The sequence below is a fragment of the Podarcis raffonei genome, chromosome 4 (assembly GCF_027172205.1).
Source record: "Podarcis raffonei isolate rPodRaf1 chromosome 4, rPodRaf1.pri, whole genome shotgun sequence".
NCBI lineage: Eukaryota > Metazoa > Chordata > Lepidosauria > Squamata > Lacertidae > Podarcis > Podarcis raffonei.
In genome coordinates, this window is record NC_070605.1 from 66487729 (window position 1) to 66623275 (window position 135547).

Consider the following 135547-nt stretch of genomic DNA (forward strand, 5'->3'; position numbering starts at 1 on the left):
GACATCAAACATACCTACTTTATGAGATGGAGCAGGCAGCCCACACCAAAGAATCATATGCATATACCTAACGTACATATGCTTTTAACACAGGGAGTGCAAAATATAGACTGGTAATAGATGCCAGTCATTGGGAACAAAATGTACATTGAAACAAGAAAAAGCTAATGCTTATTCAGCTTTAGACATATGTTTTCTACACACTGGCCAAATGAATGCACATTACAGATTCTAAAACATTAACTTTTATTAAATGGAGTACCTCTCCCGCACATCATACAAAGTTCTGCCTTGTGGTCCAAGAGTCAGTTGACCCAATATGGTAACCGGACAAAGCAAGTTACATTGGGCTTAACACACCTGTTAGCAAAAGCTTTGTGCCATTAACATCTGCATGGCAGACAGAGGTCCACAGGTGGGTTTTCCACCAGCTTGGTGATGTAGTGATGAAAGAAGGCATAGTACTGGTGTCTACTCATCCTGCAGCTGTTAAACAGAGAATCCCTGCTTATTAAAAAGATTATCAGTGCTGTTTGGGATGTGAAATATTGCTGCAGATCATGGGCATGTTTCTCCTTGAGTAGAAATGGTTTCTACATCATTTGAACAAATTCAAAACCTTTTATACTATTTGCTAAACCTGAAATTCATAAGCTACATTGCAGCATTCTTCTTTCAGGGTCATCAGTTTAGTAAGTGCAGAAAGTGCTTTTTAAAAGCAATGACAGGATAGGAGACAGTAAACAAAAAAAGAATAATATAATACTGTGTTTGTACAGCTATTCTTTTTATCTCTCCTGAAGAATTTCATGATTCATGATAATGTTTTGTTTTTGTTTTTTTTAAAAAACAATTCACTCCCTGAGGACTGAACCGCAGCAGTCTTCAAGAAAAAATAAAGGAGAGAAAGAAAGAAACGAGATCATTTTGATGGGCAGCAATTTGGAAGCTTCTTGTCATCAAGACAGCATGAAAAATGAACCAGGCAAAGGCAAAAGGGGGACTGGCAAACTGTAGCAGCTGTCAGATACCAACCATAAAGGACAAGGCTTAGAATTAAGCAATCTGTAAGCCGTGGCGCTGTGGGTAAAACCTCAGTGCCTAGGACTTGCCGATCGTATGGTCGGCGGTTCAAATCCCCATGGCGGGGTGAGCTCCCGTCTTTCAGTCCCAGCTCCTTCCCACCTAGCAGTTCGAAATCACCCCTAAGTGCAAGTAGATAAATAGGCACCGCTTTATAGCGGGAAGGTAAACGGTGTTTCTGTGTGCTGCGCTGGTGCTGGCTCGCCAGAGCAGCTTCGTCACGATGGCCACGTGACCCAGAAGTGTCTCCAGGCAGCGCTGGCCCCTGGCCTCTTAAGTGAGATGGGCGCACAACCCTAGAGTCGGACACAACTGGCCCGTACGGGCAGGGGTACCTTTACCTTTAAGCCGTTGAAAGAATATAAGAAGCTTCCTTGTACTGAGTTAGACCGCTGGTCCATCAGGGTTCCCTATGCTGATGGGCAGTAGCTTCCCAATATACCAAGCAGGTATAGTATGTTTCCCAATCCCAGGGATTGAAACTACGATCTTCTGCATGCGAAGCAGATGCTCTACCACTGAGCCATGCCGCTGCCATTACTCCCAATATGGCTGCAATTATGGCAGGCCTCCGTTATTCCTGCTGCCTCTGAGCCCTCAAAAGTCTGTTTGTTTTTCATTCTTCATGCATACACAAACATAACCGGCTCCACTACCCCACAACTTTAGTTGACAAACAGCAGTCATATATATACACCCAAAGGACAGTGCAGGAAGAGTCTCATATACCTCAAAAATCTCCACCTTATTTTGAGAAAGGTGAGCACCAAAGGTAACAAGTGGCTTCTCCACTCTCAATGAGGATTGACAGCCCTCTGCTGACAGAACACCATAATCTGCTTCAAAGGTAAACTGGAGCAAAATAGTATCTCAACAGACCTCATCCTTCGGGGTATTGCGTTTTATGTTGTTGCATTCCAACAGTATCTGCTATTTATTACTCCTGAGGATTTTATAGCGCTTTTATCCACATATGTGGAGAGTGTGGAGATGATTGTTAAATCATTTTAACTAATGCTTCTTATTTCAGTTCCTTATCTTGACTAAAGTAATTGTTATTGGTTAGCAGTAGGAAGAGTTGTTGTTTAGTCGTTTAGTCGTGTCCGAGTCTTCGTGACCCCATGGACCAGAGCACGCCAGACACTCCTGTCTTCCACTGCCTCCTGCAGTTTGCTCAAACTCATGCTTCGAGAACACTGTCCAACCATCTCGTCCTCTGTCGTCCCCTTCTCCTTGTGCCCTCTATCTTTCCCAACATCAGGGTCTTTCCCAGGAGTCTTCTCTTCTCATGAGTTGGCCAAAGTATTGTAGCCTCAGCTTCACAATCTGTTCTTCCAGTGAGCACTCAGGGCTGATTTCCTTAAGAATGAATAGGTTTGATCTTCTTGCAGTCCATGGGAAGTTCATCCCAGTAGGAAGAGTAATTAGACAGAAATCTAGTCTGAATACTGTAGGGTCTGTTGGGGTACATTTCCCACTCTCCTTTATATTTCATTCCAGATCAGAATTATATATTTATTTTATTTTTTGCAAATTTATTATAACATTAGTACGTATACTGTATGCAAGTTATGTGGTAGCACTGGGTTCAATGTTATAAAGTTCTAGGGGGGTTAAGAGTGACAGACCCCCAAGTCATATTATGTTTGTTTCATTCTAGTCAAGTAGTTTTAAACAGATGTGGCAGAGGTATTATAAATATACGTACACCTACATCTCTCTTCTTCCTCACTTAGTCCATATCAGTGGGCCTTTACATGACATAACTGGTAATAAAAGCATGTGGTATTTCAGGAGTGGGCAACCTAAACTGCACCTGCATCCCAGGTTTTTCTATATGGGTCAAACAGAAAGATTATTCCTTCTGTGAAGCAGCTGAGCTGATATTCTCCATTCCACTAGATCAGAGCTTTCCAAACTATGTGTTGTGACATGTTAGTGTGTTGCGTGAACGCTCCCCGCACCCCTCCCAGGGCGGGAAATGTTAAACTTCCGGTTTGCTAGTAAAACCGAATTACTGTGTCGCGAAATGATGCATGTCTAAAAAGTGTGTCACCAGCATGAAAAGTTATGAAAGCTCTGCACTAGATGGCAAAGCCCCTTCAGAGTCAGTAGGGCAGCCCCACTTTCTAATGGTTAGTAGCTTATAAAAGATTCAGGATCCTTTCTTGCTCAAAAGATCCTGCACCTTTAAGAGTTGAAAGCTAGTGCAGAATTCAACAGGTGCCAATACCTCAAGAACCTCTTCTCATATGAATTGACCTGGACCCTGCAATCACCTTCTGAGGCTTCTTCATGTGCCCACTCCACAAGAGGTATGGAGGGTGGCAACACAAGAATGGCCTTTTATGCAGTGGCTCCGTTTGTGGAACGCTTTCCCCAGGGACGCTTGTCTGGTGTCTTCATTACATTTCTTTAGGCGCCAGGTGAAAAACATTCCTTTTCAACCAAGCCTTTGGCTGATTAAACATTCTATGCTATTTTAAAGGTGTTATGGGGGCAGTAAACCCCGGGGTGCAAGTAGATAAATAGGGAGCACTTACTAGCGGGAAGGTAAACGGCGTTTCCGTGTGCGGCTCTGGCTTGCCAGAGCAATGATGTCACGCTGGCCACGTGACCCGGAAGTGTCTCCGGACAGCGCTGGCCCCCGGCCTCTTGAGTGAGATGGGCGCACAACCCTAGAGTCTGTCAAGACTGGCCCGTACGGGCAGGGGTACCTTTACCTTTACCTTAATGGTTTTGTATTGTATTTTGTGTTCTCATTTTGTATTTTTATGTAGAGACCCACCCTCTGATCCTCAAATTAAAGACGGTATATATATATATTTAATTATTTAATAATAATAATAATAGTAATGTATCTTTCTAAAGCTGAAGCGAAGGACTCTCTTTTCTCACCAGTTTTCAAACGAGTTTATGCCACTCCTTTCTACAAAAGTTCCAAAATCAGCACAGTGCAGAAAAAGATAAATAATACAACCTAATAACAATACTGGCTAGCAAATAAGGCCAAAGGCAGTTAAAGAGAGAAGTTTATATAGATTGCATTGCATTGGCTCTTTTCTTCTTTTTCCAAATTTGCTAAATGACTCCAAAACCATACTTGAGTTGAACATGCTGCAATGAGGAAGGAAAGTGCAATTAGTATTGTTTTTGTCTCAAACCAGAACTACCGAAGACATGGTGAAGGCTGCAGCCCATATCGTTTACCTGGGAGTAAGCCCCATTAATTTCCAGGGGACTTACTTCCGAGTAGACCCGGTTAGGCTTATTCTGCTAAATAACATTACTGTGCTATTCGGATACCAATACCGGTCGCCCTGCACGCCCGTCCCTGGCTTTTTTTAATCTATCCCCAATAATCACAGCAATCATCCCTGGGACCGTGAGCAACAATCGTAATTCCTTTCTTGAGTTATTTTGGCAGCGGCGTAAGGAAAGGAAACAAACATTTCATACGTGGAAGCAACTTAAAGCAACCCGTTTATCCCCTGCTCTGCATTGCCGCGGAAACGCAGCCCCGCCTCTTCCTGCTGGCGCGTCTCCGCCTGCACTGGGCGAAGCCAATGACAGAGCAGGAAACGGCCGACACCACGAAGAAGGAGATTGGCGGAAAAGGGAGCCGTCGTGACGGTTCCATAGTGTAGTGGTTATCACGTCTGCTTTACACGCAGAAGGTCCTGGGTTCGAGCCCCAGTGGAACCACTAACTTGTTTTTTCTTTCTCTCTCCCACCCCCCGCGCCTCCTTCTTCGTCCTAACCGCTGCTGCAGAAATCTCACCTCATTCCTCTAATCCCCTGTGGGTAAACTAATGGCAAAGGAAGGGGGGAGGGGAGAGAGAAGGATACCCAATGCACAAAGTCGCCGCTTTATGATGGCTGAGTTCCGGACACTTTTGCTGCCCGTTAATTATTTGCATTCCAAAAAGGTGAATGGGTTGCTCAGCCGAGCGAAGCTCCGGGAGCCTCCGTCCCGCCCTCTCCTTAATCTGAATCTCCCCGGGAGAATGCACCCAAGCGTGGGCTGCGCTTATTAAGAATGGCGCGGGGAAAGCCCTCTGCACGCGCTCAGGGGCACCCTCGACCAACACTACTTCTTCAGCCACGGCCCCTGACGTTCAACAAAGGCTGGTTAGGGGGCCCAAACGCTCAATCGCAGGAAAATTCTTCCTTACGCCGCCAGAAACCAAAAGGAGAGGCCGCGTTTATCATTGCGCCGGCAGCCTCCTACCCGTCCCAGGTGCCGTCGAAAGGGGGAGAACTAAGAGAGTGTGTGGGAGGGAAGAGAAGCAGCTTCTGCACTGGACGGCGACGCCCCTCGATCGCCCTCCCCCGCGGCAGGATTCCGCCCTCGGGTGGACACGCAATTGTAACGTGTGGAAACGCAAGCACGCTTCATGCTGCTACTCTCTTTCCTCCTGGTTTCCTAATCCCACCGGCTGCCATCCATGTAGGCTGCACGAGCACTGCGCCCACATTACACCCATGCAAAGTGGGGTTCGGAAAATAAAGAGAGGCTGATGAGTTGGCTTGCAGGCAAAAGCTGGCGCACGCCGCGATCCCTAGCCTTCCCGGGCCGCGTGTTCCTCTGGGTTGCCAAGGGAATCGCACCCCGAAAAGGAACTAGCGGGAGGCGGCCGAAAGCAATGTAGTTCTGCTCGCGCCTGCCATCATTGCATGGCTGCTGCTGCCGCCTACGCTTCGGCTCTGTGCGGCAGAAATGCAGAGCAGCCCCGACTAGGATGCGGGGGAGGCGAGGAAGCTCGCAGGAGGCGCGTCCCACGCGGATGCGACAGAGAGAGGCTGCTCTGGGTGTTCCCTGTTTCATAAGATCACGTATTCCTGGGAAGAAGAGGGAGGAAGCTGGGGACGGGGGACGGACAGGTTGATTGAAAACTATACTGCTGCACCAGGCTCTGCATTTTAAGATCAGCGAGGCTGCAGCCCTAAACACGGTTTTATAAAGGGAGCAAGGCCTATATGGTACATGATTTTGAGGAAACGCACAACAAGCGTTCGCTCAGCGTCCCTTCACATGACATCACGCCCTTTGCTCTCTGGCTTTTTTTTAGATTTGTATTTTTCTCACTGTATTGGTGGCTTCAAGTGTTCTTCTTGAAAGAATAGCACTACTAGAACTGAAGGTGGCAAGGCTGCGTTTTTTTCTCTGGTTCTTTAGGGATTCTTTGTGAATAGGCCTGAAGGATGAAATTTTCCTAAATCAGGTTAGCTTAGAGTCGTGTGCCTGTTTTTACTTTTACGCAACGCACCAGTGCGCGAAATGCAGACGTTTAAAAATAGATTGGAGAAAGGAGGCTGGATTGCAGGGAGGGTCAAGCTGTGTGCCATGGATGAAGGGATCGTTTTTCATCTGGGACTGTTTTGTGACAAAATGGCACATTGTGGTCATATGTGATCATACTATACTGTATATGCTGAAAAGAATGATGGGCAAGTCTACACAGTTGCTACTGAATTAAGAGCCGTACTGAAGTAAGACAGGTATCTCTGCCTTTGGAATGAAGAACAATTATACAAGGATCACAACCAAAATGCAAAATAATCTTTAATCAAAATTATTATTTTTAAAAAAATAATAATTCAGACAATCCTACCTATGGCTGCTCTGTTTTTGTAGATACGAGTCTTGGCAAACTTAAGCAAAGTGGAAATGTACGTACTTATTACAGTGTATATAAATTGAATAAATGATAATACTTATTTCTGTGTATTACATTTAAAACTTTACTTCTCCAAGTTGCTCTGAGTAGTCTACATGGTGTCTCCTCCTCCAGCAACCTTATTAGGCAGCATAGGGCCGATGACACAACCAATCCAGTGTCTAACTTTAACACTTTGAGGATAAAGTCACTAGGCTCCACAGCAAGGCTGATGCGGCTGTTGTGACAGCTAAGGTGTCCAACTCAACGTTTAATCCAGAGTTACGGGATCGGTTCCTGTTAATGCAGTCTGTCAATGTGGAGACAGGATACTTTGCGGTGCATCTGACCACCTGCTTGTTAGAGCCTTCTCCATCATGGCTTATTAAAGCTAACCTAGAGTACAAGGGAGGTCCATCCTCTTTTGCCTCCTGGGGGGCATTATGTTCTAATCTGTAAAACACATTCTAAACTGCTTCCATTCAAATGGCAAGTTATTTTATGTGGGTCCATTAAATTTCTTAAGCAGATGCATATTTCAGCTGTTGTGTGTATCATCTCCAGAGCAGTGTGTGTTTGTTAAGGGAAAACCTTAAAGAAAGATAAAAATCCTAGACCTTTCACATTATCCATATGTCAAGGACCTGTCAGACCCAGAAGATTTAACCATGTTTTGTGTGTTTGAATCCCTTAATTCCTGTTCCATCAGTATATATCCTTTTATATTTTTTAATGAATTTTTATTTTTTTAAAATTGAATACCACTTTGAAATTTTAAAAATATTAAGTGGTTGGTAACCGTTTCTAAAGAAATAAATGTTTTGTGATGCCTAGAAGAACCATTACCCTTGATATTTCCTTCAAAGCTGATTGTAGCTTACTGTAGTGAATTAGTGTGTCTTGGGTAAACCCCCTAAGAGCTAAAAGAGGAAGATGCTTAACGAGACTATGCTTAACTTAATCTCAGCAGAGAAAGCTGTGCCACACAATAAGCAGCCATAGCTGAAAGGTGAAAGAAAATAAAGATGCATTTCAAGATAAGAAGTGTGGTTCTGTGTCTTCTTTTCTGGTATAAAGGTAAGCACCAATCATGCCTGTCGGGCATTTAAATTGGTATAATTTGTGAAGATTCTTGTTGAAATTCAAAAGGTGAATTTTATTTTCTAGATAAATGGTGGCGTTTGTAGTTACCCTGCACCAGAGGAAGGGGTGCTGGTCTTCTAGTGTGTTTTATCAAATAGCTGTGTGCAAATGCCAAACAGCCATTTTAAAAGTTGTGGAATAAGAGGGAAAGGCCAGACTGTTGCTGGGAGGGGTTATGATCCAAAAGACTTCACAGTGCATTTTTTACAAGTTTATTTTATTGGAATAGCTATATCCTATGCTATCTCACAAACTGACTTATGAAACTCCTTTTGTCATATGCCATGAGGGCTGTTGTTCCAAGAAAGTAAGCATAATGTTCCTTGGGATCACGGAACATGTTACACGGTTCTTTGGATCCTAGCCAAAGCCTAAGAAAAGGATTACTGTTATGATGATCTGCTGAACTGCAAGAATGATTTTTAGCTTATCATTAACCAAAGGTTTGGCTGTGTGCCTCCTGTTAGCAACTGTACTCTTTTCCATGTCATTTTCTAGATGATCCCCCCTACCCCCCAATCTCTCCACAGCCTGTTTGAAAATAATAAAAGGCTTTGGTAAAGCCAATCATATGAACTATGGAGGGTTGAATGAGCTGCAGTGATTAACAGCACAATCCTAAACGTATATATACTTAGAAGTCCAATGGAATTTGTCCCTAGAGAAGTATCAGATTGCATTCTAAAATAGTTAATAATTTAATAAAATAAATGGATTCGGGGTCATTCCTGACCTTAATTCACCCGTTTGTGCTGGATAAAAGCAGTGCTGGCTCTTAGTATAGATGTTTATAGATCTTGGCTGCTGTCCTTAATGTACATAAGTTGGCATAGAATCATCTGCTTCATCTCTCCTGAGCCAGCACAAGTGCACTGGAGATCATAGTCCAGCCTTTGAATAGCTAGATGATAAAATCTCTGATTTTCTTAGTAGGTTTAAACTAACTAAAGTGTTATAATGGTTAGATTAGTATGCACAAACATCTATTGTATCTCTGTGACTCTGAACATTGTATTCCTTCAGTTATTTGATATCTTTATATTCTTTATTTTGTTTCGTTTATTAAGGAAACTGTGAATGTTATAGTCTTGTCAAAGTATTTGGATGTGGAGTTGTTTTTCCTGTGTTTTTACTCTGATACTTTCTCTGTGTTTGGGGCAAGCAGAAGGTAGATCTGACTATGTTGGTAGGGTTTGCAGTAGATCGACAAGTTTCTGACTCTCTGAGGTTTAAATAGTAGTGACAGTTTAGTTGTTTTTTAAAAAATAGGCTGCTTTGACAACAAAACACTCAGGTTTTGAAACTTCTGCATGTGAAAGAACTGAGTTCAGTTCTGGTAATGAGAATGTTACTGGGCTGCGCATATGCTCAGAGGCACCCTGGTCCAAAATTGTACATGAACAGAAGCCTTCCTGCAGTCACAATTTTAAAAATAAAGTAGATCTGCCCAGCTTGAAGTCTGCTCACCTCTGCTCTATACTGCTGTGATTTCAACATTACTGCATTTGGTTATCCACATTTTGACTTGTTTTGATGGATGCATCAATGACTATCACGATTAAGTACCATACATTCATATACCAGACTATCATTTTTGACTAAATTACCTGTGGTATCATATGCTTTTCTTAACATTCAAATCCAAAGATTCAACATTCTTTTAGAATACCCAGCAGTTCCTTTATGTAAAGATAATCACTTTAACTCAGCATCCCAAGAGGTACTGCCAGGTCATTCACATAAGCTGGGAGCAATTATCTTGTTCTTTGTAGTAACCTGCTTATGAGTTCTTTTCCATTTGGCACGCAGCTCAGAGAGGAAACCATCTTCTGCTTTCCTCCTCAGATTAATTCTTTTCTGGTGTGTTACTGTACCATGCACGAAATAGCTTTGTGTGCTACACAGTGGAGGTTTCTGCTACAAGTAGTATCTAAGCAAACTTTAACCTGAACGCTAATTGAGTGCGAGGGCCAAATTATCTTGTTGGTTGAGACTATGGTAGCATAGGACCTAAGGACAGCACATTATATATTGTCTAACAAAATACGCTGTGGTTGGTGGAAGATTTAAGACAGCAATCTTACACACACTTTACTTGATTTGGCCATCCCTAGTAATCCAGATTTTTGGAGTATGTTACCATCAGTATGCTGATGACATGCCCATTGTTCATTCTTTTCCTCTCAAGGAGGTGTAGGGGTGGATGTGCTGAACTGGGGTTTGACAATGGTAATCGACTGGATGAGACCCAGCAAACGGAGGCTTAATTCAAATAAGACAGGGAAACAGGTTAGTAGGTGGTTCTTTGGCTGGGATAGTTTGCTGTGCAACTGGTTCTGCATGGGACTGGATGGGTTATAGCTGTATGAATTTTATACTGTAAAGCATTTTGAGATTCTTTGGTAGAAAGCAATTAACAAAATAAACAAAAACTAGGAACACTAGGTGGTATTCAGCTAAGTTTTACTCAGAGTAAACCCACTGAAATTAATAATGACAAAGTTAGGTAGTTCTATTCTGAGTAGAACGTAACTGAATGCCACCCACTGGCCTGAGTATTGCCTGTTTGTTTAAAAGCCTTCTATATAATATGGGAGTCAATGAAGAGAAGTATTACAAAACCTTTAGGTGCTCTGCCCGCCCCCATCTCAAAAAAATGCTAATAATTGCAACATTCAGGGTGGAGGGAAACACATTTTTAAATAGGAGTGCCTACTTTTTTCTGCAGTACTTGATGATACAAATATGCTTTTAACACACTTCACAGCAATGTAAAGTGCTTAAAAATATATATCTACAGGGTGTTTTAGTAAATTTGTATACCACATCCCAAATATTCCCAAGGTGAGTATGTTGAGAAACGGGGGGGGGGGGGGGGAGGACACACGAAGAGACAGTCCGCTTTGCCTTTTTTTGTGTGCAAAATGGAAAGAGCAAACGAAAGATCAAATTTAAACCTCCTGTCCTAACAAGCTTTGCCAAGGCAATTGGGGCCTAAGTATGGCAAAATTATAATCTGTCAACTCATCTGCCTTTCAACGGGGGTTGGTTGACAGAGTAAAATGTTGCCTAAGTACCGTACATCCCAGCCTGAAGCATTCCACTTTTTCAGCACTGTTTGAGATGGGGAGAGAGAAGTGCTGACACTGCTGAGGAAGCTGGAAGGTGAGTGGGAAGCAAAAGGAAAAGATCGTCACTTCTTTCCTTCATCTCATTATATATGAAAATTGCATTATACACGAGGACCTGGCTAAATGTAATCATATCAGCAGCCCCATTGAGTCAGATGAGACTTTTCATTTGCTTTGTGCAAGCGCTTTATTGAATCAAAGTAATATACTGCAAACATTCTAAAGATTAATTATTGAGGAACATTTATGTAATGAAATTGTTTAAAATAAAAAATAAAAAATGATGACAACCAGATATTTTGTAGAGGCAGTTATTTGGATATTTTTGTTTCTATTTCCAAACATCACCAAGACCATTGTAAAGTGTACAGTTCAGGCCAGAGAAAGAGTTGGAAAGGGTTCCAAAAAGGTCAACCAAAATAATCGAGGGGGTGGAGGAAAGGTTACATTGTGGTGCTATCAAATTATGCATGGGGCGGAGAAAGTGAATAGAGGGGGAGGGAAATTCCCCTCTCATCACAGTGTACATCGATTGAAGCTGAATTTTGGAAGAGTCAGGACAGATAAAAGAAAGAATTTCACACAGTGCATACATACTACAGAATTATCTTCTAAAAGAATGATTGGTGACAACCAACTTTGATTAGACAAATTCATGGAGGATAAAGGCTGTCAATGGCTACTAGCTGAAATGTCTTTGTGCTGTCCTCACCGTTGGAGGCAGTATGCCTCTGAAGGCAAGTTCCTGGGATTCCCAAGTCACGTGACTACGGTTGCCCCTCCTGTCTTGCTTTTAGGCTTCCCACAAACATCTGCATGGCCACTGTGAGAACAGGACATTGGGCTACATGGATCATTGGCCTGATCACACAGGCTCTTCTAATCCAACAGGTTCTTAAAAGCTATTTACAATGTACATCTGATTACATTAGACAGAAATTAGTCACTGTGTTGTTCTATGTGTCAGTTACTGTGGCCACTTTCTATATCGTCTGATTAAGCGCAGGGACTTGGGACGTAAGTAGCACCCAAAAATTGGCACGCTCTGTTTCCTCTTTCTATAGTGTTTCGCTTTTTAAAAAAACCATACTATAAAACCTGCTTCCTGCCTGCAAATCCATCTCCTCTGCGTTTCACTGACTATGGCAAAGGCCCAAATTGCTCATTCATTTAAAGGCGTTGATTTCTATGACATACACTGCGGGTTAGCGGGAGGGATGAAACTCTTCCCCACTGCAGGAGATCAAGCCTGGTTTTGATTCATCAGTTGTGTTTTGGAGGCTGCCTTTAAAAGCCCTGTGTGGCACAAGCACTTAAGGGGCATCATGGTCATATGCTTGGGGGAATTTGACTGTGCCTTCCAAAATCCAGATATACTGAAGAGAGGTAAAATTGGTCTTGTCATGTAGCTGGAAACTATGGATGACTGACTCACCAAGATTACTGAAGCTTCCACAGGGTATATGGTTAGCATGCTGGGTTGTTAAATTCCTAGCTTATCCTTTAACTCATTGGTTGCCTTTAAACATCAACATGCCACACTTGTCCCTATTTACCATGGGCACTCCCTAATTATCAGTCCCCTGTCCGTGCTAAATGTTCCATTCCTATTTTTTTGGTTTTGGGGGATACCATGTGTTCCCTGTCCATGGCGTGTTGCGTGAGCAGGGCTAAAGAATTTAGCATGTACGAAACTTGGACACTAATACTCATTGGGCATGTGAAGCCGTACAGGCAATCTGTAGTCACCACCCCCTGTCCTTGAAGCACTTGCACATAGACAGCAGGGGCGCTGGCCTGGAATGGCCAGAGGTGAATGCTCTGCTGTGTAGCAATGGACTTGACCTTTAAAGCCCTAAACGGCCTCAGCCCAGTACACCTGAAGAAGCGTCTCCACCCCCATCGTTCAGCCTGGACTCTGAGGTCCAGCGTTGAGGGCCTTCTGGTGGTTCCCTCCCTGCGAGATGTGAGGTTACAGGGAACCAGACAGAGAGCCTTCTCAGTAGTGGCGCCTGCCCTGTGGAACGCCCTCCCATCAGACATCAAGGAAATATGACTTTTAGTAGACATCTGAAGGCAACCCTGTTTATGGACGTTTTTAATGTTTGATGTTTTATTCAGTTTTTTGTCCTCTGTTGGGAGCCGCCCAGAGTGGCTGGGGTATAAATAATAAAATTATTTATTATTATTATTATTAGCTCAGGCTGGCATTGTGCTCTTTCATGCCACATGCAACATTTGAAGAGGGGGAAGAAACCAGCATGGACAAACATCAGATGTGCTCCCTGAGAGATCATGCACCCTCTCTGCCTCCACTGCATGGTCTAGGTCACCTGTTTCAGGAAGCTTTTCGTCTGCCTTCTGCTTGATTTTTTTTTGTTGTTGGTGTCCTCCTGTTGGCTGTATTATTTCTTCCAGTTTCTGTTTTTTTTATAATTGTTCTATGGTTTTTACTGCTTACATTAGGAGCCTTGAACACTTCATTTGAATTGGACAGGTGGGATATTGGACATTTCGAAATAGATTAAAGGTTGCTTGTGATTTTGTGAAGTTAAATTTGAACCCTTGCTGGCAAGCAACAGTTATTTCCCTGCTGCTCTTTGTGCTGCAATTTTCCTGGAATCTAAAGTTGGAATCCTATATCCATTCACCCAGGAATAACCCCATTGAACTCAATGGGACTTTCTTCAGAGTAAACTTGCATGAGATTACTCTATAAATCATTGTAGCAGATTGTGCATGGCATTAAAAAAATACACACACATACCACTCTGCAAAAGGTCATTAGCTAAGAAGTGCTGTGTGATATTTTAATAGGTTGTGATTACTTCCAAGCACACACACACACACACACACAGAGAGAGAGAGAGAGAGAGAGAGAGAGAGAGAGAGAGAGAGAGAGAGAGCACGCTTTCTTTCAACTAAAAACTACCAAGTTAGACATAGGAAATTTTGAACTGAATTAAGGAGTCTCCATAAGTCAGGCTACAAACATGACTTTGTCCTTATATCTCTAGATCTGTAAGGAAACATCTGTACCAGCTGTTTTTCTCTGGATATGTTCCAGAAACAGCTGGTACAGTCTGCACCAGACATTCAGGGCCACATTTCACAGTCATTACTGGGAAGAGAATTCTTCGGTGAACATGAACATCTCTGAAATTTTCCTATGAACATTCTTCAGCAAGAGCTTTTGTTGAGAGTTTGAATTTATCTCCATAGCTGCTGAAATGTCCATTGCATGAAATATTATTTTATCATGCAATACTTGTAATTTCTTAAATTTATAATTACGTAAATATTCGAATATACATCAGATTAAGAGAATGAAGACTGAGACAGTATAGGGAGTCATCAAAATGATAGAAAAGTGATTGTTGGTCATGGAATACTGGAGTGATGTTTAATGCAATGTCAAGTGGAGTTTTATTCAATCTAGTTTGCTAGAGTATAACATGCTTTGCAAGTATATTGAACTGTACATCCCCCTTACTTATTTACTAATGGCATAGTTGGTGACCTGTTGATAATCACAGCAGCGGCCGTGACTCTTGCTTGCAACTTAAGTAAGCATCAGATTTCCACAGCATTTGGATTTCAAGGCATGTCTATTTTGTAGGTAATTGATGCCAGGGCAAGCAGTCCAGAGGTCAGAAGACGGAGGGTGTTTAAGACCAACTGCCTGCAGGGCTGTACTGTACTATGGAGGCAATTATAAATTACCCAGGCTCACATCTGACCTATATTTCATAATCTAATTGAGACATGTCCTCTAGATTTTCAACTGACAATGCTGTCGCTGCTAAGCACATGACCTTACATCACCAAATTAGCCACTCTTCAGGTCCTGACCCCCTTTTATCAGACTCTGGTAATTTTAGCATTTATTCTGGCAGGACGTATGTGTGTGTGTGCGCGCTTTTTCCATGAAAAAGCAGCCAGCGAAAGAAAAAGAAAACCTCATCGACTGAGAAAATGTTCATTAGCCTGAGGTCTGCTTCCCTTGGTTAATTAATTGACTTGTGATTGGAACGTGTATTGGGTGCAGCTAATTTATCACTGAGCTACGATTGACTACTTTTGAACAGAGAAAAGGGGGGTACACGGTATAACATTTATTTGCTGAAGCAATTTTTACCACACAAGAATGTTCGTGTGAACATTCCAGGTTGTGCTTTTAAACAAATAAACCATAAAGTAATGATACAACAATAAAATGAATCAAGTCAGCTTAAAAAAAAATGTCTCTGAATACGAGCTGCTGGGAATTACAAGCTGTTGTGTTCAGGGGCTTCTTAGGGGCTTCTCATTTGGCCTAGGGTTGACTACAGTAATAACAGGATGATGGAATCAAAGAGCCTTTGGCTTCCTCCAGCAGAGCTCTTCTGAGGTGCTTCGGTTCCCAACAGAGCAAGTCAAACAATCACCAGACTTAAAAGTGTTTAATAGCTTTAAATATATATTTAGGGGGTGTCAAATTGAGACCCCCTTCTCTCCTGTGTCTCCATCTCCAATAAGACTTTCTGGGATACCAGCTTGAGCCCCACAATGGAAGAAGTGCAAGATATGCATATGCATCGTTTTTAAAAAACTTTTCCTGCTCAACTTCTTTTCCTCTTTCACCCCCAATTCCTTATTTACTTCATTTTCACCTACATAATGTTCCATTCGGAATTGGATAGCCGCTGATGGACTGAATGGTGGTGCCAGGTTTCCTGCCTCTGCAGAACCACAGGGTGGGAATAGAAATGGCAAGCTTTCTTATTTAAGCTGTGAGGAGAACTCCACCTCACAATTTACACTTAACTCTTACTGAGAGTACAAAATTGCCCTTGGGTAACACACACCACTGAGTCAATTCATCCTCCCGCTGTAATCTCTGAAGCTGCAAACGGAGAGGCCCAGACTGTTATCTGAGGTCACATTCGTGAGGATGTGCATTGCCTAAATCCAGCTCTTCCTCACCGGAGGCTCAAGGGAAGTGAGAGCCAGGATTTTATTACACCAGGAGAAAGTGCAGAAGTACAGACCTCGGTCTCCATGGCTTTTGGTGGGCTTAGAAGGCAGAACTAATGGATAAACATCCTAACCCTGTGGGCACTATGATGCTCAGACACCACTCTTATCAACTGTAAGGCTTCCAGCCCCGCCATTAAAAAAATGTATATATATTTAAAGCACAGTCTTTTGAAGAACATTTGTTGTTCTTGCTTGTATCATACTATGTAGAAGAGGTATCCAACCTTTGTAGCCCACAGGAAAACTGGACCGTCTATCATGAGCAACACATGCACAGCAGCTAAGCACACAACACAACTTATTGCAATGGCTACATTGCAATAGGTGGGGGCGGAGGGTAGCAGGAAAGGAGACTCCGTGGGTACCTGGAAGCCCATGTTGATGACCTCTGAACATATTTAGTTTATGACGAGAACCCTTAGGTTATGATGAGAGGCCCTAAAGATAATCCAGCAAAATTGCTATTGTTATCAGCTAGGCAACTGGTTGACGTATCTTAAGTCTGATTTGTATCTTGTAGTCCTTTGCTGCTGCTGAGCACCTTGTGTCACTACAGTTGTAAATGCTGTGCTAGCCGCTGACCTCCACTTCTTGAATATCGTGGAAAAAAATAACTCCACCTGACCAGGTCAGTTGCATTGGAGACACCAGAAACACGATCTCTGGCAGTTCATGTCCTCCCGGCTTTCACATCAATATTCAGCACAATGACACAGGTGTGTGAGAGAGTGTGTAGAAAAAACAACAGTCCAACTTATATTACGTAAATATATTTATAGCTCATGAACAGAAGGGGGGAGTCCATTAAAACTATATTTAATTATATTATTTTTCTCAACAATCCTACAATCTATTCTGATTTGTAAGATACCAGCAAAATTCAGGCCATACGAGGACATTGTTGACAGCTTCCCATTTGATTCCAAAAATATCCCTTGGACTCTCTGGAAACTCCTGGTTTCTGCTTGTGAATGTGTGCCTTCATTGATCTTTCATATGGCCTTCATTGATCTCAGAATAGGAAAAGTACTTCTAGTGCTCATTAAAATTCCATTAACGGAATCTCCTGCACACACAAATCAGGCATTAATAGGATCCTAGCAACAGGGATAAGCACTCTCTTCTCCCCACTCCTCAGCCATTCATAGTGAGGAAAGGTCTGACTGCCGATATGGGAACATGGTATTTGCCATGTGATTCCTGATTGACTGGAGTCACCTGATGAAGAAAAATGCTGTGGGGGTGGGAAAAGACTTGGTGCTGAAGCACTAAGAAATGAAATTGAAGATATGTACTTGTTTAAAGGTGGTTGTTTCCCCTAGAGCACTTAGGGAGCATGAAAGATAACCCACATTATAACTAAAAAGAAATTAGAGGTCACTGTGGAATTGTTGTTTGTCTGAATCCACTTTTTGTTATACTGGGATTTTGTATTATTCAATCTATGTTGGGTTCAGACAGATGTGAACCAATTGTTATGATAAAACCCAGCAGGTTTGATTACGAAGGGAATAAAATGGGTATGAGGATTTGAAGAGAATATGTGGTAGATTTTCTGGGGCTGGGACGAGGGTGAGACTTTGAGCTTAGGGGATCTATTTTGTTTTTATCCTAAAACCCCAAGATTCACCAACCAGGTCCTGGTGCAAAAGGTGGAAGTAAAGAATTCTGAGCCCATAGATGTAGGGTTGGTTCCCAGAACTGAACAGACCTCCGTCCTTCCACAAACACACCCGCCTTCCTGGTTAATTGTTGCTGCTGTTGTTAAGCAGATGAGTCTCAGAAATCTGTGCTGATCTACTGCAAACAACACAGAGATACCTGTGTAGATTCAGATCTACCTTCTGTCCACTCTTAAAAAGGTAAAGGTAAAGGGACCCCTGACAATTAAGTCCAGTTGTGAATGGCTCTGGGGTTGCGGTGCTCATCTCATTTTACAGGCTGAGGGAGCCAGCGTTTGTCTGCTTCCACAGACAGTTTTTCTGGGTCATGTGGCCAGCATGACTAAGCTGCTTCTGGCAAAACCAGAGCAGCGCACAGAAACGCCGTTTACCTTCTCGCTGGAGCGGTACCTATTTATCTACTTGCACTTTTTGGCGTGCTTTTGAACTGCTAGGTGGGCAGGAGCAGGGACCAAGAAACAGGAGCTCACCCCATCACGGGGATTCGAACTGCGACCTTCTGATCGGCAAGCCCAAGTGGCACAGTGGTTTAACCCACAGCACCACCCACATCTCTATCTGTTCACTCTTATGTTAGAGGAAAACATAGTCAAGTTTTGAGTTGGCAGAGAGGGCAGACAGGATAGATCACCCTGCAGGATTCTTGGTCTTTAAAAAATAAAGATCAAAATGCTCTGGACTAGAGTTCCTTATGTACTCTGATGGCACACACCGAGTTTTCCCTACAAGCAGGATCACACCTTTATATGGTCATCTTTGTGTAGATGGAGATACACTATACATTGCTATGAATGGGGAAACCTTTCCCATCAAGGAAACTCTGTGTGCATATCAAATCCCTACAGTCCAGAACAGGTATGGGGAATCTCCAGATGTTGCTGAACTACAACTCCCATCATCCCTGGCTCTTGGCTATGCTTGCTGGAGCTGATGTTCAGTAACATCTGGAGAACCAAATGTGCCTGACACCTGGTTTAGAAGGAATTGTTGATTTGAGGCAGGTGCCACCTCGGGACCTTCCAGCTGAGGCTGAGAGTTGTAGTCCAAAACATCTGGAGGGCCCTGGGTTGGCTAAGGCAGCTCTTCATAGTGAGGAAAGAGAGAGGTAAGAAACTAAGTTAAGAAACTTCAGGAAGGAAAACATATCCAGCCAGATTTGATTAACATAAGGTAGTTTGGAGTGCACTTCTTCCTTGTGCTCTGGCTAATTCATAACAAACAGGTTATACAAAGCACAATTTTCTCCATTTTTGCTTCTGCCCACAGTTTGTCATCCATTGCAATGTGGTACTTCATGATGCATGAGCAACCATGTGATTCATTTCCATACCTTTTCCCATTCATGTCAGTACCTCACGAGTTATCTCTATGCTTTTAACTGTCGTTTTCTTGTCGTTTTCCACCATGCTGCATTATCTCTGCTGTACAGCCATGCTGGCATTGTCACCAGCAGAGGTAGGTCCTTTAAACTTCTTTGTATAATATCCAAATATTTTTGGAGCTTTATCCAGACCTGTGCTGACCATTCCAGCACTCACTGATTAGAGTATAGTATTGGTATTTATGTTTTCAAGTCATTTAGTCCTTGGATGATTTCTGGCAAATATTTAATAGCACACCCTTCCAGTGTTTGCATAGTACCAGAATACATCTTTCCACCGCAGAAGCAATATTGTGAACTTGCTTTAAACAAACTCATATTGATGCCATGTCAATAGATTGTGCAACTGGACAGAGACGCTGTACCAAATGGATCTTTCGTCATTGTTTTTGTTGTTTTTATTAGTCCATTTCTATCCTGTTCCTTCAAGGAGCTCAAGATGACATGCATGGCTCTCTCCCACTCTCCATCTTACTTCCATAAACACCTTGTGAGGTCGGTTAGGCTGAGAGATGGTGACTGTCCCAAGGTCATCTAGTGAATTTTGTAGCAGAATGGAGATTTATTCAACAGTTTGGGCCATGACCTAGAGTGACATACCTTACCTACCTACTCCCATATCCACACATGCATATATATTTTTTATTAGCTTGCCTTACAAAGGCGCTCCTGCAGAACAACCACTTTTAGGACTGAGGGGGTGCACCACTGGATTCATACCTTGGATTGTATCCTACCTAAGGAAATGTCAGCAATGTGCATATTCATATGCTTGCAACAACCAAATCGTTATATCATTCTGATTTTTTTGTTTCCTTCTGACTCGCTCAGCCTCTTGAAAACATCTTTGCTTTTATGATACCATAAAAACTTTAAATGCTTTCCTACGCACGTAGTTTGCAGAGTGCTTGGCCCTTTCCCCACAAGGTACCACAGCTAAGCTGCTGCACGTTGCCGTATACTGCAATGCAACATCACACATCTATCTGCCTGCTTCCCTTTCCTGCCTGCAATGATTAAATGATAATTCCTCGGCCATGAGGGCAAGTTGTATGGCCTGCTGCCCATTCTCTACCACGCTTTGTTATGATGCCATCAGGGTCCACCTGATATCTTAGTAATGCCAATTTCTTTAAATGTACATGATTAATTTCACATCTTGTTCTTCCCCTTGCTTTTAGAAGCTGTTTTTTTTTTATTATTATTTAAACTGAGAGCTGCCCACACCTGCCCACACAAACTGCAGTGTTTCACATTAGCTTTGGTAGTTATTTAAGCAAGAAGAGAGGAGGGATTTTGGGTGGGCAGGAAGGAGAGAAGCAAAGCCTGATAACGACTGCCATGGTGTCTAGCAACACAGGAAGCTGCCTTAAACTCTGAGTCTGACCATTGTCCCACCTACTTCATCTAGCAACTAACTGGCAGTGACTCTCTGGAATTCCATTCTGGTGATGCCAGGCTTGAACCTAGGGACTTCTGCATGCAAAGCAGTTGCTCTATTGTGGAGCTATTGCTACCTCAAGCTGTTATTGCTTAAACAAACATTATAAAAAAATCATCAAAAGTAATACAAAAGAGTCATCTGCAACTTGCAACATGAAATTAAATGTAGGGAACTGGTCAATTTATACAGTCAGTCCGATTAATATGAAAATAGGTCTCTGCTCAGTATTTTGGCTTCTCTAGCAAATAGAGCAAAACAGATTTCTGATGAATTGCATTGTTTCCCAACTTTCTCTTGGCCACTGCAGAGAATCTGCCCGATATTTCTAAAATAAAAGCTTCCTTTGAATTTGTACTCAAATTGAGAAACCTAGTAAGTAACAACGGATATTCTTCACAGAAGATTAGCTCTGAGACTCCTCTACATAAAAGCATAGTGCCCCTTAGGAACTTATATTCAGGTATATAGCAGTCATTGGCATTCATCATCCTACACTTTGAGCTGTCCTTTGTTTCTATGTCAAAATGGCGGCGATTTGGACTTGCTGTGTTGGCCAGTGGAAATGCCAGGGATTAAGAGAACAGGGTTTACACCAGTTTGCTTCTTTCCTTCTTCTTTTCTGCTCTGTTAGGATGACAGACTGGAACACTGGCACAGTAAAGCCTGCAAATGTGATTGTCAGGGAAGTCCAAATTCCGTATGGTCCTCAGGGACAAACAATCTGGAATGCATGCCAGGTAAGAACTTTTGACTGATCATGGCTTCTAGCACAGGCCTATATTTACTTAACCTGTGAGTAAGGCCTCCATCGCAGCCACCCAAAGCCAGTTTTAATTTAAAATAAATAAATCTTTAGCACTTTTTCAGGAGAAGGCTTGGGCTTTGCCACACCCAGGGGAACAGAATCCCAATGTTGAAGGAAAGTCACTGAGGACACCACTACCTATGAGGGAACTGGAGAACTGGTCACCCTCCAGATCCCAACTCTCATCAGCCCCAGGCAGCATGGCCCATGGGAGTTGTAGTGCAGCAACATCTGGAAGGAGGTTTAATCCTTCCCCAGCTGTGAGCACCTTCCCGCCCCACAATATGACAATTACAAAGAAAAGCTCCTAAGTTTAAATTGCTGCTTAGAAGCGGATTTCCATTGGGATGGTAGCTGGGAAATGATCACACCTTATTATCCCGTGCACTGTGGTCCTGGTAAAAGCTGTATCACCTACACTTAGCATTTAAGATGGGGAAGGTGCAGATGAAGCTTTATGTTACGTATTTAATGCAACCCTTAAATGATAATGTGTCATTCCCTCTCTCTCACCCCCCCCAAATCTAATGACAGTAATTTGATTCTTGTCTTTGCAAAATTTACTTGTGTTAAATTTTGCAGGATTCTTTAAAAAATAAATGCAACCCTGTAATTTTCCACCATCTTCATTATAACTAAAACCACATAGTAGTATTAGCTGAGAAAGAGTTTCACCTTCAAATGCCATATTAAGGAGAAAAGATATACGGTGGTAGAAACTAGGCAGGGATGCCATTCTAATGCACAGCACACAAAGAGACTTCTAAGGTCAATGGTAACAGCATTAAATAATTTAACTGACTTGGTCCATCAGTCCCCAGACATCTGTCTGGTAATTTCTTTCTCCACGACGGTTTTCTAGAACAGAAGGTTACCTCCTAAGTATATTATGATTGTGTTAGCTAGAGATTAGTGCTACTAAAAATAAAACTCTCGTTTCTTGTAAACATTGCAGGCAATTCAGCCCAGTTTTACTTAACATAGTTTGCAAGACTTCAACACATACCGTCACTGTGATTTCCATGGTGATGGAGACTACAAAATATGCCCTCATTACAGGGAGTTCATAGGTAGTATCGAAATGAAAGTGGTGATTAAGCAGTGGTAAGAAATTGGATTCAGTTTGTATTTAAAGGCAAGCCTATCTCATTCACACTTCTCAGAATTTTGCAATGCGCTTCTCCAGCCAAGCAATACATACATAAACTCCTATACCAGAGTAAATTGTGCAAAATAAAATATAAAAATGCATCCAGCCATAAACATGCCATTCCAAAATGCATTGCATTAGGGAAAAATGGGTTTGCAAAAGTTATTTGGCAAAAGCACATACAAATATGAAATTTGCACTAATATGCTAATGAGTTTTCATGAGGATTTTTTTTTTAAATCGCCAACTGATGTGGAAATATGGAGAACTGAAAATGAGAAACAGTGTGAAACCAAAATTGACATATTTCTCCATCCCTAGAGGAAATTCATACAAAAGGGCAACTCCATGCAGGTCCAACACAGCCACAATTCTGACAGTGGCCTCCCACATTCCCAAGGCAATTTCGTGTACCTCGTTTGGCTGGTGAAAGTATGCAGGAATCATACTTTCCGTGGGCTAGGAAAGCAACGTTACGGACTCAGAAATCAACAAAAGGAATAGAGGAAACAAAGCAGCCCAACTTCTACTCTTCCTAAATGCTTCAGTCTACTAGTAAAACAAAGTCTGCATCTCCCCCTCTGTAAGAGAGCCTTGGGGCCAGGGAATCCATGGCCTCTCTGATGCTATTGAACTCCAACTCCTATCAGCCCCAGCCTGTATGGCCAGTGATCAGGGATGATCGGAGTTGATATCCATCAACATCTGGAGGGCCAGACTTTTCCTAGCCCTGAGATAGAGAAGGAGCTTTTTGTACCTGTGCACACTCTCTTTTGAAAATATTTGTTGTTTGATTACAGAATGTCCCTATCACAAGCCACTTGGTTTTGAGTCAGGAGCTGTTACTCCAGACCAGATAAGCTGCTCCAGTCCAGAGCAGTACACTGGATGGTACACTTCATGGATTGCAAACAAGGCCCGGCTTAATGGGCAAGGTTTTGGGTAAGCAGCACATCTTCCTCCTAACGTTTTGACCAGTAAAGAGTCAGCCAGACACTATGTAAAACTCTTCCTTCCTTCCTTCCTTTCTCTCTCTTTCTAGAAGTCTGCTCAACTACCTCTGCCCTTTGTCTCACCTGCTTTTTGATGTTGTGCTGATCCACTTCCTCCTGGTTTTTGTTCCCCCAGCTGTCTCTTCCTGCCAACCACTGTGTCAACAAGTTATTCTTCCTGCTGGCTGTATTAATACATTTTGATACTCCTCTAAATTACCGATTTCTTGAGCATGTGCTCTAATTTGCTTGTGCAAAATTTATGCAGAGGTTAGATTATAGCTAGTTTTTATGAAGCATTCCTTCTCACTTGTTTGCAGAGAGATTATATGACAATGAGCATGCACCCTGCATTCCTCTTGGTTTGCTTGCAGGTTGTGTATATAATGTGCCAGAAAGGCATATAGTGTACATTTCCTTGGCATTTTCCCATGTGCAAAATGTCTGAATGATATGCAACCAAATAGTTGTGCTAGTGCAAGGATTAGTGCTAGTGCAATAGGATTTCCTTTCCTTTCCTTCCTCCCATATGCCCTGTGCCATCCCGAAATATGCTCCAGAGAATTAAGGGAACCCCCAGAACAGATTTAGGGGGTAGACAGGGCAGAGGAGAGAGGGAGAACACTCCATTGTGCAAGGAAAAATCCTTTTGCTAATTGAACATACTCTGGTATAGCCGGTATAGCTCAGCTGGCAGAGCATGAGACTCTTAATCTCAGCGTCATGGGTTCAAGCCCCATGTTTGGCAAAAGGTGCCTGCATTGCAGGGGGTTGGACTAGATGACCCTCATGGCTCCTTCTGATTCTAAGATTCCATGATTTTCATCAGTCCACCAAATAATTATATGATTCCTTAATGCTACTTTGAATACAACAGGCTGTTTCTAGAGTTTTTGCAACACTGGGGTGATGGAGCATCTTAACCCACTTTAATTGTACAATTAACCCACTTTAATTGTACAATTCTAAATTCCATAGTATGTTCCTGAACTCCTCCCTCAAACCAGGCCCTATGCAGAGGGAGGTGTGGAAGGGGCGCAGCCAGGTCCACTCGCCCTGGGCCTCAAAGGGCTAAGCTGGCCAGCTGGCTCCACCAGGGACCGGTTGCTTTTTTTGTTTGGGTTTCTAACTTTATTCTAAGAATACTCCTTCCTGAGGCCTCAGGGCACTGTACAGGCCTGCTTCAAACTCCTGGCAGTCTGGAGGTGCCGTTCATTCCACCTACATTGACTCACCGAGGGTATTACACATAAATCAAAATGGCAAAATGTGGAGTTAAGAGGCACAGGCGCAACTGCAGCAAACGAGTCTGAGCGCTGCTGCCAAATTGTCCCAGAGAAGTTACTTCTAGCATGCCGGTGTCAGCTGTAATTGCATACCCCTCCAACCTCAGAGAACACATCTCATTCACTGGCAAGTGTTTCTTTTAGTATAGGACATAACCTTCTATATCTTTCTCCTGCAACTCTTAACAGGTGTGCCTGGCTCTCCAAATACCAAGACACAAACCAGTGGCTGCAGATTGACCTGAAGGAAATCAAAGTGATTTCAGGAATAATCACACAAGGACGGTGTGATGCAGACGAATGGATGACGAAATACAGCGTGCAGTACAGGACTGACGAGAACCTGAACTGGGTCTATTACAAGGATCAGACAGGAAACAACAGGGTCAGTATGAGATGCATTTTCTGAAAGATGCTTTTTCTGAAGATGTCCCCACATTGGCATTTGTTCAGAACAGAGTGTGTTGAGATAAATAATCCCATTCAAATAAAAATGAATCCTAGTATTCATTGACTTTCAGTACTTGACAATCAAATTTGAGTCCAAGGCTGAGATTCTAAACCCACTTATCTGGGGTTACTTCTTAGTGGTTAAAATCATTTTGTTAAACTCATGTGCCCTGATAAAGTGAGGGACAAGGAATATTCCCTCTTAAAAAAATTATTCACCATACTTCAGTTGATCACCCAGTAAATAAATAGATAAGGAAATAAATCAGAAGGCTAAATGTGTGTGGCCAGCCATCACAACACTCATCTAGGAAGGTTGCCATTGAACTGGCTGCATGTGTTTTGACAGATATGGAAATGTCCAGAGGAACCAGTTGCTACATGCAACAACTTACCTACCTCTAGAACTGATCAGAGGGTTGAGTTTCCCTGATACTGTTGGTAGGGAATCTAGTGGGAGGTAAGCAGTGCCACATTTATTTAGAAAAACGGTGTTTCTGTAATGTGAAATATACTGTAGAAAGAAGCAGAACTTTTAAAGTGTTACGGCACTGGAAATATATTATTTTCTCCTGAGTAAATCGCGGGGGGGGGGGGAAGGCTGTAAAGAGCACTGCTATGTATAATGAGTGTGATATTTTTAAGCAGATAGATTCTCATACAATCTGCTACTTGTTATAGCTGCTTTCCAAGGTGGCAAAGTCCACACTGAATACCATATTCTACCACCTCTTTAGCATCTCATCCATTGTCAGTTTGCTGCACTCTAGTTCAGAATTGGGGAATTCAGAGTACAAGCTTTCACAACCTGGAGCTTCTGAGCTAATTGCCAGTCGACCCCAAATCTCCCTGAAGTTTGGACTTGCCATGCCTATAGCCGATAGCCAAAAGAAAAACGAAAAAAGAATCTGAATAAAATTCTGTATTAATAGACAACATTTGAATAAAGAATTTGAACAGGAAAGGATGAGAAAAAGAATCTGCATTAGCCTTGATTTCATTATATTGGAGCAAAATCTGCATTTGTTCTAAATTGAGAAAACTGACAAGAATTACAAGCGGAAACATTTCAGTCATAAACATTTTTACGCTATGTAGAGCCAATACATTTATGACACTTACTCCTCATTTATACTAGTGGGTTCTTCATGGATTTGACTAGCCATGCTACATGCCAGGATGAAACTACACGCCCTGGAAAGCCTACTATTGTATAAACATAATTTAGCTGTGGAGAGGTTGGTTTATCTCCCCAAGCAGAATTTGGCAACATGCACCATGTAATTGCAAGTAATTTGCTTCTAGTGACAGAAACCAGCAGCAGTATTGCTTGGTAAATTAGTGACACGAAATAATTTAAGTTGCTAAATATGTTTCCAACTTACTGAACGCAGAATTAAAGGAAGTTAAGGCCGCAATCCTGTCTTCTGTGAAATGAACTCTGTCCTCCCCCCAGCTTTCTTTTTTCTTTTTGTCTTATGTAGGTTTTCTATGGAAATTCAGACAGATCATCTTCTGTGCAGAACCTTCTGCGCCCACCCATTGTCTCGCGCTACATTCGCTTGATACCACTTGGCTGGCATGTGCGCATTGCCATCAGGATGGAGCTGCTTGTATGCATGAATAAGTGTGCTTGATGCTAAACTTCAGCACCACATGACATTGCAAGGGAAAGAGATGGGAGGCATTAGCAAGATATAGAAGTACAATGAATAGAATGAGTAGGTTCCTTGTGTATCTCAGTGTACTATAAATAAAGGCATTATCCCTTTTGCTGTGACTTGCACCTTCCACAACTATGGAAGCTTTAACTGAAGTCTAAATCAGGCGTCCTCAACTTTGGCCCTCCAGATGGTTTGAGGCTACAATTCCCATCATCCCTGACCACTGGTCCTGCTAGCTAGGGATCATGGGAGTTGTGGGCCAAAAACATCTGGAGGGCCGAGCTTGAGGAAGCCTGGTCTAAACCAATAGAACCCAAGAGCCCAATTTTGAGATGAAATTAATATCCACATATCCATGATCCCATGTTGCATTATATTTCCTGTTTCAGCTCCAGGGGTGGGAGGAGTTGGTGGTGAGAGGGAAAGGCTTTGACTTGATTTTTGTGAAGCTCTCATGAAAGTACAGACTGGCCTATGCAAAAAAAGGAGGAATTTATACACACACACACACACACACACACACACGTTTCTTATTGCACCCAGTGTCAAGCTTTGCTGATGCTAGCATACTTAATTAGACTTAAGGCAGGTCTTAATGGATGAGCCAATCACAAGTCCTTAGAGTAAGGTTAAACTACATGTTCCCAAGAGTTTTGGTTTGTTGCTGTTGTTGTTCAAAGGAAACTGCTGAGCCGTCTCTCTCCCTGTCCCTGCTGAGCATTATTTATTTATTTGTTGTTTGTGAATGGTTTGAGGGCAGGTAGCAAAAATTTCATTATTAACACAATTACAATATACATTAAAATAGTAAAATAAAACTAGAAGGCAAGTAGCGACAAAGCAACAAAACAGCTGCGTTGAACAGCAAAGCCAGGAGGAGAGAAGGCGTCTACACAACAAAAGATCTGGATAAAAAAGGGGCGTCCGTTGTTGACAAAACATACAGTGATGGCACAAGACATACCTCGGAGGGGAGGTCCTAGCATTTGCAATACCAAATCTTTGTTGCTTCCCCTAAATTATGATGATTTTTAAGCATTAATAGCAGCAGCAAACAAACCATGTATTTCACCATATATACAAAATGACACAAATCAGTGCATGTGGATGAATTGTGTCCTGGAAGGCTGAAAATGTTAACCAGATTTAATCTGCATCATCCTATCCTCTCAGGTTTGAATCTAGCTTATTCATTTCAACATGATAGTATCCCAGATGCTATGCAACCTGTCCAGCTCAGATGGGGCCATGGGTTTCTTCCAGCTGCAGGCAATAAACACCTTGACTGCAACTGATAATTTGACTCTGCTTGTCATTCAGCTCAGTCACCCCCATAGGTAAAGGTAAAGCGACCCCTGACCGTTAAGTCCAGTCACGGACGACTCTGGGGTTGCGACACTCATCTCGCTTTACTGGCCGAGGGAGTAGACAGCTGTCCGCAGACAGCTGCCTTGTCATGTGGCCAGCATGACTAAGCCGCTTCTGGGGAACCAGAGCAGCGCACAGAAATGCCGTTTACCTTCCCACCAGAGCAGTACCTATTTATCTACTTGCACTTTGATGTGCTTTCAAACTGCTAGGTTGGCAGGAGCAGGGAACGAGCAACAGGAGCTCACCCTGGGAATTCAAACCGCCAACCTTCTGATCGGCAAGCCCTGGGCTCTGTGGTTTAGACCACAGTGGCACCCGCGTCACCCCCATATAGATACTTAATTTAAGAGGTGCTAGGATGTTCTGATCTTTTTTATAGGTTTAAAGTCACTCCCATTTTATAAATTAAAAAATAGAAATCTTAATTTGTGTTTATTTATCTGTTTATATACCGTTTGATTGTAATAAAACCTCTCCGTGGTTTACAAAACCAGTTACACAACAGTTCAATGTGTGTCACTGTCAGCATATAGAAAATTTCCATTGTATCTTGACTTAAATTTGTTTGTGATGTAAACATGTAGAATTGTGTGTACATAATTATATTCCTTCCTTATGTGCATGTGTTAAATGTAAGGGCTTTCAAAATAAATTTAAATCTACACTCAAAAATAAAGCCAAAACTATTTTGATGATTCACTCGGTTCTCCTTCTTCGAGCTGATTCGCCACTGTGAACCTGTGCTTTTCTCAGAACTCTCCAGGGGCCACAATTCAACAGAGTTAAATGCACGTTATACCAATTACTTCTGTGTTGGGTTGGGGCCTATAGCCTTGATTAACTTACAAAATAAGCTTTCATGTGATTAGTAAATAACTATGTGCTTTGACTTTAGTAACAACCCTATTAGCTGTGATCTTCGTTTTGGACTTTGATATAGGCCAGCTGGGTACAGATGTAATCCTGGCTCTGCATTTGCACTGGTGGCTGGGTTTGTTGCCTGTCGAACCTTGATTGCTCAGTGCAGGTGCTGGTATTAAACAGGGATGTATGCAGCTCCCTGGCCAGGCTTTTAACTAGGGAAGGAGTATAAATTCTGTTCAGCTCAGATTTAAATGTGAATCTTCCTGGTTCACACCTTCCAAAACAATACATTAAACCTGCAACTTACACAGGGGTTGCGTTTTGTAGGGTGGCATAGCTTTTACTCACCCACTCTACCCATAGGTGACAGGACAAACTGTAGTGTGTATTTTCAGGACTTTTCCTTTTCTTTTTTCCCCAAGCTGGAAAATAAGAGAGCAGCTTTTCTTTTGGAACTTGGAATTTGAAAAATACTTCACAATGCAAAGAGCTAAAGTTCAGATTTGGGGTGGAAAGCCAGATTATTATGTTAGTACAGTTTAGATTTCCCAGATAGCATTCCCCACAGTGCTGACATTTCTATATTCGGGGTTGTATCTTGCTCATATTATGCAATACGGGGATTCAAACAGTGAAAAATATGCATGCATTTCAGTTTTAATGGAGGTGGCTGAAGCAAAATATTTGAAGGCTAGGCTCTTGGGCATCAACGGTAATGAATAATGAATTTGATTCATGGATTGGAAAAGCACTAATTCTTTAAGCTCCAGTTATCGCAGCTTCCCTTAATAGGCTGCTTGAATCCATTGAACATTGTACTCATAGTTATCCCTTCTCACTATGCAGTTGCTGCTTTAATGTGTTCATATTCGGCATCCCATGGAAGTTTTTTTTTTACTGAAATAATTACTACTTACTTTTACAGCTAAGATTTGATATTGGGAATTGGAGCCATCCTGAATTTATCCATCTCATTGGTTTGAAGTGACAGCTTGCTTTTTTCTTTTGCCAAGACTGTGCCCTCCCATTGCTGGACCAGAACTCCCATCATCCATGAACGTTGGCCGTGCTGTCTGGGGCTGATGGGAGTTGGAGTCCACAACGTCTGGAAGACACCATCTTAGCAACCCCTGGGCTAGCACATTGCAACCATGGGTATGTTGTGGTGGCAGTTCTTGGGCTATTTTAAATAGCCCAGTTAAAACGTACCCACACAGTAGAATGGCTTCAAATGTAAAACCAAGCCATTCCCCACTATTCATGTAAATAACAGCAGGACAACAGCAGTGCACTTTCCTGGGCTATGAGTCATTGAATCCTAGAATTGTACAACTGGAAGGGACCCCAAGGGTCAACTTGTCCAACTCCCTGCAATGCAGAATCCTTTGAATGCTAATACTCTGAACCTGAGCAATGTGTCTTGGTTTAAATGGAATGACGACACTGGCAACCTTCTTTTACCTGACTCACACCATGTTCAAATTAGGCCTAAATGTCAATTAATCATTGTTTAACGTTGCTTTATATACAATATACAAACTACTTTTGTATAACAGAATGTGTTCTTTGAACAGCTCATAAGATAAAAGACAATACTGAAAAAGATAAAGGACTATAATTACTGGACAGCCATTGTGGTATAATGATGGTACTTTGGATGAGGACCTGGGAGACCAGGGTTCAGTGTCCTGCCTCCTTTGGTCATGAAGCTCACTAGGTGATCTTAGACTAAAAAGGCACTCATCTCACTCTATAGGCTGAGGGAGCTGGCGTTTGTCCTCAGACAGCTTCCAGGCCATGTGGCCAGCATGACTTAAGCCGCTTCTGGTGAAACCAGAGCAGCACACAGAAACGCTGTTTATCTTCCCGCCACAGCGGTACTTATTTATCTACTTGCACTTTGACATGCTTTCGAACTGCTAGGTGGGCAGGAGCTGGGACCAAACAACGGGAGCTCACCCCGTCACAGGGATTCGAACCGCCGACCTTCTGATCGGCAAGCCCTGCCTAACCTACCTCCAAGGTTGTTGGGGGGATTAATTGAGCGGGAAAAGAAGCACATCTGCTACCTCGAGCTCCTTGGAGAAAAAGGTGGGATATGAATGAAATAAAGAAGAAAAATACCATAACAGAAACAAGGAAATACAGTACATGTCCATTTGCCTGCCCCTGCTAGCAGCTCCCAGGTGGCTGGGAAGTTGGCCACCTAGTGACACAGTTTTCATAAAATCCAATTGTACACATACAGGGAGCTTTCCCCCCTCAGAATAAAATCCTAAAAAGGCTACTGAGAAGTTGCTCCCATGTAAGGGCTATAGAATTGCAGGTTAAATCATCTATGGCTGATGTAGAGAGGGAGGAAGAGAGAGGTAACATAGAGCAATAAAAGCAGCAGCTGTGGGTTTCTAAAGATAGGTATCTGAGGGGGAAAATATATACACTTATACGACACAGACCTTTCCCCCCAATAGCATTGGGATTATGGCACCCAAATATAGAAAGTAAGTTGCTGTAGGTAACCAATCATGTTTTATTCATCTGAGCCAGCACTAGATATTAGACAGAAATTCATTTCGGTTCACATTTAAAGGTAAACTTACCATATTTGCACATTCCAAAACAATGTGTGAACTGGAAAAGAGCCAACCTTTCTGAAGTTTGCAATTCAGTTCTCCATTCATGCAGTGCAAAAAAAAAAAAAAAAGCATATACTGTGCATAATTTGTCATTGGTTTTCTCCCACTGTATCCAGGTGTCTACAGGAACAGCTGGTGGTATACATGATACTGTGCACTACAGATAATGGCAGTCTACCTCATATATGCCTATTGGCTCAAAATGGGCACTCATTTCAAAGTAGCAACTACCTTACCACAGACTTGTGCTTGCCAAGACCACATAACATTCTCATCTTCTAAGCACCTAGAAGCCTCAGTTCTTTTCTTGATACAAGAGCAAATACATTATGGAGAAAGAGATTAAAATAGCCTATAAAGCACCAAAACAGCATATGTGTGAGGAAATCTAGGAAAGGAACACAGCTTGCAGAAAATGTCAAAAAGTGGGGCTGGAAAGTTGAAGCTGAACTGCATTTTCATGTTGGTGTCAAGAAGTATTAGCTCCAGTGAAATGCCATACAGAACATATTTATCATCTACCATTGAGACTGATTAAAAAGTGCTGTGACAGTCATCTCAGGAAAAGTGTAGGAAGAAGCTTGAAATAAGCACATAGCCATACCTGCAGAAGATTTTGCATATAAAGCTTCCAGAAAAGATGGAAGCTTATTTGCTATGATTAAAGGGGTCATCTTAATATGCTTTCCCATAAAGCATAAGCAATGTGGAGATAAAAATACAACCAGTTATTCAACCTGAATATATAGGCAATGCTAGCTGTTGTTTTAAAATGAAGAAACATATAACCAGTGCTTTTTTTCCGGGGGGGCGGGTACACAGGGGTATGCATACCCCTAAATATTTTTTGAATCTAAGTTTGGCCTTATTGAGGGGTGGTATTTCAATATGAGTAAGAAAATGAGAGTACCCCTAAACATTTTTTTTTAGAAAAAAGGCACTGCATATAACTAGAAAGTTTCATAATAGTGGAGAAATTAGCTCAAAACATGCCAGACAGGCAATACTTTTATTAGGACTAACCAAAATGTCCGAAAAGAGTGATCAAGCTTTCTCCAGAACTCATCAGGATGGACGTTAAGTGAAGTGGTCTCAGGGGCAGGGAGAAGGGGAAGGAGGAGGAGGAGGAGGAGGAGAGTTTGGATTTGATATCCCGCTTTATCACTACCCGAAGGAGTCTCAAAGCGGCTCACATTCTCCTTTCCCTTCCTCCCCCACAACAAACACTCTGTGAGGTGAGTGGGGCTGAGAGACTTCAGAGAAGTGTGACTAGCCCAAGGTCACCCAGCAGCTGCATGTGGAGGAGCGGAGACGCAAACCCAGTCCACCAGATTACGAGTCTACTGCTCTTAATCACTACAGCATACAGGCTCTCACAGGCAGGCAGGCAGGCAGAAAGAGGGAGGGTGTGAAGCCAGTATGCAGCTCAACTGACTAGCAGTTGAATATTACTTCAACACTGGCAATGGAATAGCATCCTCTTCAGCATTGAAAGGCAGCAGGCAAGTTTAGGGAGAGACTGACAGGTTGTGTAGGACACACAGCTCTGATCTCCTACAGAAAGGAATGGCCAAGAGGCTCAGGAGTGCTGCCAGTGCTACCTACCCCCTCAGTACTCTGTCTAATGAATATCCATGAGACCAGTGCATTTCTATGGGTATCAATAGAATCCTAGTTCCTATCACAATTCACATTCTGATAGGGTGACCTAAGTGCAGTGGTGGAACTCATGCTTTACATGCAGAAGGTCTTAGGTTCAGTTCCCAACATCTCCAGTGAAAAGGGAACTCTGGTTGCAGACTTGGGGAAGCCCAATGTTCCTAGAGAGCAGATTATCAGGCACCAACTCATATTTGCCTCCTTCCAGTTTTCACAGATACACTGAGATCTCACTCTTCTTATTACTGAAAAGGTCAACACAGAAGCTCCAAATTCTATCTCTCACACACAGCTGCTCCTAGGATAGACTTGGCTTTTCGGTGTGTGCTCATATCATCCATTTATTTTATTGTCTTCAGTAACTGGCAGCCAAGGAGATGTATGGAGTCAAATTAGAAAGCAAGAAATCTTTATGGAACAGAAGCATCTGCATCCAACGCCATTTATAGAGAACAAAAGGTGGGTATTTCTTTCCGTAAGAAAGGAGGAATTATCAAAATGCTGTACTGGAAATCTGTCACTCCAGGCTAATGCATTTTATTAAACTCACCAAAATCCCAAAAAAGTGATGGCAACAAGCAAGAGAGATACCTAAAGGAAATGGAAAACTTCAAACATACTGTATATCCAAATGACTGAAATGATGTGGAACACAAACTGCTGACCAAGATTATACCATTTGGAATGGCAGTTATCAAGATTTTGACGAACTAGATGGTTTAATATGCAACACTGCATTGCTGCCACAAGCAATTGGCTCATCCGTTAGAAACACAGAATCAGTGAGCATACATCAGCTGACAAACATTTCCAAACCAATGTTGAGAGCAATAGTTGTTTCTCAATGAAGCAGATGATGACAAAGAGATGAAGAAAATATTGAGAACAAAAGGCTCTCCCAGATACAGAAAAGGAATTGTGAACATTATTGCTCAAGTCTGGACTAGTGTTTGACAGTCCTGATTTTTCCTACACAACCATCTTTGAAGCTGGGCAGTAAGTTAAGCTGTGTCTACATATGCTTCACACTAATGTGTGGAGGGAAACAGGAACATACCCCGCTCCTGATGTTGTCCTGGTGATGGTCCCATCTTGGATGGCTATAAGAGTAAATGAATTCCTGGAAGAGGAGGCTATCAGTGGCTATGTCCTATCTCCACTATGGGAGGTAGTAGGTCTTTGAATATCCACTGCTGGGAACTGCCAGTAGTGAGCGCTATTGTGCTCAGGTTCCGATTGTAGCCTTCCTCTGGGAAACTAGTTCACCACCGTAAGAACAGGATACTGGAGTAGACGGGCCACTGGCCAGCTCCAGCAGGCTCTTAGGTTCTTATCCACATGTGGAATGAAAAAATGTACCCATGGAAATACAACTGTACACATATAGGTGCTCCTTTTTGAACACCTTGCTCAACGTATGGACACTGGCTATGGCTGGGCTAATGGGACACACACAGACCCCCTGTACCTGTGTGAATAGGCCTACTGTGACATGCTCATCTGAGATTCATGGTCAACTCTAGCCTTGCCATACGTAAACCAAAGAAGTCAGTTTAATTAAGAACACTAGTATTCTGATGCTGACATGTATCTGTATACTTCTTGCTGTTCTCTTGGCAATTTTTCTGCTTGGGGAAATTATAAGATCATAGTAATAAAGTAGATGAAACACTTGTGGGCTGTTCTGGAATGAAGCAGAGAGAGAAATGATATTCTTGTCCAGGACAGATTCTTCTAGTGACCTCTGTAGCTCAGTGACCCCATGGGACGAAGATGTAAAGGGAACACTGGCATATTATGTCAGCTATATGGCTATGTCCAAAAGCAGGTCACTGTCTATTTGAGATAAAACAGGTACTATTTGAACTCAAAAGTAATGTACATAAACTGGTATCATTTAAATGTTTCAGACAAGTCAAAAATATTTCTTGGCAAATACATTCAAGGAGCTAGAGGTTCAAAAAAAGCTAAGCACAGAAGGGTAAATAAAAGATCAGCAAGGCTGAAGGAAACTTACTACAGATGCACGAAATGTTTTGGAGGACAGGAGGGATGACAACCTCAGTTTTCTAGTGCAAAACCTGCATTTTTATTAAAGACATGTTTTGGAAGGCCCATTCAAAAATACATTGTGCTCAGTAAAAATGAATAATTCCCATGCTGATAATTAAAGATTAAACATAGGATCATTTCTGTCTCTCTTTCTCATACTATTTACATAAACAATAAAAATTATACAGCAGTTAAAAATGGAATACATGCCTGAAAACAATCTGATACGGTGTAAGCACAACATGATACAAAGAGTTCTATAAACACTTTACAGATGGTTTATTAACTTGGAATGAAATCTTCAAATACCCAACATATTTTCAAAATCAGTTTTAATTCAAAGATTTACATAACGTCTTTTTCATAACAGAAAGCAAGGTTGATTTTAAGTTTGCGCATCTGAGATTTTCTAAAAAAGGGATAGTGAAAGTGGGTAATCTTTACCTATAATGCTTCAAAAGCCAAGAAATCTGCCTTTTTAATTAGATCTTTTGGGTTTACCTTGACTTTCCTAAAGCTATTAACTTCTCCAAGAGGCATCCTCTCCCCTATTTTTTCATCTACAATTCTTATTCAATATTTTGACAATGGAGATCTCAGCAGTCCTGGATTTCTAAATATATTAAATAGTCAAAGCTATTCCCCCCTGAAGATCTCTATTTGGCATTTTTCCCCCTTCTCCAGAGAACCTGAATTTATAGGTCAAAATGTACTACTATGGAATTAGTATGTCCTTCACTTTAATTCTTCTAACACTGAGGTTGGAGAAAAAGAATCTAAAGAGGATAGATTTCCCGCCACTTATGAACTCTAAGTCCTCCCACTAGAATTAATTACAGCAATGTATATTTTGCAATCTTAGAATTAGCACACATCTCAGGTGATTCTATTAGCAAATATTAAATTGTGATGCTCCATACATTTCTTAAGCCACCATGCATTTTACCGACTCTTCAAAAATAATAACCCCCACATGATGTATTTTCCATATTATGTCCAGTGGACTAAATTTTTGTGGTTTGTTTGTTTTTTAAAGCACATTTTAAGATAATGGTTATGCTGGAATATGATGAGAGTTAAAAATGCATGTCTCAGATAATCTAGCAAATAAATGAGCAAATGAACATCCTGGACAAAAATCTAACAATGGTCTAACAATGTTTCAGAATGGGAAATTAAATATTTTCATGTCCATCCCCCCGGAGCGAAAAACAAAACAAAAAGGGCAATCCAGCATAAAGAAATAAAGGAAGACCCCTTAAAGCAATTTAACAATGGGCATGCACTGAGCAGCTTAAAATTAATATAAGCACTGTCTAAAAACAGGTATGGGGAACCTGCAGCTCTCCAGATGGGTGCTGGACTACAGCTGTCATAATTCCTGATCACTGGTCATGCTGGAATTTGGCTAGGGTTGATGGGAGTTGTAGTTCAACAACATCTGGAGGGCCACAGGTTCCCCATTCCTGACCAAAACCCCGAAAGACCGGACTCTTCAAAAAGAAAGTAAAGCAAACTCCGTATTATAATTTGTAATTAACTGACCAAGAGAGGTAACTGAAAAGTCCTGTGTTGAGCAATGTCCTAGCAAACAACAACTGTGTACAACTATTTAGCTATACATTCAGTAAACATGCTCTACGAACAGCTACAAGAAGCAATGGTACTGTATTGCAGCAGCTTGTTTAAGAGAGCTTGGTCACCTTTATTTGGCTGAATGAACTTAATCGACATTTTCCAGAAGCGCTGCTCATTTAATGGTAAACTTCATAGGAGTGGGCAAATCTTCTACACCGCTACGTTGAAGCGAGTGACGTCAACTTTTATTCATTACTCTTAAAAGTAAATGGAACTGTGTTCAGCTAACATATAAAATTCCTTTAAGTATTTTGTTAATAAACTGGTCAGTTATGTTTCCATGGTATTTTTATTCTATAATGCAGAATATTAATAAGTGAGTTTGTGTGAGCAGACACACGCGGACATGTGAGGAAAGGCTCTCACACTGTTGTTACGGTAGCTGAATGAAGAGAATTCACTGGGAAATAAAGATACATTAATTTATTTTGATAATTTGTCTGTATGCAACTGTGTTGTATTAAAAGTTCTTAAACAGCAGCTGGATTATACTAGACACTAGGAAAAATGGCTTTTGTCCTTATCTGCTACTAATTCTCATGTGTAAGCCAGCTGGCATAATAAAAAATAACAGGAGAATGGATTTGGATACGGAAAGGCACCTTTTCTTCTAGAACATTTTCTCAACCTGGTGTCTTCTAGATGTTGAGGCCTACAATTCTCGTCAGCTCCAGAAAAGCAAGGCCAATCATCAGGAATTATGGGACGTGTACTCTAAAACATCTGAAGGGAACCAGGTTGAGGAAGGCTGTTCTAAAATAATCTTAATTTTACATATACTTTAATATTGTTTGAATGTTTATTGAAGACTACTGTAATATGCTTTCCTTGCAACATATACCAAGCCTAGCTCAAATAACTGCACTATAAGACAGAACCATTGTACACTCCTTGTGCATGTTCATCTAATGCCTGAATAGTTGCACCACCACACAAAACAAATACACAAAAACTTATCATAGCATTACTGTTATGCAAGAGTCAGGCTACACATTCACATTCTCAGTTGAGAGTGTTTTAGGCAAATGTCTGACTAAGTTTTATTATTCTACCTCAGAGCAAAACTAACAAACACTAGTCCAATACTCAAATAGAACCGTGACACAGATATACCTGTTCTCTGCCAATTTCACATTTGCTCTCGGTCATAATTCAATTTGGTATTTTAAGGAGCCTTAAAATATTTGGATTCCTGGTTCTTCTCTGTTGGTTATTTTACAAATGCCTTCAGTTTTAGCTGAACTACCATACAGTGTAAAAAATAAAAAGTTGGATATATTTAAGGCAGCTGGAAACTGTGGATTACTCATACTTTTGTGGTGTGGGGGGATGGCAGAATGGAAGAGAACATTTTAATAACTGTGTTTTCTATACAAAAGCCAAATGAAATACTAAAGACTATCAATACTTCTCTTCTAGGACATAAATGATTTTTTTATATATATTTTAAAAAATAGTTACGAATCAGGAGCGGGAGGCTGATCACAATACTATTTGGGGATTTATATGGGAAGCTTTCTTATATAGGAGTTTAAAAACAGAACATGGTTTTTTAAAACACACATCTGAAAACCATACCTCCTGATCTTGGGTTGAAGTTATAAAGTACTGGGTTGGAATGCTTGTAATAAATGTATGCCAAATCCAAGAAACAAGGAGTGACTGCCATTGCCCTTCCCTAGTGATCTTGTCTGTTGCTCAAAGTAGTGTGTTGTTGTTTTTTTAAAGGGAGATAACCAATTGTGGCAACCTGCTCACGTGACAAGCCAGTCTGCTTGTAGGAGTCTCATTCGCAGTGTAGTGCAACAGCCAAATCCAGTGGGTGCCTGATGCTTGAGGATAACTAGCCAACTGCCATTATTATTATAGTTGGTCACAGTTAAGCTTGTCCAATGTCAGCTCTCAAACCTCTTGCACTAAACATGCTAGATCTCAGTCATAAATTTCAGTAATCTTTCAAATTTTAAATACAACTTACAATTTTTTAAAAAACTTAAAAATATGCTCATTCCCCACACTCAGAATCAAGCAAAATTTAACTTGCTTCTCTTTTTACTATCATCAACGTTTACCAAAATAAAAATCTCAGCAGCATGTTTACCAAATTCTACTTTCAATAAACTGTTTAGGCCAGTTTTTGATGCATTTTATTGGAATATGGGCACTTTCAAACGAAATGCTATTGAATGGACAATTTTGCAAAAGTATCAAAGATTTGTTCCACAGATATTGTTAAATATATCAAAGTTTTATTTTCCCTATTTAAAATATCCCTACAATCCCACAGGAAAATGTATGCTGCCTTCCAGTAGTATACATGACACTGATTATTTTATACTAGGAATACCATCAGAGAGCAAAACACATACCTAAGTTTAGCTGCTCTATCCTTGGTAAAGCTACAGAGAGTACAGCAAATTACTTTTCTAATCTCAGCGAAGAGAAAAGCTCACACTTGAATAATAGTTTAATGTGTAATAGGCTTTGCTCTTCTTCTGATGCTAGCAAATCTCCATTAGCCTAATAAGATTTTTGGATGTCTTAGCATATTTACAAGTCTAACATATTACAAGTTGGCTACATAAACCAAATTAAGTGCAAGGCTTTTGAAATAAGACTTACTCTTTATATTAACAGATTGGAAACTGTGTGTGTTCAAGCATGATGTACAGTTTTCATTTTAACAAAAAGAGAAAATTATATTATTTCTTCACTTTCTCCTGAAAGTCAGACAGATACTTTCAGGTTTATCCTTGAAAATGGCAATACTAATTTTAAAAGCAACAATACAATTAATGATTTTCTGATATACTTAACTTTGATGCTAAATCTTTTCAAGGCAGAGGGCTTCCACACACAAGCTAGAAATAGCATTACAAAAAATTGTGTGTGCAAATTGCCTGCAGTGTAATAAGTATTAGTAATCAAAATGGGATTTAGCAATAATTAAACAGCTACAACTAGTGTAACGCAGACAGTACTGCTCAGAGCTGCAGTCTCAAAACAAATAGTAAGGCCAATTTGGCAGTTGGTGGGTGAAGGACACTGTTAGAAGATAGATACTCTATTAATCAAATTGACACCCAGTTACTAAACAAACTCCATCATACGGTCTCATATTCCCCACAACACACTCATTATTTCATGTATTGTTCTAATACCTGTTTTCTAAATAGGAAACAGACACATATACTATCCTTCCAACTCAAGTTTTTGGTTTTTACAATGAAAAATATTTTGTTCCTACTATGAAGTCTGCAGATGCTGTTTAAAAATTCACATATATCTTTAATGTACTGCAAAGATAAGAGTACATCTCTTCCATTCGTCTGTACTTCTAAATATCCACGTAAACCAGCAAGTTTCTGCTTTTCAGGTAATCTTTTGGAGGACAAAGCAGTAAACTGCTAGAAAAACCACAACTAGTTGGCTAAGCTATGCTTTCAAGAGTTGTGTAAGTCTGAGGAGTTAAGACTTAAAACATGTATTGTTCTGACACTATTGTCTCATTCTTTTTTCATTTATACCAGCTCCATAATGGGCCAACATTTTTCCAATTATCTTTTTTTCCTGAGTTATAGTAATTGTGAGCAAACGGAATATTAGACTCTACATACACTCTGCTATAAGTCCACTTGATTTTTTAAAAATAATATTCTATAGGAAATTAGAAAACATCCAGCACTCTGAAGAGAGTGAAGCTTTAATGTCCACATAGATATTCTTATAAGTGATATAGGGGGAAATCAAACTTAGCAGAAAAAGTGTTGCTTTCCATATTCAAATATTATGTCACAGTTTTTATTAAATCTTAGAAACAAAATAGAAGTGCCACATCCTCTCTTACATTTAAATACAATATTTTACTTTCTGGTCGGTACAATTTCAAGCAAAGTGCAAAGAATACATAGAGGCCTAAAACCTTTCACCATGATTTACAGTGCTAAGTCATGCCAACTTTGGCTTGCCACTTGCAACTCCTGCTGTGGCTCTTTGGTCTTCACCTCACATATTGAACAGAAGAGGATCTGCGTTAACTTGTTACAGGTTAGTTTTTCTGCATGGACAACTGTAACAAGGTGGGATTCTACCACGATAATGCAGATGCCCATCTTCCATTAAGAGTAATGGGAAAAGCTAAGCACACATTTTGGGGGGAATATATCACTTTTCAATTGACTTTAAGGGTTTCCATTTTTGATAAGCCATTGCCTGCAGAAACAAGCTAAGAGCAAAGTCTGAGAATTACTATTGTATTTTGTTTTGTCAGCAATGACACTGCATCTAGTACTAGCTGGGCAAAACTTCTTACAGTTCACACTTCAATCCACATTCAGTTCCCTTTTATTAGAAGTATAATACTGCACTTTATATCACAAATGTATAAAAATATGGCAGATAGTGTCATAACAATACTTTTCTTTTAAATGAGTATATTTTTAAAAAGACAGTTATTTACCATTTATATATATCTGTATATATATATATATATATTCATATATATAATTTATGTATATAATAAAATACTCCTGATGCAATCTATGTATGTTAGTTTTTATAGAAACTACTGTAGCTGTTGCACTGCATCACAATGTTTCAAACAGCTCAAAATAACTATACATTGTAACATAAGATATGATTATAACAATACAATAGTAGATCATAAATAAATATTACAAACCCTATCAAATATGGAAGTTTAAAAAACAAATAAAAACATACAACTTAACTTTAAACCCTTATTAGGGATACAAGTGTTTCACATAAACCCCACAGTTTCTTTAAAAAAAATTAAATCTAGGCAGCAATATTTTTTTTTCATAAGGGCACAGGTCTAAAGACATTTCTTTCAACTCTCCGAAGTGCCTATACAGACGGAGGTGTGCACTAAGCTGGAATGTAAAATGAGAGAAAAGGGCAAAAAAGTTCATTCTCCCTGAAGTGCACATTCTTTTGTCATGAGATTAGATGAATGGCAATTAATAATTTCACTGTAAGATCCCTACTGGTGTGGTAACAAACAGTAGCTCCACGTATTCAATATTGCACACCTTTTATAAAGCTGAGAATTCAGTTACCACCACGATCACCAGCACTGCCATGCCCCCTGATAAAATCCCTGCAATAGCATTTCCTGGAGTATTATTACAAAGCTGTCTCTTTCAAATCATTCAAGTTTGGCATTCGGGATCTATTTGTTCGGTTGTAAGTATGACCATTTTGCCCACTCTTAGAAGGCATCTGATCAGAGTATGAAGTCCCATCATTGGCACTCCTGTTCACTGGGGAAACATGCCAACTGGGTTCCATCTGGCCCGGGATCTGGAGTGTGGTTCTGCCTTTTGACTGGGACTCCTGCCGTAGGTTGCTGCTGCTACTGGAGGAAACTTGACTTATGGGATGAATTCGAACTTCAGAAAAAGATGTTTTAGTTGGCTGACTTGGTAAGGGCTGGAATCGAGGCTCAGAAGGAATTGAATGGTTTGAGGATGAAGAAAGGTGCAACAACTTGCGGAGGGATTTTAAAGGCTGGCTCTAAAGAAAAAGAAGAAAACTTCATGGGCCTTGTTATTTTTATTTATTTGTACTCCCTTTTCTGCTTATAAACACCGAAAACAGTCTTTGTTCAATAATGCTGTATTATTTACAATATGTTTCTTTTTCCATCCACTTTCCGCTTTTCACTCAAGAAAGTATAGTCTAGAAATACGGTGCCCAAGTATGTTTTTATAATATTCTATAGCTTTAAATACTATTGCATTTTCAGCATTTGCATGCAGAATGAACATTTCTCTACTTGAAGATTCTGTGCTCAAATTTTGACATAAATGATAAACATTATTCTTCACTCTTCCACCAGGTTTGATAATTTCTTATACAGTGGTACCTCTCGGAAGCCAAACATTTTGCTTTTGAATGCTGGAAACCCAGAAGTAAATGCTTCCGTTTTCGAATGCGTCTTGGAAGTCGAACGGCTTTCATTGCATTTTTTTCAATTTTCTCCATTGCAGACCACCCTTTGAGCCTCGGTTTTTGAATGTTTCGGAAGCCGAACAGTCTTCCAGAACGGATTACGTTTGAGAACCAAAGTACCACTTTATTATTGTTAGTTTTAGCTGCCTTCTAATAGATGCAACAGCTTCATAGAGATTTTATTCAATTAATTAAAAAATACCCAAATAACAGTTGAAATAAGTTTATAAATAATTTAAATGAAGCTTTTAAAAACAACTGCTAAGACTCAAGATATTTCCAATATAAGATCCCTGAACATCCATCTGTCTTGAATGACTAATTTCCACAAGACACTTCTAAATTATGTACTTCAATCTAGTACAACATATGGGATAATACCATAACAGCCATGCTCTGCACTTCTCAGAAGCTATGGCTTCCCAGTACCTCCAGTTCTCTATATGTGTTAAGGGGGTGTGCTTTTAGCCTCCTCTCCTGAGGTCATTTTAGCATTGCTGGACAGGATGGAATGCAGATGGCAAATCAATTTACATCTAGCTGAAGGGAGTTCATGTGTGTTTTGAGAGTTCATCACCTCACATTTGAAACTGAAACCTCTCCTGTACTCTTTCTTATCTATCCTTATGAGATTTCTGACTCCTCCTGGCCATGAGTTTGAGATAGGAAGTTCAGAAACTTTTGTTGCTGGTGTAACACAATGTGGCAAACAGGAAATACGGTTCATTTCAAACAAGGCAATTTTAAACCACGGTTTCTGAAGCTGGCTTGTTGAAACTAGCCACAGCTAGTGTTAACCACAATTCCAGGCTTGGATCACACGACAAACTGGCTAACTAAAGCAGAAGTGAAAGGATCTGATTGAATCTTCCTGGCCATGTAGGAGGAAGAAAGGGAGAGCACTCAGTGTGGATTGTGCACATTGCACACCATGGTTTAGAGTGACATGTGAATGTGGCCAGTAGCTCACTAGCAGTTATAGGATCTGGCAAATAATTCACCTATGCTTCAGGAGTGAAGTGAAGCAGAAGTTTAGGGCTATTCTTATATTTTACCATGGAATGCAAAGGACATCAAATCATCCAAAAAAGTATGCCACTAATTGGCAGACGGAGTAGTTATTAAGGAAGCCAGGTCAGAACCTTGGGGAACTATTTCTCCTTTGAAGCTGCCAATGTCATCAGTAAAGAACAGGGGTGGAGACAGTACCTGTTCACTACTGCTGAGTAGCAGCAAAAGGGGTAGAGGTAACCATGATATGGCAGTCCAGGCAGGCTTTCCATGAAGCCTGCTAATGTCAGCACCCTGCACAAGGAACTGCTGATCATTCATGTGATCATGTGTCCTGTCTCCATCTCAGCTACTACCTTAAACCTTTTTCTAGTATGAATATGTGGCCAGCAACTCGCTTAGCTGCTGTTGAGCAGCTATGGCCAAGTACTGGTTGCCTCTACCATAGGCCAAATCAACCTTTACTGATCATCCTAAGAGGAGACCCTGCTGGCCATACTGTGGCCAGCATATTGCCATCTGGAAACCTCTCAGAAAAGGCCTTTTCACCTGCAGCACCAACCCTCTGGGATACTCTCCCAAAAATGATTTGGGAAGCACCATCAGTTGCATGTTTCAAATGTCTCCTAAAAATTCAGTTCTTTAACCAGGCCTGTTTCAAGGTTTGAAAGTGTTATCTTTCTTACATTGCTGACTTGCTTTAAACTATGGATTTCCCCCCAATATATTTAATTCTGATCACAGAATGTATTCTATTGTGCTTTGGGGTATTTGCCAATAATGTAAAGTAACATACGGTAGTACCTCAGAAGTCGAATGGAATCCATTCCGGAAGTCCGTTTGACTTCCAAAACATTTGGAAACCAAGGCGCAGCTTCCGATTAGCTGCAGCAAGCTCCTGAGGCCAATCAGAAGCCACGTCAGACGTTCGGGTTCCAAAGAATGTTTGCAAACTGGAACACTCACTTCTGGGTTTGCAGTGTTTGGGAGCAAAAACGTTCAGCTCCCAAGGTGTTCGGGATCCAAGGTACAACTGTATACAGTTTCTAATTACAACAACAATGAAATACTGCCCCCTGTCCAACACATGGATGGTCACGGTGGAATTAAAGCAAAAATGGTCCTCTGGGTTGTAAGACTGGCAATCGTAACTATTCTAGGTTGATTCTGGAGGGAAGGAGGAAAGACAGTGACATCAAAACACAAGGCAGCTTTATCTTCTCCCTTCAGCATTTCTCTGGTTCTTTCATACGCTCCATCCTGCTGTTTAGCATACCTAGATACTTGCTTGAAAGAGAGAGTAGGGCTGGACTAAAAACTCAGAGAAAAGTGGGTTAGAGAAGCAATGGATTCAGTCAGCATGTACTGTACTCAGTGGATGGACCAATGACCTGAATGCAGTATAAACTTCATATGTTCCTATGATATAAAGGTATATACTGGTACTTTGGGTTGCTACTTAGCAGACCTACCTACTATTCCCCTGACCTTAAACTGGAATGAAGCAATAATTTCACTTACATGACTTTGGATTTCTGTCATCTTATCAGAATGCCAATCCTTCTGCCTGCTGCCAGGGTGATTAGATGAGTGCATCGCTTTCTGTAATGCCAAAAGATCCTGACTATCACTCCCAGGCATCTGCAACACAGAAAGATTTTGGGGGCTGATCAATTCCTAAGGAGTAGATGTTCCAAACTGCTTCCCTTCTCCCAGCTTCCCAGATCAAAGCAATGCAGGTGAAGCCTGTTATTGCAATGCCCCTTTAATATGTCCATATTAATAATCACATTTGTAGATGCCATGCAGATTTGTTACAACCTCCACCTTTAAGGCATTCACATGCTGTTAGTGAAATCACTGTAAGAGAGAAAGAGCAGTTAAATAAGTGCATTGTTGTGTTTCATCCTCATTTCCATAGCATTCCATACTGCTCTTAAGATCATGAGCCACCTCCACAAAAAACAAAAACAAAACATGTTTTCTTTCTTCTCAAGAAAAAAGATCAATATATAAATTGAAAGTTATCAGGCTGTTAGTTGTGCATTATTTGTGCAAGGAAACAATTTATTCCCCACCAAAGTAAAATGAATTTTATAATCACACAGGTTTCTAAGTAATGCTACACTAGTTGCAAGGGGAAATGATGGCTGAACCCATCACCGGGATGGTTTGAGTATTCATAGAATTATTGGGAAGGGACAAGAAATTATTGGCTAGAGAGTGTTTTCTCGGCAACTGAATCTTAGGATTAAAAATTTGTTAAGACATTAAATGTAGGGAGCTTAGCCTTTATTCTGCCAATCAAAACAACAAGGCGGCTAATTACCACAAAACCTAAGGAAATTAAAGCTATTAAAAACAGACCAATATAGAGTTCTGTGGCAAATCAAGTTAATAAGAGGTTGTTTCATTTTTCAAAGGAAGCTTCTTTTTACTTAAGCCGAAGGAAAGAAATGGCAAACCATGTAAACATGACTCAACTAAATAATATAAAGAAAGGATAATTTGAACATTAGTACCATGTGACTGATTTCAGATGATGTTGCATTTAATGGTTTGCTACAAACATCTATTCCTAATTTTTCAAAATATAACCATGTCACACTTCTTGGAAGTTTTGAAAACTTAAAAAAATCTTTGAATTTGTGGAACTGGCTCAAGATGCTTAGCTTGCATGAAGAGGCTTGTGATCCCATGGGAAAAATACATGCTGCTGTGGTCAGTAAAATAAATTTACTGAAGTATTTGTTTGTTTGTTTTAATTCAGTGCTACCATTTTTAAAAGTCAATACCATAGGTAGAGTGACTACAGGAATCTTTTTCAAAGAAGAGCTATGCTTTAAGTGATTCTTTGTACTAAAAAGTGGAAAGAGTGATTTCTTGATGCTTGGATTCTCCGTCTTGGTGGATTCTGTCTGCAATATAAGATAAAAGACTAATTGCATAAATAACAGTATAATTCAGGAGAGCTACCCATGTCTCTTATCTGCACATATATGAACACTTTAATAAGTTAGCCATTTCTTATGCCAAATCTGCTGTTATTTAATTGTGGCAAGATAAGATTAATTGCTCTGCTGAATAAAAAAATGTCTATGGAAGAAACACACCTGCCCACTTAACACATTTCAAGAATGTGTCTGTCAAGAATGTATGTATTTAATAAGTTCAGAATGAATTGATTTAACCAGGCTTTTGAATTTAGCATATGAACTCTTAATAGAATCATGATAGCTGATTTTGCATGTAGTAAGGTGCATAAAATGTTTATCAGTTTACTTACACAATGTAGGGTTTTATATCATTATTGTTTAAGATCATTATATCCAGATGCAGCAAGTGGTAAGAGAAATTAGAAAAGGGTTTACCTGCATGCAAAGTAGCAACTGACTCCTATAATAACTCCTAAAGTTATAGCTAGTTTCATTTTACTAACTAAATTAATTATCAAACAATAAGAGAAAAACATCCTTCAATGAAAATGCATGTCCAAGGCTGCAATCCTAATTCCTAGGCTATAAACCTCACTGAACACAGTGAATTTAATCTGAAGTACATATGTATAGGAGTTGTGCTCTGCATATGCCTTGTAGCTGACATATGTATTTTAGAAGGAATTGTATGGGAGAAATAAATTATCTGCAGGCTATGAAAAACTTAGGTGCACTACACTGTTATGTGCCAATTCTTAAACACAGGCCAGCAGTTTCAAATAAAACTGCTCAGAAAAAATAGCTCTGCTACTTAGCATCCTGAAATCTTCTTTTCATAGCAGTAGGGAGGATCCAAAGTGACTGCAATAGAGGTGATTGTTGTTGTTTTGTTATTCTTTTATTTTTTCTGCAAATATATATTCCATACTATAATTCCCCCTTCTCACAGTGTCCAACATGCTCTCTCCCTAATTTTGCACTCACAATTATCCTGTGAAGTACGTAAGACTGGATATTTAACCTGAGTTCTCCCTAGTGCTATTCCAACATATTTTAACAACTAAGCCACTCTCTTTGCCTCCGTTTCAGAAAGAAACCCAGTGAGAAATGTTCTTATGGCAAAGCATTGTGCTAGCTTGAAATAGGCAAATAAAGCTAGCACAAAATATTTTCACCGCTGAATATGAAGCAGTTGCGGCAATTATGCTGACGTCCTATAGCTGTTGATTTACACCAGTTTCTACGTACAGCTATGTGGTCTTTATTACTGTACAATAATTCATTACAATAACCAGGCACACTGATTTGTAGCTGGCTCCATAATGGCCAAAATTTTACAGACTGGCACACAAAAAGCCCCAGATCCTATGCACAGCATATTGCTTATTTTCTCATTTCTGTGCCATATGACAGCTTTGCACACTGATCTAGCAATGGTGAACAGAAGCTTTGATCTAAACTGTCTCACAGACCAGTATCTTGGGTTGAGTCACAGTGTCTTAGCAAATTATGATCCTTTACTGAAACAATAGGTAAAGTTTTGCCAATATCTAACTATAGATATTTCCATTATGTTAGATACATGCAACAGAAGCTAAATTCTCCTTTCAACTCATTTTTAGCCCAGATCAGCAATTTCCAAGGAAACATTTCCCAGCTTTAATTTTGTCTAACTGCACTACATTATGGGTTTGTATCCATGCAATAATACTTGCTCACAAGAACAAAGGTGGGTTGGCAGAAAATGGGGGAAATGGGCATGAGACTGCAGAGTTTAACGAAAGTGGTTTAAATGTGAGAATGCAGATATCACAAGACCAGATAATGCTCATTCACATGAGTGTGACTTGTAGCATGCTCACCCAAAACATGGCAATTATGAAGCCATATTAAACATGTTATCCATTTTATCCAGACTTAAATTGGTATACAGTAACAGTTAGAAAAAGAAATCCAATGGAATTTCAACCAAACCATGTTCAAAGTTGTGTTTCCAAATGAGAATTCAGCATGCTAAATACAATAATCATTTAAGATATCAGCTATATTGCTGCAGGTATTACAATACTATAAACACTAATGCCACTTATTTCTATGTAAATTAAATACCATTTACCAGAGAATATGAATTCTAACCACATGCTTTCACTGCACTCATTATTTGATATTAAAACAGCATATGCATGCATGCAGATGCATCACCCATTCTCATACAAAAATATGCTTTTTAATTAGTTAATTCCTAATACATTACCCTGTAAAATTTATGCAATAAATTATTTTCTGTGTCTAGCCTGCCTCATTCCAATTCTAGTTTAGCTATTTTATTGCTCAACTGTTTGCATAAATGCCTTTCTTTGTAAATTAATTGGAGATCTCTAAAAATCAGACGCATACAATGCTAAATACAACATTTTAAAAAATGCAGAAATCCCCCTTTTAAGCTACCTTCATTATATCTGCTGAAAGAATTTATTGTTCGAACAATACTGCACTAACTGGTATTTACTGTTTTTATCAAATGCATTTTAATCTGTTCAGCATATCATCATGATCTGGGATACTATTATGGTGTATTGATAATGAATAAGATTGAAGGTTATGCATGTGGGTATGATAAGACCAATCATTCCCCTCCTCTCCACACCAACCAGCCAGAACAGAGAGCATATTTAGAAGCATCTCCCAAGCTATGAAACTGGTTATTCAGAGCGAGCGCAAGCCCATCCAGAACACTTTGTACTTCTACTCATGGATCAGTTTGTCTATTGACCAGCAGTACTTCTGCCTCGTCTGGATGAAGACTCAGCTTGTTAGCATTCTTTGTTTAGTCTTGCCATACTATAGACTTCAAAAGAAAATATTTCCACGGAAGTAATCCTTCAGATACTTTTGTTTTCAGATATGAATAATTATATAGCTGACAACTGTGAAACTAGTTTCCTGAGCCCAAGCGGGGGTGGCTTTAGGTGTTTTTCTTGAATTACAGCACTCTACTTCCCTTGCCCACATAGTAAATTGCTTTTGATATTATGAGCTTCAAAAGCAACTTGTGATCATCTTGGAGTCAACTCTCTAAAGTGAGAAATTCTGCTGGTCAGCATAAACCAATTATGTAAGTCTAAGTAGCTCTACAGATTTCAGCCTAAAATGTTTATATGCAGATAAGCGTAAACATCTGAAAAGGAAAACTGATGCTTGATAAAACTATGACATAAAAACAAACTTTTTAAAAATAGGAAACTGAAATTACTTACAGATTGAGATTTCTTTTTCTTCTTCTTTATCGCCCTGAAAAACCCTTGCTTTTCTTTTTCCTTTAGTTGCTCAGAATGAGCATTTTCAGGACTTTTCCTTAACACAGAGGGGGAAAACAAACAAACAAAAAGCCAACTTTAGCAAAAAAAAATTTTTTTTACATTGGATTATCTTATGGAGTCATCATTTTCACAGGAATGGGTATGAAGAATCTCCTCAGGCCTCAAAAGTCCTAAAACATATAGGGCTGCACCTGAATTCTGATCTAGATTTTCATGATAGAAAATAAGCAGTGCAAAAAGGAAAGCAAATTTTGGGGGCCAGAGGTGAGGAGTAAGACTTACCCAAACCCACAATGAGTTCTGGCAGGTGTTCCCAGTGCATTTGCTAAGGAACTCTAGGCACATGTACGAGCTGATGACATTAGCTCAGACCACTGTTCAGGGGTTTTGTGTAACCTACATGTGCTACCAATAATTTTTTTGTGTTGACTGATTATATTAACATTACTTTGCCTAGAGGCCTAATTCAGAAAAACACTTGAACGTTTCACTTAAAAGATTTCGTTTTGGAAACTAAATAATTCACCATGAGTCTGACTTAAACATGTTAATAATATAGGAATACCAATGAAATGCGCAGCAATAAAAGGTTCAAGAAAATAGAAATTGTTAAGTGAACACCCTTTCCTATCACCTGTTCTTTTTTAAAACATCCCTTAAACACACCAACTTACCAGGGATCAAAAGCAGTTTGTCTCTTTGAGTGGCTTGTTATACTACTACTTTCTGCTGGTAGCGAAGGTATTCTGTTTGAGGCACTATTATCTAGGAATGTTCCCTCTGGGCGTGGAGATGGGACTGTAATTGAAAATAAAATAAAATACAAAGCTGCCATATATCCATCGTCAACTGAATCTCACTAGCTTTTGTCTCTATTTACCATGCTGATTGTTTATGAAACATGACATCCTATCAGCACTGAGAAATGAATGAAAAGACACTAGGTTTTAGCATGTGGAAAACATAACTAGCTTATCCAATTTGCTCCTGTAAGTCGGATGGCAAATTGGGGGATAGCAGCCGAAACCTCTTTAGGAAATACAGCTGAAAACTTTCAAGAGAAGTTTACTTCTGAAAGAAGCATTTCAGCTATGAAATAAAACTAGTAACAAACACGAAGGGCTTAATAAGAAGAAATGTATAAGCATGCATAAGCAACATAGATTGCATTTAAATGAGTATGAACAAAACTAATATGCTAATATAGCAGCACGTAAATGCCATTTATGGATTTGTGTATTTTTACAACCCTGAAGCTACATTTTTAAAAGTTGGTGATATTTATTCCTTTAACTTTAACAAATGAATACAATTCAAGCAAAACAACAATGCAAGAGACAATGAGAAGCTTACAAAGAGGACAGGGAGGACACATCAGTAGAGAGAAGAGAAAGAAGAAAAGAGGGTAGGAAACAAAAGACAAAAAGAGTTGAAAGGTAGGTAATTCAAAAACTAATGGAAGTACTTGAGCTTTAGTACTGAAACAAATCCATACTTCTGCCAAATAAAATTTTTATGTGACTTTTCTTCCAAAAAGTAAGTTTGTCCTTACACATTGACCTCCCTCTGCCCACTGCTCAACAAAAAGAACGGAGGGATTTCAAGTTTGTTAAGTATCAACCTCTTTGCCACCAAAGAATCTCACTGAACCAATAAAATGTGACTTTGTAGAAAGTGCACATAAAAATGGAGCAAAACTGAAAGAAAAAGGATAAAGAAAAATTACTACAACATTTCACTTCATGTAGGGATGCTCCAACACATATGCACAAAGCTCGCATTTGAGCAGACAGGTTAGGAGGCCAGTGTGAACAGGCAGAATTTTCTGTTGACTCAACAAGATCTGAGGCCTCTGACTGAATTCAGAATCACCTTCTACTGTAGAGCATAGGTTCTTACATGGGCAACTGACAGCAATTTATCTGTAATAATGTTAAGCACCAACAGTTGGACAAAGTATTCTATTCAAATACTCAGCATAATACAAGAGAGAATGTGGTTCCAAAGGACTACAGGCTTCTAGACTAAATTTGAAGGCACTGTAAATCTTTTTGGGTCACTTTTGTGAGAAACGTAACTAATAAATTATGATGTTGATGACATTGCTATATTGCCACAAAAAGCAAACTAAACTTTTCAAGTTGAAGAAATTAAAACCATTTTCTCCAATATCCCAACAGTAGTAGATTCGTTTGTCTAACCAGTCCCTTAATTACACTATTTTAACTCTAATAAGAATCTTCAGGTTCTTGCACAGTGTCAATTCCTGGATGATTATTAATGTGTGTCCGTGCTGTGTGTGATTGTTGGCAATTTAGAAAAGTTAAGATGGACATGCCTGTAATTTCCAGGCCTATATTACTTAGGCACTTCAGTCTTGATATTCAACATTTAATATCACACTCTTAGAAAGTATTACAATACTGACACAGGATAGGGAGAACAAAGCCCCTCAGTATCAAAGGGTAGCAACAGTTTTTGAAAAAAGTCATTGTGTTCCTCCAAGCTAGCCTGCTTCTATAAACCATAACTAAGATTAACTGCATAATGGGTAAACTGTGGTTAACTTAAAATGGAAGTGAAACCTTCCAGTCTCCTCCTTGCAGCCACACTGGAGAAGAAACAGCATGCATGTGTTAGGCTTACATAGGCTCCTTTCTGTAATTATAAACCAAAATTTATGGTTTTGGACAAATACTACCTATGAGTTTGAATGATCACATTATTTATATCCAAACATAACCTGTCAGAGCTGCTCATATGTCTATATTTAGAGTAATTTTAAAAAATCTGGATAAGCTGAAGTCGTACAATATCTTGACCTACCAATGATGCATATATAAGAGAGAGAGAAAAAGGAGAGATAGGGTGCAACCCTTGTATCCAATAACAAATGAACAGGACCCAAATATATTCAATAGGTTACCAGCAGGCGTAAACTAAATACTGAGATGGAAAACCAAAGAGAATTCAGAGGACTACTTTAAATTTAAGCTTAAAGCCATTTCATTTCATAAATACTGCACACATATACATATATCCCATTAGTAAAATATTTCAAATTTAAGTATATATTTGGAAGGAATAGAAAGTTTGGTATTTTAAAATACCACTAATTTCAATGGGACAGGCTGACCTTTCCCTCTAAAGACAATGGGATTTCAGCATTCAAAAATGTGGATGAATCACACCAGTTATTTCTTGTAGCTGCAGTCATGTCTGAAAAGAAGTTCATCTGTCCAGAGCCTAGACTAAGGCCCAATTATAGGAGCTGTTGTAATCATACATACTCTTCCCTCCTTCACACATGAAAGTAGAAGTTAGCAGTTTCCTTTTCTAATTTGCTGCAAGCCACAGTTTTCAATTTTATCTAAATGTGAAAAACTGCGCATAACGGCAAACCAAGATACGTTGGTATTTCTGAATGTCGCCAGTAAGTTAATACAAAAAACATCTGCTGTATTATTTCTAAGCTACACTCTCAAAAAGGTGCAACACAAAAAGCTATAACCAAGGCTGCAGTCCTATGCACATGTTATGAGTATGCATGCTGAACACAATAGTACTTACTTCTGAGTAAACACGCTTAGGTTCGGTCTGTAAGACTACTTAACTGAACACAAGTCTAAAGGTGCAGCCAAACCCTGCATATCTACCCACAAGTAGAAGCAAAAGTTGTAGAAGAAGGGAAGGAACCTCTACTAAAACAAAAGGATTTTCATCTTTAAGTCTTGCCTAGCTTTCCAAGGACAGAAGGCTCCTCCCACCTGTCCCGGGGAAAGAGTGAAATCAGTTCTCAAGTTAAATAGGTAGTATCTTTTATCTGAACAATGGAAGAAATATTGATCAAATTCCATGAGATAAAAATACCTCTGTAAAAGCTACCAACTCTCCTAGGTACAGGATCATTATACAGAAGTCTATTTTCTTTTGTGGATGCTCCATCATCTGTGTGCTGATCATGATATGCTCCACCCTAAATAAAAGAACAATCAATTTGTTAAGCCAAAGAGCTCTGTTCTCCATTGGTGTGTAACAGGACAAGAAGGAATCTGCCCATAACCTCACTCTACATTTATGAGTATTTGTTAAAATGAAACTTGCCTCCACATAATGAAAGGATTATGTTAAATGATATTTGTTCCAAAGCCGTATGTTAAGAACTGTAAAGTGACTAGATTTTATTTTTTCATGAATTAAAAAGGGCACAGCACCCACCCTAGAGCTCTTGCAAATGAAATCAAATCTGGACAGTCTGGTGACAATAATCAAAGAAAAACACAATTACTTATTACTAAATCCACCCCATCCTGAAGGCTCAGTAACAGAGGAATACCGTATCTAAAATATGCCCCCATATTGTCTTAAAAACAGCCTGAACTAGAACAAATATTAACACCTCCACAAATTCCACTAATAAGTGGGAGAAAAGGCTGGTTAAAAGTTGAAAAATAGATGATGAGAATGAAAACAACTGCCATACAGTTTGCTACAGTGACCATCATATATTCTCTACAGGCAACAACCGTTCTGTACAGGGGTTTTGTTCCTGGTCCCTGTGCACATCAGCGGAGCATGTGTAAGCCCGCTCCGCCCTCTTTTCCAGCCATTTTGGGGGTCAATGTGATGCCCGCGTGCACAGTCAATTAGATGTGCCTAAAACAGTCATTGCCTGTATTCACAACAATGCCTGTTTATAGTTATAGTATTATTTTATGGGAACACCTGAATACTGAAGCCAATTCACATTTACTGGCGGTGTTTACCAGTTAAAAGTATAATTGCATAGAACTGTACATATTTTGAAAAACTACTTAAAATTCCAGGAGTCTGATACTGTTTGTACTCCTAACCCACAGTTTCTACCCACTGAAGTAGATGTGTTTCTTAAACATACAAAGACTGGTCTAATTAACCAAGCTGAAGGATCTTAAGTCAATACAGCACCCCTCTGAATGGTTTGTAGTTGCAACCTGTGCTGTTTTGCCTAGAAATATGTCCTGAAAACCGCAGCACATAAAAACTGACACAATTAGTGTGATTATGTAAATCAGACACCTTCAAAGTCCCCCCCCGCCCCACTCAAAAACTATCACAAGGTACATGGCTAAAGCAAATGCTATTACCCAGGCATAGGCAAACTTGCCCCTCCAGATGTTTTGGGACAACAACTCCCATCATCCCTGACCACTGGTCCTGTTAGCTAGGGATGATGGGAGTTGTAGTCCCAAAACATCCGGAGGGCCGAGTTTGCCTATGCCTGCTTACCGCATAAAATAACAGATTTAAGATTTTATTTTAGGAGTGCTTCCTCTAGCTAGACCAATTTTTCCAAAACATTAGAAAACTCCCCACTGCTCCCATCATCTAGACTCCATCGCTTCACCTTCCTTCCTGTTTTCTCTTCTTCCTGCTACCTCTCCAGCATATTGCAACTCCCAGACCAATGACTATGTAAGAGCATCCCTGCTAGATAATACCAAGGTATCAGCTAGTGAACCTGTTTCCAAGTGCTCTTCCCTGCTGTTTGTCTCTCATTTCTAAAAACCTGCGGAAGTTCTATCCTTTCTTTAAGTACCAATGGCAGAAGTGAGAAACAGAACCTGGTCAGTAAGTAGAATCCTCAGCTCCCCTACCCCATTGGCCACTTTGACCTGTCAGTCGCCTGATGTCACCATGACATCAAGTGACTAAACTTCAATGGAAAGTATCAAAAGCACACCCAATTATTTCATTTCTTCCTTTGCTAGCACAGCTTGGAAGATCTTTTGCATCCCAGGCTTGAATTCAAGTGGAGCTCTTCCCAGTCAGTTTGTATACGGCAAAAAAAAATTAAAGGATGCTGAAATGCAAGCCTTGCTTGCAGATGTACAATGAGTGTACTAACTTTCCCGACTGTTCCTTTGGAGTTGTGGCCACACCTGAAAAACAGCCTTGTAGGCCAAATTAGGACCCTTGTTGGGCCATAGGTTCCCCATGCCTGACATATGGCAAAGTTTTCATGGGCTGTTTTAACCTATGCTAGGCGTAGCCTAGTTGTTTGCTCTTCGAAGGAAAGGTGAAGAAATACCCATAATTTCTTTGAATTTCTCATATCTAAAATCTGCCTGTACTTATCCCAAGATCTACTACTGTTCAAAACTATTCTTAAAAAAATGGATTCAAAAATCTGGGTAAAACTATTATCAACACAAAGTAATAGCCTTATAACACATGCAACATTCAGGATTGTGAAGGCTACGGAGAACAATGCACATCACCTTGAGCTCCGTGGAAGAAGGCCGGGGTATAAATGTAATAAATAATTTCAAGCATTTATGTTCACACAACAGGTTTCACCTATTTTTATAATAAAGTAAAAGTTCTAAATGGATATCAAAGTGGGGGCTCCCAGGGTGGGGTAAAAGTAATTCCTACATTTAACAATTTAGTTATATGCTCACTCATGACAGACATACAAAATGGGGAAGAGGAGTCTCTCCAACAGTCAAAATTCAAACTAACCCTACTGGTATCTTCTGTACAGTCTTCACGGGAGGAGCCAACAGATCTTGTGAGTGACTTATGCTGCACCTGTGGAGATAATAGTTGCAGGCTGTTTGCTCTGGCTGCCATCCCTTGCCCTACGCTTAAGCCACCCTCTGAGCCCTTGGTCCTCACTCTGTCCCGGCTCACATACATAGAATGTCTATGAGGGCGCTGCTGTGAAGAAAAGGGACTTGTATAACCTAAACCGTAAGAAAAAGATTCATGGGGAGCAGATAAAGAGTGTGAATGGCTTCCATCCATGTGATCTGGCAATTTCAGCTCCTCCATAGTTTTGGAATGTCTTGTAGATGGTCTTCGCGATTCAAGCGTACCGTCACTTCTGTTATTTCTTGCAGAAGGACTCAGCAAAGTCCTGTTGTCAGCATGGCGAGGAGGTGTTGGTGTGGTAGGAGAGTTCAAGTCCAAGCAGCTGGATGGAAAATACCGACTGTTGTTTGGTTCTGCAACTTGAACCCTGGCCTCAGAAAGATTACCCACAGATTTGGAATCTGTCAGAGCCCCATGACTTTTTGACTTTGTTCGATATGAGGGACTCTTTGAAGACTGAGGAATAGTATCAATGTAACTGTGACGGCTATGCCTTTCGCCTGGTTGCAGCGTGCCAGTTTTGCTCTGAGAACTCTCCATAAATGAGTGACGGTTGTGCTGAGATCTGGAATTTGACTTCAAGTATTTTGTACCTGGACCATCAGATGCTTTGGGATCCGAATTAAAATCAAACTCAGTTTTTGTTTTTGCTTCTTTTGGACTGAGGAGGTGTGGGATGTTGTTATTAGCTAGATCCTTGCTTCCAGATCCAGGAGCGTTAGTTGGCTTTTTTGAAAGCATTGGGCTATGTGAAGCAACAGGCATATTTCCATTTAGAAAGCTTTCATTTGATGGAAGAACTTCTTCTCTCTGCAATCCAACTCCTATATTCTGTATATCTTTGCTGTTTGATCTGTGATGAGACTGTACAGCAGTACTTTTGCTAGCTTGAGTTCTATATTATAAAACACAGAGAAAACACATGTTAATTTCTACCTTTAAACACCAGTTGCTTCAGTAAACTTGGTGTTTAAGATTTGCTTACATACAGGATGGACTGGAGACTGTTGGCACTGAGATGGCTAACTTGTTTGTTCCAAGTGCCTAGTAAGTTAGAACAATTAAAGGAGAACCCACAAGATCAAGTTTTTAAAAGTAAAAGATGCACAGAATCAAAATGAACAAAGAAGCAATGAAGAGTACTTTGTTCACTCCTGATATGACTCAGGTGTAGGAGGCTCAAAAACACAAATGGCACAGCAACTGTCATCAACACAGAAGGTACTCTTCACATGAGTCACTGTGCCCAGTTAATAGGCAACAGTTTCCATTAAGTCCAGTGGACATGTGAATTGCTAGGGCATCAATATCCCAGTATCCCGGTGGCAAGAGATGGTTTGCACTTACCTGTTGGATAAGGTGTTACTATCTCCATGGTAAGGTTTTCTTTTAGTTGACCGTGAAGGTGAACGATCCAAGAGCCTCTGAGTTTGAAATGCTGGGTGGTTCAGACACTGCTCTGTTAAGTATCTGTCAGCTGGATCCAGTTTCAGTAAGTTCTTTTGAACAGAAATTCGGGTTTAAGTAATAAAGCTGAATTGTATACCATTTGGGAGCAAAAAGTATTTGGCCAATTAATATTTAAACACTGCAATTTCTAAGAAATATTTTGTGCAACTGAAAACTATTTTAAACTATTTGCCTATTTTTCCTCTGTCTTAAAACACTGACTCTAAGTACTATACGTATTGTGAAAAACTCACGCTACAAACTCACACTACAAACTGATGTAGATGTATTCAGCATGAATAACCCTGGGGCCCAGTAGCCACTGGAACCTATAACATTTGGGCCTGATAACAAGCAGTTGGGTTGCTGCAGAAGGTAGGAAATAGATTTTATTTTCTATTTGGCTCCTAAAAAACTTAAGTTTCACAAAACCATTTTGTTCCTCTGGTTATTCATTTATTTTAATAAGCTGGAGAAGGCACTTACTGAAATAAACACCATTATCTCTATTGCTAACGTGTTAACACATTATTTCTATGAATGTGGACTAAATTCAGTTTTTTGTATCACCTGAAAAGAGGTCTACATTGTGGTAAATAGTAGAATTACACGGCTTTCACAGACAAAAATAATGAATGAAAAATACAATTTTCTATTTTTAAAAAATAGAGTAATACTCAGAAAAAAGCATAATTCCCCTGAAGTATCCCTGGTACCATTTCAAATATTTGAAGCTGATTTGAAAAAGAAATCAGCATCACACAGATTTACTACTAACATCAGAACAGCAGTGGAACATAGAAACAATAATACATAGAATAACAATATTCTTACCTTCATAAGGTCAAGTAAAACACCACTTAAGATTCCTAAATATCTCCTTTCCAAAGACTGTGGATGGTTAACTGCAGGAAACTGTATAAAAATAATTTCCATACATTAGGAAGGCACATTTACAAAAGTCATCAAAACACTGTTTGTGGTATATGCTGCCTAAAATACCCGGGCCAACATACAATAGCATAGATAGCTTAAATACAGGTTGGCCTCTTGAAATAATCACGCACATTAGAAAAACACAAAGATAATCACCTTATTAAGGTCATACTAAATGCACTCTATGATTTGAAAAAGATTAATAGCACTTGTGCAGACAGGGAGGAATAGAAAAGGGAGGAAGTCAGACCAGGACTATTGTGCTAGAGGGGAAGGAAAAGATGGGTTAATGCCCCTATTTTTTCCAATTAAAATTCCCCCAAAACTGCAAAAGTGTGAAAAGATATACAGGTACCATAAGACTGCCTCCACGCTCCCCCCCCCCCGAAGCAACTGCTACAGGTTCCATCCAAGCTGCAATCAACATAAGCAATATTGAGAAATGCAGGCCATGAACTCCCATGCCATGCCTTGGTGCCCTCCTAAAATACAGATTTCCAAAGACTTAATTATGAAAGGTCTAAACTAATGAAATTAGAATTAGTTTCAAAGTATCCTTTATCTACAGATGTGTTTAATTAAATGTGAATAACTGAAATACAGATGTGAAAAGGAAACTTCTACATGTTTGATGTATTACAGTATTTTAATATTTTTTTGGAAGCCGCCCAGAGTGGCTGGGGAAGCCCAGACAGATGGGCGGGGTATAAATAATAAATTATTATTATATTATTATTACATATATGTCAAGGGCCGGATGATGTTTTTCAGTTCAAGCATAGCATAGTTGAATAGTCATGTCCACTTGCTGTTAGAACTAAGCGCGAAAGAGCTTGCTATACTTCCTTGCCAGCATTAGGTTGCAGCAATTTGACAGCACTTCAGATGGTGCAGGAAGGCTAATGGCATCATCACGTCACACAGTGAACTGAAAAGGGGTTCTGTGTAACACTCTTGTGCTGCAGAGGCACTGCGGCAGTTCTAGGGCAGTGGAATTTAGCACCAGATCATCTGGCCACACCAGTGTAGTGTAGTGTAGTGTAGCTCTTTAAAAATCACACAGTAGCTACGTAGTCAACCACAAAATGCTATAAAATGCAGTTTGGACATAGGTAAAATATTCCACTAAAGGTTGTAAAGTTTCAGGGCGCTATTTACAGTTTTATTTTTTGTCAAGAACTGAACAAAGACAATATGTCAATGGTAAGCTTCCACATGTACATTGCTTTCTATATAATATTTTTGTAAGAAAAAAGTCATCATGCTGCAAGTTTGTGTGGCCACCACTAGGCGGCCAAGCGAATTGCAGCATGACAACAGTGGGAAGTGCAAGTGAGCAAGCCAGCAGAGTAGGCAAATAAGTGGGCCAACTGGAAGTTCAGGCAGGCGTTGTTATTGCTGTCATTGCCACCTGTGTGCCCGCTCACTAAAAGGCATGCACAAGAGGGCAAAGGAAGTCCGGGGTCTGAGTGAACAGGTGGTCCAGCTGAGCAAGTGATTCAGAGTAGGTGGTCCAGAAGAGCGAGTGAGCAGGTAGCCCAAGAAGGCCTTCATTTGCTTCTTGTTGTTGTCATGGCTGCCGCTGCCAAGGAGAGTCTTTCTCCCCTTCGACCATCGCTACCAGAAGGAAGTGTGCAATATTAAATATATGCTTCCTTCTGTTGGTGGTGGCATGAGGTGAAACACCTTCTCCTGTTTGTTTGTTTGCCTCTCTTCTCTAAGAAGTGGCAGAAGTGGGATCTTGGGACTGGAGTGAGCTGTGAGGGGATTCAGAGGGGGGAGCTCTTAGGGGATGGACACTGGCAGCAAGATGGCGGTGTAGAAGGTAAGCAGGGTGAGGGAGTAGGTGGGGCAGCGGGTAGGTGGGAGTAGAAATTTAAAGGGGATGTGGGGCGTTGGTTGGGGGTGCTGAAGGAGCAGTGAGGGGATGGGGGTTTAGGTGAGGGGTGGGGAGGAGGGCAGGGGTAGGGAGCAATGAAAGCGGGGGGGGGGGGCAGCTCCTAGCAGATATTATATTTGGTTCTGTCTAGAATTTAATCCACCAGAGTTTACAAACTGCTAATTTTCTTGCTCTGGAAGATGTCTTGCATATACAATATCCTTTGGCAAACTGCTGGATCCAAAAGTAGGTCATATAAATGGTTTGAGAGCTTAATAGTGAGAGTCCTTCCCAAGTATAGCTTTAATTACATAACTTTTCAGCACTAGCATACAACATTCCAGACTGCTTGTCTCCCTTGATTAATAATGTTAAAAACTGAAGGAGAGCTGTTGTAAGAAGACATACTGGAAAGGGAGTCATCATATATCTCAAATAGCAGGGTTTCACAAAACTTCAAAGGGTGAAGAGCTTGATCTCTTACTGTACTCTTCATTTAAATTACAGGAACTACTGCAACTTAGTATCTACTTAATTGGAATTAATTTTACAAGTTGCCTAACTAAGAGGGTGATGTTCAACATTAGTCATACTCAGAGCAGACCCAAGTTGCTATGCTACTGCAGATTATTTTAACGTTTTAAATATGCAGTGAAGTCTTAGAATATCTTAAAAGATTTCCCCAACAGATGGGCTCTTCTGGTTGTCCAGATAAAATCTTTCTGAGGATGGAACATTTTATTATATGGAAGATGGTAAAACAAGCTGCATCAAATATAAATTAATAATAATAACAATTTATTTTTTATACTCCGCACATCTGGCTGGGTTTCTACTCTGGGCGGCTCCCAACAGAGCGCAATAAAATGTCAAACATTAAAAACTTCCCTAAACATCATAAATATAATGGGCTTTTTGTAAAGGAGTGATTGCCCCCAGCCAAAGATAAAACACTGCTTATGCTGCTATCTCTTGTTATTAATCTCCAGAAAGAACCCTTGGTAAGTTACTTTTGCCAATGGCACCTGTCCTGTCCTGCTCAAAAGTTATGTTCTTTCTAATCTGGTAACAGAGGCTAAGAGGTTAAAATTTGTTTTGACTTGCTGTGTTGACACTTATGGAAACTCTTACACAGTGTAGAACAAGCAATATTTATCCATTTTTAAAAAATATATTGAAATAAATATCATTTATTTATGTTAAATTAATTATTTTAAACGTGAAACATACATATTTTGTCTGTGAAATATACATATTTAATTCACTATATAGTATGGACTATCTATCCTTCCAATCTGTAAATTTCAAATTTGCTGTGAACAGAATACTAGGAAATCTCTTTTCCCCCACCACCGACTAGACCTTGTGCATAGGGACCTATGTTAATGAATCATAATTACACACTTGTGTTAGTAGTGAAAAACAGAAGTGGAAAAACATTTATAAATATCTACCTCATTACAAAAATATTTATTGAACAGGACAATTATTTTGGTACACACTATTGTCCAAACAATTCACCAGCTGGAAACATGGATGAAAAACTTAATTTAAGCATTACCCGCAGCCCATGGAAACGGGGATTGCTGTAGAAAAGCTTCATTTGCTCTGCAGGGAGTGGTCCTAGCACCTTCTGAATTGTAAAAAGTTGGTCAATTTCACTTTCGCCAGGAAACAAGGGCTGTCCGTCACTAAGTTCCCCAAGAATACAGCCTACTGACCACATATCTACAGACTTGCCATATGGGGCTCTGAAAAGAAAACACACGGATGTTATTGCTACTTTGCACACTAATACAAATATTAAATTTAACAAATCAATGTTTTAGGGTTTCCCCCTGTATTGTATCTAGGAAGAAATTCAGTATCAGGGGTCTCTCATCCTTTAGAGAAAAAAGCTCTCTGCTCACTCCCCCACCTTTCATTGGCTTTTCCTTAGAGCACCAATAGTTAAGGTAATATACAGAGGAAGTACATACTTCCATCGAAAAACTGGTTTTGAATTTGGCAAAACCTGCCAGCCTTTTTATAGGAATTCACTCAAAAAAATATCCCCCCCCAAATCAGAATTACTAATGCTCTTGTTGATCTTACAGCTGAACTGAACAAAATGTCTTTGGTACACTGAACATGTAGGTCAGGATGTTAGTCACATCTATTCCATTAATTAAGCTAAAAGAACCCAAAATGATATTTTAAACAGCAATAAACTCTTCAAAAATGTATTAAAAATTAAAATTTGTTTTTTAAAAAAAATCTAACATTTTGTTTTAAGAATCCTAGTTGATTAGACCAAAGACCCATCTCGCCCAGCATTCTGTTTCCACAGTGGCCAATCAGATCTCTTTAAGCCTGCTAGCAGGACCAGAGTGCAACAGCACTCTCCCAACTTATGATTCCCAGCCATGAGTACAGTGGTACCTCTGGATGCGAACACCGCTTCCGCGCATGACGTCATTTTGAGCATCTGCGCATGCACGAGTGGCGAAACCTGAAGTAACGCGTTCCATTACTTCCGGGTCGCCGCGGAGCGCAACCCAAAAACGCTCAACCTGAAGCGTATTCATCCCGAGGTATGACTGTATTCAGAGGCATCAGGGCCAGGCAGGCAAAGGCATTTTGGCACCTGAGGCTAACCACAAAATAGCCCACACACAACCGCCGCCAAAGAAGAAGGGGTGAGTGAAGATTTGCATCAGGAACACATCAGTAACAAGGGGAAAATAAATATCTTCATTGGGAACAAGGCTGGGAGGAGACCAGCAGCGCCGCCTATTCACCAAAAGGCCTCTGTAGATGTGGCTTGGGGTGCTGCTGCTAAGGAGGCAGCAGATCTGGCCTCCAAGAAGGGTGCCACAGCTGTTGTTACTACCGCAGAAGTGGTATCTTCATTGACAATGACTCTATGGTCCATTTTTCGAGCCAGTCTCTGTCAATTCAGACTTCATTAGCATATATGTGAGATCTGGTGTTTTTTGTTTCAATCCACAAACTCACACCAGATTGCATTTTTCATCTTATCTCCCATTCATTTATTTCCAATCTCCCAGTTTGGAGATATTCTTTTGGCGCTTCTCACACTCTTTTCGTTTTAACTACCTCGAGCAATTTGGTATCATCACCAAACTTCACAACCTCACAACGCACTCCTAACTCCTAATGAACAAGTTAAAAAGCACAGGTCCCAGAACTGATCCTTGCGGGACTCTACTTTCTACATTCATATACTGGGAGAACTGTCCATTTATTCCTACTCTATACTTCCAGTTTCTTAACCATAAGCAGCAACCTTAGCAGAAAGGTACTGCATCAAGCCTTACATATCCGGAAAGTAAGATAATGTTTTTAGGATAAAGTAAGATGGTGTTTTTAGGAGAATCAAGGTGGCTGAGGAAAGCCTTTCTGGTCTCTCCTTCCATTTTCTGTCGGTAATAACTGTGCTTTTTTCTTAAAAAAAATAAAATGTTTAGGGGTACTCTCATTTTGACTCAAGAAAATCACCATTTTATAGTTCAAATCAGGAAAAATAAATACAGTAAATGAACAAAAGTACAAAGATTCCCAAAATGTTTAGGGGTATGCATACCCCTGTGTACCCCCAGAAAAAAAGCATTGGGCAATAAGAACATAATAACAGCCTTGCTGAATCAGGCCACTCGTCATCTTGTTCAGCATTCTGTTCTCACAGTGGCCAACTAGATGCACGTGGGAAGTTTGCGAGCAAGACCAAAGCATAATGTACTCTCATGGGTACATTCCACAAAATAAAAACCTGAATGCCCAGAATGTCTTCCTAGCAAATATTGTTTAAATGATACAAAAGAGACTCATGTTTAAACTGAATATGCATGTGCATATGTTCAATTTGCTGCTGCCAGAATTGCAAACAGTATGTAGATCTCATAAATGAGAAACAGCCAAGAGACAAAATACTTGAGTTTTATCTGAGCAAACTATGTGATTACCTGGCAGGAGCTTACATTAATAGGGTTGCTATATTTCAAAAGGTGAAAATCCGGTATACTGTATAACAATCCATGGCCAGTGTTTCCTCTGTGCTTGGAATGATCCTGTTTTAAGGCACGGCTGTCTGTAACTACTATTGCTACCTGTAACTGTTTTACTTTCACATTATGTGTTTGAAAAGTCAACAGTGTTCTTCCACTGCCCATGTTTATCTGACCTTGGTTGTCCCTCTGTCCTTCTAACCAACTACAAGTAACTGCTGCTTTCTACTTCAATGGGAAAAAACATTTAAAAATAACCACTCTCTTTCCCCTTGCAAAAAATAAATCCCAAATTTACATCAACAGCAACAGTTGATGGGTATACCTCTTTCCCCTTATACTGCAGTACACTAGTCCCCTGCTGCTGAAAGCTTATTTTCAGTTGCTTTCTTCACATTTACCACACATAAATATTGGCGTATAAAGGCCAAATCAGGACTAGTCTTTGTTTGCTTTGCTCTCCCCACTAGAGTCTGCAAAGTGCATCAGAACATGCACCGAAGCCAAGAAGTTACTCCTGCTGATAGAAATGTTAAAATTGAAGCTGCAGCAAGCAACTCCCGAGAACACCCCTCTAAGGATAATATCTGAACAGACGTTCTGTTCAAACAGCAGTGGAATAAGCTATCTCTTATTATTAAGTTTGTATTACTACCCAGTAACAAAGGTTTTCAATAATACTGTGAACTCACAAAACAAATACAACAACTAAAATGCAACCATGAAAGCTATTTGAAAATAATTAAAATACAAATTATCTTAAGAATGAACAGGAATGTAAGAGAGAGGAAGCTCTTCATAGTAATGCTAATAAAAGCTTTACAATTCTTGTAAGTCAAGGGAAATTATAGGTTATTACCATGGGAAAAAGTCATAAAATATTTGGTAGTATAATAAGCTATTTGTCAGGTTTCCCTGCTCTCTTTCAGGCTTATTAAAATGGCACTGTAGCATATAAGGAATTCAAAACTCTAATGTTTTCAATACTCAGAAAAAAATATATAAAACAGCTAAAGTGCAAAAAATGACCCATATTAATTATAATCATAACTACAAAGAGAGAAAGATGTGTGGGCTATACCTGGAGCATCTAAAATTATTTCTTTATCCATATTAAAGTAAAGCCACACTTTGGAAGCACATAACTCAAGAAATAGTGAAATTTGAAGTATCTTAATATACACTGCAGCATATGTATATATGTGTCATTTAAATTGTATTCAAATGAATTTAAAATTTATTCAAGAGCTGCATTACCCTACCCAGAAATTTTAATTTTAGGGGGGAGAGAATGGGATTTTCTGGGCCCCACTCATCCACTTCACAATAATTATTGCCCAGACCATTTTTTCTTGAGTTGAACAGCCCTTAAGCAGAAACACAGGCTGATGTTAAATGCACCTTTCCATTTAACAGGTCTTTTTATGTGCAAATAAAAATGGGAACACTGGGATTGCAGGTATCAAAGGACAATTTCCTCCTCTGCTGTGGCCCTGAGGAAAATCCCCATTTGAAAGCTTAGAGGGGGAAACCCACATTGGCACCAATGCGGAATTTCTTCCCTGATGGAAATGGCAACTTCAGAGAAGAGATTTTCTCTTCTCTGTGCAGCAAGGCAGAAAGGGGTTAAATTTACTTTCCACAGCAGCAGCTAGCTGAATTGAGTTGAGGTCATTTTAATTTCTTTTAATATTTTAATTTTTGTATGTTTTAAAGTATGGCTGTGATTTTTTTCTTGATTTTAGTGTTTTATCTTTTTGTAAACCATTTTGAGGTTTGTTTGTTTTTTACAATTAAAGCAGTGTATAAATTTTATGAAATAAAGAAAATGCAGAGAAACATTTAAAGTCAGATCTAGGATGGACCAAGACTTAAAGAAATGACAAGAGGTAAGAGACAATAGAATATGGGGAGGGGCAGAACAATCCCCAGGGTTGAGCTACAATACTGCATATGGTGAATGACAGTCTCATAGTGACTCTCACAGCACTGACCAGAATGGAAGAGGATAAGGCATGCAGGAAGTTCAGATGCTGGTAATTGGTACATAATGTGGTAACATGTAAGGAAATAAGACACACAAACTGACCAGATGCTTGGAGAATGTGTATATAAAAGAAAAACCAAGAAAGTGAGAGAAAAACTGACCCAGTTTTCGAATCTATAAATCAGAGGTATCAGAAGCTCGACTACCAGGAGGCCACATGAATATCTGCTGGGCAGGGCTCTTCACACACACATTCCTGGGCTCTATGGAATGCTCAAATGAATGGGCTCCAAACGGATGCCAAAATATACAGTCTAGTTGCTGCAGAAGTTGACCATCTGTGGCCCAAAACACGTAAGGCTAACAGATTTCATTAGAATCCAATCCTATAAAAACATTTTTGCTTTTTTTTTCTGAACGATGAAATTACAGTACTAAATTAGGCTTCAATTTAGTGCTGATTATGAAACTAGCCAATGGAAATAAGCAACAAAAATAATAATTAAATATGCTCCTTATTGAAGGTTAAAACTTTAGCAACCAAATGCTACTTAGTGGATAAGATTTGAAAAACGGTACACTACCTACAGATAGATTACTTACCCAAGCAAGAGTTCAGGAGAACGATACCACCTGGTGGCCACATATTCTGTGTAGTTAGCATTGCTCCCTTCTGATAAATTCCGTGCAAAGCCTGTATCAAGGTAATTTGAAAATGACTTGAATGTGAATATACATTTATTTTAGCATTTAATTTTAGCATTTTAAGTTAAATGCTCTTTTTTAAAAAAAATTATGAGCTATTTGCATGTCAGTTTTACTGCATTCCACACAAAAGCCACCTTGCCACTAGTTATTCAACATTAGCAGTCTTCAAATTTTTGTGCAAAAGGATCTTCTTTTTTCAGTTAAGTCAAGTCCTGTAGGTTATTCCACGAAGAGTAATGTAACATTAAGTGGCAGAAAAACAGATCCACAGAGAAGGCATTTGTATGCTAACCCAGAAGCAGCATAAACAGGCCTCCTTTCCAGGCCTTCTGTGGAAGGGGAAAGGCAGCAAACTGGGATTCAAGTATGCATCTCTTGCTTTCGTCACAGACCTGGAAGTGTGGGGAAAGGAAGCTAAAGTCATTTGGCTCTATTTCTTGTTGCTTCTATGGAATGTATGAAGTGGGTCATCCAGTTAAGTAGGAACACGAATGTTCGTTCTATCAGGATTCTACTGCTGGTAACAAGAATATCACTATTGCCTAGGAAGGGAGCTGCTTCTCTTAAAAGCCAAACCTACAGAATAGTGAGTTTTAGCCCTCATATGCTTCTGGGCATTCTTACCATGAATTCTTGTTTATGGATGGGGCTAGAGGCCACTTCTCTGATATGGATTTCCAACTGAACTATTTGATACTTATCCATTTGCAAACACATTTCATATTTCAGTAGTCTAAGTAAAACCCTGCATACTTCTACATAACTGCCCAAATGAATAAGCCTAATCTTGTGGGAGGGAAACAGTCTCAAAACAGAGCAGATGTACTAGAGCATGAAACACCATAGTATAATAGCCAAGTGCATCTGTCACAATTAGTCTATGCTTAGTACTCTTGTCTCAACATTTTTACTAGCAAGAAATCGCACCTGCACAATACATGTCTAAGCAGCTACTGCACATTGTATAAGTACAAAGCACAGCATATTTAAGGCATAGCAGACAAACACTTCTAAAAAGCACTTATGTGTTAGCTTTGGACTCTTTCTTAAATAATAGTAAGAAACTAAGTGGAAAAAGAAAATCTTTCCTACAGGCAAAAAATAATAATCTGTAAGGAATCTTTCAGAAAAGCCTATCTGTCATTTTTACTGTGAAACTGGTAAATTTCCAAAGAATTTAGGGGGGGGGGTTCCTGAATCATAGAATGAAAACCGCTTCTACAAAAGAAGCTAAGAAACACAGACTTACAACAGTCCTATACAAGTCTACTCTGAAGTAAGTCTCACTGTTATCAACCGAGCTTATTCTCAGGTACAGGATTACAGCCATAATGTTCTAAAAGCTCAAAAACACTGATGTATTTTGCTTTCAAATTCAATTATACTGAGTCTGATGATTAATAGAATACTGACGAGTATTTGGCTAAGAATACCACAATTATTGGCTATTGTAGCTGTCCAGGATTACTTATATGACAGAGCTCTCAAAATAGCAACCAAAATGTTTAGTGTCTGAGGCAACTCCCCTGTGAGGAAGTTACAACATTTGGGGTTTTTTACTTTAGGAAAAGGCAATTAAGGAGAGCATGGTAGAGGTATATAAGATCATGCGTGGTGGGTAAAGAACAGTTTCTCTTTCTCTCTCTCATAATACAGTGGTACCTCTGGTTACAAACTTAATTCGTTCTGGAGGTCCGTTCTTAACCTGAAACCATTCTTAACCTGAGATACCACTTTAGCTAATGGGGCCTCCCGCTGCAGCTGCACTGTTGGCGTGCGATTTCTGTTCTCATCCTGGGGCAAAGTTCTTAACCCGAGGTACTACTTCCAGGTTAGCGGAGTCTGTAATCCGAAGTGTTTGTAACCCGAGGTACCATTGTACTAAAAACACAGGAACATCTAATGGATGGTGGGATTTTCAGGACAGAGAAGGGGAAGTAATTCTCTATACAGTGGGTAGTTTAACTATGGAACTCACTTCCACAGGAGGTGGAGATGGCTCTAAAAGATAATTAGACCAATTCATGGAGACTAAAACTGCCAATGCTATTAGTCACAAAAGGTACCTACTACCTTCAAGATCATATACACTATGTCTCTGAATACTAGATAGAATGCCATAGCTGTATCTTCACACACTTAGGCATTTCAGGGCAGCTCAAGTAATTCTTCTGTATCAGCACAAAAAAATTAGGCCACAATCCTATATCTATTCAGAATTCCTTTAATTCAATGGTGTCGAGTCCCAGTCAGGTGGAGCTACAATTTCTGCCATTCATGTCCCAACTTTTACTGTGGGGTGAATGCATGTGTGCGTATGAGTGTATATGCATCTGTTTTTGCACTGAAATGCTAACTGGCAAACCATTCAAAGAACTGGACTATTACTAGCAAAAGAGAAAACATTTTTGTTTTTATTGTAGAAACTAATTATCCTACAAAACATGTTAAAAAGAAAAGTTTTTCAGATGAAGCAAAACAAAGAAAAACATAGTTCAAATTACAAATTAAAAGTCATAATATACAGAGCATAAAAACAAGACACCCTTTTAAAATAAGAATGTGCTTCAAAAAATGAAAATCCTTACCAAAGTCACACAACTTCAAAATATCATTGTGGCTTATTAAGAGATTCTCTGGCTTGATATCTGAAATAATAAATGCATAGGAAAAAATTAGCATCATAGCATTTCACTTGTTCTGCATTATTAACTGATTTATTAGTTATTTTTCACACTATTTATTTGAAATACAAAAAAAAAATGTTAACAAATTCTACTTTTGGGGTTGTATCAAATACTGCTGGCCGGCTCATGCAACAGACTTTGCAACAGACCTTCCTCCCCCGCCCTTCCCTGCAGTCCTTTATGCACTGGCAAAATCTGCTCTAGAGGGTTGGGAGACTCACTGTTACATATTTTGGGGCATACGGGGGGGGGGGAATACAGTCCCAGAAAATAAGATGGCTCCTAAAAAAATACACCTCAGTGCCCAAGGACAGGGTAATGAAGTTCACAAGGCAAAGAGAGGCAAAAATATGCATTAGAGGAAAGCTAAGTTTGTTGACAAGTGTTCTTATTTCTCATATACTCACCTCTATGAACAATATCATTTTTATGACACCAATGAATTGCTTTTATTAGTTGATAAATATAGCTTTTTACTTTTTCAGGTGTAACTCCATTTGGCATTTCTTCTAGCAATTCAAGCATATTCTATGAGTTAAAGCATAATTATATTAGAGGCTAAAAAAAGTTAATCTAGATTACTACCATAATTGCAAAGTTTTAAAAAACTAATTATGCAACAACATCATGACTTATTAATATTACAGATATATTAATCTAACCTCATTTCAGAGAAAAGTCTACACACATTCAATTTTTACAATAATCCAGAATATGGCAGTTAGTTAAGACTTCTGGTTCTGATACAAGACAACAGAAATCGGTTCTGCTTTCACAAAACTTAACAAGAATACTTGCAATAGTATTTAAGTGACTTGTAACTTAAAACAAAGACAAATAGTATAAAAGGACGAATTTACAGTATGGCAGAACAAAGCAAAAACTTCTCTAAAGCTGGGTCTGAAAAGACTGGTACTCTGTACCAGCTACAATTTTCAGAGACGGCCTTACATAAAGTGTATCACAATGCAACAGTCAGAATGTAATCAAGACACATACAGTGACCAGATCTACTTTTTCCATTGAAGTGTACTGCTGGCACACCAGCCCAAGCTGTGCAAAAGTAATTCTGATCACTAGCTGACCATCCAAGAACAAAATCAATGGTGAGGTTGAAGCAACAGCTGGAAGTCAGGCATAGGCAAACTCGGCCCTCCAGATGTTTTAGGACTACAACTCCCATCATCCCTGACCACTGGTCCTGTTAGCTAGGGATGATGTGAGTTGTAGTTCCAAAGCATCTAGAGGGCCGAGTTTGCCTATGCCTGGCTGTAAGTGCTTTTGCACAGCTTTCTATAGCGAGTACAGAGTTTTATTTTGTTCTATTGTTATGTCTGCTTAAACAGGTTTTTGAAAGCAATTGTGTAGATAATGGGTTTTTAGTTCCTCCTCTTGTTTATACTTGCTTCAAATTGCTGTGCATGGTTTTACCCTTGTTTTTAATTAGTAAACTGCTTGGGGTAACTTTATAAATCATATCCCACATCACAATTTGTTACCAGCTCTGGGATGTTGGTTAACGGTGAAAACCATACACATGTTAAAGTTGTGATCCCATGCATGCTTACTTTGAAGTAAGTACTATTACATTAATCATCCCTGGACTATTATTTGGTCCCCAGGATTAGACCCATGGTGTGATCAGGAGCGAGCCTTGGACTACATGCTCCTTCTGAAAGGAATGAGCACAGGATAAAGTCAAACAGAAAGTGGTCCCTCTCTCTCTAGATGATTAATAATTAGTTAGGATTTTGATGAAGGATTTAGGATATGGATTTATTAGGTATTCACCATATAGTCAAATTATATTTTATATTACAAACTTGTGTTCTCCAGACTTTACTCAGAGGTTTCTAGTTTTCCTTACTAAAAGGCTTACAAGATGCTGGAAGTGTCTGTCAATTAATATCTGTTGTCTGTCATTGGTTACGTCAAATAGGTAAGATCAGTCTCCAACAGACAGTAGAAATACAGGGTGAGTCCTTTAAAAGAGGCCCCGTGGATACAGAGTACACATGGAGACTGTATATTAGCTGTTCTTGCAAAACACATCTTATGTATAGGTGGTGAAACTACAGGTTAAGAAACAAACATTTCCTAGAAAAATAACTGAATGTAGAAGTAGCTACTAGTTAGGATTGGAAAAAGAAGTTTTGCCACTTTTGAATAGTGGCTTAATTTAAGAACTACTTGGTCAGAAAGGAATATCTTCATTTATTGTTCAAGAATGCACTAATAATTTGGTTATTTCCTGCAAGCCCACATGTCCAACTTTAAATCCTCCTAGTCCCAACTGATTTTGCTATCTTCTGGCTAGAGAGGCATCTACTTTTGTGGAATAATGTAATCAAGCAAGTAGGAGCTGTTCATAATATTATTTCTGCAAGAATAAAAACTATAACAATTTTTGATGGATAAAAATAACTTCTTTTTTTAGTTTCAGGTTTAGGAACACCCGAACTAAATTTAAATTCTTTTTTTTAAAAAAACTTACTTTTTCTACATATTCAAACACCAAATACAGTTTTCCTCTTCTTCTGAAAGCTTCTTTCAGCTCGACTATGTTTTCCTGTTTCAAAGTACGGAGCATTTTAAGTTCTCGTAAAGTAGTTTCTTTGACCTCTTCATTTTCTAAAAGTTAAAAAGGAAAGTTGGTAAAACAAAACAAAAACAAAACAAAAACCCTCCTTGTATGGAAAGAAATACATTAAAATTCTGACACCAAGGAAAGTCTACCACTATCAATCCACTATTCATATAACATTACAAATACTCCATAAATGTTAGTACGAAAGCATATTCTTAAAAACTATTATTATACTAGGGCTAAGGAAATGTATTATGATTTTTACATAGACAATGTTTGCATCTCGGAGGATAAACTAAAGAAAAACTAGAAAGATACAAGTGCCAAGTCTACTGTGGAGGTAGAGCTCTCCTTTTTCCATTCAAAAGGTATTAGAGACGTGGCAATACATAAACTTTCAGAGTCTGAAAGTTTTGTGAAGCACTAAGATACTAAGAGTTTAATTTCAATACTGTACCGTGGTTTATTGAAATCAGAAGTGAATGGTACAAAAGGTCTTAAAATAACGTGGGAGCAAGAACTGGGTTTGAAACTAGACGAACAGGAATGGCAGGCAAGATGGAACAAACCCCCATGTAGGTCCATCTCAGCTAGTTCCATCATACACTTTTAGACACCAGAAGACAACATTCCTCTTTATCCAGGCCTTTGGCTAATTAAAACTCTATATCCTTCCAAATGTGTTGGGGGGAGGGTTATTGCTTTGTTTTATTTTATTATGTAGTTTGTGTTCCCATTTTGTATTTTTATGTTGCCACCCACCCTGAGATCTTCATGAAGGGCAGTATACAAATTTAACAAAATAATTAGTTTATTTAAACTAATAATTAATAATTAAATAAATAAATAAATAAAATAAAAATTAGTTGCGAGAAGAAATTTTTTTGGATGGGAAAGCAGACAGCATGAAGGGCTAAATAACCATTCTCTGCTAGAACACTCCCTCCCAAGTATGCTCTGTGATTGAGAAGTCTATCATTATATGTAACTGCTGGATTTTGCCCTAAGCTACACTGTTAAACATGCTTGCAATAGGTGAAACTCAACTTAGAGGAAACTACTTCCAAGGAAACATGCTCTGAAATAGGTTGAAGTTTTTCGGTCATCCAAACCTTTCCCAATGGCTTACCTGTGGTTTGTTTACTGCCAACAAACCACAATCATACAATTAACATCACATTTTGTTTTGCCCTAAACACTCACTGTGAAGAACCCATGCCTTTCTGACTCTGAAGAATCAGTCTGAGTGAAAAGGAAAAGCTAGGATAGCTTTCAAGTGGAGAGTAAGAACAAGTAATACTGCCTACTGTTCTACTTTCAACAACTGCCTGACAGGTGGAATGTCAGCAGGCGAGTTTATGTGTTAAGGAAATGCTGTACCGGGAAGGAGGGGTGTTTCCTGATGAATATCCATCAAATATGTACCCTGCCTCTCACCCACTGCAGCAGGAGAGAACAGCAACACACCAGCAACCTGAGTAACAGAGCCATTTCAGCTTCAGTAAGCTGGCAAAACTTACCCTAGGTTAATTTACCCCCATTCCAAACTTCATTTGGGAAGAATTTGACGTACACGGCCCTTTTTTGCAGGTTAAGTTCCACTGGGGTACTAGTTCAGGGAACCCAGCTAAAAGGCAACCCATCCACAGCCTCAGAACACCCCTTTGTGGGGCTTACACCACCTTAACTTCCACCCGCTGAGCCAGGGTGAAAGACTTATGCCAACATAGCTCTAGCTGAAACTCCAAGGTGTCAGGTTTAGATTGCTTAGGATGTGTTTAGGATGGCAGCCCAAGTTTCAATTTCCATTTATTAAAAATAGTATGGTGTCTTAAAGCTGCCTAATTGAAGAAAGTAGGCTATTTAATAGTAAAATTATGGAACAGGATCATTTTGATTGGAAATCAATTGGGTAGTTTGTAAAGGTCTGATTTGAAAGGGAAATATGGGTGGGATGCAAATTGAAATTTTTATTTCAGGTGATCTGGATAGGAATTAAATGATTTATCTAAATGAAATCTGAATTCTAGTGATTATTTCTAAATTTGCACATGCAAATTCTATCCCTGTTTAAGTCCTTTTCTTTGTTGTGCATATCCTCTTTTTTGGTGATGTATAAGTGCCTACACTAAGTACAGGCCTTTATCCACTTCTTATAAGCAAATTGATGTGTTTTCCTAACCTTAAAAGCAATTCTTTCTCATACACGTGTGGGTCTCAGGTGGTACATCTCCATAGTTTTGGGCATTGCACTTGGATGAGGTAAAAAAGTACCTTACTTCACCAGTCTTAAAGGGAACCAGGCAGAGGGCATTTTCAGTAGTGGCACCTGCCCTGTGGAATGCCCTCCCACCAGGTGTCAAAGAGAAAAACAACTACAAGACTTTTAGAAGACATCTGAAGGCAGACCTGTCTAGGGAAGCTTTTAATGTTTAATAGATTATTGTATTTTAATATTCTGTTGGAAGCTGCCCAGAGTGGCTGGGGAAACCTAGCCAGATGAGTCGGGTATAAATAATAAATTATTATTATTAATTATTATTACTATTATTACTATTACTATTATTATTATTATTATTATATCTCACATAGGATAAAAGAGAATTTCACTCCCGAATATTTACACAAAGAAATCGGGAACATAGTAAGCTAGTTACAACTTTAATTCACGATTCTGTGAATCTGGGACGATCAATTATATGCCTGCTGCTTTCCCCTGAATTATGTTTGTGATGGAGTGTGTGTGACATCGACAGTAGACTATGTCAGCATCTATGACAAACTGATAATGAAAAAGGCCTTTTGAGATGAGAGAGCAAGTTTAAATAATTTATACAGAGCAGTTAAAAACCGTGAATCTGTATGAAATAAACTAGTATCATATCAACGGCCCTATTGAAATCAAGAGTCCCATGTTCTCTAGTTAAAAATTCAAGAACTGAAGATTAGTAAGATAAGAGTTTATTTCTATATTGGATATGAAAGCAAGTTTCTCAAAATTATAAGATCTAATTGCATCAGTTAAATTATTCTTAGCAAGTTTGAAGATCTACATGACATACAGACAGATGGGTGGGGTATAAATTATTATTATTATTATTATTATTATTATTATTATTATTATTGACTGCAACATAAAAAGTTTAACCGTCCTCCCTGAAAATAAAATTAAAGGGAGCCGTAAGTACCAAAAATAAAAGTTAAAATCTGTTCATAATGTGGAACGCATACAGGTTTAACACTAAACATCTAACATTGTCTCAGCAGAAGCTTTGGAACAAATCTCCTTAGGTCCCCTTTGCTACACAAAAGAGTTAGCTTTTAAGTAGCTATTGTGAGTCTCGGAAATAGTCAATGCTTAACACAAACGACACTAAAATAAGCATTATATAATGGGACAGATTTTTATCTTAAGACACAAAGCCTGCTGAATTTCATCACCAATGCATTGATATATGCAAGTGGAAAAAAATACCTTCACTGTCTTTGAACTTCTTAATGGCCACAATTTCATGTGTTTCCTATAAATAAAAAGGCAGCAAAATCAGCTCTTTGTCAAACCACACAAATATCCCACCATCCAATAAACATCAAGGTTCTGCAATAAACGCTTACTTTCAGTTAGTATCTAGTTTTGTGTTCCAAATCTGTGAAGGCCTAGAAATGTTGTAGTTAAAAGCAGGGCTTTTATAGCCGTCCCCAAGGTTACAAGAAAAATTATCGCTCAGAGGTTTGCAGTTCTTCCAATGTATTGGATTTTTAGTGGAGAATGTAAAGATCAGCTTTTTCACTTGGCATTTGAGCTGGCTGGCTAGTCTTTCTGGATCAACTAAATAGACATTATGTTATTTTTTATGAGGTTTTATATTTGCTCGAATCCAAAGGGCCTGTTGCATACAGGAACACCTTTCAGCTAGTGAAAGGGGAGGAACTCCTTCCAGACTTTTTACAAAGTCCTCCTCTCATTGCAGCCAACACACCATATCATGTTATGACATGAGGGCTCTCCAGCTCTCAGAAGTGCGATTTTCAGGGCTGCAGGAGGAGAGGAGGAGGAAGGTGTGAAAGCCTTTTCATGTGACCAAAACTCTACTTACACCCATGCCATGGGTGGTTGCTGTTGTTATGGGAGGGTGTTTGGGTTTTTGTTTTTGTTTTCTTTGGTAAGCCACCATGAGCCTTGGAGATGTGGCACAGAAATTAAAACAACAGTAAACATACTGGTACTTTCAAAGAAACAAAGTAAATTAAAAATGAAATTAGAAGGAAAAATACTTTTAATTACCAGGTGCAATGCAATATACGGATACACTTAATATATTGCTATTCTTATATTGAAACCTGGCGTTAAATAAATCTTTTGAGAATTAAATAAAGTTTCATAATATGAGATAAGCATCACAAGCATTTGAAGCTTGTTCAATTGGGATTACTTGTCTAAAACAAAATACCATCCTAGATCCTTTGGATAAAACAGGATGCCACTTTGGGAGGTTATTTTATGTATGTATGGTTCTTTTAGAATACAAGTAAGAAAACCTCTGGTGCTTGGGCCAAATTAAAGTCACCAGGCCTATTGTGGCTCACTAGGCTGTCTCCCCCAGCCACGATCAGGGACAGGCAAAGCTATGGCTATAAAAAAAAATCCAGAACCCTAGAGTATGCTCCTGTTTGTTCCTTTGCAAGCAAAAGGCTTCCACTGTTTCAAGTGGGTGCCAAATACAAGACTCAAATCAGATCCACCATTGTATAATGTCAGGTGATTTGATGTCAGTTTTGGCTTGTAGAAGGCTGACCACAACAGGATCCAGCTCTCTGGCCAAAAGTGGATCCACGTCCCTTTCTACCAGAACATTCGAAAGAGATGATCCAACGAATATTAACACTGAACAGAATCACTTTGCCACTTTCTACCATATTAATTACCTAGTTCTGCATAGTGAGTCTTCTCTTCAAATTGCACAGACTATGGTATAAAAGCTGTGAGCTTCTATTCATGCTAAACAGGTTGCACAGTACCAACACTGAGAATTCAGGTGATTTCTTACTAAATAATCAAGAGCATATAGAGTAAAAACCAAACAATTAACAATATATATTCTTGATGCTATTCCAATAACTAACTACTCCCTGCAAAAGCTGAAATACAAGAACTGCACAGTAAGTTACTTTATCAGAAGCTAGCCAGAAAGTCATAACAATCTACAGATGGCACTGCTTGTGAATTACTCTTTACATAATCATGGCAGTATTCCATATTTGCCATAAATGTTAATTAGTTTCAGGAAGACAACTTCTACACTTGGTGAAGATGTAAGCTATGGAAGATTGTAAATTAGTAAGCAAGCTCTTGACTTTTCAATAATCCTGTTTTGACTAGGGAGGGTCCCCCCCCCCAGACACCAGAATTCATACACTCTGGCCTTTTGGATCTTGTGATCCTTCAAGTGTAAGAAAGGCCCATCCCACACATAACTTCCCTGTGTTTATCCAGGTTGAAGATGGTGGCATATAAGAATCATTTAACAAAAAAGTTTTTTGTTTAACAAGCTGTGTTTTAAAAGGCTTCCCTATTCACCCAGCTTCCAAAAAGCCAAGAAATTGCAGCTCTTAAGGGCCACACCCTGAACAGACATATCATTTAAGCAATAGTGCCGTAAGAGACACTGCACCTGCTACTCTACTGTCTATAGAGCCCTTGTCCAAGGAACAGGAGATGACCACTGCTGAGATGACCAGTTGGCAATCCTCCAGATAATGTTATTTCCTATTCATAATATACTGATTCTAACCCAATAAAGGCTTTGAACATTCCATGTATTGTTTCTCTGTCAGCAGGCACTGGTACACATGGGTTCTTCCCTCACACCCTCTCTAGTATGATTTAGCTTCAGCTGGCCTCGGGATAGGATTCTGAGTGGGTGGAGTGAACATGAACCATGATGAGCTCAGAAGTAGTAGTCCCTCTTCTCTATGCTCAATCAAGCACCCTGTACTGTGAGGAGAGGGGGCAGTCCTCTAGATAATTTACTACGGTCAAAGACCAGCTCACATAACATAACACAATAAAAAACAACGTTCATAAAGATAAAATATACAATCGGAACAGATTGCAGCAATAGCTCATGAGTTAAAACTGAGATATATACATACACCTGTACAACTGAGATTTGGGCTACCATAAAAAATTGACCCTGAGGCGCCCCAAAGGGCAACTTCAGCATTTCCCTAGTAAGCTATTTTATTCTAGAGGATGATCTGTGCCTACAAATCTGGGCACAGAATCTGGCTACCAGTCAGGTCATCTTATGATCTTTGCCTAAGAGGAGAGAATTAAGTTTAGACTTGTCTGAAAGATCGGTGAGCCTCTTCAGCAAAGGGTCAATGGTGTCTCTAAGAATCTCAACATAAAAAGTAGGGGGCAGTCCTCTCAGAGTGCACAAATAGGTGGGTACTGCTGCCAGGGTATATGAGCCAGCCTGGTGGAGAAGGGCTGGGCTGGTTATGTGGGTTGCCAAGTGAGGGGGTGGGCCAAAAGGGCTGGTTCTCCCATGGGGGAGGCAGACTATTATTTTATGCAACAGTACTAATTGACCTAGGTGTGCCTGGGTGTCTAGGTCTGTAGGAATGCCACCTAGCAGGGACACCTCCTTCATTTTGACTGATAGGCCAGCCCTGCCAGGTAGCATTCCAGCAATTGTTAATTATGCCTCTTGTTGCCACTATTTGCCTTGGGTTCCTTAGACTCCCTTCCTGAAAGAGTTCTATATATTCTGGCCCCCTCCCAATGGATGCTTGATGAAAATCTTTTTTCCCTTCAGTAGGTCTTGACCCTGTTCCACAGAGGGCTGTGAAAGCACCTCTCCAGGGCTCTTGCCTAGAGAGCTATGTAAGCTCTCTGTATTCTACTCAAAAACAGTGGCTGTGAGTAACATAAAGGGTATTCGAGGTAGAGGCTAGCAATACAGTCATACCTCGGGTTAAAGTAGCATTGGGATGAATATTTTCGGATTGCGCTCCGCGGCTACCCAGAAGTAACAGAGCGCTTTACTTCCAGGTTTTGCCGCTCGCGCAGACGCTCAAAATGACGTCACGCGCATGCGCGGAAGCGCCAAATTGCAACCCACACGCGTGCATGCATGCGGACGCAAGATGTGTTCACTTCTGGATGCGAACGGGACTCTGGAACAGATCCCGTTCGCATCCAGAGGTACCACTGTACAGGGGTAACTGCTAACTGTGGCATTGGGCCTTATAAAGTGTAATCTTGCATTCTGTCTGTATTGTGTGGCAGGGGGCTGTGATCAGTGGGCAGCTGCATTCTTTTCCATAGATCCCACGGGTATATAGGCCATTTTCTGGTTGTGAGTTTCCCCACTACCAGACACAGGGGACACTGGCCATTCTGCCAGTGTATCTTTGGTCTGAAATAACATGAACACAGATTGCGAAAAGACTGCAACTAAGATTGATTATATGAGTTTAAATTGATTATTTTATTAATTGTTGACTAAATTTGCACACACATATGGAAAGAATATTTCTGAAGCAAGAAGGTATCAGTTATTTATTATACATGTCTCATGGCACAGTGCTCTGTGAGAGTCCAAATCTACCTCAGCACCTGTATTGCAGGACAAAAGATTTCTGCCTAGCCTACTTTCAGTTTACACCAATAATGTACAGTAGAATGGCTGCATACCTGCACTGCAGGGAGTTGGACTTGGTGTCCCTTCCAACTCTACAATTCTATGCTTCTGTGACCATGGTTCAAACTCTTACAACTAAAACAAGCCCACTGCAAACGATGGATTGTGAACCTGTTTTAAGCCACAAATATTCACTTCATATGAAAGCTGTCAAGATTTATGGAATATGAAATTAAACGTGGCATAAATTCTTCTTCTGGAGGAGAAGGGAGCTCATGAATTCAAGCCTTCACTACAGCTCATTCTAGCTTGCACACTTAGCACTATATACAAGCCAGCTGCAAATGTCCTTGAGCATCTCAAGAAGCACTTCAATGCAAAGTCTTTCCCAGAGTCAAAAATCCCAAGCGGCTTGGGAGAAAAGGATTATGTCTTCTATAAAACAGAAGGCCAAGAACACAACAACCCCTGACTAGCAAAGTGACCAGATAACATCCTTAAGATATTTTTCAGTTTCTTCATCATATTAAATAAAACATTCTCAATTGGACTCAATAAAAAGTAAAATTGTCACAAACACACTTCTCTTCCCCTACTAAAAAAAACCAACCCACACCAAACACACCCAGTGAATATTCTTATCTTCTTCCAACCACCTTACAATTTATTCACTATCAATCACACAAAATCTCACAGGGATAAAATTTAAAAGGGCAGTGCCAACACCCAGTTCCCTCACATTCAAACGAGGCAATGGAAGTGCTGAATTGGTGCCTGGAATCAGAAGGAGGCTGGATGAAGGCCTATAAACTGCAGCTCATTCATGATAAAATGGGCTGGTGGTTTCTTTATTCTGACAGATGGTGTTCAACCTGTTCTGAATGGGGTTGCACTCTCTGTAAAGGATTGCATTTGTAGTTTGGGAGTCCAATGCTGGACTCAACACTGCCAAGAGAGGCCACTTGTCTCTGTGGCAAGGAGCACCTTCAATCATTTTAGAAACTGAACAAGTTATGGTCTCACATTAGGCAGAGAGCCTGGTCTCAGTTACCCAAGCTTTGGCAATACCGAGGATTGACTACTATAATGTATTGAACATAGGGCTGCCTCTGAAGATTACGTGTAAACTTCCATTAGCTCAAAATCCAGGCATCCTGCTGTTGACTGAGGCTAGTCAGTCAAAACATCACTCCAGGATTTTAAGCCCAACATACTCATATTTGACTTCAAAGAGTAATGATTTGACTTCAAGATATTGTAGAGCTCAAATAGGTGCAGAACAGGGCACCCAAAAGGTTCATTGGGTCAAAAAAGTCCCCTGTAATGAAAGATTCTAAACTTTCTAGTTTAGAAAAAAGGGGAGCACAATTGAGGTGAGGGAATAACACAACAAAGGTGTAAAAAGATTATGCACAGTGTGCAGAAATAATTTTTCTTCGTGTCTACTGTTCTGTTTTACATTTAATTACAACACTTGGTTGAGTGGCTTTCTATTTAGTTTTAAATTATTTCTAAATCTTCATCTTTTGCCATTTCTATTACACAATAATTTCAATATCAACACCTCAAAAAGTTTTGATGGGCTGTCTCAGCACAGTGAAGTCAGCAAAATAATTTAAGTTTAAAATAAATAATTAAAGTTACAAATGAATGCACTACATTTCTGAACAATTATCCTATTTTCTACGACAGATTAATTTATATATTTGTCTTCTTACAGTCTTTAGTGGCTATCTGGTCATATTTTCATCTGTCATGTACTTCAATACTGTTTTATCCCTAGCTTTCATATTATAAGTGATTTGCTTTTCAAATCTTTCTTGGCCTATTTTACTGGAAACTTAACATTTTATCTTTCCAGTATTTGCACTCTTTTACATTACCTTCATTCAGAAGCAGAAAATGGATAAGGTTCTTTCATATGAAAGAACAAAGTGCTAGAGTAAACACTAATGCTGATTAGATGCAGATATGTGCTAATCACAGTATTTCATATTGTTCTCAGAGCTTCAGATTAAAGCTTCATTCACGTATACTGAACTACATTTACTGAAAGCAGCACCTCCGGTATTACATGCAACACCAGTTGTGTTTGTGGAAACATTTTCACACACCTGTATGCTGCAATCCTAGGCACACTTGCTTAGAAAATATTACATTGGGATTTAAAACCAGTGATATTTCTTTCCAAAATAAATAAGCTGAGGATCTGGATATAAATGTTGAGAATCAGTGCTCTTCAATACATTCACTGCATGTGATTATTTTATGTTCTCAGTAACTTCACAGAAGCTAGCTTTTGGACTAGGTATTTTCATCTTGTTTAACATAAGATATGTAGTGGCTTTTGAGCCTGACTGGTTTGAGCAGTTTTTTAAATCAGAGAAGTCATTTTTCATGGAACTGCAGGCAACTCCGGAGTCTTCTGCTGAGTAACTTAAATGCTAAGCAGGTGGAAGACATGAAAAATTTGTCTGTGCAATTCAGACTACAGACAGTGAGATTGTGATTGAACATCAAAAGGCTTATGTTTATATTCCCCCCCCATATTATGAGGTTAGATATACATGGCTATTTCACCCATACTTTTGAAAGAAGGCAAGCAAAAAAATGAACACAAGGTTCAGAATTGTACACATAGCTTGTGCACAATTAAAAGAAAATGCTCCTTTAAGTACTAGTGATGACTTGCATAACAAAGTGGAACTTCTTACTTTTTAAAAAAACAATGGTTCCTTATCATGAATCAGAAACTTTATAAAACACAGCTTTCTTTTTTAAAAACATGGTTCCACCTTTTCCGTAATGTTCCCTCTGAAACTTAGCTACCACAAGGAGCTTACTGTAAAATCCTCTGGAGGACATAGGATTTGGTCCAACACAAATCAAAACAACAGGTGGGATTCAATCAATGAGTCCCCTTAGCAATGAGTCCTCTGTGAAAGGGCTTGGACTGCATGTGGGGAAAGAGTGGAAGAGTGTTCTGCCCAGCAAGTCCCTGAAGGAAGGGATACCTTCACACAAATATAAACAAATCTTAAAGGAACTCCCTTCTGCCTTTACCTCACAGCAAAACCCTTCCCTCTACTGAGACAAGCCCTAGTTTATGATTTGTGCTTGCTCTGCAAACCAGAATCAAATATTAGTTTGTTTCAGACAAAACAGTAGACAATGGGTTGCCTCAAACTAGGAAGAGAGGGAAGAAGGGATGCCAAATCAGCTCTGCATATGGTAGCAATTTACTCTAAATTTTATCTATACAATTTCATCATGGAAACTTGAATTACACAGCTTAAAAGTATTTTTCTTACCTTGTGCCTGCACTTAAGAACAACTCCATAGGCTCCTAGACCACCATTTTAAAAAAGAGGGGGGAAAGAGGTTAGCTAACAGAAGGCAGGAATTGTTATATATACAAGCATAGACAATTAAAATATACCCACACACCCCTCCTCATTATTTAGACCAAATGCTGTAACATTTAGTAATATGAGGCAACTCTGAATACACTGAAAATTGGCTAGTAAGTTTTCAAATTCTTTGATTCTTTTACATAGTTTGAAACCATGGATGCTTGTATCTTTCAATAGAAAGCAGAACTCTATAAAGGAATAAACACATGCACACAAATGTACTTTTGAATGTCTGCAGCATAAAAATACAGAGGTGATAGAAATGCTGTTATATCATCAGCTTTATTTTTAAGGAGTAATGAGCAAACGTTGGACCAGCAAAGCTTACGCAGGGAAGCTTAGGCTGTCCAACAATAATATATACTTTCCTTTACATTAAAAGTGTCTAAAAGCATTTCAGAAATTAGTACCAAGATGCTACGTTATTAAGTAGATGAGTCTGCATCCAGAAATCAATCTGCCAGACACAGTAGAACATATCCTTTTCTGCTGTCCATTGTACAACCAGCAACTCAAACGTGTGCTGTCCCCTTTCTTGGGTAGTCTAACATCACAGCACAATGAAAATATCAGATTCTATCTGTCTGACATTAACCCGGAAGTAACTGCAAGGGTGGCTGAGTTTTTATTAATGGTATCTCTCAGAGTGGTGAATGGCACTAGTTAGCAGGAAGAAACTCCAATGAAAATCCTCGTTATTACATATTTTTACATGGCTGTTTATTGGTATATATTTTAAAATTTTACATATGGATGTTTTATGATGGCTTATATTTGTAATGCCTAAAAAAGGTTTGGTGAAGCAAGCATCTAGAAATTTGTATCAGTTTATTCACTACTGATATGTGCTTTACACACACTGATACACAAGAAAGAAATGCATGTTAATGCTAGGGATCAAAACTGGAGCCAGGAAAATAATGCACTTGGCAACAACATTTTCTTTGCAAAAGGAAAAGGAACAGCCTTGTCTCTTGAGGGTTTCTGGACATTAGGCAAGCACTGCATACTTTGCAAGCTCGATAGAGCAGACGGGTTCTTACTGAGCTCGCATGAAAGTGTATAAAACAGTGAGACAGCTTGTTTTGAGTGATTATGATTAAGGAGAGGCCCCATCCTTTTCTAGGTTTCAGAGAAGCAGGGGAATTCCCTCCCTGCTTCATACACCAAGATTTAAAGCAGGGAAATAAAGAAACACTATTAGCTATTAGAATATCTGTATTATGGTATGTTGGTATGTAGGGTGTGTGTGTGTGTGTGTGTGTGTGTGTGTGTGTGTGTACACCACTTTTTATTTCTAAAATATATACCAAAGCTCTTTATACAGCCATAAAAATCACAATAAAGATACAACACACACAATCAATTTTTCTATTTAAAAAAAAAATCAATCGCAGTAAATGAGGGACATCCAGAAATAGCAGTAGTGGTCAGGACTAAATAGAAATAGTTTTAATTGTAGGCCAGCATCAGTGCCTGTCTAATCTCAGTGGGGAGATCATTCCACATGATAGTTACCACCTCCATGAAAACCCCTCCATATCATTCCTGTATGTATGGTATGGTGATATGGACAAAAGGAACTCCCTGCAGAGATCCCAAGGACCAAGATGAGACTACCTAAGGCTACCTGGTCCCAAGCTGTTTAGGGCCTTATCACACTAATGTTGTAACAGAACTTTGTCTGTCAGAAGAGAATATGCTAGCAATAGATACCGTTAGAGAGAGAGAGAGAGAGAGAGAGAGAGAGAGAGAGAGAGAGGGAGAAAATTGAAGGCTGTATGATAGTTAATGCTTCCCATAGTGGACAGTTATTCTCCTTCTCTCCAGAAAAAAGATTTTGTAGGTTGCTTGTAGAGTTTTTAAAAATTTATTTTGGCATAGCCTGTGCACCAGTAGCTTCCTCATACCATCATTAGCTCTCTCTAAAAAAAAGCATTATCTTGTCCCTAACTATTATATACTGCATCCAAGAGTATTAAAAGAACTGGCAGATGTGATCTCAGAACCACTGGCAGTCATCTTTGAGAATTCCTGGAGAACAGGCGAAGTCCCGGTAGACTGGAGGAGGGCAAATGTTGTCCCTATTTTCAAAAAGGGGAAAAGAGAGGACCCAAATAATTACTGCCCAGTCAGTCTGACATCAATACCAGGGAAGATTCTGGAGCAGATCATTAAGCAAACAGTCTGTGAGCACCTTGAAAGGAATGCTGTGATAACCAATAGTCAGCATGGATTTCTGAAAAATAAGTCATGTCAGACTAACCCGATCTCGTTTTTTGACAGAATTACAAGCCTGGTAGATGAAGGGAACGCAGTGGATGTAGCCTACCTTGATTTCAGCAAGGCATTTGACAAGGTGCCCCATGATATTCTTGTAAAGAAGCTGGTAAAATGCGGTCTTGACTATGCTACCACTCAGTGGATTTGTAACTGGCTGACTGACCGAACCCAAAGGGTGCTCATCAATGGTTCCTCTTCATCCTGGAGAAGAGTGACTAGTGAGGTGCCACAGGGATCTGTCTTGGGCCCAGTCTTATTCAACATCTTTATCAACGACTTGGATGATGGACTCAAGGGCATCCTGATCAAATTTGCAGATGACACCAAACTGGGAGGGGTGGCTAACACCCCAGAGGACAGGATCACACTTCAAAACGACCTTGACAGATTGGAGAACTCGGCCAAAACAAACAAGATGAATTTTAACAGGGAGAAATGTAAAGTATTGCACTTGGGCAAAAAAAATGAGAGGCACAAATACAAGATGGGTGACACCTGGCCTGAGAGCAGTACATGTGAAAAGGATCTAGGAGGCTTGGTTGACCACAAACTTGACATGAGCCAACAGTGTGACGCGGCAGCTAAAAAAGCCAATGCAATTCTGGGCTGCATCAATAGGAGTATAGCATCGAGATCAAGGGAAGTAATAGTGCCACTGTATTCTGCTCTGGTCAGACCTCACCTGGAGTACTGTGTCCAGTTCTGGGCACCACAGTTCAAGGAGGACACTGAGAAACTGGAACGTGTCCAGAGGAGGGCAACCAAAATGGTCAAAGGTCTGGAAATGATGCCTTATGAGGAACGGCTAAGGGAGCTGGGCATGTTTAGCCTGGAGAAGAGGAGGTTAAGGGGTGATATGATAGCCATGTTCAAATATATAAAAGGATGTCACATAGAGGAGGGAGAAAGGTTGTTTTCTGCTGCTCCAGAGAAGCGGACACGGAGCAATGGATCCAAACTGCAGGAAAGAAGATTCCACCTAAACATTAGGAAGAACTTCCTGACAGTAAGAGCTGTTCGACAGTGGAATTTGCTGCCAAGGAGTGTGGTGGAGTCTCCTTCTTTGGAGGTCTTTAAGCAGAGGCTTGACAACCATATGTCAGGAGTGCTCTGATGGTGTTTCCTGCTTGGCAGGGGGTTGGACTTGATGGCCCTTGTGGTCTCTTCCAACTCTATGATTCTATTAAGAATACGTTGAAAGCACAAAGAGGTGATTCAGAAGTCAAAAGAGTGCATGATGTTAGATGTTGTGTTATTAGTTAAAGTTTAGTGGTGTTATTGGGGTATTTTTTTGTTTGTATGTCCTAATTGTTTCTTTTTCTTTAATGTTTTGTGTAAAGTGATTTGCAATAAAAAAATTTTTTTTTGAAAAAACTTGTCCCTAACTATAACCATATTTGGAGGTCCAAAAGAGATTCCTGTAGACACCATCTTATTTTTATTCTCCCTCTTGTTATGTCTGTGCACCTTCATGAACATAGTCCCAAAATGAACTAAAAAAGGACACAACAACAACAACAACAACAACAACAATTTTATTATTTATATGCCGCCCATCTGACTGGGTTGCCCCAAGCACTCTAGGTGGCTCGCAACAAAATATTAAAAACACAATAAAACATGTGCTTACCTTCACCAACAACCCCAAGGATCTCAAATTTATTCATCACATTACCAATATTAGGAATCTTCATGAAGACAAATTCCTCATGGGACAACAGTCACACAACATGGCATAGAGAAAAGCTGAAGGCTTTGCAGACTGAAGAGAAGGTTTTTGATAGTAGAGTCTATCAATATAGATTTCTTCTTTCTTACAGTCATGTATTTAACTTTGTGGGAGATTCCTGTGCAGAAATAAAATAAGTGGCATCAGCTAACACTGTTTCACAAAACAATCAATGGCAGATTCACTATATCGGCAATTATTTGCACTCCAGAAGTTATGACTCAAACCCCATCAAAAGAGACACACACTTTTTACAGAAAAATAATTCAAGAAGCTTCAGCCCAGTTTTACATTGTGGTTAAAACAGAAGCACAGCATGCTGTCCTTTGATCGTTCAAGTTGTTAAGAGCTAGAGAAGTGCACAAAGGCCTGGGTGTACAGATGTTGTCATGATGCTTATGCCTCAAGTGCATCATTAGCCATCCTGTACAAGCAGTAACTATTTCACGTGGGGGTTCCATTCCTGGCTACCCATACCACCCACACCCCATTCTGCCCTCTTCTGGGTCCAAAAGGACCCACACGTTGGAAATTATGCATCAGTTGGATGCGCCTAAAATTCCACCTGTATTTGAAGGCAGACTGTATTGTTGCTTTGGAAAAGAGGACACTTAAAGTTGCATGGTATATGCAAGGCATGCTACCCCTAGGTGGTGGCTAGGAGTATCCCAAAATGTTTTAATATTAATTCATAGTTTTAAAGAAACCATGAAAAAGTTTGATACTGTATTTTTAAAGTTTGAGAATACGTAAAGATATGTGTCATTATTAAGTTAAATGAAGTTAAAAAACTAAGATGTAGCATCATTCCAATAAAACATTTTACGCAACTGGACCAATACCATGGTTTTAATTAGAAAAGTAAAACAATAAAATCATACAATATGAGCTCTTTAAGTGCAGAATGGGGAGGGGGGCACTTTGTAACAGAATCAAGGCTAAAGCTTTACACAAAGGAAGAAATCAACCAAATTGACTGAGGAACAAATTATCTTTACATATCTGCCCTGGAAACAGAGAAGCTCATGTGAAACAAGACTTGAGGGTAGGAATGAATCTAATTAATTAAATAAGCATATGCGTATAGATCAATGAACCAATCTGTTGGGCTTTGCAACCCTAAAAACAAAGCTGCATTGCTATTTTTAGTGCACCCAAATACAGGTAATGTGTAACTTATGCACATTTATTTACAATTTATTTACAAGCCTATCAGATACAACCAAAATCAGCGGTTACCAACATAATGCAGTAGGTGGTTTATAATTTTTTTGGATCTCATTCAGAAGGACCTTGTAACTTACCTTACGATGGAAGAAGACCTCACAACTGTTTGATACTGGAGAACTCTAAATGCTGATTTGTTTAAAATGTATAGGACTTGATATTCATGGAAAAACTGACTTACAAAGTTGAAGGCCAAAGGAACGACACACGATCAGACAAATTCTATAAACATGGTTCAGCTTTATTTACTAAGCAACTACAAAAGAACATAGCTCTGGACTACCAGCAACTTACGGGGACATATGGAAATATACTTTTATTTGAAGGAGAATTATCTGTGTGTATTTGAATGGGACTGGGGTTTGGGAGGTGGGTAGGAAGGAGTTTTTCTTTTTGATTATGTTTATGTATTATGAAAACGACAAAGCAGCTTTTAAAAAGAAGGCGACGAACAAGCATTAAAAAGATCCCAGAACAGCTGCGTTTTTAACATGTTCTTCTTAAGGTCTAAGATTATTCCCACTTTTCAGGAAAGGGGTGGGGCTATTTGTTTGTTTGTTTTTGGAAGGTGAAAACTATAACCTGCAAAGTTGTGCTTATCCTAATACAGCAAAGCTAGAAATCTGGTTATATTTGGTAGTCAGTATATATGCAACAATGTTGCTGACTATCGCTTCTTCCCCTGAGAGTTGTCCTGTAGGGTGTTCAGGGATTAGTTCTGTCTCCAAACCTTTTATTCTAATCAATAGCAAGTTCAATTAACAAAGGTAGATAAAAACGTACTAACAGAGCAATCCTAGCTGGGGCAGGGGAAGATCAGAGCAGCAGACAACTGTTGCATATGAAGCCTTGCTGGTTCCTACTATCAGAGTGGAATGGCCGTGGAGCAGCTACCAATTCTAAAACAATTTCCTATTTAACTGTACTTCTTTCTTTTTCTTTTTTTTAAATGTCTACATGAAATTGCTGTAGGTTGTTGAGTTTATAGAATGCAGTTTCTTCAATATGCTGATGAAACTGAACTAGAGATTGTGAAAAAGACTGATCATCCCAGGCTAATCAAGATAAAAGACTTTAAAATTGCACTGAATTTTATGGCAGATGGGGATCTGTTTGACAAAATTCTGTATCCAAAAAGATGAAGCAAATCTTGTACAGACATTGGTGTTCCCTTGATCTGGACTGGGAATGGGCCCCAGTGTTACTTACTCCCTCCTGTCAAGCCAACTCTCTTCATGCCTCCTGCTCCTAGTCATAGTTCACAATTACAGCTCTATCCATGTTAGTCATGGTTATTTCTAACCTGCATAGGCCCCTACCCAAGCACTTGATCAACTCTAGCTCTAGCTTGTTTCATGTAATTTCTACTAAGCCATCTTATGGTTCAAATCAGAAGGGAATACACATTATTCATTTACTTAAAATGCAAATGTTTTGTACATTAACAAGACAGATAATTCATTTTCTTTATCCCTCCTCCAGAATGCTCAATCCAGAGAGGGTACATTTATTTTTAGTAATGCAACACAGCTGAACACAAACTGGCATGCATTAGAGAATGTGAATCTATTCAGCATTGTTGAATGTATACTCTCCAACTCTGCATCCAGAATATTTCTTTTACAAGCAAATTATAAACTGGTTTTACGGGACTGTCAACACAAATTATCAAACTCCTTATATGAATGAATATTAACCAATTGAGATGAGAGTGTCTTACAGCCCTGCACCAACCAAAATTATAACATTCTACGTACCCCACAAATGAGGCAGAAAAACAGAAGGCTCTTACAGGCTAACAAAACATCAAGAAACTGGAGAACAGGTTTTAGTTTGGCACAGCCCTAGTCTAATCATAAACTTTACTAGACCTCATTTGCAATTTGCTACTGGCATCAAGCTGTATCTGCAAGCAAAGGCCTGGAATCACATGGCAGCAACATTTTAACATCTGCACCATCTCACAAGGTGTCCCTGGCAGTGTTAGAAATTCAGATATATAAGCTAAGTGCCAAATGGCTCCTTAAACCAAGGTTACAGTTGCCAAAATGGAATGTTTAGTTGCCATTTTTGGGCAAGACAGTTCTAAAGTCTTATTTTTCAAATGATGGATTGAGTGTGGTTGATTCTCAGTTAAACATCTGGCTAGTTCAGATGACAACTTTGAGCTTTGAGAACTTAAGAAGAAAAGTTGCTTGATCCAGGGGCAGTCCACATATATACTGGCCTATTCCAACCTCTATTTCTTACTGGTGACTGCTCCTGCTCAGGATGCACTAGAGAAGCATTTTGGTACTGGAAATTCATTCTGATTGGGCAGATAAAATATAACTGATAGAATTCTACAGAATGGGATATTAGTGTGTGAAAACAGTCCAGATCCAATGATCGCCAGGCATGCACCTCCAGATGGTGAATATATCAAACACCATCCTGGCGCCCAGGCATAGTCACTTGGTTGCAAGTGATCGAAAGCCAGGTGCAAAATGTGCCTGGCACCTGGCTAATTTCAAACACTGGTCCCTGGCAAAACATACACTTCATATATGTCTTCATCTCAGTCCCTAGTATCTCTGGTCAAGCTACCTCAGGTGGGTTCACTAGAAAAGTCATCTGTTTAGGTTCTGAGGCAATCAAGTCAAGGGACACAATATTCAATTAGATAACCCATCAGCCTGACACTATACAAAGCTGGTTTGTAAGAAACGTTCTTAGGAGCCACTGATTGTATTGTACGCTCATGCAAGAACAATAAATACAATTCAACGAGTTTAACAAAAGTTCTTTGTACACCAACTCTTGGTGGTTACAGTATACAACAGCAAACAAAGGCATTCTTTTTAAAGACAAAAATGCATGAATTAACAAGAAATCAAAATTGCTATTATCTATATTATTGGGAAAGATTGAGGGCACAAGGAGAAAGGGATGACAGAGGACGAGGTGGTTGGACAATATTCTCCAAGCTACTAACATAAGTTTGACCAAACTGCGGGAGGCAGTGGAAGACAGAAGTGCCTGGCATGCTCTGGTCCATGGGGTCACGAAGAGTCGGACACGACTAAACAACAACAACAATATTATTATTACAGTGGTACCTCGGGTTAAGAACTTAATTCATTCTGGAGGTCTGTTCTTAACCTGAAACTGTTCTTAACCTGAAGCACCACTTTAGCTAATGGGGCCTCCTGCTGCTGCCACGCCGCCGGAGCACAATTTCTGTTCTCATCCTGAAGCAAAGTTCTTAACCCGAGGTAATATTTCTGGGTTAGCGGAGTCTGTAACCTGAAGCATATGTAACCCGAGGTACCAGTGTATAATGCAGCAAACAAAAAGCACACAAACCAGTCAAAGCAACCTGCACAAGATGAAAAAAATTGCTTGCAGGCTCTTGGTCTTATCGATTTATGTGAAACCGTTTTAGCAAATAGCCCAAATAAAGCTTAAAACTAAGGGTAATATCAGATATAAAGATTTTCTCTAAGCAGGTAGCATCCACTACTATAGGAGTTCAGTCTATGAAGGTGTTTAGTGCACAGTCTAGTCCTGAGCTATAAATTAAATTTCAGGTATTGAAAACAAGTTATGGCCTACAACATATTCGCTCAACCATTCACCTTCTTAGTCTAACATCTAGCAGAAGAGTTGACCATAAGGATTCAGGAGGCAACAAGGGGGAAAGTGCCATCTATCTTGAATAAGACAATGGTAATGCCACACTGGAAGACATTATCGTTTGCTAATTGCAAATATTTACTTCTTGAGGAAGCTTATCAAGGGAGTGGTTGCCATGCAACTCCAGGCACTCTTGGATGGACCTGATCACCTGTATTTCAACTTTGCCTGGCTTTGGCAGAGAAACTGCCTCAGTTGTCACAATGGTTGACCTGTAATAAGAGACGGGACAAGGGGAGAGTGACCTGGATCTCTTAAAGCAGCAGTAGAGAACTGAATCTGACCAGCAAGCCACAAAGTTATCTTATCCCACCCCTTACATCCCAGATTTGATTAGTCATGACCATCCACCTTTCCACCGTCTGGCGTCACAATAGCATCAGGTGATTTTTTTGCCTACTCAGGTCTTGCAGAACATTTTTGCCTACACAGGTCTTACGAACAGTTTACAAAGCATTATCTTATGAAGTCCCTTGGAAAGGACTTTTTAAGCATCACAGATCAGCATCTCTCTCTTTGGCGAAACCAGGTATTTTACCTGCCCAGCAGCTGACATAGAGTAGGTGGGAACAGGCAAAATGGCCTAGCAGGCCAAATAAGGAGGTTTGGCAGGCCTAGTTAGACCTGCAGATCATAGGTTCCCTATCTCTCTCTTAGAGGTTTTCTAAGGATGCTCACCTTCTAGATAGGCTCTATTAGGAATGGGGGAACCACAGTTTTTGCTGCCCCATGCCTTAATAGCATCAATTCCAAAAGGTGTTGCTTGGGAACTTCTGCCAAGCTCCATGGCACTGATGCCACAGGATTCCATTTTATTCCCTATGCTTTTCAAAGTTTACCTGAAACCTTTGAGAACAAGGTTATCCTGAATTTTGGGCTTGGGTATCACCATGCAGATGACATTTCACACTCTCTGGTTTAGATTGGTTCTGCTGAGGTAGCAGAGGTTCTGGGAGGGTCTTTTTTGGGGAAGGGGAGATCTGGCCTATGGGTTAGCTACCACTACCTTAGTTCCTTTATGCCTACGTTTCTCTGGGTTCCACCCACTGAGTTTTGCAACTTATTGTAAAACTTCTTGGACATTTTTGATTACAGAGCGGTACACATTGTTTTTGTCTGGTCTTGATTGTCAGTGCTGCTTGAAGGTGATACAAGCACCATCAGTGACACCCCCCTGCCCCCACTTCTTGAGAACTGGACTTCCAACCTCAAGGCTAAGGAGAAGATGGCAGAAAGGCTGGAGTGTGTTTAGCCTCTACTAGTAGCCAAACCAGAAAATGGTCAGCGCCTTCACCATTTCTGAATGGACAAATGCCCACGGTGGGAATGAGATTGCAGAGTATCCAAACCATTTAGCCCCCACTTTCCTGTTTTAAACTTGCAGCTATGAAGGCAGGGTATGTGAGGCTTGGTTACCAAGGCAAACCAAAGCTATGGAACCATGTTCCCATCCTCTAGCTGTATTTTAAACTTATTCATTTATTTACTTAAATAAATGCATATCCCACCTTTTAGAAAAATCCTTAAGGCGGCAAGTAATATAAAGACAAACATTAAAATATATAAAGTATTCTAATAAGGCACAGTAAGTCAGTGCAATAATCATAAGTAAAATACTAGATATATAGAGGAAATAAAAAACCCACCATGACCAAGATAACAGCAAGCCCAACACTATACCCATCTAAAGCCTACTTTGTTGTGTTTGGTGGAGCCTGCTTGGGGTGAGAAAAAAGGAGGGAAAGGTGGTGCGTCTGCTCCCCCCTCCATCCATCTGAGAGACAAAGAGCATTTGGCAGCTTGACTTGACTGAGCTTAAATGCTTTTATTAGATGGTTGTTATAAACCACTGGCAACCTCAACCTTCTTGTAAAATGCCAAGATTATAATATATAATCTATATTATATGGGGGTTATAATCTATTACCATGGAGATATTAATAGCAGAGTATGCATAGGGTTGCTGTACAACAATCCCTTGCAGCCTAAACCAGACCTGCAACATGGGGATTGTTAGCAATTAACAGCATTACAGCATTGATATGTTTCTTATTAGAAACTAGTATTTATTCTTATTTTTGTGAAATCAACAGATAAAAAATTGTAATAGTGAAAACCCATCTGTAACTTTAGTTCACATAAAAAACATTTTTGCATCCTTTCATCCCATGAGAAGCCACCTGCAACCTCTAAAACCCTCTCTAAATGGTAAGAGGTCTATGCTGAACAGATGTGGGAAGGGGAGGGCTACTGGATCCAAGCCCAATTATTCCCACCTTTGCAGCTCACCATTTCCCTTCCCAATTGCTCAGGAGTCCCTTGATCCTCTATTAAGACTTTTAGGGGACACACATAGCTGCAGTGGGAAAGAGGAGATGCAAAACTTTCATTCCATTGACTTCCTTAAGTTATTTTAGGAACCAAGGAAGTATAGAGGTGCCAATAAGAACATAAAAATGAGAACAGTAGATAAAGTAGCCAAGAAACATATCTTAAATAAAAACAAAAACATAGCAGAATAGGTCAGAGGTCACATGGTGTTTAAAAATAGCAGTGATAGCATCATCCACACATGTGCCTAGGGAAATAGTGCCTTAATTTGATCACTACCACAAAGACAGCCCTCTATCTAACTACCAACATCCTACATCTCTGCCCTTCCCCCCTTGCTTGTGTGGAGGGGACAACAACAGTGAAAGCCCTGCCAAGATTGCTACAACTGTGACAGGGTATCAAGGATAAATTGTCTATAAATTGGCCTTCAAACGTTATAGAACAGGGAGGTCCAACACACAGTCCAAGGGCCACATGCAATCCTCAAGGCCTTTCTGGGCAGCCCTCAGCAACAATTGACACCCTTCTCACAGCCCTCCTTCTCAAAGCTGAGTCAGTGAGGCACTGGGCTTTGGGAATGCATGGGGGCTCTGACAGGGTCCTAGAGTCCTCCGGCCTCCTTCCCAAAGCCTAGTTAGCGCTTTCTCAGATTTGGAAAGGAGATGGGAAGGCTCTAGGACCCTGCCAGAGCCTCGCACCTCCTTCCCAAATCCCAGCACCTCACTTATCCAGCTTTGGGAAGGCTGCATGAGGGCTGGGGGGGGTGTCAAATTTTGGGCTCGCTCCACCCCCCCAAGTGCAACAAGGGAGTGTGCAGTCTGTGGGTTCCATGTCAGAGTATTCTTGCGGCCCACTTGGTATGAAAAGTTCGGCTGCCCTGTATATTCATCCATGCATACTTTGGCTATGGATTACTATCAAGTAGCATCTTGTATAGGTTTTGAAGGTCAGTTTATAGACATTTTATTCCCATCTTTGAATAAGTGTTTCCCTCCTAACTTGACTGTTAAAAAAAACAAACCCAAAATGAAGAAGGGGGAGAATTTAGGTTGGTTGCCTTCTCATTCCGCCTACCTACCCAGCTGGCTGGTCTTTGTCTATGCATTAACAGAAAAAACTAATAGTCACACTGTGTTACTGATAGATTTCAACACCATTTGTCAACTCAGATATGCTAACACAAAGCCATAAGCTCTGCCCTAGGAGTGACAATTTACAGAAGTCAAAGTATCATTCTAGGATGAAATACTTTACTAAACAGCATTTCTTACTACAAACTTCTATCCTAAAAACACTTATTTGGAAGCAAGTCGCATTGAATACAATGGATAAATATTCACACATCAGGCTGTGCATAAACTTAGCAATGATGTATGTACACTACATATTTGTTTACTAATTTGTGTATTACATCAATCAAGTAACATTATTCTTTGAATCAGTAGTCACATGAGACAACAAGCACAGCTCCCTATAAAATATTTTTTTTAAGAAACTGTTTACTGAAAGACCGAGCAAGAGATTCTGATAAATCATTGTTCTTAACCTGAATAAATCTCAATAAATATGATTTCAAAGATACGAATGTTATCAACAAGAAATCTTGTTTATCTTGAACAAGGCATTGTAAAAAATAGTAATGCTGCAATCCCATGCATACTAATTTTGAAGTAACTCATTGAAATGGACTTATCTGAGTGAGCATGCATAGGATCAAGCTACACTTCTACACAATGCATAAAAATAAAGTCTTAAATGAGGAATTGAATACAAGCCATGGAAAAGTGCAAAGTCATACTTAAGTGCATCAGTAATACAATAGCTTCCACACATGACATACAGTGGTACCTCGGGTTACCAACACTTTGGGTTACAAACTCCACTAACCCGGAAGTAGTTGCTCCAGGTTGAGAACTTTGCCCCAGGATGAGAATGGAAATCGCATGGTGGCGGCGCAGTGGCACTGGGAGGCCTCATTAGCAAAAGTGCACTTCAGGTTAAGAACGGTTTCGGGTTAAGAACGGACCCCCGGGATGAATTACGTTCATAACCCGAAGTACCATTGTACTATAGGTAAAAGGTAAAGGACCCCTGGACGGTTAAGTCCAGTCAAAGGTGACTATGGAGTGTGGTGCTCATCTCACTTCAGACTGAAGGAGCCAGCGTTTGTCCACAGACAGCTTTCAGGGTCATGTGGCCAGCATGACTAAACTGCTTCTGGTGCAACAGAACACCGCGACAGAAGCCAGAGCGCACAGAAATGCTGTTTACCTTTCTGCCACAGCAGTACCTATTTATCTACTTGCACTGGTATGCTTTAGAACTGCAACAGAAGCTCACCCCATCGTGCGGATTCGAACTGCTGACCTTCTGATCAGCAAGCCCAAGAGGCTAGGTGATTTAGACCACAGTGCCACCCGCGTCCCACCATGACATACTAAACATTAGAAAGATTTGATGTTCAGACCATAATACTGTTAGAAGAGAATGATACAGAAAAGTTAAGTCATTATAAAAACTTACAATATTGATGTGGCACATAAAAATAAGAAAGGAAGAGCAATTCAACCCCTGATCATGCCAGGTCTGTGGTTGTATTTTTTTAAAAAAATAGTTTTTATTCAGGTTTTTTGTGAGTCAGCCTCTCATCCTCACCAGTTTTCCCTTCCATCTGTTGAATGAGTGGGTGGGTGGCCTACTGGCAGAGCCCAGCGGACCCCGCCCCCTCAAAAGGCTCTTTCTGAGAGCAAGGGAAAACCAACATGTAATCTGCTCGATCTCAAACCAATCTCACTGCCACCACACAATGGCATCTGATCTGATCTGGACACAACTGTCCTGCCCCCCTTTCCAGCATGGGCCACTGCATCAGCAATAGGAGCATAGATTGCACCCCAATACACTACAATGTGGTCAGTATTAACAAACATAATTAAAAATAAAGGAAACAAAAGAAAATGAAACTGAATAAATAAAAAGCTTGAAGTAAATAGCTACTACATGACTTTATACATTTTTAAAAAGCACTGACTCAATTTTTACTTAATTCCAAAATATAAAATTTAATCAGTGGCCTAGGGTATCTCTGCAACAGGAATCCAATCTAAAATTGACTTACTAAGGTTCTGTTTGAGGAGGAGCACACGTCAAATCCCAAAGGTTGCATAATTCAAGCCTACTACAAACACTTTCCTAATTAAGACACCTAATCTTAATTACCCCTCTTCACTGAGAGTAAGCAACATACAATGCAGTAGGACTTACTTCCGAGTAGACATAGGATTGGTGAGTGGGACCTAAGCCATGGGCCAGAGTCCTTGTTTCAAATCCAGCTACTTGACTTAAAGATACTATTTGTCAGCAGTGATATGGAGACAACAATTCTACCTACCTTAAAAGATTGTTGTAAAGATCAATAATGTACTTTGAACATTAAAGCACTATGTATATATTCAAAAATATATACATATCAGATATAATTAATGTTATAAGCAACTACAGATATTTAGCATTTAAATTTGCTTTTTTCAAGTACTAATTTTGAGACTTTATTGAAAGTCTAATAATTATACACTTTGCCACTGAAATTCTGTTCGTTTTTATTCAGAAGTAAGTGTCATTAAGTTCAAAGGTTTAGTCCCTACCCCAGGTAGGTATGCAACCTATGCAACCTATGGATGTTTTGAGCTAACTCAGGAGCTTTGCCTCCACCATTCATCCAAAACAGCATTCTGTGGGAGGGGGCAGCGGGGAGAGGCAGGGAAGACACAGAAACTCACATAACCTTTTCTTCACAAAAGAATGCAATTATTATATGACGAATTGTATTATTTTTAAAAGTCATTTCATCACATAAGCTAAGGCAAGGAAAAGAGCTCCTAAACGAAGCCCTCACCAAAAAAGAGAAAGCAGAAGAGAGATATGTGTGTGTGTGTGTGCATTTGTGTAAATGTTGCCCAAATTTCATCTTAAACCAATGAGTTTATATAACAATTGTTGATTTCATTCTAAGTGCCTCATATAGGAGCAATCCTTAAAAACTGCCAGCAGCTACAATATATATGTAAAAGTAGAAAAAGCAGGCCAGGGGTTTTTAACCTTCCCAACAGAAGGTAGAAGACATGAGCAACTGAAAATTAAACATTTCATTCAATCCTGTTCTTTCAAAACTTCAAATTTAATTTGCAATAGGGCTGTTGAGTAATTAAAGGGCTGGTTTGTTGCTGTTGTTTTTTTAGTATGTTGTCTGCTTTTAATGATTAAAACTATAATTACAGTATTTCAGTCATGGATGTATACATTGAGTATGTTTAACAAATACAATGCTTTACCTTGACGAAATAAATAGAATTACGTTTTTGAAAATTTTAAACACATTGCCCTATATAAGCAATGAACACACATATCCTGCATTATTATAAAGCCCAACCCTTTCACAAGAAATAGCTTCAGACAAATTATTTTTAAAAAATTCTAACAAAGAACACAGATTACTCAATTATACTTTCAATTCTACTGGGTCTGTTAGTTGACCACATTGTGATGGACACAGAAGCTGCACTACAGAGCAAAGACAAGCAATGGTACCATAAGGGGAATCCCAGAGCCTATCTTACACAGGGAAATTTTTAACGGAGCTTCATCAGGATTTTGCCATTACATTCAGCTTCCACCTAAGGCTGCATGTACCATTCTCCTCACAGCAATCATTGACACCTTTACTTTTAAAAAATCTATCACAAAAGATGTGCGGGGGGGGGGCAGAACTGAAGCCAACCTGTGATGTGTAAGAATTAACATTCCCCCACATCTGTGCCTATTCAAATACACATCCCCCCACAGGGAGCCAAGGGAAAGGTGCACAAAACCTTTTTATGTCAAGCACCCGGAGGTAAAGCATGGCATAGAATGGGGCTTTCAGCCCAAATTGCAATTTTTACTAACAGGACAGGGAAGGAAAAGCCACAGCACAGAACATGAGTCTGCAGTGCAATTGCATACATAATATTGCTCACACCTAACTCATTGGGGGAGAAGAGATGGGGTGGGGAGAGGGAAGAAAGCCACATGTATGACATACCAGAAGAATAAAAATAGGCAAGGAGAAGCAGCGAAGAAGGAAAAGCTGCCTCGTGCCTTCATCTCAAAGCACCACGAGAATATCAAGGACATAAAAGCAGCCCGGCGAGATGGATCATACCGAGGTCTCCAACGCTACCATCACTCCCAGTACAACATATTAATGGATGCGGGGGTCTGGCAAGCTCTTGGTCTTGCTGACAGAGGCGGTGGCGGCTGTACTTGTGGTGGCGATGGTGGCAGGGAAAATACCCCTAACAGCAACCACCAGAATACCCCCCCTTAAAAAGAAGCTGCAGCTCTGTGGGGAAATGGATGGTGAGTGGAGGGGAAATGCCCAATGGGACTTGCGCTTCGGTTGGGGAAAGGGAACAGCAGGAAGGAAATTTGGAGGTGGTGGGGTTGGGGGGGAGGGAGAGAGAGAGAGAGAGAGAAGAGAGAGGCAAGGAAGTAGGCGGCATCTGTGGCAACTACGGCGTGTGTGCTGGGGGGCTGAGGGTGGGATTTGAAAAAAAGGGGGGCGGTTATGGGAAGGGGGAGGCGAGGGAGGCTGAGGGGAAACTGCAATGTGGGCGACAGGTGGGGCAGGTAAACGCCTCCACTCCCGAGTACCCGCGGCTTACCGGGCCTCGCATCCCCCGCCGCTCCGTCCCTCAGCGCTGCTGCTGCTGCCGCCGCCGCCACTGCCTCCCTGGCGCCGCCTTCGTTATTGCCCGCCCGCGTGAAAAGAAAAATTCCTCCCCGCACTTGCCTCACGCCTTCCTCTCTCTGCCTCGCAGCTCGCTCGCTTCGTTCTCAGCCAAACCCGCTACCCGCTTGCAAGGCTTGGAGGGAGGTGTTTACCGACACGGGCCTTGCCTCCTCCCCTTGCCTACCGCCCGCGCTCTCGTTTGGTCCACTGACACTCACCCCCGCCAATGGGAAAGGAGCACGGGGAGGAGGAGGCCACGCCCTTATCCCCACGGGAACCAATGGGGCCAAGCGCCCGCCCCCTTCCCCCCTCCCCCCCCACACCGTGCTCGCTTTGCGCCACGGTGGGCTGGAGATGGGCGGGGGTCTCCGCGGCCTTGGCCGCCGTGACTCCACCCCCACGCCCGCCTTTTCCTCGCGGCTTGGCCCCGCCCACCGCCCGCCCAGGCTCGGTTGGCTTTGCAGTTCCCGAGCAACCACAGGGGCCGTGATGGAGACGGAGGCGGCGGCTAATGCTGCTGCTTTTACCTCTCCTGCCGCCGCCGCTGCTTGGCAGCTGGAGCCGGGAGAGGGAGAAATGAGGGGGGGAGGGGGGCTGGTAGCAGCAGGGGAGTCGTGACTGGGAAGTAGCAGCTGCTGCTGCCAAGGAGAGAGGAAAGGGTGGGGAGAGGGGCAGGGAGGGGGGCTGGGTGCTCGTGAGGGAGGCATAAGCAGCACCAGCAGCTGGTGCTGTCATGACTAAGCAGCGTATGTGACACAGGCAGAAACAGGTGGGGGCTCAAAACAGGCAGGGGAGAAGATATATATATATATATTCATCTTGTTCGTCGCTCCCTAGCACGGATTTCCCTCAGGGTGGATGCTTTTTCGTCCCCCTCCCCACTCCATTTTATGACTACTGTTGCATGTACCAGGGAGGTGCACGGGCGGAGGGGGAGGCGCCAAGGATGCAACGTGCAGGAAACTGCTAAGCATGTTTGCAGTGTAGGTCAGTAGTATGCACAGGCTTTCCTCCTTAATGCGTCCTTTCTTGGTGGATTCCCCCCCCCCCCGCCCAGTAGCTCGCAAACAGGGTTGTGTATGCATTACTGACTTAAAATGCAGATAGATCATTCTTGCGCGCGCGCCCCTCCCCATTTGGATCGAAGCTGGTCGTGGGTGTGCAGTATTACTTCGTAAGAAACGACAGGATAGTTACACTGTCAGTATGGATTGTGGCAAACCGTGGTGTGTGCATCACTTCCCAAACCGGTGGTGGGAGGAGGAGCATGCTGGATGGGAATGTGTACAAAGCCCTAGTACCAGATATCAGTACACTTAATTGTAAACCCATTAACTAGGAAGTTAAGTCACGTTGAATTCATAAACAGTGGAAATTAATTTTGGGTCAGGATACTTAGGTTTCCAATCATTAACTCCCCTATTTATTGTAATAGGTGTTTTGTTACTTACTTCAACTGAAGCAAGATTGACCTTCAAGGATGTAATCCTAAAAACATTTCTTTGGAAGCAACTCCTGTTCAACACAGTACTCTGAAAAAAGTCCTCAATCTCCTTACCTGAAAGCAACTGTGAGTGAATATCCTCCTTTATTCAAGTAGTTTGTGGGTTCGACATCCAAAATGTTCACATAATTGGAATATTAGATTGTGAGAATTATAAGGGCACATGCTGGATTTGTGTATTCTGGATACAATGCATGAGCTATAGTGTCTCCCCCAAGTTAGATAACTAGAACGTTTACCTCACCATCACCAATAAAATAAATTATGCAATTCATATATATCCAGAGGACTCGCATGATACATGATCATATCAATTTAAGTCTGCATGTGTCTGAATGCTTCAGTATGGGACAGTTCCACACAAGTTGCTGAAAGGCAGCCTTTGCCAAGCTTGCATTCTCCAGATGTTTGGGGCTACAACTTCCACCAGCCTGGTCGAAGTTGCAGTTAAAACATCTGGAGAGCACCAGCTTGTCAAAGACAATTTTAAGAGCATAAAGAGAGCAGGGCCTGGGTCAAAGAGCCAGTTTGGTATTTGTGTACACAACACACACACAGGCTGGGAGCCTCAATGGTGCCCCTCTGGAGGCTTCACCTGAGGCAAAAAAAAACCCAACCCTAGCTTGCCCCCTCCCCGGCACTGCAGAGAGTCCTGCTGAGTCCTGCTTCCTCTTGTGACTAGCCAAATGCCTCTGGGGAACCCACAAAAGAAAATGAGGGCAATACCACCCACCCGTATTTTTCCAGCAACTGGTTGTGCGAGCTCTCATGGAAATAATGGAAACAGCAGGCCATCTAGTCTAGCTAATTGCAGCAAGATAGTATCTGCCTTCTAGCAAGCCAAAACCAAGGCAACTGCAAACCCAACCATACTTACTAGGAAGACCTACTGAACTCAGTAGGTATTCTGAATGTGTATACTTAGGTTTGAGCAGTAAGGTGCTTACAGAGAACAGTAATTAACGATTGCCTGTGTAAGCTTTGTAAGGTGCCATGTACATGGTGGGCGCTGTATAAATAATGATGATGATAACAATGGCAGGTAGCCAAGCCACACACTAAGGCAACCCAAGAAAAACAAAACACAGGTGCTTTCTCATGTGACCTAGGGCAACATTCCTTCTTCGTTTGATGGTTATAGATCTGGATCACAGCCATGGATATCAAATGTGTTTCTAAGACTTCAATCCTAGGCACACTTATCTAGGAATATGCCCCTATGAACACTTACCTGCTGGGAACAACTCAATGTGGCTTCCTACTAAGTAGATGTGTATTGTATTGCACTCTCACATGAGTATAAGAATGCTGCCAAAAAACCTTTAAACATAATCCACTTTGGGTATACCACCTGCCAGGATACCTATAACATAGTCTTCGTAATTTTAGTGTAGATTCTATGTGTGTAGGAAGGCTTTCAAGCACAGGTGTCCACAGGGGGAGGGGGATTGGTCTCCTTGGATGAACCATAATCCCCAGGTTCCCAGCTTTCATTTATTTTAGAAAAGAACAAGTTTCTATCATTTGTAAAACCTGAGATATAAGGCAAAAGGTGCAGATACTACTCTCATGTGTTTCTGTGAAATTGGCATGATCCTCCCTTTTAGCATTTACCTACCTGCCCCCGCCCAAAGAACTACCTTCAGATGCTCATCCTTGCAAAATATCTAAAACTAATAATAAGAGGAATGTAGAGGTACATTCTCATATGCTTTAACATGCAATACATTTATTTTAATCATACCTTTGGGCTCTTTCATAGACTACATTAATAATGCATTTTTTTTTGTCTCTTGTGTGCATTAATTTTGAATTTATCTATGTGTGTGACATGGTACATATTGGGAACTGCCATTTTTGGATTAGATTAAATAACAGACCCTGGAAAATTAGGTCTTAAATTCAAAATGTCTGTATGCGTGTTCTGTGATCAGTCTGAAAGATGTGTATTATTGTGGGCCAGATGCAAAACAGCTATAAACCTCTGTGTCTATATTCTCTCCTACACCAGAAAACTGTGTTGATGGTACAATTAGGAATGCAAATACACTAACTTTTAGCATGTACTACAGTGACACACTTATGAAAAGCTACAGGAAATGCAAATAGCAATTTGAACATCATTATCAAACCACCCCTGGCTGTATTCAAGGATTCTATAATCTAAAACAAGCATAGGCAAACTCAGCCCTCCATTTGTTTTGGGACTACAACTCCCATCATCCCTAGCTAACAGGACCGGTAGTCAGGGATGATGGGAATTGTAGTTTCAAAACATCTGGACATCCGAGTTTGCCTATGCCTGATCTAAAAGGAACTACAGCCTAACAGGAGAAATGGAACAAGCTCCCTCTGCAAGCCAAGTCACTCTTACCTTTGGTTCCTACCTTTGTCTCTTAAGGCATCAAACAAAAATATGAAACCTCTTAGTGGCTGCAGTGGCTTCTGGTTGCCAAAACGAAAGGTACCTGTGCTGTCAGGTCCCAGCTGCTTTTCCAGCACAAAGAAGTACCATCTCTGCTCATCACTCTAATGATACAGCACCTTTTTTTCTTTTCTTTTACTAAAGAGAACCACAAAATCTCTGTCCTTGTTTCCACCAGCCAAAACTGAAAGGCAGTACGTACACTGTCATGATGATGTGTGAGTGGCAGTTCTCCTCTCGCCTGATGCACAGGGACAGGAGATCATTAGAGGGGTACCTTGGGCCATAGCTACTTACAGGTGCTTTGAGGATGAAGAGCTACTCTGGCTACCAGTGTCTTCTTCCAATGGGATGACCTACTGAAAGGCACATACTGGGACATAGACTAATCCATCTTGGCCGGAACTCTGCTACAGTTCTAGAGCACACTGTATGTGGCTTAATGGTTAATCCAGACTCAACCAATATGTCTGAACTTATTTTTGCAGTTTTCACATTGTGTGTGTGTGTGTGTGTGTGTAAGGATGTACTCACGCTGCAGTTTGCATGGCCACCAAACTGCAATATGCCACTGGAACAGCAGGTGGGCAGGAAAGTGAGCAAGCAGCTCAGAGAGGCTTTTCTCTCCCATCTCCCACAGCAGCTGCGAGGTGTAATGGGAGAGGGAGGGTGGTGACTTGGAGAAGCTCCAAGGAAAGGTGAGGTGGTTTGGCTGAGCTTTACGATCAGGGGAATAGTTTTGGAGAGGGGGTAGGGTGGGCAGTGTGGGCAAGTCAAGCGAGCAGAAGAAGCAGCCCTGTGTGTGTGTGTAAATAAAGGCCTGCTGAGAACAGCGCAGTATTATGAAAGTAGTTTAATCAAAGAACTCCAATTAGATGTCTATTTTGCACGGGTGTAAAAATAATTACATAAGAAGCATTTTTAAGGATCACAGCCATTGCTGCATGTGAAATCATTCTTAAATGCATGAGATCAATGGAGTTTTGTATGAACAAAACAGCAGGACTTGGCACAAAGACAACACCAAACTAGTCATTATTCGTTCTCACTGTTTCTTTTTCTTCTCGGTACCTCACAATAAAACAAAAAGCAACTCCACAGCTTTCATTTCTCTGGACTAGCATACCTCAGTTCGAAGGGTTACAGTTTTGGGAATTACTGTTTTCTTTGTTGTTGTTTGTTTTTAAAAGATAGCTTTCACAGAAAAACTAAGAAAAGCTGCACTAATTTTATATTTGTACTTCATACATGCTGTACTCTGAAGTTTAAGTTCTTTACTAAACCACTGGAACAAACTGGCAATGTTTTATTGAAAGTCGGTTAAGATATATAATATGCATACATTAAATATTCAGACGTCAAACTGCTTTTATGCACTGTTCATAAACGAGTTCAGTTCACTTTGACTCTATAGAACAAATGTATTGCATCTGCTGGAAATTTACATTCAAAACAAAACATTCTGATTTTATCATACTGTTAGGACCAAAACTGCCTATTTTATTTCCATGTGTAGCATCACATAACCTAAGCTACGTGAATCAGTCCATGCCTGCCTACTGCTCTCTTGGTGGTATTGGCTAGGAAGCACAGCCAAACCAGCACACAATCTACAGCTGAATAGGGACAAAAATGGGACATAACCTTACAGTCCCTGGGGCCATAGGACAGAGCAGAAAGCTAAATCTGTGAGCAGGAGAAATGGGTCTGTACTTGCATCCCTGTGCTCACACTTCAGTTTACTGCTCATTCACTGCATTTCTAGTGCTGGGTTTTCAATGTTCATATGATGTTCTGCAAAATGCGGATGTATCTTGCATTGTTTATAAAATACTACAGTTTGTTGTGTTTCTCAAACCAGCTTCAGATTGTTTGGAGTCCTTAAGCCATTGCTAATTCGTCTCAAACTGAGTTGTGAACACCTTTGCATAGGGGATGGACATTCCCAACCACCAATGCCCCCTTTAGTGTACGCAATCAGAAACAAATCTGACACTAATGAAATGGTGCTGATGTGAACAGCTGGGGAGAACAAGCTGAGAAACACACTGGGTGAAGCTGACCACTTCCATATGCTCTAAAGCAGTGGTTCCCAATTAGCTAAGTACTATGAACACCCTAAGGGACGTGGGTGGCACTGTGGGTTAACACAGAGCCTAGGACTTGCCGATCAGAAGGTCGGCAGATCGAATCCCCACGACGGGGTGAGCTCCCGTTGCTCGGTCCCTGCTCCTGCCAACCTAGCAATTTGAAAGCACATCAAAGTACAAGTAGATAAATAGGTACCACTCCGGCGGGAAGGTAAACGGTGTTTCCGTGCGCTGGTTCGCCAGAAGCGGCTTAGTCATGCTGGCCACATGACCCGGAAGCTGTCTGTGGACAAACGCTGGCTCCCTCAGCCAATAAAGCGAGATGAGCGCTGCAACCCCGGAGTCGGCCACGACTGGACCTAATGGTCAGAGGTCCCTTTACCTTTTTATGAACCCCCTGTTTTTCAAAAGCCAAGCCATGTAACCCCCTACTTTTGAAAATTTTGAAATCTCTGTGGTAGTTTTTGTTATATGAGTGGTGCTACGGACCTCTTGGGTGGGTTATGTGGACACCCTGGGGTCCGCGGACCATCAATTGGGAACCACTACTTTAAAGTGTTAATGTGAAATAAAATTACAGTGATACCTCTGGTTATGTACTTAATTCGTTCCGGAGGTCCATTCTTAACCTGAAACTGTTTTTAACCTGAAGCACCACTTTAGCTAATGGGGCCTCCTGCTGCTGCCGCACGATTTCTGTTCTCATCCTGAGGCAAAGTTCTTAGCCCAAGGTACTATTTCTGGGTTAGCGGAGTCTGTAACCTGAAGCATATGTAACCCGAGGTACCACTGTATTATAAAAAATAGTGTTAACGTAAACACACCCTTAGTCTGGAAACTGCTGTCAGTGCCCCAATGCATTGCCCTCCCCCAATGCTGCATTTACCCAACAAATAATTTCTAGTGTTCCATCATCAAAACATGACGGGGAGTCTTAGGAAGAATGGCTGGGGAGAGTGGGGTGAGTGGGGTAGGAAATTGCCAGCCCTCAACACCTGCAGCTCCCTTATTTTGCCTGATAACATGCCAGTCCTGTTTGCACAAGCCAGTTTCCCATATTCAGGTTAAACGAGAAACTTCAGTTTGTTTAAAACTATTGTGAAAACTTTCAGTTTTTCAGCATGCAATGGAGGAAGACAACGAATCTCATTGCAGCTGGTGCATATAACGTTAAACCATCATTTAGATGGCATGTGGATTGGGCCTCAAGAGTACAGACATCCCAGTTCCTACACCTTAATAACTATTCATACTGTATATACTATTGTTGTACTGTGTATTTTGGGTCTATGGACAGCAATAAAGCTGTGTGTGTGGCTTCCCAGAGGATGGTGAAAGCTAATTGTGATTAAGTCCTATTGAAACAAAATATATTCATATTCATATTCTAAGTGAAGGAGAGAAAGTTGAAGTAAAAAAGTTTGTCTAGATCCATGAATGAAATAAAATTGACCTACACTTTGGTTTATAAGCCAAGTTTGCTCCATGAATAAATTTTAATTGTTTTTCTTAATTTTACTTCCAAAACATCAAATCAGAATCCCTTCTCAGTGCTTCAACTTGGAAATTCCAAATGTTGACCTTACATAAGGAATTAATTTCCCTACCCTGCAAGTAATCTACTATTGTAAGATGTTGGGGAACATTTATAAATAAATATAGAAATTCAACCTGGTACACTGAAAATGCTCTTTAAATATGCATAACAGCTAGGCACTTAAATCTTCCCACTCCTTGCCAAACAGTATTCTGCGCCTGGCCTGTGTTACAGTGACATCTGTTGAATGAAAATGGAAGGTGCATTAAAAGTGACTTGAGGAAAGTGCTCCACACTTACTTTTTGAAAACCATAAATGCACCATAGTGACCTAAATGTCCCATTTCCACATTGCCTAAGGAAAATATTACATAATAAAAACCTAAATAGAAATTTTGGCAATCATTTTGCGCTATTGTATCAGATTCTCTTTGGAGGAAACTCTAGCATAATTTCTCAGAAAACAATCCCTGAATATCCCTGAATTCAGTGGATCTTATTGCTCATAAGTAAGTGTGCACAGGACTGCAATCTGAGGATGAGGACATAAGAGCAATCTTGCTGGAACAAGCCAAATGTCTATTTGGTTTAGTATACTACAGTGGACAAACAAATGATTCTGGAAAGTCTTTAGGCAGGGTTTGCAGTTAATAGTTCTTTCCCGATGCAGCTCCCCAGCAGCTGGTGCACAGAAAGAAATACTGCTGCATAGGTGTGTGTAGTAGCACATTTCATCAGGGTGTGAACCCAGGGTTGTTGTTGTTTTTAAGACGAATGTTTATTGAATGCATATTCATACACATTCACAAAGGACATTGTTTTTTATTAATCAAACTACAGGAACTAAAACTTCACTAAACTTATTTTTTAATTAACAATTAACTTTACTTTAAAAATACAAACTTGAAATACTTTAAATGAATTTTTAATTTTTTAATTACGGTATCATCATTATCATTATTATTATTCTGCTGTAACTAGGCATTGTTGTTTAGTTGTTTAGTCGTGTCCGACTCTTCGTGACCCCATGGACCAGAGCATGCCAGGCACTCCTGTCTTCCACTGCCTCCCACAGTTTGGTCAAACTCATGTTGGTAGCTTCGAGAACACTGTCCAACCATCTCGTCCTCTGTCGTCCCCTTCTCCTTGTGCCCTCTATCTTTCCCAACATCAGGGTCTTTCCCAGGGAGTCTTCTCTTCTCATGAGGTGGCCAAAGTATTGGAGCCTCAGCTTCAGGATCTGTCCTTCCAGTGAGCACTCAGGGCTGATTTCCTTAAGAATTGAAACGTTTGATCATCTTGCAGTCCATGGGACTCTCAAGAGTCTCCTCCAGCACCATAATTCAAAAGCATCAATTCTTCGGCGATCAGCCTTCTTTATGGTCCAGCTCTCACTTCCATATATCACTACTGGGAAAGCCATAGCTTTAACTATATACAAAGATAATTTTCATGATCTTTAACCAGATAATGAGCTAACCCATATTGACCAAAACTGATTAAGGTTTATGTTACGATACGATGCGATAATCTTTATTGTCAATGTCCCACAGAGAACAACGAAATTGAAAAAATCTACATCAGACATTCAAAAACCAACGAGCCTGCTATCCCAGCTATCCCAGCCTGGTTAACCCCCTAAAAACTCTGATACCCCATAATTAACTACAATATACTCCCACAGAGACTACCTTACACTGCGTTTAAAACTAAAATGGCATTTGGATAAAAACTGTCTCTCAGGCGGCTAGTCCTAGTCTTTATAACCCTGTACCTTCTTCCAGATGGTTTCTTCATCTTCCTGCCTAAGAGAATGAGATGCCATTTAGCAGGTGTGAGCGAATGATGGAAAGTGGATCACAAATAGAGACAGAGCCATGGGACAGAGACAGGTGCAGGTAGAAGAAAAAGGCTGGAATGGAAATGCAACATCTGTGCTGGTTCTGGAGACAGATGCAGGAAGGAGCTGCAGATCCATTCCAGCCATTTTATTCTGCTTGCTTCTTTTTCTCTGTTTGCTTCCCTGCTCCTTTCCATCTTCATTGCTCCCCCACACCTGCTTCCCTACAGGTTGTGGCAGCTGAGGGAGTCAGGTTGATGCTCTGTACTGTCTCCTCCTTGCCATTAGGGCATGCCTCCATGGATCAGTTTCATCCTGTTTCAGATGTGGATTATATAACTGCTAATCAATTACTCTGGTAACTTCAAGGTTAGATTACTGCAATGCGTTATATGTGGGTCTGTTTCTGAAGACTGTTCAGAAACTTCAGCTAGTGCAGAATTTGGGAGCAAGGTTGTTCACTGAGGCAGAATGGCTTGAACATATTACACTGATCCTGGTCTGTCTGCACTGGCTGACAATTAGTTTCTGGGCCAAATTCAAAGTGCTCGTCTTGACCTATAAAGCTTCAAATGGCTCAGGACTGTTGGCCACATGACCCAGAAAGCTGTCTGTGGACAAACACCGGCTACCTCAGCCTGAAAGCGAGATGAGCACCGCAACCCCATAGTCGCCTTTGACTGGACTTAACCATCCAGGTGTCCTTTACCTTTACCTCTCTTTTGCATAGAAGGTAGTAAACTACTGCTAAAATGGATACATGAATTATTTGGTACAAATTTATTAGGGTATGTGTGCGTGCGCGAACACACACACACACAGAGTCTTATAATAGCTCCTGAATATGTTGCACTCACAAACATAGAATCACAACAGTCGTAGCATTTTGCATTTCTCATAAAACAAATGTACCCAATGAGGAACTGCAAGGACATGGGAAATGTTATCATTTGAAAACAATGTTCAGTGTTAAAGGCCAAAAAATACCGGTAATTTATTTTTATGAAGTCTTACTTATAAGTCTCCCAGAATATTTTACATACAGCCTGTGATTAAAAGAGACAGGTGCATTTTAACTACTCACTGTGCCAGTCTATCAAGCCTATTATTCTTTGCTAGTACAGGGCGAACTTTTAAGCATTACTTGGAATAATATTAGCCCACAGTTGATTGCCCACCCAAAATTACATTCTGAAACAAAATGAGAACTTTAATGCCTTTTATCAATTGCAAATTCATTTCCTTAACTGTAGCATCAGTGCTAAGAAGTATGAGACAAATTCCCATTATGCTTTGGGATTGTTGTCGTTTTTTTAAAAAAAACAAAATAAAACACCACATATATCTTAAAATACACATTTTAAAAAATAATATTTTCCATTCCTTAGGCAAGGCAGTCTGAAGAACCGAGAAGGTTTTCTGGGCTACAATCTAGGGTACAGTTACATGTGCTTAAGTTCTACTGAATGCACCAGGGTTTACACATATAGAACACTGGATTGATACCAGGGGGGTTTGAGGATTGAAAAGTGAATAAATCTTGTTAAATATAATAAATGAATGGAACAAAGAATTCTAAGATGCACTGCATTCTTCAACACGTGCTTTAGAAGGCAATCTCACTAAGTTTTTAGTTTTAGTTTTTTGTTTTGGCACAATAATATAGAGTGCACTGAGTACCTTCAATTGTGTACCTAGGACTGCCGAAGCACCAGCTGATATTAGCTTAAGGCTGCTCCTTGTAGATGTTTCAACATGGGTAGACACTTACACTACAGCAGCAAACCAAGGAAGAATGGTTTCCAATAGAAACCATGGGTGGTCTTGTTAGGAGCTACAGCTTGGAAGATCTCCAAAATTATTCTGGACACTTGTAAGATGGTGCCCTTTAATATTTATCCTGAGAACTGCTGCTGTTTGGGGGACAGAGGAAGGATCAGCTGCAACACCAGCATTAGGAGATGATTTGATAGATTGATTCCCTTTATTTATATGCTGTTGCTTTTCTACGGTGAGGTGTGCCCATAGTGGCTTGCAACAGACATTCACTTATCCAAAGTACTGGGGTGGGGGAGAGAAGTCAGTTTATAAAAAAACAAAACAACACAAAACAGGACAAAGCCAACCATTAGCAGCCATAGAATATATTCAATATTATAAAAGAAATAAGCTATACTTAAATTCAGAAGTACAAACAAAAATGAAACTTTTAAGAAAACTCAGTAAAGTTCCAACTGCTAGTGCAGGTCACATTTCACTCCAAGGAGCTTCAGCAGCCTGGCTTCAATACCGTTCAGATAAATGCCCCCCTCCCAATTCTAATTAATGCTCTAAGCACAATAGCACACGGTCAGAGCCATAGGGGGGTTCAGCTTACTATCTCTTTGGAAAGCAGTGGTTAAATTTCTTCAGGCCAAAATTTGCATTGATTTATGGCTAGTCCTCCAGATGATGCACGTCAAAGGTGGAACATGGCCAACTTTAATTATTTTTCAGGACAAATTGGAGGTGGGATCACCCAAAAAAAATTGGGGCATCACCAAATCACAGAGGAGATCCAGAAGAGTAGGAGAGAGAGAGATAGAATATTAGACAAAAGCTTGGAAGGCCACAACAAAACTTTTGGTATTACAGTATTGCAGCAGGGGACCTACCATAGCAGCAGTCAATGGGTGGGATTCACCTAACATGCCCCATCAGCAGAAGCCCTGTGCAAGGACTTCCACCTGTGCAATGAGACTTCCCCACCTCTCTCCTGTCCCTGCACCACCCACACCCATTGGGAGAATTCCCAGAACACCACATGGGAATGTTGGAGAGATGGAACCATTCCAACTGGCAAGCTGCAATTCTTCTGCATGTAGAATGTTCAGAAACATGTGGTGCTGAATTCCACTGAATGTTTTTATATATTTTAAAAATGCAAAATCGGGGTGGAGACCATATAAAGGCACTTGGGAGGCTGGATGCAGCCTGTGGGCTGCAGACTAGCCACCTCAGCTTTAGGAGAGAGGTAAAGCAGATCCCTGGCACATATGTGCTGACTTAAACATGAAAGTGGCCATTTAGAGCCCATTGAGTAGTACTTCCGAAGCAGGCCACCTGTCAATGTTGCACCAAGCACACAAGGCTTTTAGTCCATTCATCACCCCATATGCCAGCAGTATCTGCACACCAATGATGGATGGTCCCAGCATCAGTTGTGCTTCATCCAAGTGTTGGCAAGGGATGTAGGGAAAGAGCCCATAATTGATGCAGCAACTACATTGAGCAACTTCAGGGACAAAATAAAATAAAATGATCAGCTACATTTTTAAATCAGATCTCTTGAATTGACTTTTCCCCCCTGAATTCTGGTAATTCTCACAATTATCCAGCAATATGTTTCTGTGTGTGGAAAGCAATATTCCTTTTCTTCATTCTACTTCCTTCTTCACGGAGAAAAACTGACAGAGTTTAAATTTTCTCACAGTTACTTTGAGCTGAGAATAACAGCTCTTAATTTGGTTCCAAGAAGGTGGCATGATGCAAGGAGTTTGCAGCAGTCTAGCACTGAAATGCAGAAATATCTGAATATGCAAATGAACTGGAATACTGTATAAAGATCATTATTTGATAGAGGATTTTGTGCATTTGGCTGATCAATCAAGGAAAGTTGCTCCTTGTATGACTTCCCTCCATCACATATGTAACCTTCAAATATACACAGAAATTGCCTTACAAGATAAAGCCAGAGTTTATCCAGTCCAGTTTTTTAGTCACTAGTGAGATGCCCCTTGAAAATTTACAAGGAAGGCAAGATGCACATAGCCAAAGCTTGTTCTTTGTACCTTGTATCCCCTAATTCTCTAATGATATGTTGCTTCTGAGCACCAAGATTCTATTTATGTCTCTGGACCTATGATACTGCTGTTTTCTTCTATTGCCTTTCATCACTTCATTGGTTTCCCCTCTGCTCTGTGTCTTTCCCCTGTGGCTTCCACGCATCTTTCATCCTTCTTAGGAAATAACAGCACAACTTGGGGATTGATTTTTCCCCTCTCATACTTCCCTCTCTTTTACAAGAACACAAAGCAAAACTGAAACCAACGAAAAAAAGGGGGAGAGGGAAAACATTGGCTTGTAACATTGATTGGTTGTCCTCTTTTATGATGGCACTGTCCTTTATAAATTACAAATTACTTCTGTATATTATCTTTCCTCCTGCCTTCCCTCCCCTTCCCTCTTGTGATTTCTAGCTACTTAAGATTGTGAGCCTTTGTAAGAGCTTGTCATTATTTGAGAAGTGCTTCAAGAACAACAACAATGAATGCTTTCTTTGGAGTATTAATAATCTGAAGAAGTATTAATACTTATGAATGAAAAACCAATATGTGCTATGCCACTTTATTCAACCTCTATTAAAGAGGTTAATTGAGGCCAGGCATGTCCAGAGAATCACAGGGATGAAAAGGTCATATTGTGCAAGATGAGCAACGAAGCAGGATCATCCATACCAAAATATGGTTATCCCAAATCATATTAATTTTCACTCTATTAAATGTGCAGAGATGACCCATGTCCATGTAATGTTCCACTAGGGCTCTAATGCTCACCAGTAATTACCACAGATCCAATCACTTTGTCAAAAGGCACTGGGGGTGCAACCAGGAACTTTCAATTCTGAGTGCCCTGCATGGTGATCTACCCAGAACTGGTCTGCAGCTTGGATAATTCCCAGGCTCTGAACTGGCCCCACCGACTCATGTTAGCTATTGTGTTTTCCTGGACAGGAAGGGCTATAAACAGATTCCTGATTGATCTGGGATCTTGCCCGAGCACTAAGATCTCCCTGTATGTGTTTTGTGCTCCCCTCTGGTCTGACCTGAACATGAGCAAGAGCCCTCATAGCATGTCTGACCACCTGAGGGCAATATAGTCTAACCGGTAAGTTCAGGGTTACAGGACCTTGGAGAGTACCAAGTGAACAACTTGCTTGGACAAGGTCAAAAACTGAGTGAGGTCTCTCATCAGCCCAGACTACCTCTTTCAGGTTCTACCTCTTTCCTGGAGAAAAGTGAGCTCAAAGGGCTAGTCTGATGACCTGGAACCTAGAACTTCAGCTCCTCTCCCATTCTAGCATGTTGCTAGAACTGGTGATCCAGCAATAGAGAATGTGGATGCCTCCATGAAGAGGCATCTGGCTGTTCTCAGGACCCTTGTTTAGGGGTCTATTGGATTATATGCTTTGGATCAAGGCCACTGTTGGTGCCCATGTCTGGTCTGAAACCTTCTGTGGCATTCGCTGATGAACCTTCTGATCTGGCTGACCCTTCCGCATCTAGGATGGAATTTGAGCATGGGGTAGGGGTCATGACACCAACTTCTGAATCAATATTCGCATGTGATTCAACCTTGACACACTTGTTGCAAAATAATGTAAATACAGTGGTACCTCGGGTTACATACGCTTCAGGTTACAGACTCCGCTAACCCAGAAATAGTACCTCGAGTTAAGAAGTTTGCTTCAGGATGAGAACAGAAATCATGCTACAGCAGCGCGGCAGCAGCAGGAGGCCCCATTAGCTAAAGTGGTGCTTCAGGTTAAGAACAGTTTCAGGTTAAGAACGGACCTCCGGAACAAATTAAGTACTTAACCCGAGGTACCACTGTAAAACTGAACACTTCTGCATACATGCATGAATTTTGTCAACTTGATCAGAACCATAACAAGAAGGGGACATAGTGGTATGGATTTGGCGATGCATATACAAAGCCAGCAACCATATATTAATTATCTGGACATTTTCTAATCATGACGAATATGGAAACTGAAGATGCAATTTGTGTGCTGCCTGCTCACATAGTTCCTGCATGCTGCCTAGTTCACACTACTTCCCCCCTATCATTATGCATTCCAGTTAATTCTGCCATTCCAAACAAGGATAGTGATCACCTGAAGTGTAGGGCCTTTGGATATTCTAAATCCAAACCAATCTGAATTCCTTAATATGGATTCTAATTTTGACTTGGCTGATCTGCCCCTTCCTACAATGCTGGGGTAATATGAGAAGCCTCCAGGCATGTAGGAGAAACCCATGCAGCCTCACAAATGCTAACCTCAGAAAACTTGGTGAGTGCTGGAAGGGGGAGCATCTGCACTGGAGGTGCTTAATAGTCACCCCCCCCCAAGTTTCTCCTGTTACCCAGTTCTGCCGACAGATGCCAACAGAATTTCCTGGGCCTGTTACAATGTATGTGGATCGGGCCACTTGCATCCCATTCCCCCAGGAATCTATTTACAAGAACTGTTACTTATGTACATATATTAACTCAACTTAGTCTACCTCACAGGTTATTGCAAATATAAAAGTGGGAGGGGAGGGAAGTGTACAGAACCTTGAGCTCCTGGGTAGACAAGCAAGATAAAATATGTTCCAAACAGTGCAGTTAAATTATGGAATACACTCCCACCGGAGGCAGAAATGGCCGCCCATTTGGATGGGAGATGAGGAATTTCTGGCCTTCCAGATATGTTTCACTCCATCTCCCATCAGCCCCAGCCAGCATTGTCAATGGCCAAGGATACTGGGAGTTGTAGTCCAACAAATATTCGGCAGGCCAGACGTTTAGAATATATGCACGCAGGATTGCCTTTCAGAATATCACTATCCTTGTTTTGATTACTTCTTTAATTATTGCTTTCTGTAATAAATTTGCTGAGTTAGTGCTAGTGGCATTGACATGACAGCAGCACTTCTCTCTTCATTGCACTGTAACATGGGATGAGGAGCCCACGCCAAAGCTCTTCCCTTCGCAATGTCCCTGTGTCATCCCCATAGGACTGTTTCTGCATGATCTTCAGCCTTCTCCTATTACCCTAGAAATGTGGAGTGGGCTGGGGCTGCAGAAATTCCCATACCATTGAGGTAACATAAGAACCCTGTTGTAGCAATTTACTACACACCTAAAAGCAAGTCTGGATGAGTTTCCTGAAAACACTTCATACTTATGCTTATATATGCAAATATTCAGCACTACTGCCTTCGAGCTGGCAGTGCAACAGCACTTATTCCCCATAAGGCTGAAATCCTAAGCTCACTTACTTTGCATTCAGTCCCACACTCACCTCAGTGGGACTTTTCTTTTTCTTTTTGTAGAGATGCATAGGATTACAGATATGCAAGTTAAAACTGCTTTACATTCCCCAGCTGTAAAAATGATTCTTGACTTCCCCCCTGAAACTGCATATATTTATTCCTGGAAGCAAGAGGTGGAATTTCTCTTGCTATAGCAAAAACATAAAAGCATAATGAAATAAATTATTTAAAATGTAAGTCAGTGTCCCACACTGGTGTCTTGCAGAATATCTGAAAGCAAGTTACGCAGTTTGCGTCTCTTCACTGAGGAGGATCAAATGTTTCCTTTTAATATACGCAAATAGATTCACATTGTCAGGAACAGAATTCAATTTAATCCTTGGCCTTTTAAATTCAGGGAGTTTTCGGGCATTTATTTCGATAGAACATCAGACTTCAGGTTAGCTGCATGTAGGCTATAACTCTGCACTTTAAGATACAATATTGCTGCGCTTCATTTCAACACTTTCTCGAGTACTTGCATAAAAGAACATCAAGTAACTCTAAAAATTCAGTGAGAAAACTTAAAGGAGCTAATTGAAGCAGTGTTCTGCTGGGAGCTCATTAACTAGAAAAGCTATAAACCACTGCAAAACAAATGTAATGTACAATCTGTGGAGTTTTTTCGAAAGAAGATTTGAGGTGTGGCAATCATAATAATGTTTAGAATTTGTATAGGCCAGTGATAGGAAACTTGTGGCCCTCTAGATGTAGCTGGAGTACAATTCCCACCATTGGCCATGTTGGCTGCAGCTGATGAAAGTTGTCGAGTCAAATAATATCTGGACTGCTGCAGATTCCCCATCTTTGCTATAGTGCTGTTGTCTTTTCAAATAACCCATAATACAGTATGTTGTCTTGTAATTCTGACAACAACACTGTAAGGTAAGTGGCTATTTATCCACATATTACAGATGAAGCTAAGAGTTGTTTGCTTAATGCTCCCTGGTAAGTGCATTGCAGACATATTATTTGAAAGCGGGGAAGGCTGATTCATATCTCTTTTCACACTAGCCCTTGGGCTCAGTCAGGATTAAGCGTTCTTTGGCAGCCTCAGACACAAAAGGAGGATGAAGGAAAAGGAGCAGATGAGAGGCTGAAAGGTAGGCATTCGGGGATACAGTAGAGAACAGAGATACTCTGGTTACGACTCTCGGTGGAGAGGAGGAAACAATTTTGCCAGCTCTCTACCCTGCCCTTCCTGTAGAGCGCAGGAGCATCATCAGGGAGATGGAAGGACTTTGGCTGGCCAGAGGGAGAAGGTAACAAAGGAGCTGGAGGCAGAAAGGCAGGACAACAGACATATCTCTGAGAACCAGGTGCCACCTTCGTAGGAGGCATCAGATACATCTTAGGAAAGGGCTTATCAAGCACCCTTGTATAAAATTTCAAAAGAACCAACTCACTGTTCAGCATGGGCATAGGTAACATTACATAACAAAAGACACAGAAAGTGAGTTGTTGCAAATGACATAAATTAAGCTTCCCAGTTGTGGCAGAGACACATGGGCATCCCTATCAATCATATAATGTTTTAAGCATGGTTTGCCAACCTTTTTGGGTTAGTGGGTACATTTTGAATTTTGAGAAAGTGCTATGGGTTCAGGCCACAAAATGGCTGCTGTGGGGGGGATGTAGTATAACATAAAATGGCTGCCTGAGAGTGTGACACAATTAAAAGAGAAGAGAAGGAGGAAGGGGATAAAATTGTGTGATCATGCCCTGCTTATCAGCCTGCCCATTGATTCGGGGAAAGGTACCTACAGTCAGCCACTATCACACACGCAGAGAGAGAAGCTTGTTACATATCTCTCATGCTCAGAATTTTAATGTAGGTATGGCTGAGCCGATGTCAACAGGAATTGAGCAGGTCCTTTGTGCAAGGACCCCCTCTCTACACATGAACTGACCCAAGCTCTGCATTTATTATTAGAAGCCCTTCTCTGTGTGCTCTGAGGGAAGGTGGAGGGTGTCAATACAAGAACGAGACTTCTCAGTGGTGGCTCCCCACTTACGAAACCTTGTTCCCTGGTGCCGTCGTTATCTATTTTTAGGCAGTGGGCAAAAACATTTCTTTTCCACCAAGCCTGTGGCCTTTAATTTGGTGGGCTTTTTATATTAGCGGTCTCCTTCAGTGCCTTTTTACAAATACGAACGTGCTTTTAGCTTTTACTCTGTTTTAGTTTTACGTTGGTTTTCATTTATGCACTACTTTTTTGTAACTTGCATTGAGTCACTTTTCATTTTAAAAAGAGTACTGCAACTATTAAGTCCAATAAATAATATTTTTGAGGGAATATTTATGGAGACCTTTCGTAGGTGCTATAGGAGATACTGACATGCACACTGGTCTCTGGGGGTCTTGCATTCTACCCAGGACTTACTGGAGGGGTGAAACTTGGATTTCTCAAGAGATGAAACGGGAACGCTTACTTTCATTAGGGTGGAATGTGCTTGCTGGGGGAAAGCCAACACATGCAAGGGATCATTCCAGGTGTCTCTTATATTAGGTACAGCACCAGATTAATTAATATTATGCAGACTTGCATCATCCCTTGGCTGTCATGCCTGTTGCTTATCTTCATTACCCCATGATCAGAACTAGCTTACACTACTTGCCACCTCTGATTGTTCAGGAGGAATGAAATGGGGGGAAACTCCTTTTACCTTGTCCAGTATCCAGAACCCCCACCCAGTATATATCTACAAAATAGGAATGGAGAACCTCAGGCCTGGCAGCCAAATGTGGCACCTCAGGCCACTCCATCAGACTCTCTGGACTTTCTCAGGCCACGCTCTCTCCCCTCAGGCCACAGCCTCACCCTGCCCCCACTTTATATCATTTTGCCTGAGTGGAATGCGCCCTTGAACTCTAAGAATGCCTCTGTTCTGCACGGATGGAAGAGAGAAAGGGGTGTGGGAGTGTGTGTAAAAACTAGCCAACTGAACAAAGCTAAAATTCACATTTTGCCTCCGGCACTACAACATGGATATGTGCCCCTCCCCCAAGAAGGTTGCTCAAAAGCTGAAAATGCTCCCTCATCCTTGCTATTAAATGTGCAGGTTCTGGGCTGGGTACCTTCAAACAGCTTACAGTTTTCCTGGATGTGAACATTAAGTTTGATTGAATGTGCACTGGGGAGTTGAGAAAAGAATCCACCTCTTTTCCACTCACTGTAATTGCCCCACAATTAAGTGTTCACCTTTGGTACTTTATAGCACTACAGCAAGAAGAAAATTTGAGGACTGTGGTGGTGGGAGGTATCAGTTTCTCCTTTCCCCATCTGAAACTTCACTGCTGTCTCCCTCACCCCCATGACCTCTGAACACCATAACAAGACTTTTGATCTGGCATGACTGGAGCCCTGGAAAGGAGCATTGCACTATATGGAGGTTTCAGAAGGAGAGGAGAAAAGTACCATACTTCTGCCTTTCCCACTTGCTAGCAACTTCCCCTGCATCACACTATATAGCAATAGGAACTCATGACTGAGACCTGCAGGGAGTCCTGAGCCTATGGATTGGTAAATCTGCCAATTTCAGTTTCCCTCAATTTCTCATTTTTCTCATCTTAATTTCTACATATTTCACATTCATCAGCATTTTTATGTGAACTTCTTATAATATACACATTTTTGTTTGCACTTTTCCTCATAACAAATTTTTGAAAGACAAGTTCCCCTAATATGCATTTTTGTGTGTTATTTTCACTAATATATTTTTTTAAAAAACAACAACAACATGCACAGTTTCTCCTATTATATACATTGGTGCACATCTTAATTAGCTAGAGGACCACAATGCAAAATTCAGAGAAGGACAATTTTTGAAGGATGGCTGCATTTCAGTTTGTGCATTGTTTCAGTATGAATTAGGTAGGTTTGCCTTTAAATGGGAACTGAATTTAATTTCTTGTCCATCCTTACTGAACCTGAGCCCATTGATATTTCATAGCATAGAGTGGGGAAAGTTTTAATGTCCGTCCTCATCCTGCTCCCTACCTTCTGAAACATCCCACCCTATAGACTCAGACAGCATGACAAAGCTCATGTTCCAGACTGGCTGGAGCTCTAGAACCACTCCTTTCAGAGGCTGGGGACACACTGCAACAAATTGTGGTAGGTTTCCACCTGTTTGTTTTAATACAAATGACCCCACACCTGTTTTCTGGGAAACAGTTTGCAAATTAGAAAAGGAAAGAGGGGGAAACTCATGCAAAACAACTTGAGCATCTGAATTTTCCTCCAGAAAGATAAGGGAGACAACAGAAAGAACATGAGGTTCTGGAAAGTGGTCTTGATCAATCTTCTAACAGTTTTATGGCAGCCTGAAGGATGGGGTTGCAGCATGTATTCTCCTACCCTAATCTTACCTCCGAAATGTTACAAGCTTTTAAGTGTCTTTGACCACTTTGAAGCTAACAGAGTCCTTGGGACAGATTAATTTGGATCAGAGGGAAACTTTCTCTGATGCTAGTTAATCATCCCCACCCAAAGACAGGTTGCACCTGGAAGACTTGCACAGTCTTAAGCATATCTACTCCAAAGTAAATCCCACTGCAGCCAATGACGAATTCCCAGCAAAATACGTGTATACAGGACTTCTGCATGGGTTTAAGAAAATTTAAGAAAATTGCAAACAGATCTATTAATGGGGAGAACTGATTTCAAGACTGGAAACTGATTCACCTATCCCTACATAGTAGAGAGGTAAAGAATCTACTACAATAAAAATAAATGAATCAGGTGTTAACTTCCCCACAGGTCCTGTCTAGCACAGGCATGGGGCTATTTTATAAGAGCCTCTCTCTTACTTAATGCCACCCATTCTTACTAACACCTGAAAAGTCAGTTTACTTGAAGTGCATTTAATTACATGAACAATTTCAGTCCCACCTTCCTGCCCCCAAATGGGCCCACCCATAATAGTTAAAATATCTAAAAACAATAACTGTATTAAGTGTCCAATTATATTAACGTCCATTGGAACCACTAAAAAAGCCTCTTCCACAAGAACACAAGCCAATTTAAAGTTACTCTCTCAAAGGTGTTTAAATAAAATGGCCTTAACTTGCTTCTGAAAGACCAGTAGTCTTTACTCTCTCATTAACCCCTCCCCAAAGAATGTTTAATTCCGTTTTTTGGCATACAAATATCAGTACAGTATAAAACAGTACATTACTAATAAAAATATGTATATAAAAATCCAAGTAGTGGTTACCTCATCAAATTTTTACTTTAAGTTCTGTTAAGGAGCTGCTTCTTCATAAAAATATGTTAATGCATAAAGGCCCTTTCTTCCCATTTTTGAAAATAATTAATTTTGTACAATGAAAGTGTAGATAGTATAGCTGTGGGGGTCTATGGGGATATTGAATGTGCCATTTTTTAATTTCAGTGTATCATTTTGATACCAATGTATCATGAAACTCAGGCAGCCACTATTTATTGGACAGCCACTACCTCTTGGGTCTAACATACCTCACCAGGTTGATTTCAGGATAAAGTGAGACCTCATTATACAGATCTCCTGGGGGGGAAAAGAAGGATAAAAATGTGTTATCCCCCCTCCCCCAAAAATATGTCATAGGAATACTGTCCCTGTTCAAAGCACCTTCTTTTCAGCGATGGTTTCGTACACATCCTTAAGGCACAATTGATTTCAGGCTGAATTTATGTACTTCAAAGTGCATATGCTTAATATCACAGCAGGGGAAAAGCTGAAGAAAGAGGATAGAGCTTGATAAAGAATAGTGCAGATGAGGAAGAAGGAATTATTAGGAAGCAACTAGGGATAGTAGGAACTGAAAAAAGAAGGTGGCTTGACAGAGGATACTTCCACATGCATTCATGTGCAGTATTTTTTAGATCATATTTTATGATTACTAGAGACTCTGTGTGTAACAATTGTCAGAGCGGTAGCCGTGTTCAGTCTATTCTCTTGATGTTGCTAAAGATAAGTCTTGTACTTTTTTCTTGTGTAATAATTTGCAGACTGGGATCCACTATATCAGAATCATAGGGTTTTATCTTCTTTCTCCACTAATACTCAGGCCATGGCAATTAAAAGTACCCCGTAAGATAATTCTACATAGAGCTTAAATTTACCCAAGATAAGCACAGTGATAATTCACAACAGCTGTAATTGGTGGGGACATTATCATGCTAGTTTTGCAGGAAACCATTGCTTCAATTCCAGCATAAAGCCACAAAATCAAACTTTGATAATAGAAAATGTATGTGTCCAGAGAAACATATGTATTCCATTGAACAGAAACATTTTGCTTCAATTTTGTACACATGCTTTTATGTGGCACATACAGAGCATACTGTTCTGACATCTGCATGGAACCACTGGAAAAGATAGTGAAATTAAGATAAAGTGGGGGTTGGGGAGCAATTGCTCCCAAACTTTTTTGGGGAACTAAACAGAAGGGAATTGCACCCGTTTTACGAAACTCTCTCCCCAGCTTCCAAGGTGATCTCTTAGCAGGTTTTAAGTGTAACTGTTTTGTATATTGGTTTATTAAAAATATATATATATTGCCCTGCATTTTCATAAATAATCTGTTACTCGTGCTAACAGAAAACGTATGTTTAAAACGTTGTTTTGCGAGAGGGTCGGCCCCGCCAGCTCCTGGCTCGCCTGGGCGGCACTGCGCGCGCTCTTCCTGCGCCCGCGCGGGCGTTTGCGCGCGCTCTGCGGAGCAGCAAGTGCACAGGAGCCGCCTGGCGTGGGCGTGGAGAGCGAGAGCACAGCCCCCCTCCGACTCCGAGCCGGGTCCGCAGCATGGTGGTAGCGGCGGAGGCGGTGGGTGAGCCGCCGCCCGCGCCCTCCGCCCCCTTGTCAGTGGGCTGCGAAGGGAGGACGCGAAGGCGGAGGGAAGCCCCCAGTGCCGCTGCCGGGCATGCGCGGCGCCCCAGGAACATGGCGGAGGCGGAGGCGGCGTGAATCCAAGCGACGGGGGCAGCAGCTGACAGACACGCGAGCCGCGTCGCCGGCGCGCCGAGGGGGCGCCGGGTCCCTTCCCTTCGGTGAGTGCCGGCCGGCCGGCGGCTCCCGGACCCGAGGTTCTGCCTCGCGCCGGGGCTGCCGAGGAGCCTTGCGAGGGAGGAAAGGAGGCGAAGCCGGAGCCGCCGCCTCCTCCCCCTTTGCTGCCTCCTCCTCCTCCTCTCCTCGCTGCGGCGTCTCCCGGGTCCCGCACGCTGAAGCGCGGGCAGTGCAAGGGGAAGCGGCGGCGGCCGTGGCGCAGCAGTTGCCGCCCGCCTTCCGGAGAGCGCGCGCGTGCAGAAAGGGACGCGGTTGGCTGCCCGGTGGGTGCCGGCCGCTCGCTCGCCCAGAAGCCCGCAAGGCGGGTTCGGCTGAGGAGGGAAGCGGCTCTCCCATCCCGCTGGCTCCAGTCGTGTCCCCCCCACTGCACACCGTTTGTGTCGCTGCGCCGTCCCTCTCCGTGCAGTTTGCCGCTGAGCGCGCGCGCTCTCTCTCTCCCCGTCTCCCTGTTGTTATTTTAGTTTTTGCGCGCCTGCCGCGTTCGGAGCGCGCGAGAGAGTTTTTATCTCCGCCGAAGCGGGACCTCTTCTCCTCCCCCCCCTCCCTCTTCCAAAACCTTTCACGTCCACCTTCCTTGCGATCAAAAGGCCGAGGGGAGGGGGAAATTGCATTCCTCTTGAGGGAGAGGCAGAGGAGGAGGAGGAGGTGGGAGATCTTGGAAGGGGAGCTAACCTTGTGTTTAGCCCGGGGCATGGCAGGTCTCTCTCTGTCTCTTTTCCCCTCCCGCTCCCTGGAAGGCCCCCTAGATTTCGGGGATGGGCGCTCCTGCTCTTGCGATGGTGTGGTTTCTCTCCTTCCCGCTCTTTTTTGGCGGTTGACTTAAAAATAATAATAAGGAAACTGGGGAGCAGCCTGGCCGCCGGAGTTGAGCCTCCGCAGCTGGCGCGTTTGAATCCTACGCGCGTAGAAATCCAGAAACAAGGCGCACAGGCATTTCAACTTGGAGCAGAAGTAGGGCAGAACTCAGAAGGGAGGATTGGCGCTTGCGGGGCTGGGGAAACATGGGAGGCGGCGGGGGAGGACACCTTTCCTGGGTTCACAGAACTGACCGCCCAGAGATCAAGCTAGGTCTCCTCCTTTTTTGGCGCCCCCCCCCCGTCGCCGTGCTTATTGGGCCGGAGTGTTCCGTGTGTGGTTTGGTATCGCTTTGCTGTATATTTGACAGGAGCGTGAGAGGACACACCTCCTTGGGCTGCAGCTTCCCGCAGGCGGAATGCTCCCCTCCCTTGTTCCTTCCTGAGTAGGAGGAGTAGGAGTGGCGCCTAAAATCCACTTGCTTCAGAACCGGCTGCAGGCAGCTCTCGTTTGAAGGCAAGGCTTTCAGCCGGACAGATGAGGAGGAGTCCGTGTGCTTTGGGTGCCCCCCACACCGGCGAATCTTCCCCTGCTTAAGACGTTGCACTTGCTCTTGCCCTTTTCGACGGAGTTTTCCCGTAAGTCAGTAGGGCTTGGCCTAAAGTGCCTTGAGGACGGGTGGAGAGCAGTTTTGCAGAGCAGCACGCTGCTGCAATACTGCAAATTGTGTCTAGGAATACTTTGTTGACTTTGTTAACTTTAGATTCCGGTAAAAACAAGTGGTACTTCCTTTCCTAAACACACACTTGCTTGGAAAGTAAATCCCATTATATTTCCATCCCATAGGATCCCAGGGTGGTTTTCCAAGATCATATGCTTCAGATGACAAGAATTGAGATGGATCCTATGCATGTTTACTGTGAGCTCTTAGTGAGACTTAGTTGAAGTAAGTAAGGTAGCAGTCCTAAACAGACCTATTAGGGAATAAGCCCTAGGGAACACACAGAGACTTGCTTCTAAGCAAATATGCACAGAATTGCTCTGTAAGTGTGCTTGGTATTTTATTCTTCATAATCTAAATGATCCATTTCAACAACATAATAAAAATGAAAAACAAAGAATCTAGAAGCTCTGAAAGTGCTTATGATGATGCCATGGTGAATATTGTTTTCATTGGAGATAATCAGATGTTGGAAGAATCTTAGGGAAATCCATGGGACTACTGCAGAGTAAAAGGCTTGTAAAGTTAGAATACGGTTCTGATGTTAAAGTGTTTTTTGACAGCAGCTACACTATGACAGTGTTTAATCAAAAAAATTTTTTCCTTCCAGCAGCACCTTAAAGACCAACTAAGTTAGTTCTTGGTATGAGCTTTCGTGTGCATGCACACTTCTTCAGATAGTGGTATCTGAAGAAGTTGGTCTTTAAGGTGCTACTGGAAGGAATTTTTTTTTTTTGTTTTGACTATGGCAGACCAACACGGCTACCTTTCTGTAACTGGAACTATGGAAGTGTTTAATCAGTTAATCCTTACCACTTCCCTTTGAAATGCTGAACACAGATTTAGGAGAACACTTAAAGTGGATTGATAACCCAAGTGTGAAAGAACACACTTCTGTGATTATGTACTGTAAAAGCCACTATCCTGTACATAAGAACACAATCTAAAGAAATGTATGTTCTTAAGGACCATTGATTGTAGGCGGATTGAGGATACTTAAATTTTCTGATGCTTGTGCCCAAGTATGTTGAAATAGGCGCTACAGGACTTTCATAAGTTTAGGATGGTGGTGCTAAGAGTGGATCATGTTCTGCAGAGTGATGTCTATAACTTTCAGGTTTTGTTTATGCTTTAGAATTAACTTTCAACTTTGATGCTGTGAAAAGAATATTTTATGAATTAGCCACTGCCCATGGTTTAGCAAATTGCAGTACAGATTGCAGCATGGTAGTAATTAAGTGGAACCTTACTTTATATAGCTGCATTTCATGCTTGGTTAAACTTGGGTAATAAAAAGAACTTTCATGTGTTTCTTTTCTAAATAGTTACATATTGTAGCTTAAAATATGTTAATTTCTTTCTTCCTGCCATTATATTTTCTTCAACATTGAATTTGTTGCCTATCAAATAATTTTTTAGTGATTCTTTAATTTTCATTATGAACAACAGCAAAATAAAAGCTTATATTAGTAATATATTTAAATGCTATGTAGTAATTTGGAGTAAAACACAGCATGCTATATTTGTTTAAATGAAACATATGTATTTTGTAGAGCTTAGTATTTGTACTAACATTTAATGACTAGAGTTAACAGTATTTTAAAAAGTTAGGGTGGCAGTTAGCAACTATTATTTTGGCTCTTTTAACCAGATATTTTGCATTAAAAAAATAATCCTCAATTTGAAGTGCTTTAGATTGGACAGCCTGCAGGTTGAAATGGAGGAAATAAAGGTTGAAATAAGCATCATGGAACTTATAGCTTGAATGATCACATTAGGTTAAGATATGTGCCTTTTACATGATTGACATATTATTTGAATCTGCTACTGTGTTATAATTTGTGGGTCATTTTAATGAATTGCAATCAATTGTTATCTGGCAAGTAGTGCTATTGTGAAGGCAGCAATTAGTATTAAGGAGAAGTCACTGTAAACATACATAGAAACAACTAACTACAAATGTTGTACTGGCCAGCAAGTTGTCTTATTCCCCCTAGTCATGGTTGCTCTGATATAAAGCTGGGCAAACACTGGATGCACAATGGTCAGCCAGCGTGATTCAGAGATAGTTGTTTGCACATAATGAACTACAGCAGTCGGGTTTCCCTTGTCAACAGGATTTCCTGGAGCGAGGCTGTAGGTGGAAGTAGATGCTATTTTTCTTCATTTAGGGTGCAATTGAACTCCACTTACCTGGGGTTAAGCTTCAGTGAGCTTGAGGGGACTTCTGTGTAGATATGTAAAGGACCGCACTGTTATTGTCTATTATGCAAGTGTGTGAGACACCAAACTTTCTTATATATGCATGGTTTGTTTGCACCGAAATTATACCAGGCATTAAGGTTTCCAGTTATTTCACATGGGGGTCATTTACATAGTTAAGGAACGTGATGTTACTGTTCATCAAGGACTGATTCATATATTATAATTGGATAATAATTTCTCTCTCCATCCCATTCTGTAAATAGTCCGCAATTGACTATTGCAGCAGTAACCCCAGTGAGAAGGAAAGTTTATTTCAGTACGGTTGTATCCAGTGTTAACCATACTCAGAGCAGACGCATTAAAGGACATGGCTAATTTAGGTTTGTTAATTTCAGTGGCTCTGCTCTGACAATAACTTTAGTTATAACCCGTATACTTTATATATTCAAGACCAAGTTGGAAATTTCCCAAAATTAGGAGGGGGAAGAACTCATTGGAAGTAAGATGGAATATTACTGTAATAATACATAAAACAACAAGTTATTTGGTCCAGATAATGAAAGTCTCCAAGAGTTTTTAAGCCCGTGTTCACCTGGACTGAAGGTAGCAAGTTTACAATGAAATGCAAGGATGCTTTTAATACTAAACAGCTTTGCCCTATATATTTTGATTCAAGTGGGCAGGGCAGGTTTCAGTCTTTATTTTATGTATTGCATTTAAAATAGCTGCCCCATAACATGATTTCTTTGGGTGGTTCATGGAGTACAGTAGGGCTTCTCAGTAGGACTAAGTTACTCTAGACAACAAGTTACTTTCTCCCTTTACATGCATTTGCAAGAAATAAAGAGGCTTCATCTGCTCTGCTTTCCATCATACACTTAAATACTGTAGTTTCTGACTGAGGCTGGAAAATCAAAGCCCTAGGCATCACATACAGATGAATAATTCCCAGAGGTTTTCCTGTGCAAGCCCTATTGAAAGAAATTGGAATCTGCACTCATTTTGATGGGACTTGTGGAAGTGGGGTTTTTTTTTTTGGAAGGTTGTGCATTAGGACATTTCTGGCTCTGGTTCCTCGAGCTCAGAAATTTCTTTGAGAAATACATTCCACTTTTTCTCTTTGATGTCATGAGCAAATAAACCATTGAAGTTTGAAGTCTTCATTAAATTATGGGGTTTTTAAAAAAAAAAACTAAAAAAAAACTTCTGATGTGTTTTTAACCAAATAAAGACACACAAATCTTTTCCCCTTGCCATACAAGTCAACCTTTCTTTTGATTTTTCCTTGATCAGTGTATCTAGATTAAATTGCATATTGAGTTGCTGACTGCAACAAATATTTCAGCATGGCATTGTGTAGTAAAGCATTATAGCGGTAAAAGAACAGGTGCTAAAGTACCTTCTAATTTTAAAAAGTGGTTATGTTTCAGAAATAAAAATTTGCTTTCATATATTGGCAGTAAAATTGTGCCAGTAATTTCTGAATTGTATCATTAGTGTAAATAATATTTATGCTTACAAAATGGTTTCAGATTCTGTTAATTGTGCTTTTGGCTAAACCATGGGTGTGACCTATTGAGAGAGAGTTGGGCTGTTTAGGAAGGAAAGGCAGGATATAAATTGAATAAATAATAGCCATCTTGAGTGAAGCTCTCATGAATGTAGTCTCCTGTAAAATAATGCTTGGACACATGGAAAATTCAACAAGAGAATCCCAAAATCTTGTACAAATCACTTGCCACGTAATCCAACTAAATACATTTAATTTCCATTTATCTCAATGGGAGATTTCAACTCTTCCACTGAAATCAGTGGGAATAAAATGCTTAAATGCTGGTAGCTTAGATATTTATAACTTCTGAGACTGTTTCGCTGTTAAGAATAAGATTAAAATCCCATTATGTAATTAAATCTTTAAATGATAACAGATTCTTTATAATGACAACATGCAGTAATTTTTATTAAAAAGGCTACACCAATACTTTGAAATATTATATTCCATTCTTGCATAGGATAGCCAGTGGATTTGCATTCAGGTCACTGCACTATGTACAGCAGCTCTGCAATACCAGTGACTTACAGACAGGAATCAGTGTCGTTTCACATTCGTCACAAAATAAACTAAATCAAAATCTACAGAAATACGTCTGAATTGTTTTGCTTGCAGAAACAGTGTTGATTAAGTATGATGTGTAAGGTTGGATTCAGCTGGTGATTACCGTATTTCCGAATGCCTTTTCCAACAAGTTTACTCCATAACCGTTCAATAAGCACCTATGTTTTGTTCTCAAAAGTTTGTTTCTTTAACATGGTTACTTTTGTTGTTGGCCTCAGTAATTGGTTTCCCCTTTCTTCCAAAATCATTTGGATAGTTTGTATAGGAAGTTTAGCCTCTTTTTAAAAACATTATTTTGAGGTTTGCTGTTTTGTAGAGTGGTCCTGTGTTAGGTATTTGATCTTTATAACCCATACCAAAGCAAAATATCAAATTGGTGGCAGTCCTATACATGGTTAAGAGGGAGAATTTTGTTTAGTTGGTTGTGCCTTATGGTTCTTCAACATAGCCTTCATTATTTTAAAAGTTCTCTTCCACTTTTTGTCAGTGACACAAAGTAGTGCAGTGGTACCTCGGGTTACATACGCTTCAGGTTACATACGCTTCAGGTTACAGACTCCGCTAACCCAGAAATAATACCTCGGGTTAAGAACTTTGCTTCAGGATGAGAATAGAAATCGTGCGGTGGCGGCAGGAGGCCCCATGAGCTAAAGTGGTGCTTCAGGTTAAGAACAGTTTCAGGTTAAGAACGGACCTCCGGAACGAATTAAGTACTTAATCCGAGGTAGCACTGTACTTATTAAAAGTAATAAAGCATCTTTTATGGGTAGTGCTGCTGCTGCTGGTTATTATTATTAAATTAATATATAAACAATCTGTACAAACCTACAATTAAAACACTAAATAAATCATATTCATATCATGGGAGGCCTTGCATCTTCTAAAAACAATGAAATAAGGTATTTTGGGTGTCTCTTCAGGAAAGGAGTTCCACAGTCATAGGGCACCAACAGAACATTTCTCTGTATCACATGCTTACAAATCTCACTTCCTCATGAAATGACATGTAGACATTCTGCTGGCATCTTAAGGAACATGTGTGCACAGAGGTGCTGAATATGTGGGGCCTGCACTGTTTAGGAATTTTCTCTTGGGGAGAACTATTAGTTGCTGAAATAGGTATGGTAATGCAGGAGTTGCTTAGTTTGAGGCCTATGTTTCTCTTTCTCTCCCACACACCTCACCCTGCTTCCAAGGAGCTCAGGGCAGCGCGATGGGAGCTGTCTCTCTCGTTATTGCAACCTTGTTCCGTACAGCCTAACCTTCCTTGCAGCCGTTCAGTGAACTTGATTCCACAGCAGGAATTCAAACAGCCATTCTCTGGTGCAGGTTTTGCATACTTTCCATTTTGCCACACTACATGGATGGTCGTTTAGACCAGTGGTGGGGAACCTGTTGAGCTCTAGCTCCTTTTGGTTGCAGTCAGTATGCCAACAGTCAGGGGTGATGGGACTTGTAGTCCATCAACATCTGGAAGGCCACAAGTTCCTCATCCTAGATTTATTGTGTGGGTAGAGTTGGCTGTCCTATATAACTAAAAAGTATTTTTTTCATTAGCTCCCAGGGCTCTGAACCCAAGTTATAAACAGAAAATTCAAAGGAGCTTACAGTGTCAATGGAAGATGATCATTGAGCTGTCGGTGCTGCTTTTGAGCATATATTTAATCCAATGCAGAATTGGCATTCTGAAATTTTAGCTCCAGGGGCTGATATCCCATTAATGGTTGCCTTGCGCTTGTACTTCAGTTCAGCCACACTTGTGTGACTCCAGCTCCTCCATCACTCCAGAGCAAATGCCACGCTGGCTGCAGCTGATGGGATTTGGAGTCCACTTCTTTAAAGTGCCTCTCAAGTGGATTATTTGCTTATACCCACAGTGCATGATTAATCACTTTCACTTACCAATGGAAGAGAGAACCCATTTTTGATAGATTAAATGTCACTGTTGATGAACTAAGTGAAAGATTGATCACGTACATTTAAAGGAAAACAAGATACAGCTTGGATATGTTCATCAGTCACATTATTAATCTTGCACCGAATAAGCATTAGTTCTTGTAAACTGTTAAAAGTCAATGGCTTGTGATGGTAAATGTGTGAATATGCTGGTGTAAGAGGTTGGAGTTTTAAAGACAATTTATTTAAGGTGCTGACTTGATACTTCATTGGTGAAAAAAGTGCAGGCATTTATATATTTCCGTGTGTGTGTGTGTGTGTGTGTGTGTATGTATGTATGTATATCTGTCTGTCTGTCTGTCTGTCTGTCTTACCAGAATGTAACAAGGCAGAGCTGATTCTTGAGAGGCACAACTTCAGGTTCATTACAGTTGTGTAACTGCAAACCTGAAGGACTTTGGATAAATTAATAGTAGTCTGAAAAGCAAGTCTCAAACTTCCTTCTTACTGCAACATTTTCTAAAGTCTATTTTGAAATATAATTAGGAAGGGAGTTAGAACTTAGATTCAAAACAACACTTCATACAGTTGGAATGACATCTTTTGAAATTAATTCCTTAGCTTAAGCCATACTTTCAAACTGATAGTATTTCACCATTTATTCTCACTTCTGGGCAGTATCCAAGTGGCTCCTATATTGTAAACTTGCATTGAGTCAGAAAGGCGAGAAGGCGAGGGTAGCAGTACCATGAATAGTAGTTTTAAGTGTGCAGTGGATGTTGTGTTGAAATGTAACTATGAACTAATAGTAATGATGAAGGGACTGTATTTCTGCACTGAATCCAGTGGGCAGTTTCACACATTCCCCCCCCCCCAATGTAAAGATCAATCCCCATGTATACACTGGTCATGGTATACATGACAGTTCAGATACCTTTTGGCTGTGCTGTACATACATTAGGAAGCCAGTGTATGTGTCCATAAATGAAAACTGGAATTTTCAAACCTGCAGCGGAATTTCATAAGCCACAAAACAGTATCTTGGGGCCAGGGAGGGCTGCATATCAACAACCCCACTTAAGGACTGCAGTTGCTATGTTAGCAGGGAGTCGTCTCTCCAAAGCTGCACAGACTCTGGAAACTCTGGAATTCTTTTTATGTTTCTAGCAGGGACTCCAGTGGCTAAGAGGGATGATTATCACTGCTGGGTTGGAATCTTTATTATGGGAGCAAGTGCAATCTGGTGGCAACAAAAAAAGATAAAAAAACCACAGACTGTTTAAAGTAGCCTGGACATAAAGTGAGGCCACTGGGACTAAGCATCACCTTTCATAGTTTATTGCTGGCAGAGAAGAGTAGCTTAGGAATGTGTTTGACTTCAGCAGCTATTGGTGATGTTCCATTTAAGCGGATTTTCATTTCTTCTGCTTATTGGATACAATAGACGCGTGAAATGTGTTATGTGTTTCTTTATGTTTTACAGTACTCTTCATAGCACCCTGTAGCATATGAAGCAATTTATAGGCTCAAATTATACGTGCAAGCATTTTTCAGTTTTTGTTAGCTGTGTAAAATGTCACAGAATGGGTTCAGACAGAATAATCCCAGGGAATTACATTGTTTGTGTAATGAGGCAATTGCCAGCTTAGTATTTTATTGTTTGATTTATTGCAGTTTTTGTAGACAGCTTTTCAACTTTAATGGTTCTCAGTCAGAGTGTTATATAAATTGCAGGTGATAATTTTCCTAAAATCCGTAACTATAAGTTAGCACCATCATGAAAAGCAAGTAATTTGGCAAATGCTGGCATAGTGCTACGAAATATAATAAATTAAAGTAATGCTATAATATCCATCTCTGTTTTCAACTTCTCTGGTTAGAAGATGAATATTTCATGAAAATTAATATGTTCAGGATTCAGTTTTTAAATTAATTATGGTGTAAACTTAAATTATAATGAGATATACAAAGGCATGTGTCAATTTATTCTGTTATATACAACATCTGTTTTTGTAATATCATTTATGAATACAATTTTTAAATGGTTGTTTTAATAAATACAACATGCTTCTAATAATCCACAGACAGTATAGATTACTATTAATTTGGCATACGTCAATATCTGAAATACTGAATTCTGGCCAGATGAAGCAAGGATTCAATATGGAATGAACGGCTGCAATGGGAAATAAAAATCTGTTTTCCTTCCTGCTGTTTGGATCTTTGTCTTACACCTTAACATCAAAACCAAATGCAGGATAGTAATCTGATAAATGCTATTGTTTTTTTATCCCCTCATGTTTATCATTTCCCGGTTCAGAGATGGGTATATAATGTATATAAAAGGCATGAGAGATTATTGCCATTAATCAAGGTTGCACATCTCAGGAAGGCAGGGGCAATAAATGACAACATAATTTAAGTTGAGGCACAGACGAGGGAACTAGTAGACTTAACGACTAGTTAAATTTGTGCCTTGTATATTTGTGGAGTGAGTGAAAACATCAACTTTATAGTTTCATTACAGCCAGACACACTGTTGAAAGTGATCTGATAACAGCAGTGGCAATATTTATGAATGTGAGTTGTAAAGTGTGTGCACTTGGGTACAAAAACTGTAGCAATAAAATAGATTTCTGTTTACTAGTATGTGCTGCCACAATTAAAATTTTAATGCTAATACAACCTCCTGTTTTAATGAATTCTAATGAATTTGGTTTTCCTAGTTAGTTATTACTGGTCATAGGATGTCTGCAATGCTTGGGAAACAGTATCATCAAGTGGTATTTTGCTTGACAAACGAATTAGAAACAATAGGTAAAGGTAAAGGTACCCCTGCCCGTACGGGCCAGTCGTGTCCGACTCCAGGGTTGTGTGCCCATCTCACTTAAAAGGCCGGGAGCCAGCGCTGTCCGAAGACACTTCCGGGTCTCGTGGCCAGTGT

The 135547-nt window shown here is 40.5% G+C and overlaps 2 protein-coding genes and 2 non-coding genes across 5 annotated transcripts; 3 read left to right on the plus strand and 1 right to left on the minus strand.

The window, feature by feature from the left end:
• Window positions 1-4715: 4715 nt before the first annotated feature.
• TRNAV-UAC (transfer RNA valine (anticodon UAC)) lies at window positions 4716-4788 on the plus strand. The gene has a single exon. It is a non-coding gene; the product is annotated as a tRNA-Val (tRNA).
• A 2393-nt stretch (window positions 4789-7181) lies between these two features.
• RS1 (retinoschisin 1) lies at window positions 7182-27393 on the plus strand. Its single transcript, XM_053387119.1, has 6 exons — window positions 7182-7820; window positions 19148-19173; window positions 21175-21280; window positions 23299-23440; window positions 24966-25161; window positions 26711-27393. The coding sequence occupies exons 1-6, from the start codon at window positions 7769-7771 to the stop codon at window positions 26861-26863; spliced, it is 675 nt and encodes a 224-aa protein (XP_053243094.1). The 5' UTR covers window positions 7182-7768; the 3' UTR covers window positions 26864-27393.
• Window positions 24166-24238, plus strand: TRNAK-CUU (transfer RNA lysine (anticodon CUU)). The gene has a single exon. It is a non-coding gene; the product is annotated as a tRNA-Lys (tRNA).
• Window positions 27394-35485: 8092 nt separating the features above from the next.
• Window positions 35486-101506, minus strand: CDKL5 (cyclin dependent kinase like 5). 2 transcript variants are annotated; one of them, XM_053387120.1, is made up of 18 exons: window positions 101239-101506; window positions 88202-88418; window positions 84187-84221; window positions 76702-76747; window positions 73134-73270; window positions 71047-71167; window positions 70541-70600; window positions 67848-67938; window positions 62812-63001; window positions 59270-59350; window positions 58334-58485; window positions 56855-57881; window positions 54221-54326; window positions 51025-51148; window positions 50288-50384; window positions 46890-47012; window positions 45616-45735; window positions 35486-42645 (listed from the first exon to the last, which is right to left on the minus strand). In XM_053387120.1, the coding sequence occupies exons 2-18, from the start codon at window positions 88263-88265 to the stop codon at window positions 42256-42258; spliced, it is 2964 nt and encodes a 987-aa protein (XP_053243095.1). In that variant the 5' UTR covers window positions 88266-88418; window positions 101239-101506; the 3' UTR covers window positions 35486-42255. The 2 variants fall into 2 exon arrangements, with proteins under 2 accessions (XP_053243095.1, XP_053243096.1); XM_053387121.1 differs by lacking the exon at window positions 46890-47012.
• Between the last annotated feature and the right edge of the window lie 34041 nt (window positions 101507-135547).

Bases quoted from the DNA above. Each gene is read 5' to 3' on its own strand.
- RS1 (XM_053387119.1), top strand. From the start codon at position 7,769: ATGCATTTCAAGATAAGAAGTGTGGTTCTGTGTCTTCTTTTCTGGTAT. The intron at 21,281-23,298 runs GTAAGAACTTTT...GTTTGATTACAG, and splicing joins CAATCTGGAATGCATGCCAG to AATGTCCCTATCACAAGCCA. The intron at 23,441-24,965 runs GTAAGCAGCACA...AACTCTTAACAG, and splicing joins CTTAATGGGCAAGGTTTTGG to GTGTGCCTGGCTCTCCAAAT.
- CDKL5 (XM_053387120.1), bottom strand. From the start codon at position 88,265: ATGAAGATTCCTAATATTGGTAATGTGATGAATAAATTTGAGATCCTT. The intron at 84,222-88,201 runs GTAAGCACATGT...ATGGTGGTCTAG, and splicing joins CCTTGGGGTTGTTGGTGAAG to GAGCCTATGGAGTTGTTCTT. The intron at 45,736-46,889 runs GTATTGACTTTT...TCTGTGTTGCAG, and splicing joins CTGTAGTCACTCTACCTATG to ATGCCTGGGAGTGATAGTCA.